General features: G+C 46.3%; 5 protein-coding genes across 13 annotated transcripts; 3 read left to right on the top strand and 2 right to left on the bottom strand.

Annotated features, from left to right (window-relative positions):
* The first annotated feature begins 263 nt into the window (after nucleotides 1-263).
* SACK1C (scaffolding CK1 anchoring protein C) lies at nucleotides 264-7,245 on the top strand. Of its 2 annotated transcripts, XM_086332189.1 has the most exons (4): nucleotides 264-892; nucleotides 3,261-3,428; nucleotides 3,611-3,735; nucleotides 4,534-7,245. In XM_086332189.1, exons 1-4 carry the CDS (start codon nucleotides 422-424, stop codon nucleotides 5,969-5,971), a joined length of 2,202 nt encoding a protein of 733 aa, XP_086188315.1. In that variant the 5' UTR covers nucleotides 264-421; the 3' UTR covers nucleotides 5,972-7,245. The 2 variants fall into 2 exon arrangements, with proteins under 2 accessions (XP_086188315.1, XP_086188316.1); XM_086332190.1 differs by lacking the exons at nucleotides 264-892; nucleotides 3,611-3,735 and having other exon boundaries at nucleotides 3,289-3,428.
* A 953-nt stretch (nucleotides 7,246-8,198) lies between these two features.
* EIF6 (eukaryotic translation initiation factor 6) lies at nucleotides 8,199-14,612 on the top strand. Its single transcript, XM_086332199.1, has 7 exons — nucleotides 8,199-8,273; nucleotides 8,537-8,648; nucleotides 8,783-8,868; nucleotides 10,870-11,045; nucleotides 11,581-11,757; nucleotides 11,945-12,126; nucleotides 14,342-14,612. Exons 2-7 carry the CDS (start codon nucleotides 8,542-8,544, stop codon nucleotides 14,349-14,351), a joined length of 738 nt encoding a protein of 245 aa, XP_086188325.1. The 5' UTR covers nucleotides 8,199-8,273; nucleotides 8,537-8,541; the 3' UTR covers nucleotides 14,352-14,612.
* Nucleotides 14,613-15,206: 594 nt separating this feature from the next.
* On the top strand, nucleotides 15,207-16,943 carry MMP24OS (MMP24 opposite strand). Its single transcript, XM_086332200.1, has 2 exons — nucleotides 15,207-15,292; nucleotides 15,377-16,943. Exon 2 carries the CDS (start codon nucleotides 15,380-15,382, stop codon nucleotides 15,575-15,577), a length of 198 nt encoding a protein of 65 aa, XP_086188326.1. The 5' UTR covers nucleotides 15,207-15,292; nucleotides 15,377-15,379; the 3' UTR covers nucleotides 15,578-16,943.
* MMP24 (matrix metallopeptidase 24) lies at nucleotides 16,295-71,618 on the bottom strand. 3 transcript variants are annotated; one of them, XM_086332191.1, is made up of 9 exons: nucleotides 71,085-71,618; nucleotides 45,540-45,688; nucleotides 40,564-40,680; nucleotides 38,092-38,396; nucleotides 27,742-27,903; nucleotides 25,483-25,697; nucleotides 22,657-22,795; nucleotides 20,998-21,264; nucleotides 16,295-18,953 (listed from the first exon to the last, which is right to left on the bottom strand). In XM_086332191.1, the coding sequence occupies exons 1-9, from the start codon at nucleotides 71,301-71,303 to the stop codon at nucleotides 18,616-18,618; spliced, it is 1,911 nt and encodes a 636-aa protein (XP_086188317.1). In that variant the 5' UTR covers nucleotides 71,304-71,618; the 3' UTR covers nucleotides 16,295-18,615. The 3 variants fall into 3 exon arrangements, with proteins under 3 accessions (XP_086188317.1, XP_086188318.1, XP_086188319.1); XM_086332192.1 differs by lacking the exon at nucleotides 71,085-71,618 and adding an exon at nucleotides 46,764-46,894; XM_086332193.1 differs by lacking the exons at nucleotides 45,540-45,688; nucleotides 71,085-71,618 and adding an exon at nucleotides 41,152-41,282.
* Nucleotides 71,619-112,570: 40,952 nt separating this feature from the next.
* Nucleotides 112,571-120,627, bottom strand: PROCR (protein C receptor). Of its 6 annotated transcripts, none has more exons than XM_086332206.1 (6): nucleotides 119,595-120,627; nucleotides 118,410-118,494; nucleotides 117,011-117,157; nucleotides 114,099-114,350; nucleotides 113,487-113,765; nucleotides 112,571-113,228 (listed from the first exon to the last, which is right to left on the bottom strand). In XM_086332206.1, exons 3-6 carry the CDS (start codon nucleotides 117,084-117,086, stop codon nucleotides 113,110-113,112), a joined length of 726 nt encoding a protein of 241 aa, XP_086188332.1. In that variant the 5' UTR covers nucleotides 117,087-117,157; nucleotides 118,410-118,494; nucleotides 119,595-120,627; the 3' UTR covers nucleotides 112,571-113,109. The 6 variants fall into 6 exon arrangements, with proteins under 6 accessions (XP_086188332.1, XP_086188328.1, XP_086188329.1 ...); XM_086332202.1 differs by having other exon boundaries at nucleotides 112,571-113,231; XM_086332203.1 differs by lacking the exons at nucleotides 118,410-118,494; nucleotides 119,595-120,627 and adding an exon at nucleotides 117,359-117,423 and having other exon boundaries at nucleotides 112,571-113,231; nucleotides 117,011-117,153.
* Between the last annotated feature and the right edge of the window lie 19,212 nt (nucleotides 120,628-139,839).

Consider the following 139,839-nt stretch of genomic DNA (forward strand, 5'->3'; position numbering starts at 1 on the left):
AGTGGGACAGCATTTTTCACCGGGACTCTGGAAGGTCAGGGTTTGGAGGAAACTGCTAGGAGCCTGGCGGGGAAGGAGCAGGTGATGCTGGGGTGGGGCTGAGGTGGGTGGGGAAGGAGAGTGTGCTGAGGGCCTGCCTTTCTCTGGGCAGGCGAGTCCCAACAGCAGGCAGACAGGTGAGGCTGACCTGACAGGTTCCTGAGGCCGGGGGCAAAGGGGTGGAGCATGGCTCTGACATAGGGTGACAACAGGCCCGGGGCCCTGCCACACAGGGCAGGCGGGGCAGCAGGCAGGCCTGCTGGGATCTTCTTCCTGCCGTGGCCAGCCCAGGGTGCAGACCATGGAGCCCGCTGGAGGGTGAGAGGAGCCGGTGGGCAGGCGTGTTCGGAGGCCTGGGGCCTGGGGGCCTGGTGCCCAAAGCATGGCGGGGCCCCTGAGGAGCCGGGTGGACGAGCTGAAGCGACCCTGGTGGCGGGAGAGCTCCCCACTGGTGCTGCAGCACAGCGAGGCAGCCCGGCTGGCAGCCGACGCCCTCCTGGAGCGGGGCGAGGATGCCTACTTGAGGGTCATCTCCGAGGAGCGGGAGCTGCCCTTTCTGAGTGCCCTGGATATGGAATACATGACCAGCCATGCACGTGGGGGCCCGGAGCTCGGCGAGGCCCAGGGACCTGAGGCCTTGGGGCCTGACCGCCTCAGCCTGCACTCCGAAGTCACCTCGGGCACATACTTCCCCCTGGCCTCCGACATAGACCCTCCGGACCTGGACTTGGGTTGGCCCGAGGTGCCACATGCCACGGGCTTCAGCCCTACGCAGGCTGTGGTCCACTTCCAGCGGGACAAAGCCAAGAGCATCAAGGACCTTCTGCGTTTCCTCTTCAGCCAGGCCCGCACGGTAAGGGCCCCATCTCTTCAGACACCCATTTCACAGATATGGAAACTGAGGCCCAGGGAGAGAAAGGGACCAGCACGCAAGGCCACCCAGCAGCTTGGGGCAGCACTGGGACAAGAACCTCTGTGCCCTATCAGATCACAAGCTCCTAGAGGTTTTATTTACCTTGGTAATCCCTTGGTGGGCTTCCCTGGTGGCTCAGATGGTAAAGAATCTGCCTGCAATGTGGGAGACCTGGGTTCAATCCCTGATTTGGGAGGATCCCCTGGAGGAGGGAAAGGCAACCCACTCCAATATTCTTGCCTGGGAAATCCCATGGGCAGAGGGGCCTGATGGGGTACAGTCCATGGGGTCGCAAAAGAGTCAGACATGACTGAGCAACGAAGCACAGCACAGCACAATCCCTTGGCACTCGGGGACATTATGGATAAGCTTAGAACAGGGGATGGGCCTCAGAGATACCACAAACACCCAGAAAACAGGTACAAAGGGGTGCTCATTGCAGAGAGGAATCCTCTCTCTTCTGGGGGAGAGGGTCCATGGCTCCCATCAGATTTTCAGAAAGATCTATGATCCTAAGACAAAGAGCCCCAACCTCGGTGAGCATCTGAGCCACCCCCTTGACTTACAGAGGAGCAAACTGAGGCCAGGGAGGGGATGGTACTCACTCAGGGAGGTCCAGTCCATTGGTGAAATGGAGCCAGGGCTCAGGTAGAGGAAAGAGTTCTAGACTCAGGCCCCAAGACTGAGGCACAGCCCTGACGTATGGCCCCAACCACGCCTTGCCCTTTGTGTACCGTGTCTCCCCTGGCCTGAATCAGGGGAAGGGGCACTGGAGCCTGGGCCTCCACTTGGCCTTGAAGGCTGGGCTTTTAGCTCTGCACCCAAAGGAAGGAGGAGAGGAGGCTGCTGGGCTCAGGGATGGGGAGCAGGGGCTCAGGAGAAAGGGAAACGGGGGAGGGCAGGTAGGGGTGCTAGTGCGGGAGGGCTGTAGCCACAGACTAGCACAGCCTCACTCCTGGAGCCCAGAATCAGATGACCCCAGGCAGGGTTTGAGGCAGGTTAGCCCCAGTGCCCTGGCCAGGGGAGCAGCCTGCAGGGAGCCCACTGCAGATGTTAGGAGCCAGGATGCTGAGACCTACCGGGACCTCCAGAGCCTCCCTGACAAGTCTCCCTACGCCCCAGGCAGGGGAGGGCAGGGCCTGATTGGCAGCGGGAATGGGGTTATTAGTGAGTGGCTGCTGTCATCACTTCTGCCCCTTTGATCTTTCTTGCTTGTCCTCCCCCCTGACCCCCATCACTATTCCTGGCCAGACCTGTGCCATGGACCAGGGCATCCCTCAATGCTTTGGTTCCTCGCATTTAGACCCTCTGCCTCTGGGCCAGTGGAAGCCAGGCTTCCACTCTGGGCTGTCACTGACTCTCGGTGACCTTAGGAAGTGCTTCCTCTCCCTGTGGCCCAAGGTCCTTGTTTATTAAGGAAGCAGCAGGAAAGGATCGTTTATTGAGCTTCAGTTGCGTGTTGAGGCTTTTCACATTTGATTCTCCATAACTCAGAGAGGTAGCTATCTTTATCTCCATTTAACAGATGAGGAAGTCAAGGCACTCAGAGGTGAAGGAACTCACCCAAGGCTGTGTCACTAGGAAGTGGCAGAGTGCAGGTTTGAACCCAGTTCTGTCTGGCTCCAGAACTGGAGTGCTTAGCTCTGCACCTGCTGCCTCTCAACCTGGAGAACTGGGAGGGGAGGTTCTCACAGCGGACAGTGAGCAGAAAACTTGGTCCCAGTTGGTATGGGTAGAAAAAGTCACAGCAACCTCTGCAGTTTCACAGAGGAACAGATGGGTCTGGCAAAGGGGACCAAAGACCCTGGTCACTGCCTGTAGCTCTGATCCATGACAAGGGAGCCTCACAGTCACAGAGTGACAGCTGGAGCTAGGGGGCAGGTAGTGTGAGGTGCTGGCCTGGGAACTGGGGGCTGGTTTCTGCTTCTGACTCTTTCCCTCTCTGGGCATCATTCCTCACTTATGTAGAGGAGACCTTCAGACTAGTGCAGCTGATCCACGGACCTCTGAGAATCTGACAACAGATAAAGAAATTGTGCTTAGATAAATGCAAACAAAAACTTTCAAACATCCAATAAAAATCATTAAAAAAAAACCCCCCACAAACCTTTCAAACAGCCTTCTGGGCTTCAAGACAGTGAAACCTCCCTCTTTCTAAGTCAAAACCCCCCAGGCTGGGTCACCACTAAGAGCCCTCCCAGTTCAGATGGTCTCACAGGCTCTGGTCTCCTGCTTTTCAGTCCAGTGCCTGTTTCCTGGGATCTAGCCCCTGCCCCCGGGCAGGGCTGAGTTCCCCCTCCCTCCCCAGGTGGTGGCTGTCGTGATGGACATATTCACTGACATGGAGCTTCTGTGTGACCTCATGGAGGCCTCGGGCCGGCGCGGCATCCCCGTCTACCTGCTCCTGGCCCAGCAGCACCTGAGGCACTTCCTGGAGATGTGCTACAAGATGGACCTCAACGGAGGGCACCTGCCGGTCAGCGAGGGATGGAGCAGGAGCCGGGGCATGGGGTGGGCTGGTCCATGAGCACTGGGAGTCAATGGGAGGGGGGCCGGCTTCTCTTAGCTCTTTCCGGTCAGAGACTCCATGGGAGTTAGACATGGCTTGAGCCCCGATCTCTCAAGGTCACCCCCAACCCCCTTCCCTCCTTGGCTCAGAACATGCGTGTACGGAGCACATGTGGGGACACATATTGCAGCAAGGCAGGCCGCCGCTTCACGGGGCAGGCCCTAGAGAAGTTTGTCATCATCGACTGTGAGCAGGTGGTGGCGGGCAGCTACAGGTGAGTGAGTGGGATGGGGGGTGCACCGGGGGCTGGGCCATGGGCTGCTGAGGCTGCCTGGGAGCTGGCAGCTTTGACTTGCCCGTCTTTCATCATGGACTGAGCAGCCGCCTAATGTCAGGCATGGTGCAGGCCCAGCGGCCAGTGTGGGGAGCAAGAGAGCCCAGGGCTGGGCCCTGGAGAAACTCACTCTGTGGAAGGATCACTGTAATGCTCCAGCACAGAAAATGTTGTTGTTGTTTAGTTGCTAAGTTGTGTCCGACTCTTTGCGACCCCGTGGACTATAGCACACCAGGCTGCTCTGTCCACAGGCTTCTCCAGGCAAGAATACTGGAGTGGGTTGCCATTTCCTTTTCCGGGGGAATCTTCCTGACCCAGGGATTGAACCTGTGTCTCCTGTCTTGGCAGGCGGATTCTTTACTGCTGAGCCACCAGGGAAGCCTAGAAAATATTGGTGTTGGCCAAAAAGTTTCATTCAGGCTTTCCTGTACCATCCTATGGAAAAAGCTGAATGAACTTTCTGGCCAACCAATAACTCTTGCACCTTGGAACTGGAGGGACTTCAGGGAACCTAGCCCTCGGTCCATTTTACAGATGGGGAAGTTGAGGCTGTGACGGGAAACCGTGTGTCCAAGTCCACTAAGCCGAGCAGCAGAGATTCTGGAGTCAGAGCTCTGCTCTTCACTTGGGCCCTCGCGGTGGTGGCGGTGGCGGTTTTGTCTTCCTCCCCTGGTTGTGACTCTTGCCTGGTCCCAAGGGCCTGCACTTTGCCTCCTGACCCTGACTCTCTGCCCCCAGCTTCACCTGGCTTTGCAGCCAGGCCCACACGAGCATGGTGCTGCAGCTGAGGGGCCGCATTGTGGAAGACTTTGACCGGGAGTTTCGCTGTCTTTATGCCGAGTCCCGGCCGGTGGAGGGATTCTGCGGAGGTGAAGATCCCCCGTCCCCCAGGGCACCGTGCCCTCCCCCAGTGGCCTTGGCTTTTGGGCCAGGAGTTCCCAGCACCACATCCTCATCACCCTCCAGCACCAGCCTCAGCAGCATCAAACGCTCACCTCGCATGGGCCACTCGTACCTCGCTCTGCCAGGAGGTGGTGACCGCACTGACACGGGTGTGGGGTCCTCATCCCCCGGCCCTACCCGCTGTGAGGCCGATGGCCAGCCCTCCCTGCAACGCCAGCTGTCAGACCCTAACCACGGCCCACTGCTAGGGCCCTACAGGGCCAACCTGAGCAAGCTGGGGGCGTCCCCCTGGTGCCAGTCTTCCCCTGCCCTCAACCACAATAGCACCAGCCCCGTGACCCTGGGAGGGGGGTCACCCCTGCTTGCTTGCTCTCGCCCTCTCCTCCCCTTTCCCTGGAGTGTCTCAGCTCTGCCCCGATTACCAGAGAATGGGGTCCCAGGAAGCCAGGAGCCTAGGCGCTCACGGGGCCGCTGGGTACCCAGCACAGCCCTGGAGACATTGGAGGAGAACAAGGCATCTCTGAGTCAGAGCCATGGCCAGCTGGATCTCCTTGTTCCCTTCTCCAGAGCACGAGAAGCAGGAGGCCCTGATTTGGGGGTGGCCCGCAACTCAGGCTCTCTTTGGCCTGGTGAGCAGGCCTCAGAGGACAGGAGGTTGGCTCCAAATCAGAGATACAACCAACTGGATTTCCTGCCCCAGGCCCAGGGTGCCAGGGGAACCCCTGAGTCAGGCTCACCCAAGGTTGGCAGTTGGACCCCAGAGGATAAGAGGCTGTCCGCAAACCACAGCCATGGCCAATTGGACCTCCTGGTGCAGTTCCCCCAGCCTGGGGGCTCCAGAGTGCCCCTTGAAGCCAACTCTCCGGCCAGGGCTGGCAAGCAGCGTCCAGATGAACGACGGCAGACCCTGGGCCACAGCCAGCTGGATCTCATCACAAAGTTTGGTCCACTCCGGGGTGAGGGGCCTGAGCCCAGTGAACTCCCTAGGCCGAGCCCTGCTCAAAAAGCTGGAGTGGACTTGGGGGAGGAGAAGCGGCGGACGCTGGGCCACAGCCAGCTGGACCTCATCACCAAGTATCATCAGTTGCAGGGCGCCAGGCAGGGACCTGAGCCCAGCCTCTCCGGGGGCCCTGCGGGTGGCCAGCGCAACGGCAACAGCAATGGCCTGTCTGAGGATGAGAAACGGCGGACCCTGGGCCATAGCAAACTGGACCTCATCACTAAGTACAACAAGTCCAAGTTCAAGTTGCTCCGAAGCCGCTTTGAGACCTAGCTGTGCTCCCAGAAAGGGACATGTCTGTCTTCCACCTACTGTGACCAGATTTGTTCAGGTCCCAGACTCTGGGGAGGAAGCTCGGGTAGGAACTGTATGGGGAGAGGGATCTAGAAGCCCAGGTTAGACATTCCCGGGGCTCGGGATTCTTGTTCATATACGCACATGCGCACACATGGGAAAATGGAATTTACAGTTACCGGCACTTGCCACTTGCCACTGTGCTGGGCCCTCCATACCGGTTACTTCTCATCATTCATCCTCACTCACAATACCCTACAAGATAGATTCTGGTAGGTATACAATTCTAGGACCATAGGTATCATCTTTCCTATAATATAAATATGGAAGCTGAGACCTAGCGAGTTTGATGACTTGCTTGGAATCAGGTTCAAGTAACTAATGGGGCTCAAATCTTTATTTCTTAAGATTGTGTTTTTGCACAGACGGGATACACAATATCAATAGTTCCCATGTTCTCATACACACAAAATCCATATATCATAGAGGTGCCCCAAATACCTGCAGAATGTACACTGCACACTGACAAGGTTCACACCCACAGACACGGTCCATGTGATAAACCAGAACACTCAGGATTCTAGTTACAGTTACTCAATAAATGTCACTTGGCTAAATGAATCCAGGACACATTCAGTGCACACTGTAGACCCCTCAGGATCCACAGACTATAAATATGCACTTAAGCACACACACACACACACACATACACACTCATGGGCAGGCATGTACCATCCAACAACTTTTTCTACCTAAAGCTGTGTATCCAGTCCTGTGCTGGACATCCAACAGGGCTCCCAGTCCCTGGAAAACAAGGATTCAGTGCATAAATCATTGGTGTTTCTAATGAAAGGCTAACCAGTGACAGAAGGTGGTAGAGAATGAAGGCCAGAGAGCGGCGGTGATGATGGAGTGGTGAGAAAAGTTTCTTAGAGGAGGCAGTCTTTGAGCCAAAACTTGAAGGGTGGGAAGGACTTGGATAGATGGAAGTGAGATTTAGAGGAATTCCTGGGAGAGGGAACCAGGTGAAGAGAGACCAGGGAGAGGGCTGAGGGAGTGGGTCTGAGATGAACTGCAGAGGATGGACAGGACACGGATACTCAGACTCTAACACACACACACATATACACAATCATCTTGCTTAGTGTCACCAGAAGTATAGGCTGTCAGATGTGGGTCCCTCTCCTGAGTTGCGGCCTGCCTGGGAGTGTATTTCTGATACAAATCAATAAACGCAGACAAGCTCCGACCCAGAGGCTGCCTGGTGTATTCTGAGAAGGCCGAGTTACGACTATGCAGGTGAGGGGCAGGGGAAATGCACCCTTCGGGCCTTTCCCTGGAGGAAAGTGGATTATGGCTGTAGGAGGGTGGGGGTGGCAGGGCCAGGGTAAGAAAGGGGTTCCAAGCTTCTCTCTGCTCTCACTGAGAGTGACATCCTGAGAGACCCTGGGGCTTTTGTTCAAAGTGTGGGCCAAGTTCATCCGTCCACCAGAGCGTGTATCTTGACTGCCACCATCTGTGGGTGGGGTGGGATGGTGGCAGAAATTGGCCTGCTGAGTGTGATCAAGCCTGTGCAAAGGGCACAAGTGGAAGCCATCAGCCCCCAGACCCTTGCCCACTCTGGACGGCCCCCCCGTCCCCGCCCCCCGACACTCTGCTTCATCCACCGTCCTCTCTCCAATACCTTCTTCAGTATGATGATTTCCTTTACTTCTCTGGCTGTGCCTCCTCCTCCAGCCTCTGGCACGTCTCACTTCTCCCTAATGGACACTTTCTCCATGAATGACCTCATCCACCCCAGGCTTCGGCCCCACATCTCAGCCCTTCCGTCTCCCCTGGGCTCCAGATTCAGCCTGGAAATCTGTCCCGTACCTTACTCTGTCCCTCACCTCCCCCACACCTTCTCTTCCTCCCTAGGCTTAACTTCAATACATATATCTCCAGCATCAACCCATCTTTTGCGAGACATCCTGGCTCCTCCATTCTGATACCTCACATCCAACCAGCACAAGTCTCTGTCAGTTGTTCCTCCTACAAAGCTCCCGATTGAATGAATGAATAAAAGAGTGAATGAAAAGCTTTCTGGAGGCGGGGCCAGGAGCGGGTCTGGACCGGATCGCTTACAACCATAGAGTAGGCGCAGGGGTTGGGAGCTAGAGTAGCCGCATGCGTGGAGGCGTGCGCCTCGCTCTGTCGGAAATCCCCTAGGGTGGAGGCGGAAACGGAAACCTACAGAGGGGAGAGGAGGGTTGTTGCCTCGTGTGGAGGTTGCGTTTACCTGGTGAGCGGTTGTGGCTGGACACCGGAAGGGTCATCTCGGGGCGCCCTGAGTCCTGAGGGATGGGGGCCGGAGGATTCGGGACCAGAGCGTCTGGATGGGCGCGGTGGGCGGGACCTGAGGGCTGAGGGCCGAGTGGGGCGGGGTTGCAGTGGGGCTGACGCGCAGAGGCTGGGGGACGGTGACTCGGGACCGGCGTCGAGGCCGAGGCACCCGGTTCCGGGAGAGCATCCACAGGCCCTGAACTCCAGTCCCACAACCCCTAGGCCTCATGGCGGTCCGTGCGTCGTTCGAGAACAACTGCGAGATCGGCTGCTTTGCCAAACTTACCAACTCCTACTGCCTGGTGGCCATCGGAGGGTCGGAGAACTTCTACAGGTGCCATGGGAGCCCCAGGCCCGCGGGCAGTGTGTGGGTGGGTGGCGGGTAGAGGTCCTTGGAGTCGGGCTCTGGCAGAATGAGGAGGGTTCGGGCCCCTTAGCCCCGTGTTCATTGAGTCCGTGTCCCCACAGTGTGTTCGAGGGCGAGCTTGCTGGTACCATCCCCGTAGTGCACGCGTCCATCGCCGGCTGCCGCATCATCGGGCGCATGTGTGTGGGTAAGCCGGCTGAAAGTCGCCGAGGGAGGGAGTGGAGCCTCCCAGCGCCTTTAATCTTCCCACTAGAAGGGACCCGGAGGACCCAGGGATTTCTAGGCTTTCATCCATCATCTCCAGCGACTACAGAATCTCTCAATTCTGTGCCGGACCCGGTCTAAGTGTCAACAGATCAGGGACAACCTCTGGCAAAGGTTTCTGGATCATTGTAATCAAAACGTTAAGGGCTTTCACTTTTACAGTTGTTTCAGTCCATCTTCACTGAAGACCCTGGGAGGTAGGAATTACTGGCCTAATTTGGCTGATGAGGAAGCTGAAAATCAAAGAACCCAGGTGACTCACCCGGTTCCACACCTAGTGTGAGGCAAGACTGGATTGTCATCTCTCCCTTGCTGGCCACTCACTCTGGTAGATTGCTTCCTCCTTCTGAGGGTCCATTTCTACCTCTAAAAAATGACAAGCTAAGATTCTGGGGCATCCTGTGCAGTTACCTATTTAAAGCTTAAGTTCTATTTACCAGGTACCCCTATATCCATCAGCACTGTTGTCTCTGGCATTTGGTCCATCCTTTGAACTGGCTCAGTTTTCCTTTACTGCCACCCCTTGTTTGTAGTTCTGCTCAAATAGGAGTTTTTCCTTTATTTTTTATTGTAAGCCTGATGATCTTGGACTCTGTTTCTTATTCAGGCAGAACACTCTTATCTCTGGACTTGGTGATCTTTGGACTTGAAGCTAGTTCTTATGTAATAAGAGAGAACTTAGCCTGATCATTGGTGTTTTTGTTTTTTTTTTTAAAGGATGGGAGAAACTCATAGTTCAGAAGTTCATAGTTGTGTCCTTGCAGAGTTAGGCAGAGGTTTAGTCATTGTTGTCACAATATAATTATCGTTCATTCATGTTGCTGTGTACTCAGTTTTGTGTAAATGTACCACCGTGTATTCATTCATTCTTTTGACAGTGGGTATTTGGGGTAGTTTTCAGTTTGATCTATTATGAGTAGTGCTGTTATGTTTCTTAGTGAACAAATGTATGTATTTCTGTTGAATATATAATATCTGGGAGAGCAATGGCTGGGTATCCAGTGTAATAGATGATGTCACATAAGTATCTGAAGTTGCTGCCCAATTTACACTCCTATTGGTTGCTCCATGTATCTTTGCCAACCCTTGGTGTTGATGTTCTTTTTAAGAATTTAGCCATCTGGTACGTATGAAGTGTTACCTCAGTTTTTAAGTAGCGAAATATACAACTGATGTCCAAGGAGAAGGAAATGGCAACCCACTCCGGTGTTCTTGCCTGGAGAATCCCAGGGACGGGGGAGCCTGGTGGGCTGCCGTCTATGGGGTCGCAGAGTCGGACACGACTGAAGCACCTTAGCAGCAGCAGCAGCAGTGAAAATAATGAAAAATGCCTGTGTGCTCAACAGTGTGTATGCCTGTAAATTTGTGACACCTGATTCATTGTGAAATATGTTTATGTAAAAATCCTATTGAAGGGATCAACCAATTGATAAGAATAGATGAGAAAAAGATATTTAGAAAATTATAAGTGCATAGTTTTAAGACAAAAACTTCCCATTTAATAAATGAAAAACCAAGCCCTTTATAGAAAAAATATATACTTTATTTTCAACTAGAAAGGTGCAAACATGTAACTTTTGGTCACACTCTCAACAAATAAACTGTCCAAAAAACAAAAAAAAAAAAAAAAAAAACAACTGATGTCCAAGAGCCCTTCCTTTTGGTCCTGGTCATCCCTGGTGGATGATGGTGAATTGGGCAGGATGTTTGGGACAGACTCCTAGGCCATCTCTGGCCTGCCCAGTGGGACTCCTGGTTGCCTGGGTGCTGTGTGGTCAGTGGTTTGGAGGACTGGGGTCTGGATCTAAAGCTTTCCTGGGGAAGCTACCCGGACTGGGTTGTATCTTTAGGCCCCAGCGCTCAGCAGGTCTTGTGAATTTACAGTTCATCCTTACACAACCTGCCCTAATTTGGGTCTCTCCAGGGAACAGGCATGGTCTCCTGGTGCCCAACAACACCACTGACCAGGAGCTACAGCACATTCGCAACTGCCTCCCAGACAGCGTGCAGATCCGGCGGGTGGAGGAACGGCTCTCAGCCCTGGGCAATGTCACCACCTGCAACGACTACGTGGCCTTAGTCCACCCAGACCTGGACAGGGTGAGGCAGCCCAGTTTAGCCCAAGAGTCACAGGATATTAGCCTAGTCAGTGGTTAGCCACTGTTCTTGCCTATCAGGCAGGAGTTTGGGGTATCTCTTGTGGTTTCTCTTTACACCTGGGCTCCTGCAGTTCAGGCACTGGTTGGAAGAGTGAACAGAGGCCTTTTGTGATGTGACCAGCTAGGGAAAAGAAGCTAGGGAGTGTATTAATCCTCCCTGTATTAATCAGGGAGATTGACTCATTCAGACTTGCTGGAGAGAAGATTGACAGTTGAACGCTTGTTTGTGGGTTAGAGGGAAAGAAGGTGATGTGGAGACCAGCCTCTGGCTCTTCAGGGCATGCATGGCTTTGTAGCTGGCCTTGACTCTGCTCCAAGCTGTATTCCCTCCTTTTTCTGGGTGAAGCTTCCATATGCAGCTGCATAGCAGAGGAATAAGCTTAGCGAGTCACACCCTGGGTGGGTCTGGGTGTGGAGGCCCTGGGTACTTTGATCTGTTTGTTCTGGGTGCTGAGCACAGTACCTTTGGCTAACAGGAAACAGAAGAGATCCTGGCTGATGTGCTAAAGGTGGAAGTCTTCAGACAGACAGTGGCTGACCAGGTGCTGGTAGGAAGCTACTGTGTCTTCAGCAACCAGGGAGGGCTGGTACATCCCAAGACTTCAATTGAAGACCAGGATGAGCTGTCTTCTCTCCTTCAGGTCCCCCTTGTGGTAAGCAGTCATGTTCTCTGACCTCTGTTTTCTGCTGCAGCAGATCCCTTTGCCCAGTATTTGGGAATCTGGGTTATTACCTGTCGCAGTTTGGGGTTGTGGCTGCGGGTCAGAGACCAGGGACTGGGGAGAGTCCTCATGACTTGGCTGTTGGTGCCATGATCCACACTGAGCCATCCTTTGGCAGGCGGGCACTGTGAACCGAGGCAGCGAGGTGATTGCTGCTGGGATGGTGGTGAACGACTGGTGTGCCTTCTGTGGCCTGGACACCACCAGCACGGAGCTGTCAGTGGTGGAGAGTGTCTTCAAGCTGAACGAAGCCCAGCCTAGCACCATTGCTACCAGCATGCGGGATTCCCTCATTGACAGGTATCTGGGCCTTTCTTCTGTTGAGGGGAGGGGAGGGAGGTGCCAGCTATAATGGGAGCCACACTGTTCATACCGGTAGTTTCTCCTCTGTGAGGCTACATCCACATAGTGCTGAGTAGGCACAGGTTCAGTCCACAAGCATTGCCTGAGTATCTGCCCATCCCCAGCTTTGAGGACGTTGACTCAGTGTATCCCTTCTCTAGGCTGTCTTGCTTTATCACTGACCACCTTCTTTTATAGTTTTTAATCTGCCTGTGTGTTGGTGTACCCAGCCAGTAGCCTGAGACAGGAAAGATCTTTTTATTGAGGGAAGAAGGGAAGGCTGCTTTGTGGCGAGTGCATCAGAATCACCGTCATCTGTACTTTGGTGGGTTTAAATCAAAAGTGGGTTCTTGAGCCCTAACTCTGGAGATTTTGGAGTGTTAGGCTCTAGAATCTCCTCCTTTGGAAGAGCATCAGGTGCTGGATGTTTAGTACCCCTTCCCCCGTCTTTTGTGGCTCTGGAGGCTCCCATGAGACACTTAACTGGAGTCCAGGAAGGTTTTGGGGAAGACAAATCCATCAGCCTGGGCTTCAGGGAATGAGTAGATAATTGAATATACAGAGATAGGGTGGGAAAGTGTGGAGGGTGTGAAGGGAAAAGGTTTTATCCCCAGGGTTGAGGACTCTGAATGCCTATGTCAAGAAGTTTTGACTATAGTAGGTGTTTTGACCTCTGTTCTGTGTTGGGATGCTTATTAATGTAGATTCTTGACATCATCCTTCAAATCCTGATTCCCTCAGTTTGGAGGACCCAGCCACGTGTAGTTATTTCAGTAATTTTTCCTGAGTGATTCTGAGAAGGGCAGTTTGGAGACCACACTGACAAACTGCTCTCAGCACCGGAGAGCAGTTGAAAAGGTCTGAACAGGAAAACGGTACCAGTGGTTTTGTCATTTGTTTAACAACTTTTATTTTTTAATACCTACTATGTATCAGACAATAATGATGTGGTGATGAATAAAATATACCCTCCCTCCCCTTTTGGAACATTGACCCTCATAAAACAATACTTCCACAATTAACCATTTAATTAAAGAACAAAACAGAGAAACTTCTTAGCAACTGAGAACAGAAAGAAATTTCTGTAACCTGATAATTCAAGTCAGCTCAGTTCAGTTGCTTAGTTGCGTCTGACTCTTCGAGACCCCATGGACTGCGGCATGCCAGGCTTCCCTGTCCATCACCAACTCCTGGAGCCTGGTCAAACTCATGTCCATCGAGTCGGTGATGCCATCCAACCATCTCATCCTCTGTTGCCCCTTCTCCTCCTCTTCAATCTTTCCCAGCATCAGGGTCTTTTCCAATGAGTCAGTTCTTCGCATCAGGTGGCCAAAGTTTTGGATTTTCAGCTTCAACCTGATAATTGTTACCTACTAAAAAAAAACTACAGCAATGTTGTATTTAATGGAAAAACTTCAGAAACTGCCAGGCAGAACTGCTTACAGGCAGCAGCACTGGTCAGCATTGTAGTTACTATTTTTAAAAAATGGGTATTGATAAAGAAGAGACAAAACTCATTAGCCTCCTTTGGCTTTGAACCTGTTGAGTTTGAGGTGCCCATGAGACCTCACAAGGACGGTGTCAGATAAGGGATTAGAAATGTGTACTTCAGGCAATTCCCTGGAAGCCCAGTGGTTAGGACTCACTACTTTTACTGCTGAAGGCCTGGGTTCAGTCCCTGGTCAGGGAACCAGGATCCTATAAGCTGTGAGGGGCAGCCCACCGCCCCCCCCCCCCAAAAAAAAAAAAAGATGTACTTCACTTTTACAATCATGCAAATGATTATCACCTCCAGGAAGAATGTTCCGGCCCCAGTCCTGCCACTAGAGGATTTGTGACCTAGTCGTGTCTCTTTTCCCTCTCTGAGCACCCCCCTTCCCTTGTCTAATTTTGTCTTTTTGGACTTGACCTGTGAGGCTCTGATTATGATCAGCAATTTGAATAAGTTATTTTGAGTTCACCCGCTTGAATGGAGAAGGAGTTACTTTTCCTTTTTAAGCATTGAGAGTTCTAGACTGGATTGTTACTTGTGGGAGTGGTGGAATCTGGAAGGGGCTCTTCAGGGCAGAGCTGGAACAGAGGTCCTGGGGTGAGGGTGGAGGCAAGCACCTTGAGCATGGAGGGTGAGCTGTGCTCTGACACCTACTGACAACACTCCTTTCTCTCTCTCCAGCCTCACCTGAGTCAGCTTCCATACTGGTCCTGGCTCGACTTTGGCTCCCTCTCAGTGTTCCACCCAGTCTGTCCTGAATGCTGGCAGGCCGGTGGCAGAGAACTCACCTGGACTCGTGGCTGTATGCCCAGCCTTTCTTCATCTGTGCCCATCTCCTGAATCTATAGTTACTGCAAAAATGTGCCACATCATGCTGGCTGGCAGGTCCTATGGCTTCTGGCTGAGAGCTCTGTTGTCTGTGCTACCCCATTAAAGGGCAGCTTCCTCTGGCCATTCTGAATGTGTTATTTGGGTATTTCAACCTGTACTCAGCCCCTCATCATTGTTCCAGGGGGAAGGTGGAGTAGGATGCACACACCCCTTAGTTTTACATGCCGCCCATCATTAGCTTCATCCCAGGGCAAGAGAAAGAAACACTCCATTATACTACCGTTTTCCACACGACTTCAGCCTTATCGTTTTGGCTTCAAAGAATGAGTCTGTTTCAGCTCTCCCCTACGCCAGTGTGAGAATCCTGAAGGGCTCTGGGGCACCTGGCCACAGGGCAGCCTTGTCCTCCTTGACCCGCAGTGGTGGATAGAGGTTGTTGGCCTGGCTGCTAGGTGCCCTGGACAGTCTCAGACTCATCTCCCGCCCTTTACCTTAGGGCCTTAGGTGCGTGAGGAGCCAGGCTTGGAGAGGTGAGGGTAGTTGGGGCGGATCCCATCGTCTCCGAGTTGCTCGCGGGGCGGGGCCCCGGGACTTGGGGGCAGGTTTGGCTGGTTGCTTGTGGGTGGGGTCGGGTATGTTGGGCCCCGCCCCTGCGTCCTGAAACCTTCCCAGGCGCCTAGGGGGCGTGGTTCGTGCGCCGTGACGTCAGGACGCCAGTGCCTCCAGACGCATCTGCGCTGGCGAGCGGGGAGCGGAGACCCGCGCTGGGACTGTTCCGACCCGGGACTCCGGCGTTGCGAGGTGAGGGGCGGGCCCCATCGGGGCGGGGCGGGGCAGGGGTGGTGTGCAGCCGGCCCCGCACCTGACAGGCCTGTCCTCCTGCAGAACATGGGCGCGCAGCTGAGCGGTGGCCAGGGCTCCACGGAGCCGCCGCAGCCCCAGCCGCAGCCCCAACCCCAGCCGCAGCCGCAGCCCCAACCCCAGCCTGAGGCGCCGGAGGGCCCTGATCGGCCCCGGCCAGAGCCCAGCCCCTGGGGGCCGCTGGACGACGTGCGCTTCCTCATCGCCTGCACCTCCTGGTACTGACTCTCCGCCCTGCGCAGTTAGCGCCCGCCGCCTCCTGTCGTCCGGTCCGCTTCTCCTGGTCGGGCCCTTGTCTCTCCCCACCTTCGCCCACCCTGGAGGCGCACGGAGAGTCGGGGAGCTCGAGGGGGACTGGAAGGAAGCCTCCTCTGCAGCCTCTCAGGGCGCCGTCTTTCCTCCGGCCCCTCCCGCTACCCTGGATTTGTTCGCTTCTTAGCCTGCACCCAGACTAGCTCAGACTTTAGTATTTTACCCACCCCACAGTTTCTCCGGCCGTCTGGGTCCTGGGGCAGCCTTCTCGTCACAGGCTTCCAGAACCAGGTCAGGACTCTTGGTAAGAAGACCCCAAGGTTACTGATCTCACCTCACCTCATTTTTCCCTATCACCAAGAACTGGGCTCTTGCTTTTGTCCTGGTCATAACACCTTGTGTCTTGACTTCAGAAAAGACCTTGCCACAGTGAACCTGCCCATCTGTACCTCTCCTGGGAGAGGCGCCATCCTGGGTGGCCACCCTGGCATTATCCGGTTCTATCGCTGGGACCCCAGTCACAGAGGGCCTCCAGGGCCAGCCTTTCGAGAGAGAGGGCATCTGATTTTGGGGGCTGGCAGGTGAGATGCATTGGGTAGCTCCCAGACACCCCAAAGCATCTTGTCTCCCAGAAGCTTCTTTAGGCCACTCAGAACCTGATCCCTGTTCTGACAGTCCAGGGAAATGACACACTCTGTATTTTTGTTTTATTTAGAAATGATTTAAAAAACATTATACAAAGGCTGATCAGTTTAAAATGTGACTGACACTGAAATGCTGTGATGTTCCCCAGACTGAGGGGAAGCTGGGCTCTGGGGTCCCCAGTGCTTTGCCCCTCTGTCTGTCTGCCCTGTCCTGGGATGATGGACAAACAGATGACCCCAAAGCAGGAGAATCCATGACTGGAAGCCTCCAGGCTGAGCCCTCTCTGGGCCTGGCCCTGCGTCCCTCACATCTGCAGCCTGGGCTGCCTGCCTCCATCTCCTGCTCTTTCTCAGCTGACCTCAGTAGTACCAGGAGCCAGTGGGGAGCCTGGGGGGCCTAGAGCTTTCGCGAAGTGAGAGCACCAACCTGAGGAGTGGAGGGGGACCAGGGAAGGGGGAAGGGAGGCCGAGAAAAGATGGATAAAAGAGACACTTCTGATCTCATCTTGGACCCTGGAGGGGTCCACAGGTGGGGACCCAATGCCCAGCAAGCCCACTAAATGGCCTGGGCAAGTAACAGCCTCTCTGTGCTTTGTTTGAGGGCACAGTGAGAGTTGTCCTTGGCCTCCCAAGGACTACATGAGTTACATGTGAGTGGACGGGTGAGCTAATAAAGTGCTTTGCAAAGTATAAAACACTGTACAAACCTATGAATCACTAATATCTCCGCAGTTGTTCCCCACCCGCCCCAGGGAGCCCGCCCTTGACCAAAATGAGGAAAAGAAAAACAAGGATGATGGCAGAACACAGTGGACCCATGTAGGTGTCTCTGGGACAAAAGAGATTTTGCTCAAGATGGCTCCCAGAGGCCCTGTCTGCTACGGTTAAGCAGACCCAAAGCTCAGAGGCCACAGGGTAGGGCAAGGCCCGTGCAGGCTCAGAGGCCCTGCCAGCACCCCCAAAGACTGACATCTCCTCTTGGATTTGGCAGAGAGCCCATGGACATCATTGAGCCCATTGGTACTGCCTCTGGCTCCTTAGCAACAAGCAGGTCTGCCTCTTCCTGGGTTGATGTGAGGCAAACCGAGCCCTAAGAATTCCTGCCAGAGACAGTGAAGGGCGGGCCCCTAGGCTTGGGCCTGTTACCAGTTATGGGTGCCCTTTTCCAAAGAGCAGTGCAGGGTGGTGGGCCCAGAGAGCTGGGTTAGCAGGGGCCAAGCTCATGGTATAAACACTGCTTCTGGGCTGAGAAATTGAGTTGGTCTCAGGGCACCTAGGGGTGCGGGCTCTGAGCATTTCAGAAGACTGCCCTGGGCCCCTTCCCCCAGGGTCATGAGAGTGTTGGCCTGGAGTCATTTCTGTCTCACTGAATCAGGCTGAGCTCTCAGGCCACAGGCGACAGGGTGGAGCAGGGCAGGGACTTGGGGGATGGTGAGAGAAACAGAAGAGTAGAGGACAGCTACAAACTTAAATCAGCCTCCAGAGAGGGTCAGCTCCTGCTCCCACCCTGTAGCCTCATTATCAGGGCCCGGCTCCTGGGGTGTTGGGGCACTGGAGTGGCCTTAACAGCACCTTGGTCCTTATCGCTGGGGGGAGGGCTGGCCTTGCCAAGACAGTCACCGCTAATTCACCTAAAGCCTCAAGCAGCCTTTGCAAAATGGGACTTTAAACAATAGTGACAGGACACTGAAATATTCACGACGTGACAGCTGGGTCCTTGTCAGACCCAGCTGGGCCACAGCCCTGCCTGCAGCATGTGACCCTAAATTCCGGGTCTCAGAGGAGACCCTGACGTGTGGAGCAGGTTTCCTGAGGGGTCTGCTATGGCAGCAGGGGAAACCCAGGCTTGCTGCCCACCGTGTCGGCAGCAGGGGTCCTGTAGCCGTGGAGGACAGTGGGAGTGGGGTGGGGGGACATCTGACCAGCAGGTGTTGGCAAAGGGGGCCAGGACTGGTGGCATCTCCCAGATGGGGCCAAGAGCTGTGCTGGCTTCCCACAGAAGGTGCTGGGTCCAGCCAGGTTCAGCACCGTGGTGCCTCATGGACACCACGGGGCGCAGTGACCACAGGGCCGCCTCCTGGCATGGGCCCTGCCTCCTGACAGGGCCTGGCCTGTTCCCTGGAGTAGGGAGCAGTTACCCAGGACAGAAGGCTGGCAGCTGGGCACCAGGCACCCACCCTGGGGCACAGCCACCATCACTCCCTGCCCCATGCTCAGCCCAGGCCAATGCACCACCACTTCAGCTACATGACCCCTGGCCTAGGGCCCTGCTGGCCCCGGTGGGCAGTGGCCAGAGCTGCCCCTCAGACCCTGGTGAGGAAGGGCCTGGCCGGCCAGACTGAGTGGACAAAGAGGGCTCTGGGCTGCTCACACCCACTCCTGGACCGGCCGCTTATAGTAGGTGACAGGCTGAGGGCCCGCCTTGTTCTTGAACTGGAAGATGGTGTAGACCAGCACCAGGATGCAGAGGGACAGGATGCAGGGTATAACCACGGCCACCGCGTTGACAGAGCCTGGCACGTCGTTGATGGTCACCATGATGTCCACGTCGTCCTGGGGTAGCCTCCGCTCCTTGCGCCGCTCCGCCTCCTTCTGGTTGCAGCCCATCCAGTCCCGCAGGATGTTGCGCGGGTAGCCTGGCTCCACGCTCAGCTTCTGGTTGTCAAACTTCCAGTAGTCCCGGCCCTTATAGAAGTACGTGTAATCTGCAGAAACACGGCCCAGCATCACCATCCCAGACACTCCCTGCACCTGCTCTGGGCCAGCAGGAAGAGGCAAGAGGCTGTGGCAGTGTGGAGGAGGGGGCGCCTCCCACTCAAGAGGAGCCCACGAGCAGCTCTGAAGGTGGGGGTGGGCGCATGCGGCGGTGGGGACAGCGTGCTGGAATACCTGGAGTGCCCGGCACACCCCGCAGAGGGTGTGGCTGGTCAGGGAGTATGACCTGCCCAGCTGCAGAGGCACCCAGACCCAGACCAGCCCACCCTGTCATCTCAGAGGTGCTGGGAAGCCACTGAGGGGCTTTAGGTAGAACTGGTGAGTTCATTTAGTGTTTCCTAGACAAGGACCCTTCTCAGCCCTGTTGTACTATGCCAATACCCCCTCTTGCCCCCCACCCCAACATGGGTCAGATGCAACCCCCTACTCAGAGCTTGTACAGCGCTGCCTCCACAGCTAGCTCCAGGGCTGCACCCACTCCTGCCTGAGCCAAGGGAGACAAGGAGCCAGAATTCTCTTGTCGACAGTGGACACCACCTCTTGGTAATTACCATGCCTTTTTGGGGGCTTGGCACACATGACTTCACAACACAGATTGCAGGGTCGCTGGGACCCTGCTGGGGGACGGGATGGAAGGCAAAGAGGCAGCAGGGCTTGGCAGCCACCACAAGGCTCCCTGCAGCAGCCGTATTGCCCAAGCCAGTCCTGATGGAGAGCAACTCACGTTCTCCCATTGGCCGGCTCCTCACCCTGGCTGGGACTTTCATTGGCTAAGGTTCCTGATGTCACCTGTCTCTGAGGCTCCCCCAAAGAGTAAGGCCACGTGTGTAAAGCATCAGTGACACAGGAGAGCCACCAAATAGCAGCTCCCCTGTTAGCCCCTGGCTTTCTTACCAGAGACGTCTCCTTGGAGAGCCCTTCCTGACAACCCCCTCTCACAGGGCCCTCTGCTCAGATGCTCTCTCCCAAGTGCCTTCCCTTACTGCCTTTGTTGCCACCGTACTTGTCTATTTGCCTCTAGGCTGGGAGCCAGAGATGCGATGCACATCTCATTCCAAGCTCCATCTCCAGCCCTCCCACACAACCTGGCTCTCAGTAGTTACTGTGGAGTGAATGAATGCCTGTCATTCCATAAAAACTAAAACATCCTAAATAGGATGACGATAATGATAACAGCTGAAACTTACGTGGCACAGGCCAACTGCTCTACGTAATTTATGTTCATCCTCACAAAGCTCTGTGAAGTAGGGACCATTATTATCCCCATTTTATAGATGAAGAGACTTAAGTGCTATGCCCAAACTCATATTGAGTAGTGGGGGTGGGATATGAAACCAGCCAGGTTGGCTCCAGAGTCTGCTTTTGACCAGATCGATGGAGATGAATTCAACAAACATTCATGGATACGTGCTCGGCACCTAGCAAGTCCCAGCCCCTCTTCTTTTTGGTTGTGCTGTACAGCTTGTGGGGGTCTGAGTACCCCAACCAGGGATTGAACCCAGGCCCTCAGCATTGAAGTACAGAGCCCTAGCCACTGGACTACCATGGCATTCCCTCAGTCCTTCTTCTTGATAAGCTTCTAGTCTAGTGGGGAGAGAGGCTCTGAGTCAGCCTGCCACCCAGGAGAAGCTTAGAAAATATCTCATACGTTAAAAAAAAAAAAAGCTTCTCTCTGTTATCTTCAAGCCCTGTGAAAAAGCCCTTTGGATCACCACATCCATCATTTCAGATCTGATAACTCAAAGCACTCCTAGAGTACTCCTGAGGACCTCTGCTTGAGAAATGCTGCCTGAGGGAATGAAGTCAGTCTATGAAAGCCTCTCAGTTGTTGAATGATGCCCACAGATGAGAAACTGACTTGGCAGCTGTTAAGATTAAGTGACTGTGACTGTGGGTCGATATGAGGCAGTTGTCTTTGTCACCAGGTGGTATTTCTCAAACCTGGATACCATGAGAGTACGCCTCCCATGGGCGGGCCCCGACGAGACCTACACTAAACCAGATCCCCCCAAACCGGGCCGGGCTCTTACGTACATCCTTCCTTGCTGATGAATGCCCCTTGGGGAGCCTGGGGGATGCCCTTCCACACGGTGATGGGCTTGGGGTAGCCAGGGTCCGTGGCCCGCCGCTCCTCGCTGTAGCGCCAGTACCGCTCGCCTTTGAAAAAGTAGGTCTTGCCCACAGGTTCCCAGCGCAGAGCTGTGTCAATGCCTTCTCGGGGCAGACAGCTGCCCAGCTCTCCCAGGCTGTGGGGGTACCCAGGCTCCACCGTCACCTCCTTAAACACCCAGTACTTGTCACCTGTGGCCAAGAGGAGCCCAGGATTAGCTTTCCTCAGTCATTCAATGCCGGAGATTGTGGTTAGATCCACTTGCCCATCATCTATTGGGACCAAAGTCATTCATGAAGCCAGTGTCAAGGGGAAACAGCCCTAGGCCAGCTTGATCCCTGTGGCGGGGGAGGCTGGGGCCCCTCGGCCCAGGCAGAGCTTAGAGGGCAAGAAGCCGGAATCTAGTGTCAGGTCCTGGGCAGCTTGCCTCACGCTGCCCCGCCTCTGTGCCCCACCCTCTTTTCGTTTCATGTGACTCGCTCCTTGCTCCTTTCTGGGTGACCTCAGTCTCTCCTGGCTTTACACACACACAAGTAATTCCACCAGTGACACCCAGCTCTGAGGCTGTGGCCCATGGCCGCTCTCCCAGTGGACCTGGCCCCAGGCCCGAGACCCTGATTGCCCACCGACCTCTGGGAATTTCCAGGTCTGCTTCCAGAGTTCCTCATCTCCACTGTGAGGGCTCCCTCACCACCTCTCTGCCCTGCAGCGTCCCCAAGAAGGTGGCATCCTTGGTCCTCTTTCCTCCTCCTCTCAGCACTCAGCCTTTTGCAAGGACTTTTCCATCTCCTGACCTCACTGCTCCTCCCGGCACAAGCCTTAGAGACATCGCCCTCCTCAACTCCAGCAACATCCTCAACTCCAGAAATGGCCTCTCACCTCTGCCCTGACTGCCACCTGCCCTCTGGCTCTCTGCTGCTCACAGACGAAGAGTGAATGCCAGCACTGACCTAATGGATCGAGACCACAGTCTGGGTGGGCAACCAGGGCTCTCAGGACTCTCCCCTAAACTACCTTTCCAGGCATGGCTCTCACGTGGCACTCCATGGCCATCCTGTGGGTTTTCTAAAGGACTTGAACTACTCCCTTGGCCCTGCTCTTCCTTTCCCTTGGAATGCTTCCCTCGCTTCTCACTATCTGTATCTTATCCTTCTGAGGCCTGGCCAAGTCAAGATAACCGAAGTGAAACAACCCAGCACAAGCTGGGTGAGCCGGACAACTAGCTCCCCTCCCGCATTCCCTTACCTCTCCAGCCTGTGCGCCCCCCTCCCTCCAGGCTGTTATAGAGCTCATGCGGTGGTCTTCTGTGGAGCATGGATGCCCTTCAGTTGTCCACCATCCTCTACCCTGTGTGGGTGAGGCTTGTCACCCCACCAACTCTGGCACATAGAAACCCTCAACGGTCACTCCCTGACAGGGGTCCGTCCTGTCCGATGTCAGTGTTAGGGCTAGAAAGGCTCTTGCAGGAGATCCACCCTCACCCCCCGCACCCCCTCAGACCTGTCTTGCCTCTTCAAAGGTAGAGAAAGGGCGTCCCGAAAAGGGAAGGGAACTGTCCCACCCCTCTGCACAGACCATGTTACCTTTGAAGAAGACAAATCTTCCATCCGCCCTTTCATAGGCTGCGTCTATGCGGGAAGGCAGGCCCTTCCAGAACTGCTCTATCTGCATGGGGTAGCCCTCCTGCACCCGGTTATTGCGCAGGCGCCAGAACCAGCGATCCTGGGGGTTACGATGAGGAAAGAAAGAGGCATAGCCTTTGAATCCAGTGATCTCAGCCCTGGGACTCGGGCCCCAACAACCCAACAACTTCCCCTGGTCGCCCCCCTTGCAAGCCTCCATGAAGTCTGTCCATTTACTGCATCTAAATTTCGGAGCCCAATGCTGAAGCCAGGATGCTCATCACCTCTCTTCAATAAGGCATCCAATGGCTCTTGTTGCCCAGGGGGTCGCAAGACAGACCTGACGGACAGGCCTAGGGGGAAAAAGGAGGCAGCGTGGAGGAGCTGGAAAGGATGGTGCAGTGCCTGGGTTGACCACAGGAGGGCAGAGGAGAGTTACTGACACCAGAGGGGCCCTTCCCGAGGCTGGGCAGCAGGGGGCGCTCATTGATGCCGGGCAGAGTGCCCGCCTCATGGCTGGCTCCAGCTGGCAAGCAGGGCAAGGACCATGGGAAGCAAGCTGTGGAAATTCCCCCAAGCCCTGGCTGTGAATTCATCCTCTTACAGGTGCATGACCTGGGGCTCAGTACTTGAAGAGCCTCACCTGCACTGTGCTGGGCTTAGTCCATCAGTTGTGTCCGACTCTTTGCGACCCCGTGGACTGTAGCCCACCAGGCTCCTCTGTCCATGGGATTCTCTAGGCAAAAATACTGGAGTGGGTTGCCATGCCCTCCTCCAGGGGATCTTCCCAACCCAGGGGTCAAACTCAGGTCTCCCGTGTTGCAGGCAGATTCTTTGCCATTCATGAGCCAGGTAATAATGAAGGGAAAATGAGAGATTATAGGTGAAGCGCTTAGAACAGTACAGGGCACATAGCTGGTGTTGATTACATGGTAGCTCAACAGGCCAAGTGTGGAAAAAAGCCCTCCTCCGCACACTGGTGCCTTGTCCCACTGCAGTCCTGGTTGGTAGGCACTCTGGGCGAGGCCTGTGACTTCCCAGGGCCTCAGTTTTCTTATGTGTCAATGGGAATGATAAAACCCAGACTTGCTTAGGACTCATTCAGCTCGAGGATCCAAGGGTACAGAAAAACGAACATGATACATAAAAGATGGTTCAAAAGCTAGAGAAGATTTGCTTTTTTTAGGTGTTTTACAAAGCACTTTCACACCCAGCTTTTTAAACCTTATTTTGACTTTCACAACTCCTGTTAAGTAGATCTGAGATAGAGTCTTAAGGAAGGCCTAGTAACTTCCTTTGAGCCTCACAGTCAGAGCAGGACTGGGGTGGACCTCTGTTGCCTGATTCTTGGTCAGAGCTCAAAGCTTGCTGGGGAGAATCCACAAGGGGCGTGGGGTGGGGCAGCCCTCCACAATCCCCCAGTATGCTGGAGACACGCTGCCCAGACCCCCGTCAGTGGAGGGGTTCTCGTCCTGGGGGCTGGGAGTGTGGTCAGCAGGCAGTTTTCACCTGTTAGCCTCCCTGGGGATGGCCTCAGCTCCAGACAACTCCCCCAAGGTCATGGCCTCCTTTGTCCAGGGACTGAATAAAGTTCCAGCCATTTGGGGCCCAAGTGGGACGACTCTGATGGGCCGTTCTAGTCCCAGAGCTCTCTGCGGGGGTGGCCAGGTCTGCGGTGGGCCTATTAGTATTGTTTGTTTCTCAATAGTCTCTGCGATCCCATGGACTAAAGCCCACCAGGCTCCTCTGTCCATGGGATTCTCCAGGCAAGAATACTGAAGTGGGTTGCCATTTCCTTCTCCAGGGGGATTGTCCCGACCCAGGGATCAAACTCGAGTGTACTGCATTGCAGGCAGATTCTTTACCATCTGAGCCACCAGGGAAGTCCCTTTAGTGGGCCTAGTTGCTACTTATTAATGTCTTCTCCTCTTGCCCTGCCAGGCGTCCCTCTCCTCCTTCCCACAGATGTGGGTCCCAAAGGTGCATCTTAGTCAAAATCCTGCATCACAGGACTACCCTAGCAGAAGTGGTTAAGACTTTGCCTTGCAATGTAGAGGGCACAGGTTCGATCCCTGGCTGGGGAAATAGGAGCCCATGTGCCTTGGGGCCAAAAGGCCAAAACATAACAGAAGCAATATTGTAACAAATCCAACAAAGACTTTTAAATGGTCCACATCAAAATAATCTTTAAAAAAAAAATCCTGCATCCCAAACACTGTCCCAGAGTTGGCTTCCCTGACAACCCAACTGCAACACAGGAGCAGGCCACCACCCTGTCAGCCCATGGCTAGAGAGACCCGAGCAGGACAAGGGACGTGACCTGGCCAGCTTTCTGTCAGGGGCACCTCAGAACCATCCTCTCGGCCCTGCCAGGACCAGAGACAGACTCAGCCATGGTTGCACCAGCCCCTTCTCCAAGCTGCTGTCGTCACAGGCATGACTCGTGGGATCTGCACACACTGTTCGTTAGAGCAAGTGACTCCCCCAGCTCTCAGGGGGAGAAACCAAGATCCAGACAATGGACGTGACTTGCTCAGTCACAGAACAGAGGCCAGACTCCAACACTTTTTCCCCAGCGTTGACCCCTGGGAAGGGGCAGACTCACCCATCTTCCCCCTTCCCTCTTGAAAACAGTCCACTGACCCAGCAGCGCCAGCAAGAGACTCAGTGTCCTGGCTGCGGGACTTGCTCCCATCCATCTGGGCCCCCCCAGAAGGCCTAATCCCAGAGCAGCCGCTCTCTCCCACCCATGGGGGAAGGGGTGGGAGGGGAGCACTGAGGTCCTACCTTAAACACAAACATCTCGCCCCGGAAGAGGGCCACCGTGTTGAAGTTGCCGTCACAGATGTTGGGTTTGGCGCCCGGTGTGGCTGGCCGGTCCCCGAGGGGTGGCCGCGGGGGCCTGGGCTGGCGCTCGTGCTTCCTCTCTGACGGTGAGTGGATCCTGCGCACCGGCAGCGTGGGGAGGGGCCTGGTGGGCTCCAGGGGCTCGGCCGGGGGTCCTGGAGAGAGGGGCTGCGCCTTAGGGTGGGGGCAGCCGTTCCCTGTGCCCCACTGCTGTTGCCTCCGTGTCGCCAGGCAGTGTGAGACAAGCCTGTCACACTTCCGCCTCCTATCCTGTCCCCCCTCCCCTCTGTTTACTGCCCCAATCTTTCAGAAAATAGATGAAAACGGCCATTAAATGGGAACGCTCATCTTCCCACCCCCAAAGCTGAGATCTTCTCTTTCTTCTCTGCTCTTACGAGAGAGCAGGTGTCCCTCAGTGTCCCCTTCCCTCCCCACCTGCTCTCCTCTTTCTTCCCCCTGCTCCAGTACGGCCTCTGCTCCATGACCCATGGAAACTCCTGTCAAGATCACCCATGACCTCCATGTTGCCAAATCCGACAGTTACTTGACTCAAACTTTGATATCCATATGAATCATCCAGGAGTCTTGATAAAAATGCAGGTTGGGATTCAAGAGTATCTGGGTGGGGGGGCCTGCCATTCTGCATTTCTTCAAGCTCTCAGGTGAGGCCAAAGTTGCTGGTCTGAGGCCAGACCAGCAAGATCACAGAAACGCTTTCCTTAAAACACTCTTCTCTTCCAGAACCCTGCACTCTCTTGGTTTTCCTTCTGCCTCCGTGGACTGTCCCGGCTTTGCCTCCTTTGCTGGCAGCCTTTCCTCGTCCACTCTGCTCTAGGGGTCAGCACAGCCGTGGGCCCTCTTCTCATCTCTCTGTTTTGGTCCCTAGGTGCTTCTCAACTTGGGCTGCAAGGATTAGGATTACCTGGAAAACTTTGAAAACCCTGATGTTCAGAAGGCACCCCAGACCAGTTAATATCCAATCTCTGGGGGCGAAGCCTGAGTAACAGTATTTTTTAAAATTCAAGTCCCAAGATGATTCCAATGGGAGGCCAAGTTGAGAATCACTGCCCTCTGTGATCTCTTCTAGGTTCACGGCTGTAAAGACCCTTGATGTTAGAGCCGTCCCATGGGACGTTCTGTGATGACATAAATGTTCTGTATCTGCACTGTCTTGTATAGCAGCCTCTAGCCACGTGAGGCTGTTGAGCACTTGAAATGACTGACTATTAGCGTGGCAGAGGAACTGAAATTTTAATTTTATTTAATTCTAATTAATACGAATTTAAATAGCCACATGTGGCTAGTGGCTACCATATTGAACACCAAGAATCCCAAATCAATATCCCAGCCCAGATCTCTGAGTGATAGGAGTCAGTCCCATTGCTCTGTGATTATAAAACCCAGAAACCTTGGCATAATCCATCCCCTTACCCCCATGTCTACTCTCAGCAAATACAGTCCATTTTATTTTCAAAACACCTTGCAGTCCCCACCACCTGTCCAGTCCTCCACGGCTTCACCTATGGAGATCCTACCCATCCTCCAGGCTTTGGGTGAGGCCACCTCCTCTGTGAGGTCCTCAGGGCCCCAGACGGAGCCCTCCTTCCACACCTCACATCCTGGGATCTGTGGGGGTCGTACTATACGGACATGCATCTGCTCTCATAAACGGGTCTTTCTGTCTCAACCGCCTGGACAAGAACAAGAACTTCCTGCACCAGTGTGAACAGAGCATGGAGGGGGGCATGGTAGCAGGCCCCTCAAATCTCATCCAGGTATCAGCCTAGTTTCTTTTTTTCTTGTTTAAGCAAAAAGCTCTGGTGATAATACTCATCCTGTTGCACCACCATTTCTTGAGTGTACGTGTGAATCTCTTGGCTTGAGGTGGGACCCCTTGAAAGGGAACTGCAGAAGGTAAGGGGAGGTGCGTGGAGGGAAGGTAAGTGGAGGAGGGGGAATGGGTGGCCCGCTCGTCACTTTTGTCCCTCCCAGTGGCAGCTTGGACCCTCCCCTAGGTGTCCCAAGTGTTCAGGGAGGGAGGTGGGGAGCCTTGCCCTCTCTGGTTAAGCAAAGACACCACAGGTCTCTAACGGTCAGACAGTGGTCAGAGACCGCAGTGCTCCCCAGCCTCCCCCTCCGCCCAGGCAGTGACAGCCCAGCCTCGAGGGGAGAAGGGTGGCCCCTCTCCCCTCCACACACCGTAGATCTTCTGGATGCCCTGGAGATCGTCCTGAGGCAGCTTGAAGTTGTGCGTCTCCATGTACTGGTAGAAGGGCGCCATGATGGCACTGGGGTCGTTGGAGTGCTCGAGGCCCAGCGCGTGGCCCAGCTCATGCACAGCCACCAGGAAGAGGTCATTCCCTGCAGAGGGCGAGATGGGGAGGTGCCCAGGGTGCCCACTTAGGTGTCAGAGGCAGTCAACCCATTACTTCAGCAACACCCAGCATAAACTTTGTCTCAGGCCCTGTGCCAGACACTGGGCCATACAGAGAAATCAAGACATGTCCCCGCCTTCCAGAACTTTCCATACAGTGGCAGGGGTAGGGGCAGAGAAAAGAAAATAAGTGAAATTAGTGTTCCAGGTGCTTCAATAGCTGTCTCCAGGGGTCAGGTGAGGATTCTGGGGAGGAGGGAGAAGTTACTGACACTTGGAAGGAAGATGTTCAAGGGAGAGCTTCACAGAGGTGAAGCTTCAGGTAAGCCTGTAAAGATAAGAAGTTAGTCAGGAGAATGGATTCAGTGGGAAGGAGAGGAAGAGGGGTGGGGGCGGCCTTCCTGGCAGAGGGAACGCCTGTAAACAAGGTCCAGGGACAAGCAGTTTCATTCTACTTGGCCCTGGAACAAAGCAGGAGGGGAGGGCCAGAGGGAGATGAGGTCAGCCGGCTGGCGGGCAGGGCTTGTGATGCCCGCGCAGGAATTCGGATTGGCTTCTTGGTCCGCGGGGGGTTTGAGCAGGAGTGGGGGTGGCGGCATGATGTAATCACGCCTGATTAGACCAGAGGCGGGGAGATCAGAGGGGTCTGTCTGGAAGTAAGAAAGGGCCTGTGCCAGGAGGAGGGAGCGGACGGGCAGAGGGGAGTCCTTGGGACGGCAGGCTGGCCGTCATCTTCAGAGACCCGGGGGTAGGCGGGGCTTGGGTCACACAGCCGCTCTCAGTCCTGAGGTCAAGATCAACGCAGGGACTCAGATGCCTGTGCAAACAACAAGGTCCATGTGCTGAAAGTGGGATGTGGGATCCCCAGTGTGAAGCTGAGGCAGCAACACAGCAGAGTGGTCATGAGCTGGGCCCCAGAACAGGACAGGACTTGTTCATTTCCAGCTCTACCTGCCGCCCCACCCCCAGCTTTGTGAACTTGCCCAGAAGGTCTACCTCCTGAATCTCAGTGTCCTCATCTGTACAATGGGGAGATCATATCTACCCGGAAGGGCTGTGAGAGGATTGGATAGGAAAAGACACGTGACAACAGTTGTTACCATTCAAAAGGCAGAAGCTTGGTCCCCGGAACAAGCCCATTGACCAGAAATGAAGCATGAAGCCATTGGGGTTCCAGAAACCAGATCCTCTTAAAGTCAACTCCCCTGAGTGTCTTGATCAAGCCTGGGACTGGGCAGGGCCTGATTTTTCGAGGATGAAGTTGCCCTGGCTTTGGGAAAGAAATCCAAGGGGCAGGAAGTTGAGCAGGCTGGCATATCAACAGTTCTGACTCACATATGTCCAGTTACAGACTCCTGCTGGCCTCGACCTCTGGCAGTTGAATGTCCCTTGAGCCCTGCCTCTATTGCCCAGCCCTAACAGATGGTAAAGAATCTGCCTGCAATGTGGGAGACGTGGGTTCGATCCCTGGCTTTGGAAGATTCCCCTGGAGGAGGGAATGGCAACCCACTCCAGTATTCTTGCCTGGGAGATCCCATGGACAGAGGAGCCTGGTGGGCTACAGTGCCTGGGGTCGCAAAGGGGTGGACACTGCTGAGCGACTAACCCTTTCACTTTCAAGGCATGTCACAGCCCGTTCCTGCCACCTTGAAGTGCAGGGGAGGCTGCTAGGAGCCCAGGAGGTGCTCAGGACTCCTTGCACCCACTCCAGCCCCAGTGTCAGTGGTCAACTTGCCCTACACCCACTGGCTGAGGGCCCCCCGAGGGCCAGAGGAGGCCAGGGATTGCGACTGGCCTTCCTGGGTAAGGTCTTGGGGAGAAAGAAGAGCCCTCTGGGGCACACGTGCCTGCCTGCCGTGCTGCTGATGCCACCGGTGCCTTCAGCGAAGGGGGATGGGTGAGATCAGGGCAAGATTGGCCAAGAGCCTGGGGCTGGCCTTCTGCTGGGGCAGGGCAAGCTGGCATGAGGAGGCCAGGCCGCCCCCAGTTGCTTCCTCAGGTCCTGGCCCCTCTGGCAGCAGGGAAGGGTGAGCTCATCTCTGAGCTCCATCCCAAACAAAGGCGGCTGCTAGCGCCAGCGGGAGGCAGCTCTGCTTCCTGGGGTCCAGTCCTGGCTCTGCTCCTGGCCTGCTCCACGACCTGGGACAAGCTGTTCGGGCCTCGGTCTCTTGACTGGGCTCTTCCTCGGTGGGTGGGGGTGGGAGGGTGTCCTCAGCTAGCAACCAGGGAGCAGAGCCTGAGCACCTGGCCAGCCTCTAACCCTTGGTCCTGTGTCTATTACCTTATGAGCCTCTGTGCCGGGTCTCGGCAGAGAAAAGGAGGAAGTCTTGAAGGAAAGGGGCCTGTGGATTTGCTCCAGGGACCAAAATGGCAGGGTAGAGCTGGGGAGCGGGCATACTACTCCACAGAAACCCGAGAGACCTGTTCAGTGTCGGGGGACACTTGGGGAGATGGAAGGAGAGAGAAGAGGGGCAGGAGAACTCCTGGAGCTTGTGAGGGGAAAAGCAGAGGGATGGAGAAGACCCCCGTGCTTAATGAGCAGGAGGCGGCTAGGGCCTTCACCATCCAAGAGGGCAAGGGGCAGAGAAGTGGCGTGGTCAGAAGTGGCGTCCCTGGGGGGCAGACTGCCAGGAATCCTGGCTCTGCCCTGTCCTAGCAGTGTGACATTTTAAATCTCTTCATCTGTAGAACAAGGGGACTAATGGTACTTCATCATAAAAATGGGGTGAAGATTAAAGTGGCAAGGTATACACAAATGCTCACACCACCTCCAGGCACGGAACTATCGCGGTTAATTATCAGGGTCACGTTGAGCTGCGATGTCTCTTCAACAGGGAGAGTTCCCTTGAGCTGGGCGCTCAGGTCCTTTGGGCCTCCTAGCAAGCACCCAGCAGTCTACTCGGCCATTCCAGTATACCTGATCTCAGCTTCCTTCCCTTTTCTTAGCACCTCCATCTTTGGTCAGTCCCATCTCACTGACTCCTGCACCCCCCAAAATGGTATGTGCTAAGTTGCTTCAGTCGTGTCCTACTCTTTGGGACCCTATGGACCATAGCCTGCCAGGCTCCTCTGTCCGTGGGATTTTCCAGGCAAGAATACTGGAGTGGGTTGCCTGCCATGCCCTCCTCCAGGGGATCTTCCCGACCCATAGATGGAACCCTGCATCTCTTACGTCTCTTGTATTGGCAGATGGGTTCTTTACCACCATCGCCACATGGCAAGAACTCCAGAATGGGACAGCATTTCCTTTCGCCTCTATTCTTCTGCCAGTGCTGTCCCCTCCACCTGGAACAACCATACTCCTTCAGTGTTCAGCCACATCCTCCAGGAAACCTTCCTTGATTTCCCCAACTGGCAGCAAGTGCTTCCTTCTCTACACTCTCCCAGCAGTTTACCTGTACCATCTTGATGGCCCTGACCTCTTTCCACCCTCCATCACAGCCAGGAGTGCATTCTCTTCTGCCCCAGGACTGTGAGCTCCTTGAGGGAAAGCTCTGTTCTTGGCAAGGTAAGGTGACAGCGGCTAGGACAGACGCATGCTAAATGATCGGTATTTTTCCAGATGCAGTCTTTGGATGACCTGCAGCAGAACCAACTGGGGCGACTGTTACAAATTCAGAGTCCTGGTTGTGAGACAGCTCATGTTTTCTTTGGACAAGAGTCAGAACTTTGCTCTGGAAAACCAAGCATAAACTTTCCAGATGCAGCTCATAACCCCAGCAATAGACTGCTAGAAACAGGAATGCAGCCACTGCACGAGGACAACCTTTGGAAGGAGACAAAAGGGACCAAGATTGATTGAGCACCTGTGTGTTATCTCATTTAATTTCCACAGAAACTCAGTGAGGGCGTAAGTTCAGCCTCCTGGGAATTTTTTAAAAAATATGCTTATTTTGTTTGGCTATGCCAGATCTTAGTTGCTTAGTTGTGGCACGTGGGATCTAGTTCCCCAGCCAGGGATTGAACCTGCATTGGGAGCGTGGACTCTTAGCCACTTGACCACCAGGGAAGTTCCCCTCCTGGGAATTTTTGGTTTGTTGGCTTTCTGCTCTAGTCTTCTGCCACTGCCTGTGTGAACTTAACCACTCAGAACGATCCCTTCCTTACCGCCCTGCCAGTCTAGTTCCCGGGGTGAGGAGCGGTCTCTACAGTAACTGTGAAGGGCTGGCCCTGTGACTCTTCCGGTCTTGTCACCTTCCCCAGGGCTGGGCTCCCTCCCAGTCTCCTCTGCTGACTTCACTGCTTGATCCATTGGAAAGAGATGAAGACATGGGGTGCCTGGGAGACTCCCCGAACTTAGCTTAAAGGTGTGGTGGGCCAGATTGCCTTTCACACAGACTCTGAAGAGGTGGGGAATTAGAATCATCTACACATTTCAGGTGGAGAAGGCAATGGCACCCCAATCCAGTACTCTTGCCTGGAAAATCCCACGGACAGAGGAGCCTGGTAGGCTGCAGTCCATGGGGTCTCGGACACAACTGAGCGACTTCACTTTCACTTTTCACTTTCATGCATTGGAGAAGGAAATGGCAACCCACTCCAGTGTTCTTGCCTGGAGAATCCCAGGGACGGGGAAGCCTGGTGGGCTGCAGTCTATGGGGTCGCACAGAGTCGGACACGACTGAAGCGACTTAGCAGCAGCAGCACACATTTCAGGAGTGGTTCTCCAGGAGCACCTTCTAAATGCACATGTGAAGGAGATTCGGATTAAGAAGTTTGTGGTTAGGGCTTCAGTTCAGCTCAGTTCAGTCTCTCAGTTGTGTCCGACTCTTTGCGACCCCATGGACTGCAGCACGCCAGGCTTCCCTGTCCATCACCAACTCCTGGAGCTTATTCAAGCTCATGTCCATTGAGTCCATGATGCCATCCAACCGTCTCATCCTCTGTTGTCCCCTTCTCCTCCCTCCTTCAATCATTCCCAGCATAAGGGTCTTTTCCAATGAGTTAGTTCTTTGCATCAGGTGGCCAAAGTATCGGAGTTTCAGGTTCAGCATCAGTCCTTCCAATGAATATTCAGGACTGATTTCCTTTAGGATGGACTGGTTGGATTTGCTTGCTGTTCAAGGGACTCTCAAGAGTCTTTTCTAACACCACAGTTCAAAAGCATCAATTCTTCAACGCTGAGCTTTCTTTATAGTCCAACTCTCACATCCATCCATGACTACTGGAAAAACCATAGCTTTGACTAGACCGACCTTTGTTGGCAAAGTAATGTCTCTGCTTTTAAATATGCTGTCTAGGTTGGTCATAATTTTTCTTCCAAGGAGCAAGCTCAGCTGGTAAAGAATCCGCCTGCAACGCGGGAGACCCTGGTTCAATCCCTGGGTTGGGAAGATCCCCTGGAGAAGGGAAAGGCTACCCACTCCAGTATTCTGGCCTGGAGAATTCCATGGGATGGCAAAGAGTCAGACACAACTGAGCAGTTAGGGCTTAGGCAACCTTTTAAAAATAAAGTCCCCTGGGTGAATTTTATAATGGTTGGGTCAGGCTGACACACCTGTACCAACCATTCAGCCTTCATGTCACTCGGAGTGGGACAGCCTGCATCACACGTGCTTCCCAAATGTGATGCAACAGGGAGGACCAGTGCCACGTGGGGAGCATTCTCTCCGGAAGAGTCAATCCAGCCAGGCCTGTTGATCTGATTATTGTGTGTACCTGCTAAGACACTTCGTGTCTGAATCTGCATGACCCCATGGACTATAGCCCGCCAGGCTCCTCTGTCCATGGGATTCTCCAGGCAAGAATACTGGAGTGGCTTGCCCTGCCCTCCTTCAGGGGATCTTCCCAACTCAGGAATCGAAACCACCTCTGTTGTATTGGCAGGCAGGGTTTTTGTTTTGTTTTGTTTTTTTGAACATCTAATTATTGATATTCAGGATAGACAGGGAAGAGAGATATGGTAAGAGTGCACCTAAGTCAGAGAAAGACAAGTATCATGATATTGCTTATATGTAGAATCTTCAAAATATAGGTACAGGGTACTCTTTCTACCCCCTTCTGATGCCTATATCAGAAGCTTTCTCTATCTCCTTTATACTTTAATAAAACTTTATTAAATTATGGGAGTAGGTCTGATGAGGTCTTTACAACCTCCAGACATTCTTTGGATTCACTGGAGAGTATATAACCTCATTATTAACACTAGCAAGCGGGTACTCTTTCTACCCCCTTCTGATGCCTATGTCAGAAGCTTTCTCTATCTCCTTTATACTTTAATAAAACTTTATTACACACACACACAAAAAAATATATAGGTACAAATGAATTTATCTGCAAAACAGAAATAGAGATACAGATGTAGAAAATAAACTTACAGTTACCAAGGGGTAAGAGTGGGGAGATTGGGATTGACATGTACACACTACTATATATAAAATAGATAACTAATGAGGACCATATAGCACAGGGAACTCTACTCAATTCTCTGTAATGGCCTATATGGGACAAGAATCTAAAACAGAGTGAATATACGTATAACTGGTTCACATTGCTGAAAACTTGAAACTAACACAACAGTGTAAATCAACTATACTCCAATAAAAAAGAAACAATTATATATAAAAAAAAGTGAACCTGAATCTAGTTGAGTCTAACACCTATACTCAGGACAAATGACCCAGTTTCTTCAACAGGTACAGGGACGAGAAAATCGAGGTGACTGGTAATAGAAAGTGTCTTAAGAGACATGTCAACCATGAATGATGTGTGGATGCTGTTTGGATCCTGATGCAAGTAAACAACTGTAAAAGCCATTTTTAGGTAATTCGAGAAAATGAACAGATTGGGTATTGGATTTTTTTAAATTTTATTTTTGGGTATTGGATTTTTTTAAATTTTATTTTTGGTATTGGATTTTAAGAAATTATTATTAATGTTGTTGGGCTTGATCATAATTTTGTGGTCGTGTTAAAAATAGTCTCTTAGAACTCAGGGGGTTCCCTGGTGGCTCAGATGGTAAAGAATCCACTTGCAATGCAGGAGACCCAGGTTCTATCCCTGGGTGGGGAAGATCCCCTGGAGAAGCGAATGGCAACCCACTCCAGTATTGTTGCCTGGGAAATGCCATGGACGGAGGAGCCTGGCGGGCTACGGTCCATGGGGTCACAGAGTTGGACACGATGGAGTGATTAACACTTTCACTTTTTTTTTTTTTACTTTTAGAACTTAGAGAATGAACTTATGGTTGCCAGTGGGGTAGAGTGGGAAGAGGGATAGACCGGAAGTTTGGGATTGACATGTACATGGTGTTATATTTAAAACAGGTAATCAACGAGGACCTACTGTAGAAAGAAATGTCTTTTAGCAAGAAGGAAAAAAAATCTGTTAGGGGTATGTATTGGGTTGACTAAAAAGTTCAAATGGGTTTTTCCATAACATCTTACAGAAAAATCCAAGTGAAATTTTTGGCCAGTCCAGTACTAGAGTATTTACAGATACAATGACACTGTATTTAAAATTTTCTTTAAAATATATATTAAAAAAAAATCAAGGTAGGGGGAAGGTAGATGAATCAGTACTGATGTAATGTTGATAACTGCCGGATTAGGCTGATTGGTGCCTGGGGGCTCCTGTTATCATTCTTCCTACTTTGTGAGCGTGAAATTTTTCCTAACAGAAATTTAGAATAGAGAAGAAAGCCACCAAACAAAAAATTCCCAGGAAGCTGCCCTCAGTGCCCTCATTGAGTTTATGCAGAAATTAAACGAGATAACACGCAGGTGCTCAATCAATCCTGGTTCCTTTCGTCTCCTTCCAAAGGCTGTCCTTAGGCAATGGCTGCATTCTGGTTTCTAGCAGTCTATTACCGGGGTTATGAACTGCCTCTGTATAATTCATGCCTGGTTTTCCAGAGCAAAGTCTTGACTCCCATCCAAAGAAGACATGAGCTGTCTTGGAATTTCTGTCCGAATTGTTGGCTGTGGGTGCCAGTGGGGTGGGACCGACAAGAGGGTGTCAGGATGGTGCCCATCCACTCCTCCCACACGCACCCCCGGAAGTTCTCTGGATTTGGGGACTGGCCCAAGGTCTCCACCAGCAAGGAGCATTGTAGAAGTGTCCACCCAGAGCTGGGAAGGGCAGGGCCGAGGAAGAGTGTCTTTAATCATTCATTTATCTCTCTCAGGGCTCTGACCGTTATCAGCTAGCAGTGCCTGGCACACAATGGGCAGGCAAAACTGTTAGTTCTCCTCTCTTCACACTTTATCAGCGAGCGCAGACCGCTGACTGGTTGACACTGATCCAAGAATAAGAAGGAGATAAAGAATAGGTGTTTGGAAAGCCGGGAAACACATTGAGGACACAAGGGAAGGAATGCCTGGACAGAGGGGATGGAGCTGGATGGGAAGAGGACTGAACAAGAGGGGAGGGGCCAGGGAAGAACGAGCGGCTTCATAGCGCTGGCCAGGCCACCCTGTGGATCACCCTCTGACACGCAGGCCAAGTCCGGGTCCCTGATCTATGCAACGATATGAAAAGCTTTCAAGGAGGTGGTCTGCAGCAGACACAGCCTCTGAGGAAATAGGCATTTAAAGGCTGCTCTCAGCCTGAAGCATCACCAAGGACAAAGAAATCACTAAGGATTCCCAAATTTAAGAATCGGAATCTCCAGGGAAAGGGCCTGGGAATCCACATTTATAATAAGAACCCCCAGTTGATTCTTATGATCAGGCAAGTTAGGGAGACTGCAGATTAAGATGGTGCTCCTTGAATGCCTACCTCAGAAGCCCTTGGGGAATTTATGAGACCATATGCAAATTCTCACGTGCAAATTCCTGACCCCAGAACCAGAGAATCAGAATGGCAAGAGGTCAGGGGCCTGCAGCCTGGAATCAGAATTCATAAAAAAAAGTTTCTAGGTGATTCTGGTGTGCCCTACAGTGGGAGAGCCATGGAAACAGCATGGTGGCTAAGCTGGAGTCGACACACCCGGTTTGAAGCCTTATTTCCCCATTCAGCAACTGTGGGCCCTTAGTAGCTTACTTACTGTTTCTCTACACCTCAGTTTATCTATCTGTAAAATGGGGATAATAATAATAACATATACATATTATATAGTATGTGGAAAATATTTGACATAGACCTTAGAATAGTAACATCCTGATTCTAACCTATTATAATCTAAAATAGAATCAAATCAAATCCTCTGTCCCTCTTCCCTCTAGATTCCTCCTGATTTTCTTGGTACTTCTGCTACGTCCTTCAGTATAGTCCGCCTTGTGACAGGGTGACTTCTGTACACATCTGTCTTTCCCACTCCACTCTGGACTTCCAGAGGGCAGAGACTGTGTCTTTTTTATATTTTTATTATTTACATTTAAAAAATTTGTATTTATTTATTTAATTGGCCACGCCGTGTGGCATGTGGGATCCTGGTTCCCCGACCAGAGATCGAACCTGTGCCCCTGTTAACCACTAGACTGCCAGGGAAGTCTCCTTGGCAGTGTCTTTTTTAAATGTTCAAACACATGCGTCACGTTCTATTAGAGTCAGAAGAGGTCACCTAATCCAGACTCTCATTTGATAAATGAGGAGACTGAGGGTGAACGACTCACCCAGGTCACGTGGCCAGGTGGTTGAGCTTTAGTTGAGTCCCTGCAATGCCGCCTACTAGCTATGCCATATGAGCCTCAAACTCATCTTTAAAATGGGCATAATGATGTACACTTGCCTACTTACTAAGCAAGAGACTGACAAGTGAATACTGACGAGGAACTCTTGCAACCTGAGGAGTCTTGTTATTGCTCCTACACAGAAGATGCTAGAGTAATTACAGGGCCTGTTATTCACCTGTGAGGTCGACGTAAGGGTGACTCGGTCCTGTCTTCCCACAGCGTGGCCTTTGAAGTCTTCATCAGTCAGGCCGCAGCCTACCACGTTCAGCTTTAATCCCCATTTAACCTTTTCCTCCAGTCTCTGATCCATTCCTTTATCTTCTTAGTCATGGCCTACACTTCCTCCCGACTCCATTCAGTTAGACCATGAACCAAGTGATCTGACTCATCTCCCTGCTCCAGTGGATCGAGTGTTGACCGCAGTTCCCACCCTCTTAGGTTCTCAGCTGTTTGACAAGAATCTCTGGAAACCAGGTAACTCAACTATGGAATCCTCCAAGCTCCTCCTTAGGGTTTCTTTTCCTGACAGCCAAGCAATCCCCGGTCCCCTCATGACCTTACCATCATGGTTGGCATTTCCTAACGTCCACGGCTCGTCTGAGTCAAAGTGAGTGTCTCCACCAATCCCTGGACCAGGGAAATAGGCGTGAGCCAGGAATCCCCCTTCTCCATCAAATGGGGAGCTGTCGCCATGGAAACCAGAGGCAAAGAAGATCATGATGTCCGCCTCCTTCCGGTCACTTTTGATCTCGTGGTATGGCACCTCTTCAAAGGTCAGCGGGGTCACCTTCTGCCACACATCGAAAGCCTGGCGAATAGCTTTCCGAGTGTCTAGCTCACCCACCTTTGGGGTGTAGTTGTGAATGCTGGTGAGAGAGGGGAGAAACCACAGGGAGGAACAGACAGGAAATTAGAGACTAGCAGAGCTAAAAGGAACATGAGAAGCTGTGTGGGCCTAGAATTCTGCTGAGGTAGCCCAGGGATTGAGGAAGAGGCTGGGTAGACAAGGCTCTGGGTCCTCGCCCTGCCTTTTACTCGGTGTTTTTGTATTTGATCTCTGAAAAAGATTATGTTGAATTTGTAGGAAAAAATCAAGTTGGTGCATGGCATTTCCTAATTTTTAAGTTTTTCTCCCAATACATAAAATATGTACATTTATAAATGTTATAAAAACTCTTACACTGTAGAGAGTTTAGTGGAACATCCCTTTCTTTGAAAGGGGGTGGGGGAAGGAGAGGGTGGGATAAACTGAGAGAATAGCACTGATGTACATACACTACCATAGCTAGTGGGAACCTGCTATATAGCACAGGCAGCTCAGTTCGGAGCTCTGTGTTGACCTAGAGGGGTGTGATGAGGGAGGCTGAAGAGGGAGGGGATATATGTGTGTGTGCTCAAGTTGTTTCAGCTGTATCCAACTCTTTGTGACCCTATGGTCTGTAGCCTGCCAGGCTCCTCTGTCCATGGGATTCTCCAAGCAAGAATACTGGAGTGGGTTGCCATGCCTTCTTCCAGGGGGTCTTCCCGACCCGGGGATTGAAACTGTTTCTGTTTATGTCTCCTGCATTGCAGGCGATTCTTTACCCAATGAGCCACCTGGGAAGCCCAGATATGTATACCTATAGCTGATTCACGTTGCTGTACAGCAGAAACTAACACAACATTGTAAAGCAATTATACTGCAATTGAAAACGTTTTTTAAGTCTTTGGCCCCAACTACTACTATTTGTCTACCCAGAAGCTAGTATAGGGTGGTATCTGATTGAATCAGTTATGTGGGGTTACTGTATCCATATTGCATGGTTCTCCCTGATGGAGCATCACCACTTCTGGTTGCTCTGTCCCATGAACACCTGGGGCAAGGACTATTCACTCATTCTACAGATAAGGAAACTGAAGCCCAGAGAGGTTGCAGGATATAAGGTAAGGTCAGAGCTCAGTTAGGAGCCAGTTCTTTCTCTTCATCTACTCTGCCTCTTCTGGAGGACTCTAAGAGTCCATCCGGTTTCTAACCCAGATTCTTCTTAAGTTTCCTTCTCTTGTCAGATTTCTGAAAAATTCTGTTCTGGCCTCTACAGCTTGTGAACAGGAGAGCCCTTGTAAGTTAGTAAGTGTTAGTCACTCAGTCCTGTCTGACTCTTTGTGATGCTATGGACTGTAGCCCACCAGGCTCCTCTGTCCATGGAATTCTCCAGGAAAGGGTACTGGAGTGGTAGCCATTCCCTTCTTCAGGGGATCCTCCTGACCCAGGGATCAAACCTGGGTCTCCTGAAGTGCCGGCAGATTCTTTACTGTTTGACCCACTAGAGAAGCCCCAGGAGAACCCTTAGCTCAACTCTGAAGATCTCTGTCTTAGATCCTACTCCTGAACCCAGGGGATCCACCTGAGATGGAATCAGAGACTTGAGAGGTGGCAACCAGGGCGCAGCCAAGCCTGTACTATGCCTGGCCCTGGATCCACCCCATCTGAATCCAGATGTCTGCATCGCCTGTGATGGGCTCCAGCATCCCTGCCTGTGGTCACTGGTCTGACCTGGAGCCTGCTCCTGCTTTGCCCGTGGTTTCCCCAAAAGGGATAACGCTGTTGCAGTTCAGCCCCCAGCTCTTTACAGTCCTTAAGAAACAACTGGAACTCTATGCTGGGAATCTCAGCTGAAGTCCATCAATCAGGCCAAGTGGGGAAGGGATCCAGATGAGAGGGAGTGGGGTTTGGCAAGCGGTGGTAGGGAGGATGAGTTCAGCCACGGTTCTTTAGCCCAGGTGAAAGTTATCAGATAAGTCATATCCCACTTTCCGTAACTGAAAATGCTAGGAATCTAAACAGAACATAATTCATCAGCCCCTAAAGGACCAAACAAACCTGAAGTTGGAGACCCTGCAATCACTGGATGCTACAAGAAAGACAAAGTCATAGGCTCTTAGAGCCAGGCCCTGATCACAGACCCTCCGAGAGTGTGAACTTCAGAAACTCAGGCCAGGAAATGACTGAGAGAGGGTGGAGCCGATGCCAGGGAGGAGGGGGCGGCGAGGCACCTGTAGGTGATGTGTTTCTGCCTCCATTTCTGTCCCGTCAGGGCGTAGCGCTTGTGTCTCCGCCTTCGGCTCAAGTGTGGGTGATCTGGGACACCACACCGGGGTTTCTTCATCCACCTGGGCAGAGAGAGGACACACATCCACATAGACGCTGTGGCCACTGGACACTCTAGGAGGGCACTGCAGCATCCCTGGTCCCAAGCTGAATGGCAACGTGCACACAACCTAAACTCTGGGCCCCTGGCTCTGATGGGGTCCCCAACAGGAACACCATCGATTGTTCGTCTGTTCATTCATTCCTAACTGAATACGAAGAAGCACTGCTGCGTGACAGACTCGGAGTCAGAAGACACGGGCTTGCTAGTTCCAAATCTGCCACTAATCGCACGAGTCCAGGCCAGTGACTGAATCAATGTGAGCCTCAGCCTCCTCATTGGCAATGCGAGAATTACAGTTCTCCCTGGTCTTAGCTTGTGCGGAGCCTTCAAGGAGGGAGTGCCTGTGGACGTGCTCTGTATGTGAAATCAGATCACATCACTCTCTGCTTTAAAACTACCAATCACCTGGAATAAAATCAAAATTCCTCACCTTGGGACTTCCCAGGGGGTCCAGTGGTTAAGACTCCACGCTCCCAGGTTTGGTCCCTGGTCTGGGAACTAGATCGCACATACTACAAAGTTCACACGTAGCAAGTAAAGGTCCTGCATGCCGCAATGGAGATTAAAGATCCCGAGTGCCGCAGCTAAGACTCAGAGCAGTCAAGTAATTACATATTTAAAAGCAATCAAAACAAACTCCTCGCCTTGGCCCACAGCCCCCACATGATCTGCGATCACCCCTCTACCAGGCACCTTATCCCCTTCCTCACGTCCACTCTGCTCCAGCTCCAGGGGCCTCCCTGCTGTGCCTTGAGCATCCTAAGGTCGTTCCAATTCAGGGTGTTTGCATGTGCTGTGTCCTCTGCTTGCCATGCTCTTCTTCACACGGTTTGTTCCCTTACTTTATGAAGGTCTCCACTCAAATGTCACCCCTTCCAAGAGGGCTTCCCTGCCACCTTATCTAAAATAATAGCCTCCCCCCACTATCCCACCTCTAACTGTTTACCCAGCTTGATTTTGCTTCATGGCCTTTATCACTGCCTGAAATGACATCTTATATTAGCTTGTTGTTTATCCTCTGTCTCTCTTACCTGATTCTAAGGTCCATGAGGGCGGGAACCTTGCCTGTATTCCCAGTGCCATCACAGTGCCTGACTTAGGAGGTGTTCAAGGGTGATGGTTGAATGAATGAATGAGAACTAGCCCATGGCAAAAAGGCACAGCTTGGAAAACAGTAAATTTTATATGACTCCAGATGTTCAAAAAGTGGCTGAACAACTGTAGAACTTAGAGTGTAGTTATCCACAGCACTTAACTACATTGTACTGTGATTTGAAATCTATTAGTTTATTGCCTCGAATAAATAGTAAATTTTCTGAGGACAGGAATGAGTCATATTCATCATCCTGTCCTTAGAAGCTAGCCTTGTGCTAGGAGCTAAGTAAATCCTGATGACTGTTATCAGTTAAGTTGCCTTAGGGAACAGTGAGCCTGGGACCTCTTTGGAGATGTGAACTAGGGGCCCGGGTAGGAGATTTAAAAGATCATGGCTGATTGGGAGGGTCACCCTGCATCTCATGTCCCTTTGTCGCCCTAATGACCAGCTCCCTGAACTAGAGATTGAGATCGCTGCGGGGAAACTGTCTGACCTCATTTCCTCATTTCCTCATTTCCAGCGGTTGAAAGCAGTTGCCTTTGGCAATAGAGAGGAAAGGAGACAGAATATTTTAACCAAATATTAAAAGCCCCTTGAGGGACTTAACCAGGTCCCACTCATTTTGTATCTACCTCACCTAGAATGTCCACACTCAGAAATTAATAATAAAAGACTAAATAGTGACGATAACAGGCATTGATATAAATGTGTATAATTTTCAGTGTTCATTCTCCTTTTTAAAAAAATTAATTTGAGGGACTCCCTGGTGGTCCAGTGGCTAAGTCTCTGGGCTCCCAATGCAGGTGGCCTGGTTTTGTTCCCTGGTTAGGGAACTAGATCCCACATGGTGCAACTAAGAATTTCCCCATACCCCAACTAAAGATCCTTCGTGTTGCAACCAAGACCCTCACAACCAAATAAATAAATATTAAAATAAAAAAACAAATTTGGTTCTCAAAGCAACTCTGTGAAGTAATCAGAAATGACTGACCCCAATTTTACAGACAAGGGAAAAGATACACAGAGAACACCAGTAACTTGCAAAATTCAAGTTACTGGGTTAGGGTTAGGGTGAGGCAGGACTGGGACTCTGTTGAATGAATAAATGAACTTTCAACTAATGTACCTGAACAAACAAAAGTTGGGGTTTTTCTTTTCTTTTTCCCTCTGCTTAGCACTAGGTTGGGTTAGAGGAGCTATGTTTGTTGAACGAATGAAGGAGTGAATAATGTGTGACACTTCCCAAGGCAGACACTCACAAATAATCCTCTGAGGGGCTGATCTAGCTTCCTTTCACTGAGAGTCCCTGGGAAGAGACCCAGGAGGCACCTTTGCTACAGCAAGGTGGAGCTAGACGTGGAAGACCTCTCTCAGCTCAGAGAGAGGCAACGACACCCGAGCTCACAAAGCTGGAGCTGAAACGAAGGTCTCCAAGTTCTCCCCACAAACACGCTCCCTACTCAGGTCTGGGATTAATTACCTTCTCCCTTCCTGTGCCTCCAAAACAGAGCCCCCCAACCCCACCCTCCTTCCTACAAAGAGCGGTGCAGAGCAGAGCGGCAAGTGGGAAACGCCAGCCCCCTCCCTCCGCCTCCTCCTCTTGCTGCCACCTGCCACTCCCTGAATCCGGTCCAGCGGGCCTGGGGCTTCTGGAACAGAGCGAAACCCAGGGCCAGGTGGTGCCTCAGCAGAGCCACCAGTGCTGCAGCCACAGGAGGCGCTGCCATGAGGCCTGAGCAAAGCCCTCAAAATAACCTCGGCTTGGAAAGGGCTGGGCTCCCCAGGCCGCAGGCCCACGGCGTCCACTCACTCACAGCATCACAGGAGCTGTCAAGTGTATTGTCTCAGGGGTTTACAACCTCACAATCAGAGGATCTGAGGCACAGGAAATGTTCTTACGGGACTATGGGATCATAAAACCCCAGACTCACCAAATTTTATTTGAAAGCTTGAGGCTTAGAATAATGGAATCTAGAATCGGAGAGTCAAAATCCAACATTTCCCCTCCATCCCCCGCCTCCCTCCCCCAACCCCTTCAGTAAATGAGCAAGCTGAGACCTAGAGAGATGATTACCTCAAGGAGTGACTCACCCAAGGGGTGGATTGATCCTGGATCCACCACTGGCTGCATTTCCTGTTCTCTGCCAGCCGCCTACTTGCCTGCATCCTCCCTAAGCCCTGCTCTCTCCTTCCACCTGAGTTCGGGTACCCCCCACCGCCCTCCCCCAACCCCCCACCCCCACCCCCACCCCCGCGAGGAAACTCTTTCCAAGCTCTTGGCCGTGCCTTCCTGGCAGTATGGCTTTTCCTTTTTATGTCTTTTTTTAAAAAATCTTTTTATTTTGTATTGGGGTACAGCCGATTAGCAATGTTGTGACAGTTTCAGACGAACAGCGAAGGGACTCAGCCATACATATACACGTATCCATTCTCCCCCTCAAACTCCCCTCCCGTCCAGGCTGCCACACTTACACTGAGCAGATTTCCCTCTGCTATATAGTAGGTCCTCGTTAGTTATCCATTTTAAACACAGCAATGTAAACATGTCAGTAACGGCTTTTCTTAAATAGCTTTAATAACTTTCATGGCTATTCCTTGGAGACAAAAAAAACTCAACTCTCTCCCATCTTAAATAAAAATTCATCCCTCTCTAGCCACATCTATTCCTCCTTTCCTTCACTGTCAGCATTTTTTTTTGAGGGGGCGGGCAGGCTTATGGGATCTCAGTTTCCCAACCAGGGATTGAACCCAGGCCACGGCAGTGAAAGCCTGGAGTCCTAACCACTGGATCAACAGGAAACTCCCACTGCTCAGCTTCTTGACAGTTGCCCCTATGTTTGCCATCGCCACTCCTCACCTCTCCTCCGTATCGCAATCTGACTTTGCTGCCATCATTCCACGGAGGTTTCAACGCCCTCTTTGTTACTAAACTCAGCAGACACCTTTCAGCCGCCTGTTTGACCACCTCGACAGCTGACCCTGCTGACCATCCCCCCCTGCCCCCCACAATGGCCATGGTATCCCTGCCGGGCTTCCTCCACTTCTCAGGTGGCTCCTTCCCCTGGGGGTTCCACCCTCGTCACTCTTCTCTCCCTCCTCTTTATCTTCTCCTTGAGTATAAAACCATCTGTGTGGTTTGGCCTACTTGTCATTATCTCTTAAGTATCTCCCTGAGATTCAGTGTTTCCTTCTGAGTTCTAGACTAGCAGAGCTAGCTGATGGTGTTTTTCACTAAATGGGGAGCCTCTGGAGCACAGGGATCAAAGGACCAAGCCCACTGCCCAGCACATGCAGACATTCAGCAAATGTTTAATAAATGGGAAAAGTGGAACAAGACTTGCCATCATTATTCTAGAATTTCCTGTATCTAGTGAGATGTGTACATCTCAGGGATGCCAGAAGGGTGACTCACAGACCCACAAGTTATTAGAATCAGAGGAGATTTAAGGCCACCTATAACCAAACCCTTTACTGTGCTGATAGGGAAACTGAGGCCCAGAAGGGTCAAGAGTCTTGTCCAAGGTCACACAGCAAGTTTACGGCAGAACACATCCCCAGCTCACGTAAGAGAGGGCACCTTGGGGTATGCCCTTCCAGCTGACACTCAGGAGTGGGAGATAGGAAGGTAGAATGGGTAGGGTATACAGATGAGGCCATGACAAATGTGAACCCAAACGTAACTCTGAGAAGTTCAAAGGCACAATGTCCTGTGCAAATCTTACTCAATTGTTGTCTGATCCAACACGCCGGTGACGGGGATCCCGTAAAACTGCTGCATCGTGGCGACTGCTGACTGTAAGGCCTTCCCTGAGTGCAACGCAGATGACCGTGAGTCATAGGGCAGCAGATAGCCATAGGACTTTAACCAGTTCTGAAAGACACGCCAAAAGAAAAGAACGCATCATTCGGGGAAGGCTCATCTGCCCTTGAAACTAGGGACCATTTTACCCAAGGGACTAAAGGACTCATGTTCTGATTTCTGTCTCCTTCACTCCCTCCTGCAGACGCTGTCAAATGAAGCTCCAAAAAACACAGCTCTTGTTGGCTTACTCTTCTGCTATCAAGCTTCCGTTGAATTTCTATTGGCTATGGAATAAAGATTAAAATGCCTTCTAGCCTTTCCAGCACCCTGTCTCTTTACCATGTACTCAGTGGTTTCCACTGACTAGACATGCAAGAGGACCAGAGCAGTCCATTCTCTGAAGCAGAGTGACTTGATGAACACTGAGCTCCCCAGACACCCGCTGTATCTAGAGACAGAGTCTGCCTTAGGAACCTTTTATAGAATTATCTGTAGATAATAGATTATCTGTAGATAATGAGATTATCTACAGTCTTCATTGCTAATCCCTCCAAAGAAGTAAGCTATTATTAATAAATAGAAACAAAATAAACCAGGGTATTAATTTATATATAACTACATAAATATGAGCATAGAAAAAAGTCTAGAAGGGCACACATAAAAAATAATATAGCTACGTAAGAGAATTCTTTGCTTTTAGGAAATATACACTGAAGTGTTTCAGCTTACATAAGGATGCAATGCATGAAGTCTGCAACATTTTCTTTAACAGATTCAGGGAAAAAATTAGAGAAAGACAGAGGAGAGAGAGGGGAAAAAAAAATGTGGTAGGATGTTAAGAGATGGGGAATCTGGGTGAAAGGTGTTTAGGAATTCTTTGTCCCATTCTTGAAAACTTTTTTGAAAGCCTGAAATAATGTAAAAAAAAATTTTAATAAAAAAGGAATGAATGTGATTAGCCTTTGTTATAATATCATGGGGGACTTCTTTTTTCTGTGCTTATCTAAGGGTTATGCATGGAGTCATTAAAAAAAAAAAGGAGATAAACTTTAAAAGGGCAAGAGAATCTGAAAGTAGCTTGGATGAAGAAGTTCAGACAATGAATCTGAAGGTTGGAAAAGTAAAGATGAGTATTTTCACTGACCAGCTAGAAATTAGAGGACCGGGAAATATCTGTGGCATTAATTGGAAAATGAAGAAAACATCCGTGCATCTGTGGAGCCCACAAGCATGTCCTGTAGAGAGTGCACGTACACGCTCGTCTCTAAGTCGCATGGAAACTGCCGCCCATCCTCAGAAGATTATCTTGAACACCAAGTGAGCAAATGAAGAAAAAAGACCTTAAGAAGCTGTATTAATGCTCTTCCCATCTACAGTTTTGTTTCTTTTTAAAAAATATTATTTATTTATTTGGCTGCACCAGTTCTTAGTTGTGGCACGTGGGATCTTCCATCTTCATTGTGGCATATGGAATCTTTTTTTTTTTTTTTAGTTGCAGCATGTGAACTCTAAGTTGCAACATGTGGGTCTGTTCTTCCATCAGGAATTGAACCTGGGCCCCCTGCATTCCCCACTGCACTGGGAGCGCTGAGTCTTAGCCACTGGACCACCAGGGAAGTCCTCATAATTTTGTTTCTTTGTTTCTATATGAACATCTTATTGTGGCTGTGTCTGTTATGACAAGTCAAATCAAACCATTTTGGGAAGGAGGCAGACCAGAAACTATAAATAAGTTATTATTTATTTCACCAAGGAGGCTGTCACATCTTTACTGCCTTGTGATGAAATCCATCTGACTGATTAAGAACAAAATAGTCAGAATAATAAAGTCTTAAAACATCCCCAAGAGAGCAACAGCTTTACTCTTTCATCAGAGATCTACAACCTGTTTTTCATTCTAAATTTTGGCACAGGGTTTCAATACTTCTTGTGCTTCCCCCAGTGCTGAATCTCTGTCCTGCCTTTGTATGTTTTCCCCCTGTATGCCTGGCATACTTCTTAGTTTGGCAAAAATCTTTCATTATTTTAAGGTTAAGCCTATAAATTAGGCTTAGTCTTCCCTTAGGAAGTCTCCCTAAGGAAGACCTTAGTCTTCCCTCTGGAAGACTTACCTCACTCCCTAGCCCGGTACTTTCCCCCTCTTCTGTATTCCCTAAATCCCCTGTTATAGACAGTGTAGTTCTTGGAATATTGCTGCTGCTAAGTCACTTCAGTTGTGTCTGACTCTGTGCGACCCCATGGACTGTCCATGGAATTCTCCAGGCCAGAATACTGGAGTGGGTAGCCATTCCCTTCTCCAGGGGATCTTCCCAACCTAGGGATCAAACCCAGGTCTCCTACATTGCAGGCAGATTCTTTACCAGCTGAAGCCCAAGAATACTGGAGTGGGTAGCCTATCCCTTCTCCAGGGGATCTTTCCAACCCAGGAATCGAACCGGGATCTCCTGCATTGCAGGCGGATTCTTTATCAACTGAGCCAGCAGGGAAGCCCTCTTGTAATATTGGGCTCCAATCATTACTGTATTTATGAGACTCTGAACTCCTCCAGGGAAGGGTCCATGTTTTACTCATCTCTATATCTGGTGCCCAGGGATCCCCTGACACAGTAGTTGATCATTGTGTCCATTTAATGAACATTACCGGGCATGGACTACCTAGTAGGTACTGTGCATGGCTCCTGGAATGCAAAGACGAATAAGGAGCTCACCGACCAACAAATAAACCCATCATGAAAATACAGCACTAAAAATCAGATGTGTAGAGTTCCATAGAAGAACAAAGTAGGGGGCATGTTATCCACATGGAAGGGTGGGGATGGGGAGCAAGGGGAACTCGGGGGAGGCTTCCAGGTGGTGGTGGTATCTCAATCTTTTTAAAATTAATCACTTTTTGGCTGTGCTGGGACTTTGTTGCTGCACATGGGCTTTCTCTGGCTACAGCAAGTGGGAGCCACTCTCTAGTTGCGGTGTGAGGGCTTATTGCGGTTGCTTCTCTTGTTGCAGAGCATGGGCTCTAGAGCATGTGGGCTTCAGGAGTTGTGACACATGAACTTAGTCACTCCAAGGCATGTGGAATCTTCCCGGACCAGGGATTGAACCTATGTCCCCTACATTGACAGGTGAATTCTTAACCACTGGACAACCAGGGAAGTCCTGAGCTAGGGCTTGAAGGATATGTGCAATTACCTGGAGGTGCTGGAGAGCATGGCACATTCTGAGCAGTATTTAAAATGGTAGGAACTTGGGGAAGAGGAGTATGGTGATGAGTGGAGAGGATTGGAAAGGAGGGAAGTGGAGAGAGATGATACACTATTAATTATCTTTTTACAAAGTGGACAAATCACAGAGAATCACTTGTGACTTGACCATGGTCTCGGATTAGCCAAAAAAAAACCATCTGGAAATGGACACGACAGGGCAACTGACAAGTTACCTGTTCATTCATCAAGCTCCAACTTCTATTCCCAGGTCAGTTATGTCATCAAAGTATTAAATCCCTGTACCGTGTTACTCAGCCCTTTCCAGCCAGAAGGCCGCATTATGTTCTTTACAGAAACTTCATTGAAGAATTGTTGGATTGGATAAACAGGGCGCTATCATGGGAAAGAGGCACAAAGTTCTGAGGTTGAATCCCAGTTCATCACTTGCCAGCTGTGTGCCTTTGGGCAAATTGAGCATCAGTTTCCTTATTTGTGGGCTTCCCTGATGACTCAGATGGTAAAGAATCTGCCTGCAATGCAGGAGACCTGGGTTTGATCCCTGAGTCAGAAAGATCCCCTGGAGAAGGGCATGGCTACCCAATCCAGTCTTTTTTCCTGGAAAATTCCTGGAGGAGCCTGGCGGGCTACAGTCCATGGGGTCACAAAGAGTTGGACACGACTGAGCAACGAACACTTTCCTTATCTGTAAAATGTAAACAGTGACCCTCCTCTACAAGATTGCTGTTAAGCCGAAGTGATCGAACGTACCTGACATAATCACTCAAAAGTGACTCGTTTATTATCCCCTTGGATGGTGTCTCTGTTACCTTTCGTAAAATCAAGGTGGAAAACACGGTCTTTGACTCCTTCTCTGCCTTTTGAAATTTGGTTATCCTGCCCTCCCCCTGGACCAAGAGCCACCGTGAGGGTGCTATGGGGGGCAGCGTGTCCACCTGCTCTCGGTGAGCTGTGGGGCTGACCACCTCTCACACAGCACCGGGAGCACTGCATGCAGAGAACTGACAGCTGACTGGAGTCGTTCTCTTCGCCCTGTCACTCGGCTTTACTGAGACCAAACACAATCCCTCTCCATCAAGCTTTACCTTGAGGAAAACGGCGTCTCTACAGGAGATTCTGTGTGCTTTCTGGTTTCAGGAAATGCGTATTGGGTAACCCAGTGGTTCTCCTCTTTGGCCTTTCTGCTGGGAATCTTTTGGTCAGATTTATCACGTAAGTGTGGAACACGGTGATGCTTGCAAATTGCTGTTATTTTTTCATTTTTCTGACCACTAAGTTGTGTTTCATCCTTAAAAATCTTACTTAAAAAGATTGTTTCACTCTGTAAACTGCCTCAAACCCTTCCCAAAAGAGGTGTGGTACCAGTCTAAAATCCAATTCCTCCTTATTTGTGGACTCCATTAGTTAATTCTCTTAAAATCCAATTAGGATGAATTACAGTGTCTGGGAAATAGCTAGAGAACTATTAAAAAAAAAACACTAAGGGGAAGGTTTTTTTAAAAAAAATTATTTTTTTTTGGCTGTGTTGGGTCTTAGTTGCGACACTCAAGATCCTCCTTGGAGAATGTGGGCTCTGTGGTTTGCCACACGCAGACTTAGTTGCCTTGAAACATGTGGGATCTTAGTTCTCTGATCGGGATTGAACCCGTGTCCCATGCATTGGAGGGACGATTCTTAATCACTCTGGATCACCGGGGAAGTCCCGGCTGGGGAACTTTGGACAGAAGCTTCCAACAAACTGGTCAACAGAGTATTTTTCTGAGCACCTGCCTTCAAGCTAGTATGGAATTTGACAATTTTCTCCCCTCCTGTCCTCATTACTATGATATTGTAGGAGACAGGGAACAGAGAATTTTTGGCATAAACTCTCTTCTAAAATTTGGGGGGATTGAAAGGAGCTCCTAGTTGGTAAAGGGCAACCAGGTTTACCGAGCTCCTTTTTTGGATATTCAAGCAAAGTGTTAGTCTCTCAGCAGTATCTGACTCTTTGCGACGCTATGGACTATAGCCCTCCAGGCTCCTCTATCCAAGGGATTCTCCAGGCAAGAATACTGGAATGGGTAGCCATTCCCTTCTCCAGGGGATCTTCCAGACTCAGGGATTGAACCTGGGTCTCCCGCATTGCAGGCAGATTCTTTACCATCTGAACCACCAGGGAATTCAAGCAAGGAGCATCTTGAAGCCAAGCAGGAGCTATTATGAAGGTCACAGAGTCTAGCTCGGCAGTGTCGGGAGTTAGGATCTAAGTACTCAGACGTTGGCCAATGTCTAGGTTATGGACAAACACTGGAATGGATCTGCCTTCTCTGGGTTCTGCTTCCTTCCCAGGTTCACTGGGGACAATCTTCAGGCTCAGGGGCAGACCCCTAAGAGCAGACATGGGAGCAGAAAGGTCTGGCCAAATGACAGCTCTAAGTCAGGGTCATTGAGATTGGACCTGGTGTGTGTGTGTGTGAGTGGGTGGGAGTGTGTGTATTACAAGGTGGGAGGCTAAAGACTACGCATTAGGGACCAGACAACTTCTGCTGTTTAACCCTGTCTCTACTATTTACCTGCTCTGTGACCCAGACAATCCTCTGACTTCTCTGAGCAGAAGTTCCTGACGTTGAAGCAAGTCTTCTACACTGCAGTCATCCCTGATCCAGAACACTCTCTGCCCATTCACACTTCCAGGCTATTCCTGCTGCCAACAGAGCCCATTCTCTTTAGGCATGCTAGCAAACTCATCCTTCAAAGTCCAGCTGAAATGTCACCTTCTTTGGAAAACCTTCCTAGGCTCTCCCTGGCAGAGCTAGTGGGCAACCCCCTTCCCTCCTGCAGTGCTTAATTCTCTGCTGCTCTAAACACAACTTCCACAGTGTATCACACCGTTGGTTGATGTTTTCCTCACTAGATTGGTTCCCAAGGAGCAGAGACTGTCATATTTATTTTTATATCTGCTACAGTACTTAGCACTGTGCCTGACATAATAAATAATCAGAGTGAATGAATTAAGGAATGAATTAACAGTTGGTCTAGGAGGTACTGTCTGTCTACCCACGAAGGGATTTCATCTAGGGAGGTTTAATGAGTAATACACACGAAAGCACTAAGCACAATCCATGGCATCGATTCGTTGCTGAAAAAACTATTTGCTGAAATTCCATCTTTTGTGGTTTGACTTTGCTTGATGAGGCAACAGGCTCCATGGTCCCAATCAAAACAAGATAAAATTCGCTAAAGGAAAGAAGCCCCATTCAATGCTAAACAGAATGACCTAACTTTCATCTTTTTACACCTGGACCCATTAATCCACCACCAGCCACGTCAGAATTCTAAACTTTACAGCTCAGTTAACTAACTCTAAGACGACGTCTGTCACCCTTTAAGTGCTGAAAGAGGTGTCAACCCACAGGAAAGTGAGAAAGATCTCAGAGTGCGAGCGGAGACCAAAATAGCTGGGCTGAGCCGGAGAGAGATGCAGTGATCACAGGCAACACCGCGTGATTGGTCCGCAGGCCAGAAGGCGGGATTTTGGTTCGGGCGAAGCCTAAGCTGAGAAGCGGAAGCTGAGACGTCGAGCGGTAGTGGCAGGCAAAGGAGAGAGTGGAGAATAACAAGGAGAAAAAAAAGTGGCCTGGAGTGGGAAGGGAGCGGCAGACAGCAGAGGCGGTGGTGAGATTAGAAGTGTCAAAGGAGGCGGCCAGAAGCAGATCAACTGGCGTGCTGCCGTTTGCTCTTGGCAAACAGAGATGGCCATGGGGGAGGAGAGAGATGGATGGGCCAAGACAGGGTGTCTCCTGGGGGTGTTCAGGAGCCTCACACCTGGTTGGGCAAACCAGACTGTACAGGCACGGAGCAGGGGGATGATTAAGATCCGGTGTTTGGTCAGGAACACAGAGGGTGAGAAGGTAATATCAAAAAGGTCAGAGGCAAAGTCTACAAAGAAGGGACAGGCAGGAAGGTATCAAAATTGGAAGCATGGACTGGAATGAGAAACAATCAAAGCTCCTGATCAAAGAGATGGGGCAGCTGAGGTCATAATCTAGGGTGACAATGTAGGTCCAAGTCCAGTTCTAGAAGTTGCAGATGCAGTGAGCGCATGCTAAGTTGCTTTTGTGTCCGACTCTTTTCAACCCGATGGACTGTAGCCCGCCAGGCTCCTCTGTCCATGGGATTCTCCAGGCAAGAATACTGGAGTGGGTTGCCATGCCCTCCTCTAGGGGATCTTCCCGACCCAGGGATCAAACCAGGGTCTCCTGTGTCTTCTGCATTGGCAGGTGGATTCTTTACTGTTGAGCCATGGGGAAGCCCTGTAGATGCAGATAGACAGGGACAAGCTAGAGCATGACTGAGGAAGAGTGGTCAGGAAAGTGAGGCAGACATTCATAGGAACTGTAGCCCAGGAGGAAAGATGAGGGATGTTTAGGCTAGAGAAGGGAGGGCTGCAGGGGATAGGACTGTCTTTAAAAAGCCAAATGGCTGTGGATGAAGGAGATTTATTCTCATTGGCACAGAGGGCCAAGCTAAGATCAGCACAGATCACAGGACATAGATCCAGACTCACAAAAATAAACTACTTTTTAATAGAGATGTTCTATTGCGTTGGCCAAAAAGTTCATTTGGGTTTTTCTATAACATCTTATGGAATTATAAATCGTACTATAATTATAGTAACCACAATAACGTTGTTTTAGTCGCTAAGTTGTGTCTGACTCTTTTGTGACCCCACCCCCACCCCCGCCATGGACTGTAGCCCACCAGGCTCCTTTGTCCATGAGATTTCCCAGGCAAGAATACTGGAGTGGGTTGCCATTTCCTTCTCCAGGGGATCTTCCAGAGTCAGGGATCGAACCTGAGTCTCCTACATGGCAGGCAGATTCTTTACCACTGAGCCACCAGGGAAGCCCCAAAATGACAACAGTTACTATTATTAGAACATTTATTATATACCTGGCACTGTACCAGGCACTCCAGACTGCAACAACCCCACAAGGTAGGAATTATGATCCCCAATCTGCAGATGAAGAAACTGAGGTTCAGAGAGGTTAAATAACTATCCAGAGCCACAAAGCTAATAAGTGGCAGGATTCAAACTCAAGTTTTACCTGAAACCAGGCATTTCATGCTATCAGGTCACTAGTCAAGTGTCCCGTTCCCCTTTCAGGACTTTCTGGACCTCACACTCCTACAGAGCAATGCCTGATCTCAGATCACAGTATGCTCAATACCCTTTGGCTAGATTCCTATGCCAGGCTATGGCATCAAACCAGAAGCTTCTTATGACCCAGGTTTCCTCCCTCTCCTTGGCCCACATTGTCTTTTACCAAAGAACTATTGGCTCTGCCTCCTAAACATCAACTTTGTTTCCATCTATCTGTTCATTCAGTAAGTCTTTACTGAGGACCTACTTACTGAGGACCTCCATGTCCCAGGCATGTGGTCTGGGCTCTGGGATAGAACATCAGACAAAAACACCACTCTCTTTACTTTCTAGCTACAGTCTCACGGACGAGCCACGTCACAGTCAGTGCTATGAAAAATAAAGCAGGGTGAGGATATGGCGAGTATGGGACAGCTAGTTTATAGAGACTAGTCAGGGAACGTCTCTGTGGAAGTCACGTGAGAGCAAGGGACCTGCAGGAGGCGAAGGAATTCCAGGAAGAGGGATCAGAAAGTGCAAATATCCTGAGGCAGCTTCAAAGTCTTCCCATCAAGAGCTTTCACGGGAGGGGGAGACGGGAGGTTTAAGTCAAACGGGGCAAAGTGTCAGTTACACAAGATGACTAGATCCTGGAGACATACTGTTCAGCATAGTGCCTATAGTTAACAATACAGTATTATACACTTAGAACATTTGCTAAAAGGGCAGCTCCTTAAGTTCTTAGCAGAAGACGACGATGATGCTAATGCTGATGATAGAAATAAAGAGGGCAGGAAGAACCTTCCGGAAGTCATGGATTTGTTGATGGCATAGATTGTAGTGATGGTGTCACAGGTGTATACTTATCTCTAAACTCATTTAGTTGTATGCATTAAATATGTGCCACTTTTTGTATGTCAATTTTACCTCAATAAAGTGTTTTTTTTTAATCGAGGCATCATGATATGGCTCCTGACTACCTCTGCAGCCTCTTTACCACTCCCCACCTAGCACTCCGTGTTCTAACACTTCCAGATTCTGACATACATAGTTCCTTCTATCTAGATCACACTCTTCCTTCTCTGGGGAAGCCTTCCTTGAACTCTCAACTCAGGAGTTCCACCTACATCCCTGGTCAGCGTTCATCCTTCTTATCACAATTCTTTTTTTTTCTTTAATTTTTTCAGTTATTTATGTATTGGCTGCGCTGGGTCTTTGTTGCTGTGCACGGGCTTTCTCTAGCTGCAGCCAGCAGGGGCTACTCTCTCGCGGTGGCGTGCAGGCTTCTCACTGATGTGGCTTCCCCTGTAGTTGAGCACGGGCTCTAGGGTGCGGGCTCAGTAGATATGGCGCATGGGCTTAGCTCCCCAAGGCATGGGATCTTCCTGGACTGGGGATCAAACTCATGTCTCCTGCATTGGCAGGCAGATTCTTAACCACTGGGCCACTAGAAGTCCACTTGTCGTCGTCGTCGTTGTTCAGTCACTCAGCTGTTTCTGATTCTTTGCAACCCCATGGACTGCAGCACGCCAGGCTTCCCTGTCCTTTACCATCTCCCAGACCTTGCTCAAACTCATGTCCATTGAGACAGTGATGCCATCCAACCATCTCATCCTCTGTCAACCCTTCTCCTCTTGCCTTCACTCTTTCCCAGCATCAGGGTCTTTTCCAATAAGTCAGCTCTTCGCATCAGGTAGCCAAAGTATTGAAGCTTCAGCTTCACCATCCATCCTTCCAATGAATATTCAGGATTGATTTCCTTTCAGATTGACTGGTTGGATCTCCTTGCAGTCCAAGGGACTCTCAAGAGTCTTCTCAAGCACCACAGTTCAAAAGCATCAGTTCTTTGGTGCTCAGCCTTCTTTAAGGTCCAACTCTCATATCCATACATGACTACTGGAAAAACCATACCTTTGACTATATGGACCTTTGTCAGCAAAGTAATGTCTCTGCTTTTTAATATGCTGTCTAGGTTTGTCATAGCTTTTCTTCCAAGGAACAAGTGTCTTCCTCATCACAATTCTTATCACGTGGTATTGCAGTGCAATTGCTTGTCTCCTCTCCCAGACTACACAGTGCCTGAGGGCAGGGGCCATAATCTGTCTTCTTCACTGTGGTATCCCCACAGCTAGCACAGGGCCAGCAGAGACACCTATGTATTTGATGAAAACAACTTGAAGCACTCAGGGTGAGGATGAACGATCGCTGGTCAGAATTTGCTATAGAAGATTTTCTCCACTCCAGAAGTATTGATATTTGGGGCCAGATAATTCTGTTGTTGGGGTCTGTCCTGTACATTGTAGGACACTGAGCAGCAGCCCTAGTTTTTAAAACAAGATGCCAGCAGCAGCCCCCTCCCCCAAGCTGTGACAACCAGAAATGTCCCCATTGGCCTAAGAGTTCCCTCAATGGTGGGCAAAACTGTCCATGTTAAGAACTATTATAAAGGGATTCTTATATAGAATATTCTGGAATATTCTGTACTGCTTCTCTCAACCCTAAATTCTTCATTTTAAGGAAAGCAGTAGGCATTTGGTCAATAGCCTCCTAGAATGGGGCTCAGAAGGAGAGCTGCTTTCCTTGTGTGAGGAGGTGGACATGAACAGGCTCCTGGTGGGGTGTGGTGAGCGGTGAGGAGCGAGGCAGGTGGAGAGGACGTTTAGGGTTATGGTTAAGGGCGTACGTTCTGAAGATACAAGACACTGGGGTCAAATCCTAATTCTCTGATTTACTTGTTACATGACCTTTGGCAAATTATTCAGCCTCTTTACTGCTCACATCAAGCTCCATGTTCTTAGCATGTGTCCCATGGGGTGGTTGTGAAGATTAAATAACTAATAGGTGGTATGAAGTGCTCAGTAAAAGATAGCAGTAATAATGGCTGTTATTTTCCTGATAGGTGACAATTCCAAACCCCTCACTCCGCCGCTGCAGCCCCAAACACTGAGGCTGTGTTCCCTCACTGGACAGTCCTTGCACATCATGGTCTGTCAGCATCGCATCATCCAAGGAGCTTGTTAAAAATACATGTTACCAAGTGCAAACTTAGGCTTACAAAATCAGACCCTCTGAAGCTGGGAACTGGGAACCTGCATTTTTAAAATATGAGCACTGGGACTTCGCTTGCAAAGAAATAGAGGAAAACAACAGAATGGGAAAGACTAGAGATCTCTTCAAGAACATTAGAGATACCAAGGGGACATTTCATGCAAAGATGGGCTCGATAAAGGACAGAAATGGTATGGACCTAACAGAAGCAGAAGATATTAAGAAGAGGTGGCAAGAATACACAGAAGAACTGTACAAAAAAGATCTTCACGACCCAGATAATCACGATGGTGTGATCACTCATCTAGAGCCAGACATCCTGGAATGTGAAGTCAAGTGGGCCTTAGAAAGCATCACTATGAACAAAGCTAGTGGAGGTGATGGAATTCCAGTTGAGCTATTTCAAATCCTGAAAGATGATGCTGTGAAAGTGCTGCACTCGATATGCCAGCAAATTTGGAAAACTCAGCGGTGGCCACAGGACTGGAAAAGGTCAGTTTTCATTCCAATCCCAAAGAAAGGCAATGCCAAAGAATGCTCAAACTACCGCACAATTGCACTCATCTCACACACTAGTAAAGTAATGCTCAAAATTCTCCAAGCCAGGCTTCAGCAATACGTGAACCGTGAACTTCCAGATGTTCAAGCTGGTTTTAGAAAAGGCAGAGGAACTAGAGATCAAATTGCCAACATCCGCTGGATCATGGAAAAAGCAAGAGAGTTCCAGAAAAACATCTATTTCTACTTTATTGACTATGCCAAAGCCTTTGACTGTGTGGATCACAATCAACTGTGGAAAATTCTGAAAGAGATGGGAATACCAGACCACCTGACCTGCCTCTTGAGAAATCTGTACGCAGGTCAGGAAGCAACAGTTAGAACTGGACATGGAACAACAGACTGGTTCCAATAGGAAAAGGAGTACGTCAAGGCTGTATATTGTCACTCTGCTTATTTAACTTATATGCAGAGTACATCAGGAGAAACGCTGGACTGGAAGAAACACAAGCTGGAATCAAGATTGCCGGGAGAAATATCAATAACCTCAGATATGCAGATGACACCACCCTTATGGCAGAAAGTGAAGAGGAACTAAAAAGCCTCTTGATGAAGGTGAAAGAGGAGAGTGAAAAAGTTGGCTTAAAAAAAAAAAGAAAAGAAAAAGTTGGCTTAAAGCTCAACATTCAGAAAATGAAGATCATGGCATCACTTCATGGGAAATAGATGGGGAAACAGTGGAAACAGTGTCAGACTTTATTTTTTTGGGCTCCAAAATCACTGCAGATGGAGACTGCAGCCATGAAATTAAAAGATGCTTACTCCTTGGAAGGAAAGTTATGACCAACCTAGATAGCATATTCAAAAGCAGAGACATTACTTTGTCAACAAAGGTCTGTCTAGTCAAGGCTATGATTTTTCCTGTGGTCATGTATGGATGTGAGAGTTGGACTGTGAAGAAGGCTGAGTGCCGAAGAATTGATGCTTTTGAAGTGTGATGTTGGAGAAGACTCTTGAGAGTCCCTTGGACTGCAAGGAGATCCAACCAGTCCATTGTGAAGGAGATCAGCCCTGGGATTTCTTTGGAGGGAATGATGCTGAAGCTGAAACTCCAGTACTTTGGTTACCTCATGCGAAGAGTTGACTCATTGGAAAAGGCTCTGATGCTGGGAGGGATTGGGGGCAGGAGGAGAAGGGGACGACAGAGGATGAGATGGCTGGATGGCATCACTGACTCGATGGATATGAGTCTGAGTGAACTCCGGGAGTTGGTGCTGGACAGGGAGGCCTGGCGTGCTGCGATTCATGGGGTTGCAAAGAGTCGGACACGACTGAGCGGCTGAACTGAAGTGAACTGGGACTTCGATGGTAGTCCAATGGTTAAAATCCGCCTGCCAACGCAGGGGACACGGGTTCGATCCCTGGTCTGGGAAGATCCCACGTGCCATAGAGAGACTAAGCCTGTGCGCTACCACTACTGAGCCCGCACCCTAGAGCTTGTGCTCCACAAGAGAAGCTACTGCAATAAGCAGCCTGCTCACGGCAACTAGAGAAAGGCTATACACAGCAGACTCAGCGCAACCAAAAATAATTTTTTTTTTTAAAAAAGGGAGTACCTAAGGTGACTCTGTTGCCTACTAAAGTTTGAGAACCACTGCAGTAAGGACGGCTGGGAGTGATGACTTTGTGCCGTGAAGAATGAGCATGTTATGTTCAGTATCGCCTCTGATCTACTAAGACAGGAAGCATGTTGCCATTTCGGAAAGTCTTCTACTAAAGTTGGCTCAAGAGCCAGCCCTTGCCTTCTGTGCCTCAACTCTGCTCACATCCCTGGGTCCTTTACCTGCCTATCTCCCCAACCAGCCCTGACATCTGCAAACAGTCCATCAGCAGCTACAACCCCAACACTGAGACTGTACTGTGTCGCTGTAGACTGGCATCAAGCGTGCCCTAAGATCTTCCTTTCCTTTTCATTGCTGTGTTAGCTCAGTCCTTACCAGTGGCTTTTGGTCTCAGTTTCCCTGCCTGGCACTCGGGTCCTAAACTGAGATTGCCAGGACCTGAATCTTTTTCTCAAGATCTTAGCTTTCTTGAAGGACAGGGAAGCCTGTCGTGGTGCAATGAGTTGGACATGACTTAGTGACTGAACAACAAAAAAGCATTTGGAAGGTCCCAGCACACAGGAGGCGGTCTCTCAATGTTACTCTCTGTATTTTTGCTCCCACCCTCTCCAGTAATACATGGACCATCACCTGTGGTCTTTGCTGCTGGACCGAATCACTGTGTCTCTTTGGTGACTCCTCAGAGGTTAGCCTCATCACTGCAGCAATTCTCTGCAATTCCTGTCCCACCAAAATCCTGCTTCTTTCTCTGTCCACACTACTGAGGTCCCAGCCTTGCCGCTGAACCCATCTGTTCAGTTCAGTTCAGTTGCTCAGTTGTGTCTGACTCTTTGTGACCTGCATGGCACTGCAGCATGCCAGGCTTCCCTGTCCATTACCAACTCCCAAAGCCTGTTCAAACTCATGTCCATCGAGTTGGTGATGCCATCTAACCATTTCATCCTCTGTCGTCCCCTTCTCCTCCTGCCCTCAATCTTTCCCAGCATCAGGGTCTTTTCAAATGAGCCAGTTCTTCGCATCAGGTGGCCAAAGTATTGGAGTTTCAGCTTCAGCATCAGTCCTTCCAATGAATATTCAGGACTGATTTCCTTTAGGATGGACTGGTTGGATCTCCTTCCTGTCCAAGGGGACTTTCAAGAGTCTTCTCCAGCACCACAGTTCAAAAGCATCAATACTTCAGTGCTCAGCCTTCTTTACGGTTCAACTCTCACATCCATCCACGATTACTGGAAAAACCATAGCTTTGATTAGACCAACCTTTGTTGGCAAAGTAATGTCTCTGCTTTTTAGTATGCTGTCTAGGTTGGACATAGCTTTTCTTCCAAGGAGCAAGCATCTTTTAATTTCATGGCTGCAGTCACCATCCGCAGTGATTTTGGAGTCCCCCAAAATAAAGTCTCTCACTGTTGAAAAGAACCCATCTGAGTTATAACTGATTTTTTAAAACTTCAGACTTGAGGGCTTAACCATGCAGTTTATCTAGAAAATGCAGTCGTTGATAAATAATTTAAAGATTATCTAATTTAACAAGCTTATTTTGCCAGACAGAAAAATTCAGCTGAGGGAGAAACGACTTATCCAAAATCACAGAGCAAGTTGGTGGAGGAGCTGCAAACAGCCTAATGGCCCTGCCTCCCAGGAGCATTCCTGCTGCCGTGCTACACCCTCCACACTAGCTCTGGTTTGCCTCCAAACGCTGTGTTGTTTTTTTTCCCCACTTACAGCCAGTCTAAAAAGGGCTCTCAGGATCGCCCACAACACCCAACTTAGCTTCTTGACAAACACCTTAATGGCGCAGCATTGCCTCTTGGCTGCCACCATCTCTTGAGTGGGTGGTAAGTGCACTAGCGGGAATTCCCTGGCGCTCTGTAGTGTCCTTGGCCCACTCCCAGGAGGCCACCACAAGCCAGAGAGTTGCCCTGCCCAGGGAGGTGGCACACTTGGGGTTTTGGGTCAGCCCTGGGATGTCTGAGTTTCCCGGTTCTGGGCAGGCCTCCTTCCAAGGCCAGGCGTATAGCCACGCACTCATTCACTCTCTGAGAAGCGAGGGCCCTTGTCTTCCTTGTCCTTTCCAGTGCCTTCCTGTAAATCCGCCGTGTTTTCTGTCCTCGGGCTTGACTTATTGATGAGTTTAGACAAGGGAAGAGGGTAGACAAAGACCGTGGTCAGGCCTAAGTTTCTCAACTGAAACGCAGACGGCTGAAGTAGACAACCTCTAAGTAATTATATAAGGTTCTATTACTTTAGGTTAATTAGATTGAGCGTGGAGCAGATCCTCTGGTTCCTCACCGCCAGTCTTAAAGTCCGAGCTCCTCAGCCCAGCACTCACAAGCCTCACAGTCTGATGCCAGTGCACCCTAGCCTCTGACTTGTACGCCCCACCCTTCTACTGCCCACCCCACGGGCCCCTCCTCAAGCTATTGACCTACTTGTGTTGCCTGAACACAGCCTGTAAGTTCCTTTCTCTGTCTTTTTTCACTCCCTCTCCCTAGAAGGCCTTTCCTACATGGATACTGGTCACTCTCTGATGATCTATTAGGTATCCTTAGAAAGGCAACCTGAATGCCACTTCACCTGGGAGGACTATCCAGGGTTAAATGGATTTCCTCTGAGCTCCAGAGCTTCCTTGGTAGCTCAGTTGATAAAGAATCTGCCTGCAATGCAGGAGACCTGGGTTCGATCCCTGCTTGGGGAAGATCCCCTGGAGAAGGAAATGGTAACCTACTCCAGTATTCTTGCCTGGGAAATCCACTGGTCAGAGGAGCCTGGCAGGCTACAGTCCTTGGGGTCCCAAGAGTCAGTCATGACTTAGTGACTAAACCACCACCACCACCTCTGTGTTCCCATGTATACCTGTTGCTTACAGTGTCTTTCATAAATGGTGGTCTCCATGCCTGTCAGTGCCACTGAACTCTTATTCATGGAGCTTACTGGAGGGGGAGGTAGACATGCAGAGACGAAATGCTTTATTCCAACGGTGATAAGTAGAATGAGGGAAAAGGAGAAGGTGTTGGGAAAGAAAGCCAGTGACACGGGACTTCCCTGGTGGTCCAATGGCTAAGACTCTGTGCTCCCAGTGCAGGGGGCCCAGATTCAATCCCTGGTCAGGGAACTAGATCCCACATGCCACAACTAAAGATCCCACATACAGCAGCAAAGATCAAAGATCCTTCATTGCCACAATTAAGACCCGGTGTGGTTAAATAAATAAAATTATATATAAAAAAAGTAAGTATGTGACAGGAGATCTTGACCTCCTGGAGGATGTATCATCTCAGCTGAGACCTGTATACGAGCGAAAGAGGTCAAGGTGAAGGTCAAAGAATGAGCACTCCTGGAAAAGAATATCTTATTGAATTCCTGAATGGGAAGAAGCCTGCATATTAGGAAAAGAGAAAGAAGGCCAGGATAGCTGGAGATTACTGAAAACTGAAACTGTTAGTCACTCAGGCGTGTCCGACTCTTTGTGACCCCATGAGCTGTAGCCCACTAGGCTCCTCTGTCCATGGGATTTCCCACGCAAGAATACTGGAGTGGGTTGCCCTTTCCTTCTCCAGGGGATCTTCTGGACCCAGGGATTGAACCCAGGTCTCCTGCACTGCAGGCAGATTCTTTACTGTCTGAGCCACCACAGAAACCTAACCTCTCAGGGAGGTTACTGAGAAGCTGGTATAAAAGGGAGCAGAGAGCTAGGGAGGATTTGGTGATGCAGGGCCTCAGAGGCCTGGTGTTGGGTACAAGGGCTTCATGATACTGTTTGTTATACTTTCAACATGTGTTTGAAATTTTTCCATAATAAGAATGACGAGAACTGGCTGTTGTATAGCAATATTAGTTTAGCCTTTACCTTAAAAATCGTTTTTAGCAAAGTGAAAGTGGAAGTCACATATCAGATGTTTTTGTTTAAAATTTTTTTAAATTAAATATTGCAAGCATTCAGAAAGGCATAAAAATAGCTTTTCTTTTTTTAAAGCCTTGGATAATCACCTATTGGCTTTGTTAAATCTTGGCTTTGCCATATTTGCTTCAGATATAACTGGCCCCTGTGTAGATTTATTTTTAAAAGGTCACTCTGGCTGCCACGGGAAGAAGGATAAGAAGTGGGCAAGAGAGGCTGATCAGGTAGGAAGTTTCTGGAAGCCAGACGAGACAGGATGGAAGTTTAAAGTGGAGACAGTGGTGGTGGAGAGAAGCAGTTACAGGGACAATTGGTCCAGGAGGTGGACGTGCTAGGCTCGCTGCTGGTTCTCCTGAGGCAGGTGAGGGGAAGATGAAGGGAAGGATACCTCTTTCTGGTCCACTGCTTTTGGAGCACAGAGAATGGTGTGCGTGTGAGTGTTTGTGGTACAGAAGTGTTTTAAAATTATTGCTAACAAAGTTGTTAATAACCATGCTTTGTTTTCTCTACCTTGTTTCTTATAACAATGTGTCTGATCTTTGAGAAAATATTATCTTTTATAAACATGACTTTGCTGTTATCCCATAGGTCATCAAAGCCTAGTTCCAAATTGTCCTTTAAAACGAATGCATGAGACTTCCCTGGTGGTCCAGTGGTTAAGACTCCTCACTCCAAATGCAGGGTTTGATCCCTGGTCAGGGAACTAGATCCTACCATGTTGCAACTAAAGATTCTGCATGCCCCAAATGAAGATTGAAGATCCCATGTGCTGCAACTAAGACCCAGTACAGTCAGATAAATAAATAAACACATTTTTTAAAAAAAATGAATGTATGAAGTAATGTGGAGAAGGCAATGGCACCCCACTCCAGTACTCTTGCCTGGAAAATTCCATGGACGGAGGAGCCTGGTAGGCTGCAGTCCATGGGGTCGCAAAGAGTCGGACACGACTGAGCGACTTCACTTTCACTTTTCACTTTGATGCACTGGAGAAGGAGATGGAAACCCACTCCAGTGTTCTTGCCTAGAGAATCCCAGGGACAGGGGAGCCTGGTGGGCTGCCATCTATGGGGTCGCACAGAGTCGGACATGACTGAAGTGACTTAGCTGCAGCATGAAGTAATGATGAAGAAACACCAGGGAAAAACTTGAACAAAATCAATCCTGAGGTCCAGTGAAACCAAAAGATTTGTTCCAGAATCACTCCACTGGGGAAGGCCAGAACTGGGGTGCACAGCTTTTATCCACACACCAGAACAGGAACACAGACCTGGGTTGTGCTAAGGAAGCTGAAAGAGCCCAGCAGGGGCCAGCACCCAGCCCCACTTGGCCTTGGTGCCTCCACCCACTCAGCACGGCTCTGAGGCGCTGAGCAGGTCACTTCTCTGCTCAGAAACCTTTTATGACTCCCCTCAGCCTTTGGACAAAAGCCAATTTCACAATCTGCTCTTAGCCTCCCTTTCCAGACTTTTCTCAAACATTCTTACTGGAAACAGCAGTAAGTCAAGGCCTCAAGCACATCCAATTCTCCACCATGTCCTAAATATGCCCCACACTTCTGTGGAGCCTTGGCCATGTTTTCTCTCTCTGTGAACTCCCCCACTCACCATTCTTTGTCCTTGTCCTTCCTCAAAGTTTCATCTTTGATACAACCTTCTTTCTAGAACATTCCCTGACCTCCCCAACCACATCTCCTCCTGTTTTGGTGCTTGCCCAGACCTTGTTTAAACTTCTAGCACACATTCATCCTTCTTCAAAAAAGGTACTGACTTTTGCATGCCAACCACAATTTTTGTTTTCTACTTTTTAAAAAATTCATTTTTTAACTGGAGTATAATTGCTTTACAATGCTGTGTTAGTTTTTATGGTACAACAAAGTGAATCAGCTATATGTATATACATATTCCCTCCCTCTTGAGCCTCCCACCCTCCCAGGTCATCACAGAGACCCAGCTGAGGCCCCTGTGCTGAACAGCTGCTTCCCAGCGGCTACTTATTCTGCACGTGGTGTGTATGCGTCACTGCTACTTTTCCACTTGTCCCACCGTCTCCTTCCCCTGCCATGGACACAAGTCCGTTCTCTATGTTTGCGCTTTTATTCTTACCCTGCAAATAGGTTCATCTGTACCATTCCAACCACTCTGAAAAGAAGTTGGTCCAGGGGACTCCAGCAGTTAAGAATTCACCTTCCAATGCAGGGAACTCAGATTTGATCCCTGGTGAGGGAACTAGGATCTCACGTGCTAAAGCACAACTAGGTCTGCATGCAGCAAATACTGAGCCTACCTGCCTCAATTACGACCTGATGCAGCCATACATATACAAATATTAAAAAAAAAAAGTAGGTGGGGGACACAGATAATATAATCAATTAAAAAATATTTATCAAGTATCTAGAATGTGCCAGGCAGACACTGTGCTAGGTGTCATCGGCTGCAGTCTTCTTAAGAATTGGTTCCTCTGGTTTTGAGTCTAAACTCTACCATATCATAAAGCTAGATGTTTCCTAAGATTAACCTCTATGGTACTATTATAATTTACTTTTATTTGCTCTAAAACTATCTCCTTCAATGAGTGGAGTGGCTAAAGGCTACTCCAGAATATTGCAGAACAGGACAGTTTAGTATAGAGGGGAAAACACTCAGATCTGGGACAGAAAACCCTGTTTCTGGTCCTTGCTTTATTGTTTATTAGCTCCACGTAGGTCCCTGGACAACGTGTGGATAAGTCACATCTCTCTCTGAGTCTCCATTTGCTCCTCTATAAAATGAGGATGATATCTTCCCTGTCTACCTCATGGTGCTGTTGCCAGGATCAAATGGGGCCACATGCATGAAAGCATCTGGAAAGTGCAAAGCACTGTAAGATATGAGGCTGTTAAAGTGACAGGAAAAAACACAGTCATAATAAGAGAAAATGAATGAAAGATACAGCAGATTAGACTCAAGTTAGGCAAAAGAAAGAACTTCCTCGTGGTGAAAAATTTTTCTGAATAGCTGCTTTTAGGGAAAGCATTACACTTTTTATTTATTTGTTTAATTTTTGGCTGCAATGAGTGGCATGCAGGATCTTAATTCCCCAAGCAGGGATCGAACCCGTGGCCTATGCAGTGGGAGAACGGAGTCCTAGCCACTGGACCACCAGGGAAATCCCTGAGAAGTTATTTTTTTCAGACAAGAATGAAGATATATTGGAAGCTATTGATCACATTGAAATAAATTTTTGGCTTGGGAATTTGTTAGCGCTTCCCATCCCTAGACTTAGGTGGCTAGGTGGTATTCTGAGAATACAGAAGATGCAGGAGACATGAGTTCAATCCCTGGGTCAGGGAGATCCCCTGGAGGAGAAAATGGCAACCCACTGCTGTATTCTTGCCTGGAAAATTCCATGGACATAGGAGCCTGGTGGACTACACCCCAGGGGGTCGGTCACAAAGAACTGGACATGACTGAGCATGCACACGTACATATGCACCCCTAGACTCACTCAGGGCTCTAACTTTTCTTGACTACAGGTGCAAATTGAGAACTTTCTCCATCTGCCCAGAGCAGACTCTCAAAACCAGTTGAGAGAGCAGGACTCCATTAATCCCTGGGACCTGGAGTCACCTTCTGTGCTCATGTGGCCAGTGGTGATGGGTTTACCCCTTTCTGCCTATAGCGACCTTCCTCAGAATTAAATTGGAAATTAGGAGGGCCAAAAATCTATTTGTGGGGCACTCAGCTAATAATAAGAGAAAGAGATGTTTTAAATAAACCAAATGCAGGAAGCCAGTTAGAGAATCAGTGGGACCACCCAAAGTGCAAAATATAAGAAAAAGACTCAAGAAAGCAAAGGAGAAAACAGATTGAATGAAACTGGGGGGGGGGGGGCCTTTGTCTTTTGGTGATAAAAGATTGGAAATATGAAATCAAAGCCGAGGATAGTGAAAATGCTTTCAACTAAGAAGTCAGGAGACCAAGGAAAAGTTCTTCTTCAGGCTTAGTGACCTTGGGCAACTTACAGCAATTCAAGAAATACCTGTTAAGCACTGCTGTGTGCTTTCTTGGTGATCTCTAAGGTCATGGCCACCTCTTAATTCCTCTCTATTGTATGCCACTTCCACTAGATGACAGCCTACCTGAAGAGTTGTGAAAGAAGGGTATCATCCTAGAACCATTGTCAAGAGGAATAACACCAATTTCATTGAAGGAAGGATAGGGAGGCAATGAATCTTATCCCTAAGAAGATTTTAGAAGGCATCCTGAGACCACAGGCCCGTGAGTGCCCATTTCAGATGCATGTAAGTCTTTGGCATACAGGATAAAGAGCAGAATTATGGGTTGCTTACTGAGTAATTAACCATGAGCACCGAGGGACTTCCCTGGTGGTCCAGTGGCTAAGACTTCACTTTCCAGTGCAGGGGGTGCAGGTTCCATCCCTGACTGGAGAACTAAGATCCCACATGCCTTGCTGTCAAAAAACCAAAACATAAGACAGAAGCAACATTGTAACAAATTCAATACAGACTTTTAAAATGGTCCAGGCTAAAACACAAACACACAAAACACCAACAATGAGCATCTAGAGTTGGGGACTGTGCTGAATCTAAAAACATAAAGTGGGGTGGTGGTGGTGAGGGGGTAAAATAAGTAAATAAAAACATAAAATGCTTTGGTTGGGGAAGGTCCTGCCTAAGAACACAACTTTTTTCCCCCTAAATGATGTTTACATTTTTTTTTTTAAATAACAAACTGTCTGGAGCTGCCTCAAAGTGCTCCTCTGAGAAACGAGAAGAAAATGCCTACAGAAGTCAGGGAAAGTTTCCTAGAGAGCAGGGCTTAAGCTGGAACTTTAAGAAAGGAGGCAGACAGATGCGGGGAGGTACAGACGTAAACAGCATGCGTAAATGTCCAGGGAAACACGGGTAGCTTGTCTTAGGATAAAGAAGAGATGAGCTTGTCTGGAGTAAAGATGTGTATGGATGAACAGGGGGAAAGGCAGCTTCTAGTGAGGAGGTAGGGAGAAGTCAGACAACAGAAACTTTAAAAGATAGAGCGAGGACTAAGCAATGTTATGTGTTGGCTGAAAAGCAACAATATTTCTATAAGGTTTCAATCACGTGATCCATTCGGATTCAGTGAGAGGATAATAGCGTGCAAATCATTCAGAGAAGCAGTGGATATAATTATCTTACAGGAAGTTTTGGATGATATATTAGAAATGGAATAGAATCTAAAAAATGGATTCATAGAATCCAAAAAATAGAATCTAAAAAAATTTCACAATGGAGTCATTGTGAAATTGAGGGTGATTTTTTTTTTTAAACCAAGGCCTGAGAACTCAGAGAGAGACAGAAAACAGTAGAAGAAAAGAAACAACAGGAAAATAGAAGGCAAGAAATAAACAGATGGATATAAATAAATAGATGGAGCTGGTCACGTCTCTAAATGAAGGGAGATTAAAAATGCAGGGGGCCCCAAGAGACCATGCCAGGACTTGTCTGATTTAAATTTTTTATAAGTGATCCAGAAGAAGTAGAGCAAAGTGAAAATTTCAGGACTGCAGATCGTATTAAGCCCTTTCAGGTAGGGGCATGCTCTGCCAAAGGACAGAGAGAGAGAGAGCATGCACTGAAGGAATATACTGAGTGGGATGCAAAATGGCAGATAAACGTCACCCTGGGGAAATGTAAGGTAACAATGTGCTCTGGTAAGAATAATCCACAGATAGGGTGTTGTGTTCCAGGCTATCAGTTTTGGCCCAGGAAAGGGATCAGGGAGCTGCTGAGGATTGTTTCCTAAAGGCAGTGTCCTAATATGTTGCGGTCAGGAAGGCTGACAAAATTATGCACACAAGTGGGAAGGGACCTAAAAACCAAAGAGGAAATCATTCTCTATTGTATAAGACGGGAAGGTCGCATATCTGGGGACAATGGTCAGGTTGACATCTATTGAAAGTTAAGGCCCAAGGATAGCTAGAAAAGGGCAACTAAAATGACTCAGAGAATGAATGTGGCTATTCTAGAGGTGGTCTATTGTAAGGGGGAAACTTAAGCATGAAAAAACAAAGGCTAAGAGAGGTGGAATAATCAAAGCCTCTATAAAACTGATAAAAATAAGGAGTAAGTAGCACTACTCTCTCTTCAGATCCTAACATATTCAAACAAAGAGCTTGTTCTTAATGCTTGAAATATCACAGGAATAAACGGGTTTCAAAGTTGCAATCATTTAGCCCCATCTCTTTGTTGTTGTTGAGTTGCTAAGTCGTGTCTGACTCTTTATAGCCCCGTGGACTGTAGCCTGCCAGGCTCCTCTGTCCTTGGGATTTTCCAGGCAAGAATATTGGAGTGGGTTGCCATTTCCTTCTTCAAGGGATCTTCCCGACCCAGGGATCAAACCCTTGGCTCCTGCCATGTCTCCTACATTGCAGGCAGATTCTTTACCACTGAGCCACCGGGGAAGCCCCTCTCTTTTTGTATTAGAGATGGTAAAGTTCAGGAAGGAAATGGCCCAAGGTCACAGAAACCATGGTAGGATTAGAAGCCCAGGCCTCTTAAATCCCAGACTGGGGTCTTTCCATCTTACCCTGTGCAACCGGGAAGACTAAAGGAATTCTACTTTTTATAGGGTATAAACTCATGAAATGCATCACTTTGAGATCAAATAAAGCTGAAAACACAAACAGGCTAAGGAAAGTTTTCACTCAAAGTCAACAACAATTATAAGGCCTTTGGAAGAAAACTACCAGCAAGACTAAAGACTTTCTACACACTTTGATTTGGGGGAATCATATACCTCTTGACAATCTGAAGAAATCTAAGGATTCTCTCCAAGAAAAACACATTTGCACATGCAAACATAATTTTATACAAGATTTCAGACTCCGGTCCCCAGTTAAGAATCCTTGTTCTGGCAGATTCTTCTGAATAGACTGCTTCAACAAACACACTCCATCTCTTATGATAAGTGAGGCAATTACTCTGATATTCTTCATCAAAAAACAAACAGCCCACCCCACCCCACTCCCAAACCTACTGTCTCAATCTCACTTATCAGAATTGCTATAGGTTGGGAGAGACCAAAGAAATTACCTAGTCCAATGCCCCTGCCCCGACTTGTGTGACACAGGATAATGTCATAGTTAAATATGTGGGGGAAAAAAATTGTGGAGACTAGAATCAGCCTGCCTAGGTTAGAATTCCAACTCCATCACTCACTAGCTGTGTGACCTTGGGCAAGTTACTTAGTTCTTGGAGTCTATATCCTCATCTGTAAAATGAAAATAATTACAATTATCTCGTAGTTAGGAGGCTTAAACGAGATAATTCTTATAAAACTTAGCACCAGGCCTGGCACATAGTGAGCGCTCAGTAAACGCTAGCTGGCATGATTGTTATTATTATGCTTGTATCCATGCAGGTATTATGCATGCATCCATCCAATCCCCTCCCGGAGCTTTTGCTTGCACATGTCTGTGATGAGCAGCTCATCGCCTCCCAAGCTGGTTGAGCAGCTCCGATTGTTACAAACTTGTTCCGGTATAGAGCGAAATCTGCCTTCTTGCAACCCTTACCCCCGCTCCTGTGGGCCCTAGTTCTGTCCTGTGGGGCCACGCAGAGCAAGTCTATCCTTCCTCCACGTGACAGCCCTTCAGATAGGAAGACAGTGATCGAGTCCTTCCCCGGTCCCCCGCCAACCCACCCCCCCTAATCTTCCCGTCTCCAGCTCGAACATCCTCGGCTTCTCCCAACCCACAACAGACTGGCTGCGCTTACTATTTACTCCCAGGCGTTGTACGGTTTCCCTCACACATAGTCATGCAGGCCACACACCCCACCGCCGCCACAACAATCCCGACCCTCCCGCTCCGCCCCCGCCCGCTGCCCCTGTCCGCGGTGCTGAAGCGGCTCCGGGCCCCGCGGGCCTGCGCGGCCCTCACCGGCCCCCGCCCTGGGTCTCTAGCCCGGACCCCAGGCGTCGACCCCCGGCGCGCCACCTCCGCGCCCCCGGCCCCGGTGCTGCCCCCCGCCCTGCCCGGAAGCCCCGAGCCCGCAGCCCGGCCCGGCGCGGCAGCCCCACCTGCCCGGCGAAGGGCGCCTCCGCCTCGGCCGCCCGCGCCGCCCGGTCCCCGGGCCCCGCCGCCGCCGCCGCCGCCGCCCGCGCGGCGCCCGGGAGGCAGCAGAGCGCGGGCAGCAGCAGCAGCAGCCGCCCCGGGGCCCGCCAGCGGCTGCAGCGCGGGGCCAGGCCCAGCGGCGGCGGCGGCCCCGGCGCGGCGCGGCCGCCCCGGCTCTTCGGCATCCCGGCGGCGGGGCCCGGCCGCCCGGCTGCGATGGCGGCGGCGGCGGCGGCTCCGGCCGGGTCCTCCCGCTGCAGCCGCTGCGGAGCCGCCGAGTCACCGCGCCGCGGACACGCGCCCGGCCCGCCTGTCTCCGCCGCCGCCGCCTCGGCCGCCAGCGCGCCCCCGCCTCCGCGCGCCCCGCCCCGGCGGGGGGCGGCCAGGGGCGCGGGGGCAGCACCCAGGCGGGACCCGCGCGGCCGGCGGCACCGGACCAGCCTCGGGACGCGAGCCGAGGAGTGGCTCTCGGTGCGGGTCGCAGAGGCCAAAAGAACAGCTCCGGAGGCAGGGTCCAAAGAGATGGAACTGGAGGAGGGGGCCCGAGGGGCAGCCCTGTGGGAGGGGGAAGAAGCTAAATAAATAATCCTGGAAACAGAACCGCGCCATGGCTCTGGGGGAGGATATCTGGGATTGGGGGTCCGAAGCCAAAGGCTTAGTCTTGGGAGAGAGGGTCTGAGGTGAGGCGAGGGGTGACACGGCAGGCGGGGGTCTGGGCCTGGCAGAGAGGAGTGAGGCGCTGCCCTGGGGTAACGGTGAGGTTGGAGGGAATGAGCTGAAGAAATAGCCCTGGAGAAGAGGGTCTGAGAAGGTGGCAGTGGAGAAGGGAGGGCAGGGAGGGTGAGAGACTAAAGAATAAACCTGAGGAGCGTTTCAGGGGGTAGACCTGGAGACATTAGGTGACAATAAGGTGAAGCTCATTCTCTCACTCCCAGAGGGAGAGACATCAACCAGACATCTTTCGTCCAAAACCACCCGTATTTATCGAACACTTTCTATATATACATGTAGGGCTCTGGGCTACTTGGGATTAGAAGAGAAAAAAAAGAGGCCGGTTCCCTGAAGTGTAGAGGTTTATAGTTTGGTGAGAAAACTTAACTGGGCGGCAAAAAAAGTGTCAAAAAACATACATGCAGCTGCTCCAGGGATCAAAAGGGACTTGATGGGGTGGTGAAGTCAGGACAGCCATTACTGGGGTCAGGTGGGGCGACTCTGGGTAAGCCTTGAAGGAAAAGTCAAATTTACACGAGGGAAGGGGAATGGAGAAGGCGGGATATTGGGCAGGAAGGTAAGGGTATATAAGATATGGTTGGGCCAGTAGATCTGTTTCTCTGAAGCACAGGGTTTTCCCATAGGAAAGTGCTGGGAAGTAGGGAAATAGTCCAAGACTGTAAATCCTAGGGGAATGGATTATGTTCTGAAGGGCAATGGGAGTGGTGGTGATTGAAGGCTTTTTTGAGCAGGATGGTGTGTGGAAAATGGTGTTTTATGGTTACCTGTAATTTGGAGGTGTCAGGCTTTGGAGTCAGATCCATGTTCAGATCTTGACTCTGTTCCATTTTTATAGAATGATGCTGATATTACTGCATAAGGTTGCTGTAAGGATGAAGTGCTTGGCACCTAGTAGGTGTTGCATATTAGTTCCCCTCCCAGTGTACAAAATAATGACCAGAAGAGGCAGAGAGATTAGTTGGGAGATTACTGGAACTGTCTAGATACAAGGAAATGATGGTAACAGACAGAATTAGCACTTATTGAATGCCTACCATGTATCAAGTACTGGTTTAAACCCTTTAATGTTTTGTATCTCTAACCACGTTTCATAAGTGGCAGAGCCAAAGCAATCTGATTGCATAACTGTTTTTTTTTTTTCCCTTTTAGAATGGGGCCATAAAAAAAGAAATTTAAGAGATATTGAACAAAGGAGAGAAGGAAAGGAGTTTGGAGTAATGGCAAACCCAGAAAGATGGGTGATGATATCTTTGCAGACTTGTCCTAAGGAGGAACAGGCTTGAGGGAATCAACAAGGAGTTTGGTTTTAGGCTTGCTGCGGTTGAGGTGACCCCTGAGATGGGTACAGCAATGAGTTCAGAGGAGGGTGGAGAATAGATATTTTGGAAACATCCAGGTTAGTATGATAGCTGAATCTGAAGGATAGGAGTAGAAAAGAGAAAAGACTGAGGAATCAGGATTGTGAAATACATATGTGTTAGTTGCTCAGTCATGTCCAACTCTTTGCAACCCCGTGGACTGTAGCCTGCCAGCCTCCTCTGTCCATGGAATTCTCCAGGCAAGAATGCTGGAGTGGGTTGCCATTCCCTTCTCCAGGGGATCTTCCCGATCCAGCGATCAAACCCGGGTCTCCTGGATTGCAGATGAGTTCTTTACCATCTGAGCCACCAAGGAAGGGAGAGAAGGATTTCAAAGCAAGAGAGAGGTGTTGGCAGTGTCAGGGAGATCACAGAGTTGGAAGACTGCATCCACAGCATTTGCTTGAACAGCTCATAGTCTAGGAGGGAGATAGACATAAGCAAGTCATTTTGGTTATGTGATAAATTACAACAGAAATGAGAACAAACTCTTATGGAAACACTGAGGAAAGAGCAACAGACTGCTCAAAGTTAGGAGATTTGGGAGAGGGTGCATTTCAGAAGGAGTAAATAGCACATTCAAGGAGTGAAAGGAAACAGACTGGACTGAGTCTAAGGACAAGATCTGTCTTATTCATTTCCTTATTCCTCAGGCCAAATGCTCATTGAAATGCAAATGAGAATGTAGGGCTCCAGTGGTCCATGCGCCAGCTACCAAGGGTGGTGGACATGAGTGGCAGTAGGTAATTGGTGATAAAGAAGGAAGAGGCTGGATGCTTATAAAATGTAACCCTAAGGTAGGTCCCTAGTAGGAAAGGTCTAAAGAGCTTTGTGAAGCCAGCCCACGAGGAGGTTTACCAGGCTTCAGAGTAACACTCTAAGATGCGGTCACTAGAGGGCTGACTTTTCTTTTCCCCTCTTCATGGAAAAAGCACTGGGCTTAGTCAGTCAGAAACCTGGATTCAGTATTGGCTGTCACTAATTTGTTGTGTATCTTTGGGCAAGTCATTTCATCTCTTTGAGCCTTGGTTTCCACATTTGTAAAGCAAAACTAATGATCCTGACCTCTCCACTTCATGCAGCTGCTGCTGCTTCTAAGTCGCTTCAGTCGTGTCTGACTCTGTGCAACCCCATAGACGGCAGCCCACCAGGCTCCCACGTCCCTGGGATTCTCCAGGCAAGAACACTGGAGTGGGTTGCCATTTCCTTCTCCAATGCATGAAAGTCAAAAGAGAAAGTGAAGTTGCTCAGTCGTGCCCGACTCTTAGCGACCCCATGGATTGCAGCCCACCAGGCTCCTCCGTCCAAGGGATTTTCCAGGCAAGAGTGCTGGAGTGGGGTGCCATTGCCTTCTTCGCCACTTCATGCAGAGGACCACATAAATGCTTGGGATTCACTTTGTAAACTAAACAGTTAATTGAGCAGATGTTAGGAAAAAGTTACGTATTGATAACCTTATCAAGAGGCATTATTTTCATCAGTGCTAGAGCTCCCTATAGGGAAACTGGAACCCTCTCTTTCCTTTACCTCCTCTCTTAATTTTTTGTTCAACAAATATTTCTGAGCTATCATTTGGGTGCTAGCTGGGGTGGGGGACATAAGGGAGATTAAGTGATAATTGCTTGCTCTAGAAACATAGTCAGTTTGGGAGATAGATACATAAATAGACACCAAGAAGATAAAATAGTATGTGCATCACCTGATGCAAGGAGCCAGCTCATTGGAAAAGACCCTTCAGTTTAGTTCAGTCGCTACCAGTTGCGTCCGACTCCTTGCAACCCCATTAACTGCAGCACGCTGGGCCTCCCTGTCCATTACCAACTCCCAGAGCCTACCCAAACTCATGTCCACTGAGTCAGTGATGCCATCCAACCATCTCATCTTCTGTCGTTCCCTTCTCCTGCTCTCAATCTTTCCCAGCATCAGGGTCTTTTCAAGTGAGTCAGCTCTTCGCATCAGGTGGCCAAAGTACTGGAGTTTCAGCCTCAACATCAGTCCTTCCTGATGTTGGGAAATATGAAAGCGAAAGGAGGAGGAGGTGGCAGAGGATGAGATGGTTAGATAGCATTACCAACTCAATGAACATGAATTTGAGCAAACTCCAGGAGATAATGAAGGACAGGGGAGCCTGGCGTGCTGCAGTCCATGGGGTTACAAAGAGCTGGACACGACTTAGCAACTGAACAATAGCAACATGAAGAGGAATCAACAAAAGACACTGAAAAGGAAGAAGAAAAAGAAGAAACCCAGGAGAGTGAGAAATTATGGAAGAAAAGATTGTAAGAAAGAGAGAATAAACGATGGTGTTACATGTTGTTTACAGACCTAATCATATGCAGATTAAGAAATAGTCATTGGACATGGAAGGAAACTAAATGTCCGTTAGTCAATGGATAAAGAAGATGTGGTACATACACAGAATGGAATGCTACTCAGCCATAAAAAGGATGAAATAATGGTTTTGGCCACAACATTGATGGACCTAGAGATTATTGTACTAAGTGAAGTTAAGTCTAAAAGAGAAAGACAAATACCATGTGAAGTCTAAATTAGGACACAAATGAACTTATTTACAAAGCAGAAACAGGCGCACAGACATAGAGAACAGATTTGTGATTATCAAGGGGGAGGGACGTAGGGGAGAGGTGGACTGGGAGTTGGGGATTAGCAGATGCAAACTCTTATATATAGAATGGATAAACAGCAACCTACTGTATAGCATGAGGAACTATGTCCAATAAGCCATAATGGAACAGAATATGAAAAACAACACGCATTTAAAAATGGTCATTGTATTAACTGATGTGGAGGAGTTAGTGATCTTGAGAAGAGCAATTTTGGGGCATGTAAGGGATGAAAATATGATTTGGAGTAAGTTCAAGAGAATAGAAGAGGAACTGAAAATGTTGAGTGTGTATATATACCTTTTTCAAGCTTTGCTACAAAGGGAAGGAGAACATGTGGCAGCTGGAGAAGGAAGTAAAGTCAAAAGAGGGTCAATTGTTTTTGCTTGTTATCAATATGGGAGAAATAATGTTTAGATGCTGACAAAGAATGCTCCAGTACAGAGAGAAAATTTGATGCTGCAGGAGAGGGGGAGCATTGCTGAAGCCATGTCCTTGAACACACAAGTATACAAGTGGAGAGCTGGCTATGAGCCAGGACGCTTCATCCACAATTAGAGGGGAGAAGAGGATTTGTAGAAGTGTAAGCTTGGTGCCAGAGTGGCAGAGAGTAGAGGGGAACTTGCACTTACTGGCTACTTGCTTCTGTCCAGCATTGTGCTAGATGCTCTCCTCATAATAGTCTTTGATGTAAGAGGGAGATGGATTATGAGGCTGTTGGAACAAAGGTACAAAAGTTGAGAACTGCACTAATGTTCCTAAAGTTTTAAGACACTCTGCTCTGTGTGTTCCCTCCCATAGAACTTTTCCTTTTTATTTTCTAGATCACCTTGGCTTCTCATTGCAGATATCAGAATGCCTTCCATTTGGTGATAAAATACTTTGCTTGGCCAAACTTGAGTCAGGCTCCTAAATCCTTTCCTGGGACCATCTGTGTACATGTCCTCGTAAACCTCTAATTTTGTTTTCAAAATAGTTCTTTTTTTAAAAAAAAAACCTTATTTTATTATTAATATTGTTATTTCATTTATTTTTATTTTTTGGCCGTGCCATGTGCCATGTGGGATCTTAGTTCCCCTACCAGGGATTGAACCCTTGTCCCCTGGTTTGGGAGCTTCAGAGTTTTAACCACTGGGCCCACCAGGGAAGTCCCATAAATGTCTAATTTTAGCAGGAACCCAGCTAAGTCAGTTTAACCAGAAGCCTCCTCTCCCCTCGATATCTGATCACCCTCAATATCGAATCAGGTCCCTCATCCTCCTCCATCTCTCAGGTGATGTCTGATCACCCTGCCTTATCTTCAGCAGGAATCCTGTTAGGTTGGTTTAACCAGAATCCCCTTACCCCTGCTGTTTCTTCTCAGCATCTTCTAGTAATTTTCCATTCCTTGCTCTTTGCCTACAAATTCCCACTTGCCCATTCTGCATTTGTAGTTGAGCCTAATATCCCTCCCCCAGGGCAAAATTCCATTGCAGTGGACCATATATCTATTGCGATAGTCCCCCTCAGAGAATAAAGTCTTCCCTACAGTGCTTTAACAAGTGTCACTGAATATTTTTCCCCTTTAACACTGAGTAGGAAGAAAGTAACTTGTTAGCTCAACTGCAGTATAGAGATGCCTGCTTCTTCTAAAGAAGAAAACCGTGGAGTGGTCCCCACAGTCTGCAGCACTGGGCTGCTCTTGGTACTGGAGGGCTCTGGGCCTGAAACTAGGCAAATTTACCCAAAAGATAAAGACAGAAAGAAAATACAGGGATAGAGGAGAATGATGTTCTGATTTTGAGTCTGAAAGGAAGTATAGCTGGGAGGTTGGAGGGCATGATCCATCTCAGGGAGTCCTAATTTTTCTCCTCCCTCTGAATTCCTAGTACAGCAGCTGACATTTAATGAGGGCTAATTATGTGCAAAGCAATTATCTTCATTACGTCACTTATTCTTTACAATTATCCTGTGAGGCAGATTCGAAGAAAGGATGAGAGGAGAATTGATCTACCTGATGATGCACCTGGAAAATGGCAAAAGCAAGACTAAAACCCAAGTGTCTGACACTAAAGCTTGTGTCTTTAACTCCTTGTTCCTTTGTACATTCATTAATCACCTCAAAAATTCTATAAACATTACTAAGCAACTATTCCGAAAGGTGCTATGGTAAATGAGACTACAGGTAAAAGAGCTAAGACTTGAGCATGCATGTGTGCGTGCAAAGTTGCTCAGTCCTGTCTGATTCTTTGCAGCCCCATGGGCTGTAGCCCATCAGCTTCCACTGTCCGTGGGATTCTCCAGGCAAGAATATTGGAGTGGGTTGCCATGCCTTCCTCCAGGAGATCTTCCTGACCCAGGGATGGAACACAGGTCTCTTACATCTCCTGCATTGGCAGGCGGGTTCTTTACCACCAGTGTCGCCTGGGAAGCCCTTGAGCACAAGCGGTGTCAAATGACCACAAAAAGTTACAACATCCTCTAAGATTTCAGAGGGGGTGAGGTCACTCTGACTAGGGAAAATCAGAGATCAAAAAGGCTTCCAAAAGAAACGGCATTTGAGATGAGCCTATCTAACCAAGTAATATGTTTAAAACTAATTGTTTCATGTGCAATATACACTGAACATTACCACACATGTGTTTAAAAGTTATAAGCAATGACAAGAGTATGTGAAGTGTTAATGGGCAGAAAGTGAGGATTAAGGCATGGAGGAAGGAAAGGATGTGATTGTTCAAGATATAGAGAGGTCCCGGGTCAATCTCCTACCTCTGTCTCAGAATGCAGCCTCAAATGACTCCGGGTCATTTTCTGCTTAGATTTTTTTCCCTTAGGAACATGCTCAAAGTGATGTCCATTCAATAAAATACACTCAGTCATTTAAAAAAACGAGGAAGTACTTTACAAACTGTTAGGAAATTATTTCCAAAATAAGATGTTAAACGAAGGAAAGTGCAGAATACTGGGTATAATGGGGAAGAAAGAGTGTGTGTGGATATATGTGCGTGTGTATGTGCAATCCCTTGTTTACAATAAAATATGGAAAGATACCCAGGGCACAGATAATAGTGATTGCCTTCCTAGAGAGGAACTATGTGGCTTGAGGATATGGTGAGAGAAGATTTTCAGTGTACACCTCTATGACTCTTTAACCATGTAGATATATTATCTATTAAAAATATATACATATAGTGACTTCCCTAGTGGTCCAGTGGTTAAGATTTCACCTTCCAATGCATAGGGTGTGGGTTCAATCCCTGGTTGGGGAGCTATGATCCCACATGCCTCAAGGCCAAAAACCAAAACATAAAACAGAATCAATATCATTACAAATTCAATAAAGACTTTAAAAATGGTCCACATCAAATATAAATAAGTAGATAAATAAATGGGCTTCCCTGGTGGCTCAGATGGTAAAGAATCTGCCTGCAATACAGGAGACCTGGGTTCGATCCCTGGGGCAGGAAGATTCCCTGGAGAAAGGCATGGCAAGCCACTCCAGTATTCTCACCTGGACAGAGGAGGCTGGCAGGCTACAGTCCATGGGTCCGCAGAGTCGGATATGACTGTGCAACTAACACTAGCACATTCTTTCAAAGGAAAATAGGTACGAAGTGTAGCTCCTGCAGAGGTAGGGGGCAGAAAGCAAACTTAGATACAGACAAGCAAAGTTAGGAGCACTTATATGCAGAGGACATCGCAAAACGCTGGGCTGGAAGAAACACAAGCTGGAATCAAGATTGCCGGGAGAAATATCAATAACCTCAGATATGCATATAACACCACCCTTATGGCAGAAAGTGAAGAGGAACTCAAAAGCCTCTTGATGAAAGTGAAAGAGGAGAGTGAAAAAGTTGGCTTAAAACTCAACATTCAGAAAACTAAGATCATGGCATCCAGTCCCATCAGTTCATGGGAAATAGATGGGGAAACAGTGGAAACAGTGTCAGACTTTTATTTTTGGGGGCTCCAAAATCACTGCAGATGGTGATTTCAGCCATGAAATTAAAAGACGCTTACTCCTTGGAAGGAAATTTATGACCAACCTAGATAGCATATTCAAAAGCAGAGACATTACTTTGCCAACAAAGGTCCATCTAGTCAAGGCTATGGTTTTTCCAGTGGTCATGTATGGATGTGAGAGTTGAACTATGAAGAAAGCTGAGCACCAAAGAACTGATGCTTTTGAACTGTGGTGTTGGAGAAGACTTGAGAGTCCCTTGGACTGCAAGGAGATCCAACCAGTCCATTGTGAAGGAGATCAGCCCAGGGATATCTTTGGAAGGAATGATGCTAAAGCTGAAACTCCAATACTTTGGCCACCTCATGCGAAGAGTTGACTCATTGGAAAAGACTCTGATGCTGGGAGGGCCTGGGGGCAGGAGGAGAAGGGGACTATGGAGGATGAGATGGCTGGATGGCATCACCGACTCGATGGACATGAGTTTGAGTGAACTCCGGGAGTTGATGATGGACAGGGAGGCCTGGCGTGCTGCAATTCATGGAGTCTCAAAGAGTCGGAAACGACTGAGCGACTGAACTGAACTGAAAGTAAAAAAAAAAAAGAAAAAAAAAAGCTAGGAATGTTCAGACCTGCTCACTGTTCTATCTAACTTCTATCCAGATAAATAAATAAATTTAAGTTGAACTTCTGAAAAACTAAGTGTATTAGTCTCTAAAGGACATTATCTGAAAGGAGGGCATTTATATTATGATATGGGGACTTCCCTGGAGATCCAGTGGTTAAGACTCCGCCCTTCCAAGGCAGAGGGCAAGGATTTGATCCCTGGGCAGGACCAAAAACTCACATGCCACCAGTGGTATAGCCAAAATAATAATAATAATAAATAAATATATTATGATATGGTAGAAGCAAAAGCAGTTCACTTAGGTGATCAGTTTCGAAATTTCAGTCCTTGATTTTCATGGCCCAAAGAAACATCAGAAATAAAGTAAAAAGAAAAAAACCAATAAATACAAGGTTAAATATTTATTATTAATATTCTTAACATAAGACAGCTCTTTAGAAACCAATAAAAAAGGGTCCATTACATAGTTCAGAAATGGCAAAGGATGAAATGGGCTTCATGTAAGCAGAAACATGGATGTATGCTCTTCTTTTTAAAGTCCAACTTCATTTGTAACTAGAGAAAGGCAATTGGAACAAGGAACTGTTGCTTTCTCACCTATGAGACTGCAAATACCAAAAAGCTGGATGTTACAGAGTGTTAAAGAGGGCATGGTGAAAGTACTTTGAGAAAGAATATAAATTGGTAGGTTCTCTTTGGAGCAGAAATTAGTGATGCTTTTCAACCTGGAAAATGAGAATATGTCTTTGACTCATCAATTCTCATTTGGAGAATTTATCCTAGATGGATAATCCTAGCATATGTTTTCAGACAAATGTATAAAATTATTCATTGCAGCATTCTTTGTTACCTGAAAGGAGGGCATTTATATTATGATATGGGGACTTCCCTGGAGATCCAGTGGTTAAGATTCCACCCTTCCAAGGCAGAGGGCGAGGATTTGATCCCTGGGCAGAAAAAAAAAAAAAAATGATCCCTGGGCAGGACCAAAAACTCACATGATCAAACTCAACCTAAATATTTTCCAATTGGGGAAACTGCTACATCTAAACAGAGGAGCACTAGGTAGGTGTTGAAAGGAACAGTGTGCTCCCATATGACTGTTACAACAAGATTAATTTATCCCCTCTCGTTATCTCCTGTTTGGACTACAGTGTGCCGCCAGGTTTCCCTGCCTTTATCTTGCAGGACCTGCTACATAATGTGCAGGCCCAGGGCAAGAGGAAATTTCAGGGCCCCTTATTTAAAAAACATTATGAATTCCAAGATGACGGCAGCAGAGCATTAAAACAAGTGTGAGGCCCTGTGTGACCACAGAGATTGCACATCCGGGAAGCTGGCTTTGCTTCCGCAGGGACAGCTTAGACACTGGCTGCCAAAATGGCATGCCGTTTCCTCTGCCCCTACCATCTTTCTGCCACCGTCTGATGCCTCTCACGTCTATCAAGAAGTAACTCAAATTACAGGGGAAATTTTCCCTTGAACTCTCTCACCCAAGACACTCTTTCTTCACTGCTCCTCCAAACCTTCCAGATTGTTTTATTAACTTTTTTTTTTTTTTTTTTCCTTTTTGGCCACAGGTGGGATCTTAGCTCCCAGGCCAGTGATTGAACCTGTGCCCCCTGAATTGGAAGCGCTGAGTCTTAACTACTGGATAGCCATGGAAGTCCCTGTTTTATTAACTTTTTAGCACAGTGTATTATGATTATTTGTTTAAAAATCTCCCCTCTAAGCTTCTCAAAGGTTTGGCTTATGCTTGTTTGCGTAACCCTAGAACTTCATACATTGCCTGGACATGGGAGGTGAGGAATAAATGAACAGGAGTGGGTAAAAAGTTGGGCGTGTGTGTTAAATGATCAGTCATATGGTTTCACAGTTATATTTTGCCTTTATGTTGCTAAATCAGATTAGATTCTAATTTCACTGAGGTCAGCAGGCCCTGATGACTGGCTTTTGATTCTAAGAGCCATGATAGTTTCAGATGGTCCCCTGAAGGGGAAGAAGGAGCTTGAAGCCTTTGGAGGAACTGAAAGCCTTTGGAGGACCCCCCAAGTCACCCACCCCTATCTCTGCATCTCCTTTTATACCCTTCAGGCATTTAAAAATAGGGGTTTGATTTCATCAGGTCCAACTGACCCCATCAGTCAGTTCCAGGAACCAGCAGTAGTTTCAGATTGCCTCTAATCCTTTGGAACACTGGCTTTCAAATGGGGGTATGCGGTACCCCTATGCTATAGGGGCTTAAGCCTCTTGATGAAAGTGAAAGTGGAGAGTGAAAAAGTTGGCTTAAAGCTCAACATTCAGAAAACGAAGATCATGGCATCCGGTCCCACCACTTCATGGGAAATAGATGGGAAAACAGTGGAAACAGTGTCAGACTTTATTTTTCTGGGCTCCAAAATCACTGCAGATGGTGACTGCAGCCATGAAATTAAAAGACACTTACTCCTTGGAAGGAAAGTTATGACCAACCTAGATAGCATATTCAAAAGCAGAGACATTACTTTGCCAACAAAGGTCTGTCTAGTCAAGGTTATGGTTTTTCCTGTGGTCATGTATGGATGTGAGAGTTGGACTGTGAAGAAGGCTGAGCACCAAAGAATTGATGCTTTTGAACTGTGGTGTTGGAGAAGACTCTTGAGAGTCCCTTGGACTGCAAGGAGATCCAACCAGTCCATTGTGAAGGAGATCAGCCCTGGGATTTCTTTGGAAGGAATGATTCTAGAGCTGAAACTCCAGTACTTTGGCTACCTCATGCGAAGAGTTGACTCATTGGAAAAGACTCTGATGCTGGGAGGGATTGGGGGCAGGAGAAGAAGGGGACTATGGAGGATGAGATGGCTGGATGGCATCACTGACTCAATGGACGTGAGTCTCAGTGAACTCCAGGAGTTGGTGATGGACAGGGAGGCCTGGCATGCTGCGATTCATGGGGTCGCAAAGAGTCGGATACGACTGAGCAACTGATCAGATCTGATGGGGTTCTCACAGAGAAGGCAATGGCACCCCACTCCAGTACTCTTGCCTGGAGAATCCCAGGGACAGGGGAGCCTGGTGGGCTTCCATCTATGGGGTTGCACAGAGTCAGACACGACTGAAGTGACTTAGCAGTAGCAGTATAGGGTTCTCAAGTACTCATCATTTTTAAGGGAATTTATTTCCAGATCCTCCACTTCTGTATATATTCTACCAGAGAAAGTTCTGGGCTAGAGGCTTCAAGCTGGCTTTTGCTTCATAATTGTAGTTCTGCTAGCCTTCATAAGAAAGGCGTATCCTGGGCCAATCTGAATCTTACTGTAGTACATCTATTGCCTGGGGCAATTAAAAATACATTTTTTGCCTGGGGCAACACAAAATCCTGGAAGTGACAAAGGGGCAGCATTTCCCTGAGTATCAGTTTCTGGGAAAGATCTTTTAAGTATTAATGTAATGACCTACAACACTCTGAGTTTCAGTACACAATGTAGTGATTTGATATTTCTATATATTACAAAGCAGTCACCACAATAAGTCTAGTACTATCTGTCACCATACAAAGTTATAACAGTGTTACTATGTTCCATATGCTGTGCATTTCATCCCTGTGACTCATTTATTTGGTAACTGGAAGTTTGTACTTAATCTTCCTCACCTATTTCACTCAGCTCCATATTCCCTCCCCTCTAGCAACCACCTGTTTGTATCTATGAGTCTGTTTGTTTTGTTATGTTTCTTCATTTGTTTTGTTTTTTAGATTCCATATATAAATAAACCATATGGTATTTGTCTTTCTCTGTCGGACATCTCACTTAGAATAATACCCTGCAGGTTTATCTATCCATGTTGTCACAAATGGCAAGATTTCATTCTTTTGATGGCTGAGTAATATTCCATTGTATATATACACCACATCTTCTTCAAACGTTCATTTGTCAATGGATATTTAGGTTGCTTCCATATCTTGGCTATCGTAAATAATGCTGCTATGAACATTGGGATGTATATCTTTTTTAATTTATGGGTTTTTCCCAGAAAAATACCTAGAAATGAAATTGCCAGGTCACATGGTAGTTCTAGCTTTAATTTTTTTAAGAACCTCCATCCTGTTTTCTGTAGTGGCTGGATCAATCTCATTCCCACCGATAGTTCATGAAGATTCCCTTTTCTCCACTTTCTCATCAACATTTATTTGTTGTCTCATTGATGATAGCCATTCTGATAGGTGGGAGGTAATATCTCGTTGTGGTTTTGATTCGTATTTCCCAATAATCAGTGATGTTGAGCATCTTTTCATGTGTCTGTTGGTCATCCATGTGTCTTCTTCAGAAAAACATCTGTTCAGGTCCTCTGTTCATTTTTCACTTGGGTTGTTTATTTTTTTGATGTTGAGTTGTATGAGTTCTTGGTACAATTTGGTTATTAACCCCTTATCAGATATATCATTTGCAACTATCTTCTACCACTCAGTAGGCTGCCTTTTCGTTTTGTTGACAGTTATCAGGGAAATATCTTTTCATTATGGGGGACATCATTTATCAAAATCATTTTGAGTGGTATGTGGAAAAGAAATTGTATGAAGACCACCGGTTCAAAACAACACATTATGGTAGCCTCTGGAGGGTTTCCTAGGAGGTCCTGGCCTGGTCTTCTCAATCTCTGGACCTCTGCAACTGGACCTCAATTTTACCAGAAGGGTCAGGTAAATAACTTTTACTTGATTTCTTTTAAAAATACTTAACTAATATATTTATTTTGGGCTGCACTGGGTCTTCGTTGCTGCATGCAGGCTTTTTCTAGTTGCAGCAAGTGAGGACTACTCTCTAGTTGCCTTGAGGTGCACAGGCTTCTCACTGCAGGGGCTTCTCTTGTTGCAGAGCATGAGCTCTATGGTGCTTGAGCTTCAGTAGTTGTGGTACACAGACTTAGCTGCCCCGTGGCATGTGAAATCTTCCTGGACCAGGGATTGAACCTGTGTCCCCTGCTTTGGAAGATGGATTCTTAACCACTAGACCACCAGGGAAGCCCTTACACGATTTCTTTTTTTAAAAGCTTATTTATTTAATCTTCACTTGATTTCCTCATAACTTCCAGTGCAGTTGGCAGTCTCCCTCTTCAAACGCATTCTTTCCGGGGCTTTTGCACTGCCATACTCTGATTTACCTTTCTACGTCTACCCTTCATCTTAAGTTTCCTTTTCTAGCACCATCTCTTCCACTACCTTTTCAATTCAGGAGTTCTGCACTTCAGTTATAATCCCTCTTCTCTTTCTGTTTTGTTTCTGTTTCTTGCTGCCTTTGCTTATTTGTATTCCTAGCAATTTATGCTGACAAGTCTTTCTCTGTTGCTTTTCCTTGAAAACAATACTTTAAGGGAATTCCAGTGGGCACTGAGTGATATTCTGCAGACCCATAATCCAGCCCCTAGACCCACTTCCCCTCCTCTTTCTGCTCTTTTCTAAGAGAGTTCCTCTATTAACCACAATTTTCAATACCATCTGCATCCCAACAAATCCAAGATTTCTTATTCTAGCCTAAGATCTTGTTCCCAAATTCCTAAATCCTGTTGCTTATTACACATCTATACCTGAAGGTCCCACAGAATTCATGCTAAAAAATCCCGAAAGCCAAACTCATGTTTGTCCCATTAAGAATATCATCTTCTGCTAAGCTTCCTCAACTGAGTCACAGTATTCCATCTGCTTAGTTCATGCCAGAGGCCTGGGAGGCATCCTTGATACCTCCTTAACCTCCTCCACCCCCACTCCAGTACTCTTGCCTGGAAAATCCCATGGACGGAGGAGCCTGGTAGGCTGCAGTCCATGGGGTCGCTAAGAGTCGGACACAACTAAGCGACTTTGCTTTCACTTTTCACTTTCATGCATTGGAGAAGGAAATGGCAACCCACTCCAGTGTTCTTGCCTGGAGAATCCCAGGGATGGGGAGCCTGGTGGGCTGCTGTCTATGGGGTCGCACAGAGTCGGACACGACTGAAGTGACTTAGCAGCAGCAGCAACCTCCTCCATAGCCAATAAACATCCTATTCCTATGGATTACACTTCATGCATGATTTCCCTAAGCCTCCAGACTAGGCTACATACCTCCATTCTATACCCTCACATAGCACCTTTTACTTTATAATACTTATTCAAATTGTAACTACATAATTATTTGTGGAAGTCTCTCCCCTCTTACGTCATAATCTCGGAAAGCACAAGGACCATGCCTGCCTTTTTTCTGACACATGGTAGGATCTCAATAAATACTTGTTGAAAGAAAGGCAGTGAAAGTGAAAGTCGCCCAGTAGTGTCCGACATTTTGCGACCCCATGGATTATACAGTCCGTGGAATTCTCTAGGCCAGAATACTGGAGTGGGTAGCCTTTCCCTTCTCCAGGGGGTCTTCCCAACCCAGGGATAGAACCCAGGTCTACTGCATTGCAGGTGGATTCTTTACCATCTGAGCCACAGGGAAAGCCCAAATTTAATATTGTTAATTTAACAAATATGAACACAGATTGTAGTAACTATGCCTGTCTTGGCAACTTAGTGCCTAATGCTATGTGCCCAGTAGGGGGAAGCAGAGTACAGCTAATGGAACGCATCTCATCCTCAGTTGTTGAAAAGGGTGACTGAGGAAATGATTTAAGTTTTCTGAGGCTCTATTTTCTTCCTTGGAAATTAGGGCTAATTCTTCTCCCCACAGGTCAAAAGAGATAAGTAGATATAAAAGGGCTTTAGTGCAAAAAAAAGAGAGTGTTATTGGAGTCAGTTAGGATAAATATTTGTTGAATAACCAGAGACAGAGGAAGAGGATCTGGTTACACTCTGGAACAGATGTGAGCGGAAACTGGACAGTCAGAAGAGATGGAATGAAAGTTCAGGGAAGAGGCTGGCCTGAGTCCAGAGCCAACCGGAGGCAAAGCTGTGAAGTTAACACAGTGTGCTCTTGGCAGGCTCCTATCTCTGCTCTCTGCTCACTGCCTGTGCCCCCTCCCACCTCTGCCCTCTAGCGCCCTATCACTCACTGTGATGTTGCAGCCCATTCTTTCCCTTTCCTCTCATCAAAGCACGTCTGGCCTGTGTCCCAGCCCTTCAGAGGCCTGCGCATTGCCATCCACAACGACAGCCAGTCAACCCGATAAGGGGCCCTGGCTAACACAGTATGGCAAGTAGTGCGTTATTTTATTGCCCCCAGTAATAGGATTTGGACTTTCTTGTTTTAAAAAAAGAAATTAATTAACTAATTTTTTTTAGGAATTTGACAAAGACACTTGCTTCTTGGAAGAAAAACTATGACAAACCTAGACAGTGTATCAAAAAGCAGAGACATCACTTTGCTGACAAAGGTCATATAGTCAAAGCTATGGTTTTTCCAGCAGTCATGTATGGATGTGAGAGTTGGGCCATAAAGAAGGCTAAGCACCGAAGAATTGATGCTTTCGAACTGTGGTGCTGGAGAAGACTCTTGAGAGTCTCTTGGACAGCAAGGAGATCAAACCAGTCAATCCTAAAAGAAATCAACGCTGAATACTCATTGGAGGGATGGATGGCCAATACTTTGGCCACCTGATGTGAAGATCCGAGTTATTGGAAAAGACCCCAATGCTGGGAAAGATTGAGGACAGGAGGAGAAGCGGGTGACAGAGGATGAGATGGTAGGATGTCATCATCGACTCAATGGACATGAATTTGCGCAAACTCCAGGAGATAGTAGACAGGGAAGCCTGGAGTGCTGCAGTCCATGGGGTTGCAAAGAGTTGAACACAACTGAGCGATTAAACAACAACTCAAAAAGAATACATTCTAGGGACTTCCCTGGCAGTCCAGTGGTTAAGATTTCATGCTTCCAATGCAGGGGGCATAGGTATGATCACTGGTCAAGGAGTTAAGATCCTACATGCTTCTCAGACAAAAATTAAAAAAAAAAAGAATAAATTCCAATGATGAAGCTTTAGGTTCTGTGGAATAAGAAAAAATGGAAAGTTAACAAGGATTAAGGCAGTCCTACAGAGTATGAGGTGGTTGGATAACATCATTGACTCAATGAACATGAGTGAGCAAGCTCTGGGAGGTGGTGAAGGACAAGGAAGCCTGGCGTTCTGCAGTGCATGGGGTTGCAAAGAGTCGGACACAACTGAGCGACTGAACAACAAATCTTGGTCTCAAGAGAAATAATTATACAAATACAGAATCTGCTAGATGTGCCTTGATAGCAACATGAAGAGAAAATCTCCTTTAAAAATTCATAAAGATATAATAAATGTATATGTATCCATATATACAACTTAATTGTAGTTATTATCAGTACAGTTGACTTTTGGTGTATAGTTATGTGAGTTTTGACAAATGCACCATCATGCAACCAACCACTACAGTAAAAATACAAAATGGTTCATCATTCCCTAAAAATGTCCATGTATTGCGACTACCCTGGTGGTCCAGTGGTTAAGACGCCAAGCTTCCACTGCAGCGGGGCCCGGGTTAGATCCCTGATTGGGGAACTAAGACCTGAATTCCACATTTGTTGTTCAGTCGCTCAGTCGTGTCCAACTCTTTATGATCCCATGGATGGCAGCACACCAGGCTTCCCTGTCCTTCACTGAAGATTGTTGAGATTTCTGAAATATCTGAGGTCGTTGAGATTTCTCCCAGCAATCCTGATTCCAGCTTGTGATGCATCCAATTAATAAATACATAAAATAAAAATATCTTTAAAAAAAAAAAGTCCATGTATTAACCCTTTGTAGTCCAAACTGTCTCCCACCCTTAAGCCCTGATCACACTGATGGTGTCTCTAGCCCTATAGTCCAATTTATCAAGTTTTCCTTTAATGCATTTTGTTTTAATTTTGCATTTAAGAATTCTGTCTAAGGTGACAAAGGTTTTTCTCCCTTGCTTTCTTCTAAAAGTCTCACAGGTTTTCATTTAGGTCCAAGATTCACTGCAACTAAATTTAAAAAATAGAAAGTGTAAAATACAGGTCAGGTTCACATGTTTACATAAGAATGTCCAGTTACTCTAGCATCACTTGCTGAAAAGGTAATCTTTCCCATCACACTTTTGTAAAAACATCAATTGACTGGATTTGTGTCAGTCTGTCTCTGGACTCCCTATTCTGTTCTATCGATCTATGCATCTATCCTTTTGCCAGACTATGCTACGTTTATCAACGTAGTGGTATTTCTCCACCACTGTTCTACTTTCCCAAAATTGTTTTAGCTTTCTAGTTTATTTGCTTTTCCGTATAAATTTTAAAATCAGCTTATTGATATTTACAAAAACTCCTGCTGGGATTTTGACTGGGATTGTGTTGAGTCTGTATGTCAATTGGGGAACTATTGACGCCTTAACAAAATTGAGGCTTCCGATCAATGAACGTGTTGTATTGCTTTGATTTCCTTCACTGATGTGTTTTCCAGCATAAAGAGCCACCATATATTTTGTTGTATTTATCCTTAAGACTTTCATTGTTTTGGTGCAACTGAAAATTATTATTTACTTAAACTTGTTGGGACTTTCCTGGTGGTCCAGTGGCTAAGACCCCACACTCCCAATGCAGGGGGACTGAGTTCAATCCCTGGTCAGGGAACTAGATCCCACACACCATAACTAAGAAGATCCTACATGCCCCAGCGAAGACTGAAGATCCGGAGTGCCGCAACTAAGACAAGGTGCAGCCAAATAAATATTTTTAAAAATAAAATAAATTAGTTTTCCAATTGCCAGTATATAGACATATAATTAATTTTTTAAAATTTTATTTATTTAGGCTGTGCCATGTCTTATTAATAGTTGTGGCATTCAGGATCTTCAGTTTTGGCATATACACTCTTAGTTGTAGCATGTGGGATCTAGTTCCCTGACCAGGGATCGAACCTAGGGCCCCTGCATCTGGAGCTCAGAGCATCAGCCACTGGACCACCAGGGAAGTCCAACATATAACTGATTTTTATACTATGACTTTGTATCCTGTGACTTTGCCAAATTCATTAATTAGTTTTAGGAACTTTTTTTTTTTGGTAGATTTAATAGAATTTTCCATATAGACAATTATGTTGGCTATTAATAGAGACAATTTCATTTCTTCCTTCCCAATCCATATGTCTTTTTTCCTCCTTGCCTTGTTGCATTAGAATTTCCTGGATAATATTGAATAGGCAAGAGTGAATATTGCGTTCTCAGTCTTAGGGAGAAGTCATTCAGTCTTTAAGGATGATGCACTTTTGCTGAATGTCCTTCTTTTAGGTTAGGGAAGTTTCCTTCTTTCCAGGGCCGGCTGATCCAGGGTATTCGAAGGGGAGACACCGTCGGCGACCTATTCAAATGGTAATTAGAGATATAAAGAGTAATAGAATGAGGATAGCTCAGTAGGAAAATTCAGTGGAGAAAAGAGGCTGAGAAGCTTGGTTTACGCAGAAAATCAATATATGCCCGTGACACCAGGTTAGCTCTGACCACGGAGGCCGCAGGCGCTCTCTCGAATAGCGGAAGGTGCCCCACCTTAGACACCTTCTCGAGTGGGTCTTAGAAGCCCAGGCAAATAAATGGTCGCAGAGGATATCCGCGCTCCAGATGGAGACTTCAGCCGGAAGTTAAAGGGAAGAATGACATGGGGAGACCAAGCGTTGGTGAGCAAGGCCCGTAGCTTTATTTTTAACAGGGGCTTATATACCCTAAGTTACACATAGAGGATAATAGGGGATGCAAAGTCAGCAGTTTTTGACCCTTATCAAAAACCAGGGTTTCTTTCCTGCAAATTTATCGTATACAAATGGTTTAGGTGATTTACATCATCTTCTGGCCAGAAGGCCTATTAACATTTTATGACTCTTGACAAGGACTTATCAACAAAGACTTATTTTCTCTAAGAGTAATTATTTTAAGATTTGGCGCCATCTTCCGAAGATAAAATTGCATTCCTATAGGGTGGATGTGTAATGGGTTTACAACAAAGAAAAGAATTTATTACCTTAAGGGTCTAAAGTTACTAACACCAAGGCCACTACTTATTTTTTCTACATACCAACTATTAATTAATACACATTCAAGGATACAATTCAGGGGATGTGAAAACTTGGCAACAAGCATTGGCTCATCAATGAAATCCTTTACTAGTTTATTCTGACAGTTTCTAACTCTCTGAGAGGCTCTAAGCTATTTGAATATCTTAAGCTTCCCGTGCCTCTCGAGGCTGGGAGACTGTAAACAATCGTATGCATAGCTGTAGGAGTCCGGGTAAACTTGTCAGGCGAGTTAGAGAGCCATCTGAGGGGTTTGGATTTAAACACTCCTAATTGCCCAGGAACTTTATTAATTGGAGCTGTAAGTTAAGTCTTTGACAGACAGAGCGAGATGGTGGTGGGGGACAGCCCCCAGTAAAGTCAGAGGTGAGAGCACAAAGCAATAAAGTAGGCAGACTCTGGTTTTTTGGGGGAAGATGCTCGAGAATATCCAGGGGGACTCCTGGGGCTCGATCCCGCCTTTGCGTATGCCGAGCCTCCTTCCTCGTGACCTTTGTCACGAGTGGAATGCCTCACCGGCTCCCGGCACCTTCTATTCCTAGTTTGTTGTGAGATTTTATGATAAATAGACGTTGAATTCTGTTACTGCTTCCCATCAGTTGAGATTAACATGTGTTTTTTTCTGTTTTAGTCCGTCACTATGGTAGTGGGTGGAGAAGGCAATGGCAACCCAATCCAGTACTCTTGCCTGGAAAATCCCATGGGTGGAGGAGCCTGGTAGGCTGCAGTCCATGGGGTCGCGAAGAGTTGGAGACGACTGAGCGACTTCACTTTCACTTTTCACTTTCATGCATTGGAGAAGGAAATGGCAACCCACTCCAGTATGTTGCCTGGAGAATCCCAGGGACAGGGGAGCCTGGTGGGCTGCCGTCTATGGGGTTGCACAGAGTCGGACACGACTGAAGCGACTTAACAGCATGATAGTGGGTAAAGAATCCGCCTGCAGTGCGGGAGACCTGAGTTCGATCCCTGGGTCAGGCAGATCCCCTGGAGAAGGAAATGACAAACCACTCCAGTATTCTTGCCTGGGGAATCCCATGGACAGAGGTGCCTGGTGGGCTACAGTCCATGGGGTCGCAAGAGTTGGACATGACTTAGCAACTAAGTCACCATGGTGAATTACATTAATTTATTTTTGGATGGTGTATCAGCATTGAATTACCTTGAGTAAACTCCGATTTTTAGTGAATTATTATCCTTTTTATATGTTTCTGGATATGATTTGCTAATAGTCTGTTGAGAGCTTTTGGTCTATGTTCTTGTGGAATGTTGGTCTGTAGTTTCCCTGTAATGTCTTTTTTTGTTTGTTTTTATCATTTTGGGGTCAGGATAATGCCGGCCTCATAAAATGAGTTGCACAGTGTCCCTTCTGTTCTATTTTCTGGGAGGGTATTTTGTGTAGAACTCTACCACTTTGTCTACTAAACACTTCCTCAAGTGTTTGGTAGAATTTGCCAGTGAAACCATCTGGATCTGGTATTTTCTTTGTCTGTGAATTCAATTTTCTTAAATATTGTCCCACAGTTCCCCAAACTGTTTTCTCCTCTGTGATGTTTTTTATAAAAAAATTAATTAATTAATTAATTTATTTTTGGCTGTGCTGGGTCTTCGTTGCTGCGCGTGGGTTTTCTCTAGTTGCGGCGCACAGGCTTCTCGTTGCAGTGGCCTTTCTTGCTGTGGAACACGGGCTCTAGGGCATGAGGGCTTCAGTAGTCATGGTGCCCGGGGTTAGTTTCCCCGCTGCCCGTGAGATCTTCCCGGACCAGGGACTGAACTGGTGTCCCCTGCATTGGCAGGTGGATTCTTAACCACTGGACCACCAGGGAAGCCCCATATTGTGCCTTTAACTTGCATTTCTTAGAGTCACTTTTTTATTCCTCTATTTCTCTCATGTCGCATCCAATCTGTCAGTAAGTTCTGCCACCTCTATCTTCATAGTATGTCCAACATCCAAGTACTTTCACCATCTCTCTTCACACCCTGGTCCACGGCACCATCGTTATTCACCCATATTATTAGCATAGCTTCGTAACAAAGAGTGTATGTGTCCGTGGGGCTCCCTGAGTGTGTCTCTGCTCCCTGAGCTCTATCTTCACCATGGTAGCCACAGTGACACTCTTCAAACAAAGTCAGATCACATTACTCCTCTTCTCAAAAGCCTCCAATGGCATCCCATCTCACTCAGAATTAAAAAAAAAAATCAAAGTAGTTATAATTGGCCTCCAAGGCTCTTCGTGATCCTGCTTCTTCTTTTCTCCTTGGCAATATCCCCCGCTCCCCAGATAAACACACTTCCTTATTGCTCAAATAAATGAAACTTAGCCCTCAGGACTTTGGCAGTTGCTCTGTCTACTCAGATTAGATTGTTGCTCCCACAGCCATGTGATGGTTCGTTCTCTTCCTTCAGATCTCAGCTCAACAGTCAGATTTTAGAGGTCTGTCCTGACTGTGCTATACGAAACAGCAGCTCGTCACTGCGGCACTCCTTATCCCTTTATTACTGCCCCTTACCTCCTCTACTGTTTCTTTTGTAAATTAATTTTTATTGGAGTATAGTTGCTTTACAATGGTGTGTTAGTTTCTGCTGCTGCTGCTAAGTCGCTTCAGTCATGTCCGACTCTGCGACCCCATAGACGGCAGCCCACCAGGCTCCCCCGTCCCTGGGATTCTCCAGGAAAGAACACTGGAGTGGGTTGCCATTTCCTTCACCAATGCAGGAAAGTGAAAAGTCAAAGTGAAGTCGCTTAGTCATGCCCGACTCTTCACGACCCCATGGACTGCAGCCCGCCAGGCTCCTCTGTCCATGGGATTTTCCAGGCAAAAATACTGGAGTGGGGTGCCATTGCCTTCTCTGGTATTAGTTTCTACTGTACAGCAAAGTGAATTAGCCATACGTGTATAAAAATCCCTTCCCTTTTGGACTTCCTTCTCATTTAGGTCACCACAGTGCATTAAGTAGAGTTCCCTGTGCTACACAATATGTTCTCATTAGTTATCTATTTTGTATACAATATCAGTAATGTATATATGTCAATCCCAATCTCCCAATTCCTCCTACCAGCCCCCCTTCCCCACTTAGTATCCATATATTTGTTCTCTACATCTATGTTCTTTTACTTTTCTACCTAGCAGTCGACAGTAAGTTCTACAGGACAGGGACTTGGTTTTGTTCTCTATTATAGTCCCAGCTCTTCAAATAGTGTCTAAAACATAGTAGGCATGCTATGTCTTTTTGGAATAAATTCACATAAATTGACAGGTTGTGGTAAATTCAGAAAAATAACACCAGTATACTAAAAAGCCACGTCATGTAAGAAACCCTTGAGGGAACCAGAGATGTTTAACTTAGAGAAGATTTGGGGGAATAGGATCACTATGCAGGGCTGCCACATGTGATTTTGGAGATCAGAATTTAGACCTGACCTGTTTGAATACTTTTAGTGACAGGGAGCTCCCTACTTTGTGAGGCTGCCAGTTCTGTCATTGGAGTGCTCTGCTAGAAAGTTATTCTGAAGTGACATTTATTCCTCTTATTCATTAATCTGTTCTCTGTGTTAGTTGCTCAGTCATGTTCAACTCTTGGCGACCCTATGGACTATAGCCTGCCAGGCTCCTCTGTTCATGGAATTCTCCAGGCAAGAATACTGGAGTGAATTGTTATTTCCTTTTCCATCCTTTTCCAGGGGATTGTCCCGACCCAGGGATTGAACCTCAGTCTCCTGCTTTGTAGGCAGATTCTTTACCTTCTGAGCTACCAGGGAAGTTCTAAAATCTGTTCTCTAGAGCTCCACAGATCAAATATCCTTCCCTCTTCACCTGTTACTGGATGGAATGAGATACCAAGGGAGGGAATTCCTGGAAGTCCAGTGGTTAGGACTCCAAGGTCTCACTGCCAAGAGCCCTGGTTCAATCCCTGATTGGGGAACTAAGAATCCACATGCTTCAAGGTTCAGCAAAACACACACACACACACACACACAAAGAATAAGAAAGAGAGAGAGACCAATGGATATGCCTGAGGAAATTAAAAAACAAAAGAAAAAAAGTGACAGGATTTCTGTTTCGTAGAAAGGAATCTATGCTAAGTCGTTTCAATTGTGCCTGACTCTTTGCAAACCCATGGACTGTAACCCACCAGGCTCCTCTGTCCATGGGGTTCTCCAGGCAAGAATAATCGAGTGAATTGCCATGCACTCCTCCAGGGGATCTTCCCAAACCCAGGGAGAGAACCCACATCTCTTATGTCTCTTGCACTGGCAGGCGGGTTCTTTACCACTAGCACTGCCTGGGAAGTACATACACACACAGAATTGTTGCTTGTTTATTTTGGTGGAAAGGGCTTCTGAGAGGAAAGAGAAGGAAGGGAGATGAGTTGATGGCTCGGGAGTGGAATCTAGGGGAAAAGGACAGAAATATCTGCAGGAGAATTTGATTGTCTGCTGATGGCATGATGATTGTTTTTACCAGGCTCTCCATTAAGTAATCAGTAAAATATCCCTGCACTGTAGAATTGAATCTATTTGAGGAGGGAATATACAGAAATCTTGAGTCTGGTGAGTGTGGAGCGAGGCTGAAGCTGCTCAGAAGAGGGCTATCACATGTAGGTTTACATACACCAGTCCTTCAGCTGTAGGAGGGGATATCAGAGGAAGTAGAGTTTTGGATTATGAACACTGCAAGTGAGAATAATAACATCTGCCAGGAAATGGGAATAGTAACATCCATCAGGAAATGAGAATAATAACATCTACCAGGAAATGAGGATAATACCTGCCCTTCTTTCCTAATAAACTTGTTTGGCAGATCAACAAAAATTTTAAAGAGATAACAGAATAAAAATGTTTCTGTAATGATAAAACTGTATACAAAAGGGATTAGTATTACTATTAACTAAGCAGAAGACTTGGAGAAGGAAATGGCAGCCCACTCCAGTATTCTTGCCTGGAGAATCCCAGGGATGGGGAAGCCTGGTAGGCTGCCATCTATGGGGTCGCACAGAGTCGGACATGACTGAAGTGTCTTAGCAGCAGCAGCAAGTAGAAGACTGGATGACATAACCTCATTTCTCAAAAAAATTCAATTTATTCATTCATCTAGCCATTTGTTGTCTTTCTTCTAAATTCCTGGCACTGTTACTAAGTTACTAAGACTACAAGGATGAACAACCCTGTTTGATTTCCCTAGAGGAGGAACTAATTAACTACTGCCTGTAGAATTAAGTATAACTTCTTAGCATGGCATTCTTTCCTTCTTTCTTTTTTAAATTGGCTTTGCTGCCCAGCATTCGACAAGGGATCGAACCTGAGTCCCCTGCAGTGGAAACACAGATTTTTAACCAATGGGCCACCATGGAATGTCCCCAGCATGGAGCTCTTAATCTGGTACTTAAATGACCCATTTTATGTCCCAAGACATTTATATAGACTATATTCAGAGCAGCCAGATCAGACCAGTTATTATTTCCCAAAGATATGGTGCTCCTTCACCCTGTTTGCCTTTATGCTATCATATCCATCCAAAATCCACTCATTATTCATTCATCAAACAATCATATATTGGATTCTGTTGTCTCAGAGGCCTCTTATGCTTTCTTCATTTTGTTTTTTCATTCTTTTTTCAATGTTTTGTTCTGTGGCACAGATTTCCACTATTCTATCTTCCGGGTTACTTATCTGTTCTTGGAAGTGAAAGTGAAAGTTTCTTAGTCATGTCCGACTCTTTGTGACCCCATGGACTGTCCAAGTCTACGGAATTCTCCAGGCCAGAGTATTGGAGTGGGTAGCTGTTCCCTTCTGCAGGGGATCTTCCCAACCCAGAGATCAAACCCAGGTCTCCCACATTGCAGGTGGATTCTTTACCAGCTGAGCCACAAGGGAAGCCCAAATCTGTTCTTACGCCTCAGTTATCCTGCCATTGATTCCTTCTAGTGTGTTGTTCATCTCTGTTTGTTTGTTCTTTAGTTCTTTTAGGTCTTTGGTAAATGTTTTTTGCATCTTCTCCGTTCTTTTCCCGAGATCCTGGATCACCTTTACTAACATTATTCTGAATTCTTTTTCTGGAAGGTTGCATATCTCCACTTGTTCAAGATGGTGCACTAGAAGGATGTGTGCTCATCTCCTCCTGGGAGAGCACCAAAATTGCAACTAGCTGCTGAACAACCATTGATAGGAGGACACTGGAACCCACCAAAAAAAGATACCGCATGTCCAAAGACAAAGAAGAAGCTGCAATGGGATGGTAGGAGGGGCACAATCATAATAAAATAAAATCCCATACCCTCCAGGAGAATAATAATATCAAAGACATTTTTCCACTGTTGAGAAGGTTCTGAGCCCCATGTCAGCCTTTCCATCCTGGGGATCCAGCAAAGAGACTGGGAATCCCCAGGGAATCTGACTTTGAAGGCCAGCAGGATTTGATTACAGGACTTCCACAGGACTGGGGGAAACAGAGACTCCAGTCTTGGAGGGCACAAATAAAATCTTGCGTGTACCAAGACTCAGGGGAAAGGAGCACTGATCCCACAGGAGACTGAACCAGACCTGCCTGCTAGCTTGATTAGCCCCCATTTGTTTATTTTTACTTTTATTTCTGTTGCCTTGGGAGACTGACCTAAGAAAACATTGCTACAATTTATGTCAGAGAATGTTTTGCCTATGTCTCCTTACAGAAGTTTTATGGTGTCTTTTCTTATATTTGAGTCTTCAAACCATTTAAGTTTATTTTTGTGTATGGCATGAGGAAATACTCTAATTTCATTTATTTACATGCAGCAGACCAGCTTTGCCAACACCACTTACTGAAGAAATTGCCTTTTCCCCATTGGATAGTCTTGCCTCCTTTGTCAAAGGTTATTGACCACAGGTGAGTGGCTTTATTTCTGGGTTCTCTATTCTGTTCGATTTATCCATAAAACCATACATATTGAATTAAATTAAAAGGAGGGAGAAGACTGTAAGCCAAACTACCCAGAAGGAGGCTTTGAGAATATATGAGGGCATTACTTGTTTAAATTTATTCCAGATTTGTTTACTTACTGTGTAAACTCAAATTGGGCCTTCAGTAGGCTGTCTACTGATGGGTAGGCCTAAGCCAAACATTCTGTGGTTGTTCCAGGAAGAAGAATGGGATTTCTAGAACTCTTACAGTTCCCAAATACCAGCTGTCTGGACTTAGGAACTTAAAATTCTAGTTATCAGACTTGGAAAGTAACTCAGAAGTTTAAGTTCCCTTTTGGCAGAGTATGACTTAGCTAAGGACACATAGCTATGAACAAATATTCACATGTATAAGCATAGGCCACAAAGTGAAGTGAAGTCACTCAGTCATGTCCGACTCTTTGCGACCCCATGGACACTAGGCTCCTCCATCCATGGGATTTTCTGGGCAAGAGTACTGGAGTGGGTTGCCATTTCCTTCTCCAGGGAACTTCCTGACCCAGGGATCGAACCCAGATCTTCCACATTATAGACAGATGCTTTACCATCTGAGCCACCAGGGAAGTCAAACCTTCTAGTAACTCTTTACTGTGTAGAACTTTCTAGAAATGAGAATCATATCATCTCCCTAGAAGGTCAGAGTTACTCATCCCACTGTTTTTCAGATGCTTTACCTCTCCTTCTTCAGGATGTGAACAAGAACTTTCAAAAAAACCTGCAAGTAATCCCATTACCTCTACAACTTATGACTCCTGTACCTCTCACAGCATGGTAAAGGAGCACTAACAAAGGATCAAAAGTCAGAAGTCCTAAGTTCTGGTGTCAGTGTTCATACCAGATAACTGTGGAACCTCGGACAAGCTGCTTAGTCTGTCCCAGCTTTAGTTTTTCCATCAGGTCAAGAGTATATGACCTGATGAGAGTATATGGTGTAGGAATGCAAGAGATTTCAGTGCATTAATTTTGTGTCTTGGAACCTTACCAAATTCACTGATTAGCACTGCCATTTCTGGTGGCATCTTTAGGATTTTCTACATATAGTATCATGTCACTTGCAAATAGTGATTGCTTTACTTCTTTTCCAGTTTGGATTTCTTTTATTTCTTTATCTTCTCTGATTTCTGTGCTAGGACTTCCAAAACTATGTTGAATAATTGTGGCAAGAGTGGACATTCTTGTCTTGCTCCTGATCTTAGAGGAAATACTTTCAGTTTTTCACCATTGAAAATTATATTTTCTGTGTATTTTCAATATATGGCCTTTATTATGTTGAGGTAGTTTCCCTCTATGTCCACTTTCTGGAGACCTTTTATCATAAATGGTGTTGAATTTTGTCAAAAGCTTTTTCTGCATCTATTGAGATGACTGTATGGTTTTTATTCTTCAATTTGTTAACATGGTGTATCATATTGATTGATTTGCGTATACTGAAGAATCCTTGCATCCTTGGGATAAATCCCACTTGATCATGGTGTATGATCTTTTTAATGTATTGTTAGATTCTGGTTGCTATTATTTTGTTGAGGATTTTTGCTTCTATGTTCATCAATGATACTGGTGTGTAATTTTCTCTTTTTGTGTGTGTGTGATATCATTGTCTGGTTTTGGTATCAGGGTGATAGTGACCTTGTAAAATGAGCTTGGGAGTTTTCTTCTGTAGTTTCTTGGAAGATTTTGAGAAGGATGGGTGTTAGTTCTTCTCTAAATGTTTGATAGAATTTGCCTGTGAAGCCATTTGGTCCTGGACTTTTATTTGTTGGAAGGTTTTTAATCACAGTCTCAATTTCATTATTTGTGATTGGTCTGTCCATATTTTCCATTTCTTTGTGGTTCAGTCCTAGAAGCTTATGCCTTTCTAAGAATTTGTCAATTTCTTCCAGGTGATCCATTCTATTGACATATAGTTGCTTGTAGTAGCCTCTTATGACCCTTTGTGTTTCTGTGGTGTCAGTTGTAATTTCTCCTTTTTCATTTCTAATTTTATTGATTTGGGTCCTCTCTCTCTTTTTTTTTTTTTTTCTTGATGAATCTGGCTAAAAGTTTATCTATTTTGTTTATCTTCTCATAGAACCAGTTTTGGTTTCACTGATCTTTGCTACTTTTCTTTGTTTCTATTTCATTTATTTCTGCTCTGATTTTTATGATTTATTTCCTTCTACTAATTTCATTTGGATACACTAGCAATAAAAGACCAGAAAAAGAAATTAAACTGTAAGATACTGATGAAAGAAATCAAAAATGACACAGATTAAGAGAAGTACTATGTTGGTGGATTGGAAGAATCAATATTGTGAAAATGGCTATACTACCCAAAACAACCTAGAGATTCAATGCCATCCCTATCAAATTGCCAATGACATTTTTCAGAAAATTAGAACAAAAAAAACTTATGATTTGTATGGAAACACAAAAGACCCTGAATAGCCAAAGCAATCTTGAGGAAGAAAAACAGAGCTGGAGGAATAAGGCTCCCTAATTTCAGACAATACTAAACAGCTACAGTACTGGCACAAAAACAAAAATATAGTTCAATGGAACAGGACAGAAAGCTCAGCGATAAACCCACACACCTATGATCACTTAATCTATGACAAAGCAGACAAGAATATATAATGGAGAAAAGACAGTCTCTTCAATAAGCACTTCTGGAAAACTGGACAACTATATGTAAAGAAAGAAATTAGAATACTTCCTAACATCATAACAAAAACTCAAAATGGGTTAAAGACTTAAATGTAAGGCTGGACACTACAAAAACTTCCAGAGGAAAACATAGGCAGAACACTCTGACATAAATTGCAGCAAGATCTTTTTTGACCCACCACCTAGAACAATGAAAATAAAAATAAATAAATGGGACGTAATTAAACTTAAAAGCTTTTGCATAGCAAAAGAAACCATAAACAAGATGAAAAGACAACCCTCAGAACAGGAGAACATATTTGCAAACAAAGCAACTGATAAGGGATTAATCTCCAAAATATACAAATTAGCTCATGCAGCTCAATGCCAAAAATAACAAGCAACTCAGTCAAAAAACAGGCTGAAGGGACTTCCTCGGTGGTCCAGTGGCTAAGACTTTGAGCTCCCAATGCAGGGGGCTCAGGTTCAATCCATGATCAGGAAACTACATCCCACATGCCACAACTAAAGATCTAACAACTAAGACCTGGAGCAGTCAAATAAATAAATAAAATTTTTTTTTTTTTAAAAATGGGCTGAAGACCTAAACAGACATTTCTCCAAAGAAGACTTACAGATAGAAAGAGGCCTATATTTCTGTTTTTGTGCCAGTACCATGCTATCTTGACTGCAGAAACTCAGTCCCATATTCAGGCTGCATTTCTACGTCTAGTTCTCTTGCTATTTCCACACCATCTGCAGTTGCTTTCTTTCCTGAAGTCTTGAACTTTTCAAAGTCACCTGTGAGGGTTGGAATCAACTTCTTCCAAATTTCTGTTAATGTTGCTATTTGACCCCTTAATATACATGTTTTTTTTTTTTTTGACTGTGCCAAATGGCATGTGGAATCTTAGTTTCCAGACCAGGGGTTGAACCCCACCCCCTGCACCGGAAGTGCAGATTCTTAACCACCGGACTGCCAGAAAAGTCTAGCGTTGTCTTAAATGTCTTTAATGGCATCTAGAATGGTGACTTTTTTCTAGAAGGTTATGAATTGACTTAGCCCAGATCCATCAGAGAAATCACCACTATGGCAACTATAGGCTTATGGAAAATATTTCTTAAATAAAGAAAGTTGAGGTTGAAATGACTCCTTGATCCATGGGCTACAGAATAGATGTTGTGTCAGCAGGTATGAAAATAACATTAACCTCATTGTCTATCTTCAGCTGAGCTCTTGGGTGACCAGTTGCATTATTGAGCAGTAATATTCTGAAAGGAATCTTTTTAAAATTTTTATTCCAAAGAAGTGGGTCTCAACAGTGGGCTTAAAATATTCATCAAGCTCTGTTGTAAACAGATGTGCTGTCATCCAAGCTTTGTTGTTCCATTTATAGAGCATAGGCAAAGTAGATTTAGCATAGTCTTAAGGGCCCTAAGATTTTCAGGATAGTAAATGACCATTGGCTTCAACTTAAAGTACCAGGTGCATTAACCCCTAACAAGAGAGTCAGCCTGCCTTCTGAATCTTTAAAGCCAGGTATTGACTTCTCTTCTCTAGCTATGAAAATCCTAGATGGCATCTTCCAATAAAAGGGTGTTTCTTTTACATGGAAAATCTGTTGTTCAGTGTGTACTGCTTTGTCTATGTCTATGGAATTCTCCAGGCAGGAATATTGGAGTGGGTTGCCATTTCCTACTCCAGGGGATCTTCCTGACCCAGGGATAGAACTAGTGTCTCTTGTGTCTTCTGCAGTGACAGGCAGATTCTTTACCACTAGTGCCACCGGGGAAGCCCACTTGTTTAGTGTGACCACCTTCATTACTTGGTAATTTGCTGCAACTTCTACATCAGCCCTGAATATTCACTGGAAGGACTGATGCTGAAGCTGAAGCTCCACTACTTTGGCCATCTGATGTGAAGAGCCAACTCGGAAAAGACCCTGATGCTGGGAAAGATTGAAGGCAGGAGGAGAAGGGGATGACAGAGCTCCGGGAGATGGTGAAGGACAGGGAAGCCTGGCATGCTGTGGTCCATGGAGTCACAAAGAGCTACTGAACAACAGCTACATCAGCGTTTTTGCTTTACCTTGCACTTTATGTTGCAGAGATGGCTTCTCTCCTCAACCTCAGGAACTACATTTGCTAGCTTCAAACTTTTCTTCTGTAGCTTCCTCACCTCTCTCAGGCGTCATAGAATTGAAGAGTCAAAGTGAAAATGAAATTTGCTCAGTGGTGTCCGACTCTTTGTGACCCCATTGACTATACAGTCCATGGAATTCTCCAGGCCAGAATACTGGAGTGGGTAGTCTTTCCCTTCTCCAGGGGATCTTTCCAACCCAGGGATTGAACCCAGGTCTTCCTATTGCAGGCAGATTCTTTACCAGCCGAGCCACCAGGGAAGCAAGTTAGGGCCTTATTCTGGATGAAACTTTGACATAGGGAATGTTGTGGCTTGTTTGATCCTCTCTCCAGACCAACCTTTCTCCATATCAGCAATAAGGCTGTTTCACTTCCTTATCATTCATGAGCTACTGAAGTAGAGTTTTTAATTTCCATTAAGAACTTTTCCTTTGTAATCACAACTTAGTTAACTTTTTGGTACAAGAGGTCTAGCTTTCAGCCTATTTTGGCTTTCAATATGCCTTTCTCACTAACCTTAATAATTTCTAACTTTTGATTTAATGTGAGAGATGTACAACTTTTCCTTTCATGTAACACTTAGAAGCCATTGTAGGATTATTATTGGCCTAATTTCAATACTGTTGTGTCTCAGGGAATAGAGAGGCCCAAGGAAAGGGAGTGAGACAGAGGAACGGTCAGTTGGTGGAGCATTCAGAACACACACACACATTTAATAAGTTTGCCATCCTACATAAGCAGAGTTCATGGAGCCCCCAAACAATTACAACAATAACATCAAAGATCAGTGATCACAGATCACCATAACAGATGTAATAATGATGAAAAAGTTGAATTGTGAGAATTAACAAAAATGTGACACAAAGACAGGAGGTAAGCAAATGCTGTTGGAAAAATGCCTCTGGTAGACTTAATCAATGCAGGGTTGCCACAAACCTTCAGTTTGTAAAAAACTGCAATATGTAAAAGAGATAGGTAGTGGGAAGTTGCTGTATAAAACAACTCCCAGTCTGGTGCTCTGTGAAGACCTAGAGGGGTGGGGTGGGGGATGGGAGAGATGCTCAAGAGGGAAGGGATATATGTATCCTTATGGCTGATACACGTTGTTGTACGGCAGAAACCAACACAATATTGTAAAGCAATTATACTCCCATTAAAAAAAAAAGAATACCAAAAAAAAATAAATAAACACAAACCCACAACTCTGCAACATCTGCGAGGTGTAATAAAGAAAACACAATAAAACAAGGTACACCTGCATTGAGATATAACTCACACACCATGAAATTCATCCATTTAAAGAATGCAATTCAGTGTTTTCTCTATCTTGGGCAACTATCATCACAGTCCAAGTTTAGAGTATTTTCATTACCCCAGAAAGTAACCCTGTATCCTTTAGCAGTCACTTTCTCTCAACACCTCCTCCTCCCAACACTAAGCACCACCAATGTATTTTCTCTATCTATGGATTTCCCATTCTGGACATTTCAGGTAAATGGAATCATGCAAGGTGTGTTTCTTTGTGACTGGCTGCTTCTTTCATTTATCATAATGTTTTCAAGGCTTATCCATGTTGCAGCACGTATCAGTACTTCATTCATGTTTATGGCGATGCAATATTCTGTTGTAGAAACACACCACAGTTTGTTTATCCATTCATCAACTGATAGATATTTGGATTGTTTCCACACCCTTTGACTGTTATGAACAATACTGCTATGAACATTTATGTAGAAGCATTTGTGTAGACATATTTTCAATTCTCTTGAGTACATTCCAGGAATGGAATTGCTGAGTCAACTGAAAAGTATGTTTAACTCTTTGGGAACTGCCAAATGTCTTCCAAAGTAGGTGTACCATTTTATATTCCCAACAGCAGTGTCTGAGGGTTCCACTTTCTCCACATTCTCACCAATACTGGTTTATTGTCTGTCATTAAATTTTAGCCATTCTTGATGGTGTGAAATGGTATCTCAGTATAGTCTCAATCTGCATTTCCAACATGGGTTTGGGTGAACTCCGGGAGTTGGTGATGGACAGGGAAGCCTGGTGTGCTGTGGTTCATGGGGTCACAAAGAGTCCGACACGACTGAGTGACTGAACTGAACTGAATGACTAATGATGTTGAACATCTTTTCATGTACTTTTGACCACTGGCATATATTCTTTAAGAAATGCCTATTCAAGTTTTTTGCCTGTTTTTATATTGGATTATCTTTTTATTTTTGTGTTGTAAGAGCTCTTTATATATTCTCAATATTAGATCCTTGTTAGATATACGATTTACAAATATGTTCCTCTATTCTGTGGGATACGTTTTCATTTTATTGATAGTGTGTTGTGAAGCACCAAAGTATTTTATTTTGATGAAGTGCAATTTATCTATTTTCTTCCTTTGTTGCTTGTACGTTTTGTATTATAGCTAAGAAATCAGCACCCAATCTTAGGCCGATATTTATACTTACATTTTCTTCTAAGGGTTTCATGGCTTATATTTAGTACTTTGATCCATTTTGAGTTAATTTGTGTTTTTAGCATAAGGTTGGAATCCTGACTTCATTCTTTTGCATGCTGATATCCAGCAGTCCCAGCACCATTTGTTGAAAAAATTATTCTTTCTCCATTGAATTACTTTGGCAAATTGTAGAAAATCAATTGACCATGATATAGGGTTTATTTCTGGAGTCTTAGTCCTTTTCCATTGATCTATATGTCTGTTGTTATGCCTGTAAAACACTGTGTTGATCATTGTAGCTTTGTAGTAAGTTTTTAAATCAAGAAGTGTGAGTCCTCAACTTTTTTTTCAATACATTTTTGTGAGCTATTTTTGGTCTCTTGCACTTCCATATGAATTTTACCAATTTCTACAAAAAAAAAAGGCAGCTGAGATTTTAGTAGAGACTGCATTGAATCTGTAGATTAGTTTGGAGACTATTGCTGTCTTAATATATTAAGTCTCTGATCAAGGAATACAGGCTGTTTTTCATTTATCTAGAACTTCTTTAATTTTTTTCGATAAAGATTTTTACTTTTTGTTGTAAAGATCTTATGTTCTTTTTGTTAAATTTATTTTTAAGTATTTTATTCTTTTTCATGCTATTATAAAGGGATTTTTCTTCTTAAATTAATTATTGGATGGTTTATTGCTAGTGCATAGAATTATAATTTGTTTTTATATATTGATCTTGTATTCTGAGATGTTGCCAAATTTGTTTATTAGCTCTAAATAGTTGTTTTTGGTAGATTCTTTAAGATTTTCCACATATAAAATCATGTCATTTCTGAATAGATATACTTTTATTTCTTCCCTTCCAATCTAAGTGCCTTTTATCTTGCCTGATTTTATTCTTACCTGTAGAAACTGAAGTATTGATACAGTATTTTTAAAAAGTAGGTAGAGCAGAAATTCTTGTTTCTGATTTTAGGGAAAAAGTTAAGTATGATGTTAGCTGTGGGCTTGTCTGTAGATAATGTTTATAAGGTTGAACAAGTTCCCTTCTGTTTCTAATTTGTTAAGTGTTTTTCATGCAAGGTATTGGATTTTATCAAATGCTCTTTCTTCATCTACTGACTGGGTTGATTTTGTCTTTTATTTTATTGATATGGTGTATTACACAGACTGATTTTCATAAATTGAGCCATATATTTATCCCTGGGATAAATCTTACTTGATCATAGTATGTCATCCTTTTTATATTTTGTTGGATTCAATTTGTTAGTACTTTGTTAAGAATTTTTGTGTCTATATTAATTAGATAGCTGTAGTTGTCTTATAATTCTGTATCTGGTTTTGGTCTCAAAGTAATACTGGCTTCATAGGATGACCTAGGAAGTGTTCCCTCTCCTATTTTTTGAAAGAGTTTATCAAGGATTAATGTTAGCTCTTCTTTAAATGTGGTAGAATTCACCAGTGAACTAATTTGGGCCTGGGCTGGCATTTTTTTGTGGGAAGTTTAAAAATTACTAATTCAACATCTTTGCTTGTTATAAGTCTATTTACATTTTCAATTTCTTCTTAGTCTGGGTCAGTTGTTCGTATTTTTTAGGAATTTGTCAGTTTCCTCAATGTTACCTAATTTGTTGACATACAGTTGTTTGTACTAATCATTTTCATTTCTGTGATAACATTTGTAATTTGATCTTCTCTTTTTTTCTTGATAAGTCTAGCTAAAAGTTTTGTCAAATTTGTTTATTTTTTCAAAGATCAACTTCTGTTTTACTTTTTATAGTCTCTATTTCACTTATCTACTCTAAAGCTTATTAATTCCATTCTTCTACTTGATTTAGGTTTAGGTTGCTCCTCTTTTTCTAGCGTCTTAGATGGAAGCTTAGGTTACTGATTTGAGCTATTCCTTCTTTTTTAATATAGGCACTTAAACCTATACATTTCCCCCATCTCTACCTAATCTAGCTACATCTCATAAGTTTTGAGATGTTTCACTCACCTCAAACTATTTTCTAGTTTACCTCACGAAATTTTTTTGACCCATTTTAAAATTTAGGAATGTGTTGTTTACATACAAATCTGTGAATTTTCCAAATTTTCTTTTTATTGATTTCTAATTTAATTCCACTTAATCCTAAAGAACATACTTTTAATGATTTTCTTTTTAAATTATTGAGACTTGTTTCATGGCCTAACACATGATCTGTCCTTGAAAATGGTCCATGTAAACTTGAGAAGAATATATATTCTGCTGTTGTAGGATGGAGAATCCTATAGATGTGTATTAGGTCTAGTTGCTTTATATTGCTGTCCAAGTCTTCTGTGTCATTATTGATTTTCTGTAATTATTAAAAATGGAGTACTGAAGCCTGCAACTACTATTGCTGGATAGGAGTTTGCCAGGGAGAGAAAAGAACACGGCATGGAATGGCATGACCAGAAAGGACAAGGTATGGTGGGAAAACAAGGGTGGCTTGAAGGGGATAGAAGGTAGGTTGAGAGAAGGGGAGGATACTGTAGACTAAATGTTTGTGTCTCCCCCTCCCAAATTCAGATGTTGAAACCTCATCCTCATTGTGGTGGTATGTGGAGGTGGGACATTTGGGAGGTGATTAGGTCATGAGGGTAGAACATTCATGAATGGGATAAGTACCCTTAGAAAAGAGACTCCAGAGAGCTCCCGCCCCAATTCTACCTTATGAGAACACTAAGAAGATGGGCACCTGTGGACCAAGAAGTAGGCCCTCATCAGACACTGAATATGCCAGCAGCTCAGTCTTGAACTTCCTAGCTTTGAGAACTGTGAGAAATAAATGTTTTTTGTTTAAGCCACCCAGTCTGAACAGACTGAGACATAGGGGCTGACGATGAAGCTAGAGAAAAGGTAGGTTGGTGCTGGTTCATGGAGAGTCCTGAACTCCAAACTAAGGAATTTAAATTTTATCCTATACACAAGGGAAGAACTAAAGAATTCTGAACTGAAGACTGGCATGTTATAGAAAGCATTCTGATGGCAACTTTTTGAGGGGACTAAAAGAGAGTCAGATCTAATTCTAACAACTCAAGTTAGAGGTGGTGAAAGCCTGAACTACTGCAGCTCCAGCATTGATGAAAGGGGTGATGTAACATCTCAGAGAATTAGTACATCTGACTCACACTCCAAGACTTCACTCTTCCAGCTGGTTTCTTCCCACCTTCTCCTTTCCCTTTTGCCTCCTAACTTGGGAGAAGAGTTGGCATAGTCTTGATCTGGACAGTGTCCGTGCCAGGTCCTTAAGCTTAGGGTCGATGGGCCTTAGTCTATCTGCAGCCGAGGACTTCCCTGGTGGTCCAGTGGTTAAGACTCCATGCTCCCACTGCAAGGGGACAGGGGTTCTGTCTCTGGTCAGGGAACTAAGATCCCACATGCTGCAGGGTGTGTCCAAAATAAATAAATAAATACAATGCAGCTGAAAGGGGAAAGAAAACTTCAGCAGTTTTCTAGCCAACAACATGTGATAATTTTCCAGGTTTTTTTTACCACCTAGAGAATACTCCTTCACCAGGTATTAGAGGTTCAGTACAACAAAACCCCAGCATACTCTCGAGTCTCATTTTCCACTCTTCTATTCTCTAGTCCCACTGGGCTGGTTATCCTTCCTAACATCTACTCTTTTTTTTTCTTTTTCTTCTAACTCTAAGCCATTATTTAAGCTGCTCTATGTTTTCTATCTGTGCACAGTCAGATCTTACCCTCCATAAAACCCATCCCTTCCCCCCACACATTCCTCTGATGCTCTATTTTGGATGAGTTGAAAAACCATAAATTCCAGAACATGAAGACATGGGTTTGAATTCTGACTCTGCCACTTACTTTGTTTACTTACTTTACTTTTTATACTCTTCTAACTAAGCCTGTTTCCTAATTTAAAATGAGGAGACTGCCTTTCTTAAGAGATCTTATGCAGTATTAAATGATAAATGAAAGTTAAAGAATTTAAAAACTATAAAGCACTATGTAAATCACACCATAGCATCTTTATATGTTTCTTCCAGATATTAGGATATCTCAACTTTTTTTTTTTTTTTTTTTTGGCCCTGGGTCTTTGCCGTGGTGCTTGGGCTTTCTCTAGTTGAGGCGCATGGGCTCCGGAGCATGTGGGCTCAGTAGCTGCAGTTTGTGGGCTTAGTTGCCCCATGGCATGTGGGATACTAGTTCCCCAACCAGGGATCGAACCCGAGTCCCCTGCATTGCAAGGCAGATTCTTAAGCACTGGACCACCATGGAAGTCCCTTGTGTTGTATTATTTTTATTTGTGTATGTTTTATCTTGCCAAGTAAACAATGAGCTTCTCAAGAAGGATCATGTCTTAATCATTTAGTATCATCTGAAGTACATAGCATAAACCCTTGTATGTGGAAGTTACTGACAAACATTTACTGGATGAGTAAATGCACTGATAAATAAATGAGTAAATACAATAAGAGATATAGGAACATTTAGGGCTTTGTTTTGGTTTTCCAACATCTAAAGCCTGTCCTCTGTGCAAATCTTAACGAGAGATAGGGTCCCATCTCCCACAAGAGAAACCAAAGATGCTTAAAGTTTCCCTCTCCATCACCCCCTTGTAACTATGGCAAAGGCAACACGATCCAGGCATGGCCATTTGAATGCTTCCACCAGGACTTTGAATCTTGAACAAATAGTGTAAGACACAGGGTAGAATTTCTTTAAGATGGCACCATGCAGTGGTGATGAAAGCAGTGACTCCAGCTGTGGTATCCTTAACTAGATCATTACAAAAATGAGTAAGAGTCTATCATCATGGTCTAGTCAAAAGACTGAGAAATTTTCTCAGTTTGGAAACAGACACAGAGAGAGTCAGTCATAGGTTGGAACTTTGGGAAGCAGATGCCAAGACAGGATTTGAGGTGCAAAACATTAACTCGGGTCAGGAAATAAGATTGAAAAGAGAAGAAATCAAACTATAATGTAGGTCTGACAAAGACCCAGCCAACCTGGTGGGGAGCTCAGGAGTGAATACAGCTCATCAGAAACACAGTGCTGTTTCGCTGTATTTCAGTGACTTCCCTGGTGTTCCACTGGTTAAGAATCTGCCTGCCAAGCAGGAAACAGGTTTGATCTCTGGTCTGATAAGATTCCGCATGCCCTGGAGCAAGTAAGCCCATGTGTCACAACCACTGAGCCAGCACTCTGGAGCCTGTGAATCGCAACTACTGAGCCCGAGTGCTGCAATTACTGAAGCCTGTGTGCCTAGAGCCTGTGCTTCACAACAAGAGAAGCCATCGCAATGAGAAGTCTATACACTGCAATGAAGGGTAGCCCCCACCTGCCACAATTAGAGAGAACCCAAGCACAGCAACAAAGACCCAGCACAGCCATAAACAAATAAATAAAACTTAAAAAGAAATACAGTGGGTCAGAATGGCTGAATCTTTATACTTTATACCCTGGTTTTGCTCAGTCACTGGGTGAGAACACTCCCAGGATGAGCATGACCTTGTGCAGGACTGTGCTCTGAAGTGAGACAGACACTAAGGGAACGGGAGTCTTTAGAGGTTATCTGCTGATTATCTTTCCTTGAAGGCAGAACTGGGTGGGATACCTGTTGTGCCTACCAGAGAAAGAGATGAATTATGACATTGTGAACAAAGCAATAGAGTGGAATGGAGGGAGAGGATTCTACAGATACTGTATTTTGTAGGTGGGGATGAAGGGGGAGTAAACGAAGGTTAACACTGAGGTCTCTACATTGATATGATTTGATGGTAATTCTGTTTAACCTGGAGTAAACAACAGATGAGAGAGAACAGGATTGAAGAGAAAGATAAGGAATATCATTTTGAACATGTTGACTCTGAAATGTCTGCAAATATTGAGGTAGAGATGATTTCAAAAATCAAGGCAAATGGGGGAGGATCAGGAGCTCAGCAGCAAGTGCCAAATTTATTAAGTATACATATATTGTCTTATATGGTGGTATGGTGGTGGTTTAGTCACTAAGTTGTGTCTGACTCTTGTGACCCCCATTGACTGTAACCTGCGAGGCTCCTTTGTCCATGGGATTTCCCAGGCAAGAAAACTGGAGTGGGTTGTCATTTCCTCCTCCAGGGGATCTTCCTGACCCAGGAATCGAACCCACTTCTGCACTGCAGGCAGTTTCTTTACTGCTGAGCCACCAGAAAGCCCATTTATCTTATATATATATATATATATATATATATATATATATATATATATAAATAATTTAATACTCATAATGCCTCTATTAGGTAGGTATTGTTATACCCTTAAGGGTTATTTATTATATCCTTTTTGTATATTTTATTATACCTTTTGTTTATGAAGTGAGGAAGTTAAGTGCCTGGCTCAAGGAGGTAAAACTTGAGTCTGTCTTATGACAAAGCACATGCTCTCAAAGACACCATGATGTTTCCCCACGGAAACCACCATATGTAGACAGTATTTGAAGTCATGGAAGTTAACAGGTCACCGGAAATGGTACAGTTTAAGGGGGCACAAAAGGAGCCAAAAAAGGAATTCTAAGGAAGTCACCATTTCAAAGGTGAATTGAGGAAGCTGACACATGCAAATGGACTGACTAAGAGGCCAGAACAGTTTTTAAAAGTGAGAAGTATGCTATCTCAGAAGTTAGGGTAAAAAGAAATTCCTAGTCCACAAAGTGAATTGCTGCAAATGTCATGGAAGATGAAGGTTTCACATGTAGAGGTCACTGATGATCTTAGAGCAGTTTATAGACAAGTCAGACTGCAGTGGGTTGGATAGTGAGTGGGAGATGAGGAAGCAGAAGCAAAGGGTACAGGTTAAGAAATTCCCTGGTTAGGGAACTAGACCCCACGTGCTGCAACTAAAGATCCCACATGTTGTAATTAAGACCTGGCACAGCCAAATAAGTATTTTTTTTAAAAAAGAAGTTTTCTCTTTCTTAAAAAAAGGTGGGGGGCGGGTGTATAAGTTACTTTCCCCAAAGTTTTGCAAAGTAGAGGAAATAATAATGCTGTATACATAAGTAAGGAATTTTATTAGTTATTATTATTGATTACTTAATAACTCCTTGCTCCCATATTACTTGAATTTCACACTTTCATCATTTCTCTGGTTACCACTACCTCTATTGCACCAGTGTCTCTTCCCAAATCTAACATCCCTGAAAGCACAGAATGTTGGTTATTTGGGTTGCGGATGACTTGTTTTACTTGGTTGTGTGTTTTGAATGCCTCAGATTCTGTCTTTGAAAGAAGGGCCATAGACCACCTCCGTTGCCCCAACTCCATCATCTGTTTTCCACAAATACAAATAAGCATTCACTTCCCAGACCAATTCAGCAAAATATAGGAGTTCTTTGGTTCTTAGCAAGCCGAGTACCATGTCTACCTAGGCTCCTCCCCTTCCTTCCCCCAAACTCTTGGTGGGCAGATCTCAGAGAAGAAATGAGCTGCCACTCTAAATCTTCTGGAATATAATGTCCCAGATGGAGAGTGTGCACAGTTCTGCAGTGAGCTGAATCAGTCTAGCCTTTTTCCAGCGAGGGCTGGAGAGAATCAACACCGCCGCCGTCCACCTGTGCACAGGAAGATGCCTACAGCCACTCCAGTGACGATGAAACAGCCCACCAGGACGCCCAGGACCAGTGAAGTGTAGGAACGGCCTGTTTGGCTTCCTGCTGAACGTGGGAAGAGTTAGCTTGAAGAACATACCCCCAAACAAGTGAGTCCATGGTTTGAGTCAAACCCCAAAGGATTTCTTCCCCAAAGGAAGTAGGGGAGGGGCTAGTTTACCAATTCACATAAGATGTGTGTACTCAGTCCCAAATCGCCAGCCCTGGGCCTCCTGTTGCTCAAGAGGTATCCATCTTTCAGTTCCACCCATTGGCCTGGAACCCACCCAACACATAGGTCCCTCCCTGAGCCCATCATACCTTTCAAGTTGTTCGTGGTGATGTGTTTCTGTATGTATTGCACACAGGTGTCCTGTAGAAATTCCCTCAGTTCGTACCGAGTTCGATTGTACTTGTTTAGCTGGTCAACCGTGTAGGTGACCACTCTGGATGGTGCATGAGGTTCCGCCACCCATGAGGCTGTTTTTGGCTGGAAATTTACAAAGGAGCTCCCATTCACAGCCACTTCGAAGAAGACACGGGCTTCCGAGCCCTCAGGAGGCAACTCGCAGCCCAGGAAGCAGCGAATGATCAGAGGAACTGTAGGTAGGGGATTCAGGATCAGGGGACAGTGTGGAAAAGGTGTCAGGTGTGAGGAGGAAACGGAGATCAGGGTGCAAGGTGGACCAGGGACAGGGACTCCCAACAGGGACTACCCCGAAGCCTTGCCAAGCAGGAAAAGGGCCTGAGGGACAGTACAGTACGTCAGCTAGGATACCGACTCTTCTCCAGCCTCAAGCACCCAGCCCAGTACTCGGCCCGACTCGTTCTTCCATAAGCCCGCCCCCTCGTTTATGGCCCGCCCACAGGCCACGCCTCCCATCTCAAGAGGGCCCGCCCTCGCCAGCCCCGCCCCCCGTGTGCTTCACTCACAGGTCACGCCCCGCTCCTGGTGCACCACCTGCACCAAGCCCACGAACTCCTCCAGGTAGCGATTCAGGTATCTCTTCGTGAGTGCCCAGCTGTCGGGCTCCTGCAAGGGCTGCAGCTGTTGGATCGAGACATTGTGGCCTGGGCCTTCCAGCACGTGCGTCAGGACCCCCCCCAGCGTCGCGTTGCCCCGGTGCCACACTTGAGAGGGGTTGCGGAAGTAGGAGACCTGGGTCATGTGGAGGTCCCACGGGCCTGGGGGCGGAAATCAGAGCGTCTGGTCCGGGCCGGCGTGGGAGGGGTCAGCGTGTAACTCGAGATAATAACCCCCTACCCAGAGGTCAGCCGCCCACCCTGGCCCTTTATAAACATAAATTGCCCTCCTACCCTTCCACCCATTTGACGCTGTCAAGTAACCCTGTCAGGAGGGCAGGACAGGGGTTATTATCTTTGTTTTACATTTGAGGAAACTGAGGCTAGACGTGCAGAAGCCACTTGCCCCAGGATAATCCAGACGAGTGGAAGAGCCACTCTGACATCCTTTCAAGCTCTCACCCCTTCCTCCCCCCACCCCCTCCCCATCCCCCCGCCATTTCCAGTTAGTTATTAAATCCTGGTGGCTCAGACACCTGCAATGAGGGAGACCTGGGTTCAATACCTGGGTCCAGAAGATCCCCTGGAGAAGGAAATGGCAACCCACTCCAGTTTTCTTGCCTGGGAATTCCCATGGACAGAGGAGCCTGGCGGGCTACAGTCCATGGGGTCGCAAAGAATCGGACATGACTGAGGGACTAACACATGTTCACATGAAGACCCAATTTCATCTCCTATTCTCTGCCTCTTCTGCCGCTGCCCTACTTCAGGCCTTAGTCGTTCTCATCTGGACTGGAGTAGTGATTTCCTTATCCCCTCCACTCATCCTTTAGTCTCTCCGCTTTTTATCTGACCTCCACCCGGCCCAGAAATAACACTACAGCCTTCTGCTTAAAATCTTCCAGGGACACACTCCTCTATCAACAGCAACAACAATAATAGCTGCTGCTGCTAAGTCGCTTCAGTCGTGTCCGACTCTGTGCGACCCCATAGACGGCAGCCCATCAGGCTCCACCGTCCCTGGGATTCTCCAGGCAAGAACACTGGAGTGGGTTGCCATTTCCTTCTCCAATGCATGAAAGTGAAAGTCACTCAGTCGTGTCTGACGCTTTGAGACCCCATGGACTGCAGCCTACCAGGCTCCTCTGCCATGGGATTTTCCAGGCAAGAGTACTGGAGTGGGTTGCCATTGCCTTCTCTGAATAATAGCTATTGAGTGCTTATTATGACCTGGGCACTATACTTTACATGCACTATTATCTTATTTGTGCCTTCCTCCCATTAAGTTGATGTAGTAGCTACTATTATTAACCCCATCCATATGGAAAACAGACAAGTGGCATAGGAGAGTTAAGATTAGCATGCAGGCCGTCTGAATCCACTCAACTACACTGTCTCCCTATAAGCTATCTGTCTATAGAATCAATCTAAAGTCTTTAGCCCGACATTCAAAGCTTCCCGAAGGCTGGTTCCCCCACCACCCCCTCGCCGTCTCCCCCTCCTCCCAGCTCTTTTGGTCTCTTCCCTATGCTTAGATAGTACATCAGTACTTGGAGTCTGTCATGCTGCCTTTCGGCTGACATGTGAATAGCATGGCAGGGTTGCTCTGCCTCTTGGCAAACTTCTATTCATGCTTTAAGGCCCAGCTCTATTGCCCTGTCCTTAGAGAAGTTTTCCTAATGCTTCTCCTCTTTGCCCTCCCATACACAGTGGGTCAATTTCAGTAATCCCAGATTCTGCATAACTATCTTCAAACACACAGACTTCCATCCCTCTTGGTGCTGGAATCATGTCTGGTTATCTCTGCCTCCTACACCTGCCAAGGGCCTGGCATGGAATTGGTGCCCAGAGAATGTCTGAGGAGGGAATGAGTCCCAGGTTGTAAATCTGTGTGGCGGGGGATGTCTCTGTCCATGTGTGCATCTGAGAAGTTGTGCTCTGTATCTGTAGATGTGAATAAGTATATCTGTGTGGGTCACCCCCAGACAAGGTTCTTACCTGCTAGGTGACCAGTCTCCTTTGTAAAATGGAGATAATAGTATTACCCACCTTGCAAAGATTTTGTGGAGGTTAGATGAGTCAATACACGTCTTAACTGTAGTGAGCACTCATTGAATACTGGTTATTTGCTGTCTCTCTGGGGCAGGGGGTAGGGGAGACTGAAGCTACAGGGACTGCAGGAGAGGAGAGAGGAGGCCCTTGTGCAATTATAATACAGGGTAGAAACTCCCCTTCTCTGCTTAAATGGAGCCACTGTGACAGCCTGATCCCCATTAAGTTTTCCTACTAACTACAGCTTGTCTTTCCCCTGAGTTTCCTCTCACCAGTCTTCCTCCACTGTCTCTAGTCTCCTCTTCTGCCTCACAGTTCTCAGTCCGAGTCTTTCCCAAAAACTCCCATCACTTCTCCCAGTGTCTCTCATTCCTTCCATCTCTCATCTCATCTCTTTTCCCATCTTCCCTAAACTCACCTCCATCCACCATCACCCTCAGACCTCTCCCTCTCCAGACTTTACCCACCCACCTCTCCCCTCTACCCATGGCTAATTCTCTCACCCTTTCTACCAGCCCCTTTCCCATTTGTCTAGTTTTGTTTCCCCCTAGCCTCCTCCATCTCCCCCTTCCCAGGAGCTGAACTGTAACTTCCTCAGCTTGGCTTGGGGACACAAACCAGTCCCTAGGATCGCCTGCCCACTGGAGAGATCCAGCTGGCTGCAGGCCCAGAACCTGGGGGATAAACTCTCCTCTGGTCTTGCCTGGGTACCCAGACAGGCTGAGAGTCCCTGGAACCATCCCAGGACAGGACATATGCCATCGACTCACCATCTGAGGCTTCCTGGCTGCAGAGGGCCCAGCCGGGCAGGAGCAGTGGCAGCAGGGGCAGCAGTGTTGTCAACATTCTTTGCTGAGGTTCTCAACCCCACCTGGGCTCTTGGCTCTGGCAGACTGAGGGCTCCGGCCGGCTGCTGCCTAGGGGAAGAAGAAATGAGGACTGTCTGGGAGGGGAGAAGGCTGGACGGAGGAGGCTGGAAGGTGGCCAGGGCTTGGGAGGAGAAAGAGGGCGGCAGGCTTATAAAGTGTTATTCTTACCCTGTCTCATTTCCTACTAGGGGGCTGGCCTCCCTCTTCCCCTCCCTCTGCCCCGCCCGCATCACACCCTCCTGCCCAGACCTGCCTTTTCCCTTTTCCCTGGGCCACTTCCGAGGAACAGTGAGCGGAAAAGGGGGAGAAGGGCCAGAGAGAAGTCCTGCCCTCGCTGAGTCAGGGGGTGGGGCATCCACTTAGAGCAGATTTTAGGATGTTGAGATCAGCATGCTTCTGATGAGGAAACTGAGGCCCAGAGAGTACCCAAAGTGTGTACATCATGGTGATGACAGATCCGGGGTTAGAATTCCGTTTTCCAATATGTTGACTACATTTTATCAGAATTTTTAGTAAATAGTAATTATACAGTCAGGGATCTTGTTCTCAGAAATAGTCACAAAATGAAGTAAAGCAGCTTCATGCAGCATTGTTTGAAACAGGAGAGAATTACAAACAATCTAATTCTCAGCAGAGAACTCGTTCCTTATAGTAATATTTTTCAAAATGAAGTCACAAACTATTAGTGGGCAATGAAGACAATTAGGCAGATTATGATTAGCAGGGTTTTTCCTTTGAATGAAATAGACTTGAATGAATAGACTTCTTTCCTTAGAATGAAATAGTATAAAAATTTTCAGTGCATCACCCTTAATCAGGGTAAATATTATTTCATGAAATATTTGTTCAACTGTATGTGTGTGTGTATTGGTTTTGTGCATGTAGGTTTCTATGATGGATATTAAATAGCAGTATAAAGTGTATTTCTTACTCGAGGAAGCAAATACAGTAAGTCCCCTATACACAAATGAGTTCTGTTTCGAGATTGCGTTTGTAAGTCCAATGAAGTTAGCCTGGGTACCCAACTAACACAATTGGCTATATAGTACTGTACTGTAATAGGTTTATAATGCTTTTCAGAGAAATAAAGCAAGCACAAAAAATAAAAAATTTTAATCTTCTGGTACAGTTCCTTGAAAAGTACAGTAGTATAATACAACAGTTGGCATACAGGGACTGGCATGCATGTTTGCATCTTTGAACATTTGCAACTTGAAAGTTCCTATGTAGGGAACTTACTACCAGTGCCCGCTCTATTTTCATCATATTACTTAGCACTACCTGAAATTATATTACTTACTCATTTACATGTTTATTGTCTGAATGTCCCATCAGAATGTAAGCTCCATGAAGATAGAGGCTGTCCATCTTATTTGCTTCTATACCTAGAACAGTGCAAATAATAGCATAATAAATAATAAATATCAGCTAGTGGATGACAGAATGAGATAGTTATAATATGTAGAAATCATCAGGAGTAAGTTATGGAACATTATGTACAGTTTAGAACCACTTACGTGTCAACCATATACACAGCAACTAAACAACCTATTTCTTTGTGGGAGTAAATGAATCTGGAAGGATATACATCAAATATAGCAATGGTTTATCTCCAGGGAGGGGCCTGAGATTAAGAGAATGTGTGTGTCTGTGGTGTGTGTGTTAGGGATGGCAATTTTGTGAAAGGTTTTCTCTATTTTGTGAAGGATTTTATCATTCTATCTGTACTGTTTGAAAATTTTGCATCTAGAATGTGATCATGTATCTCTTGTTGAATTAAAAATAGAAGTTTCAGTAACAAATTGTGGTAGAAGAAGGTGGCAAATCACTATGAGCTGATGTGTTGACTTGAGACACTGATAAATGAAAAAAGGAAGTGTGGAACAATACATATAGTATTGCTGTGCTGTATTTAGTCATTCAGTCGTGTCTGACTCTTTGCGATCCCATGGACTGTAGCCCACCAGGCTCCTCTGTCCATGGGGATTCTCCAGGCAAGAATACTGGAGTGGGTTGCCGTGCCCTCCTCCAGGGGATCCTACCAACCCAAAGATGGAACCCACGTCTCCTACATATAGTATTGGGCTGGCCAAAAAAGTTCATTCAAATTTTTCTGTAAGATACTACAGAAAAACCCAAACAAACTTTTTGGCCAACCCAATAAAATTCCGTTTATTTTTAGTTTAAAATTTTTACTTCTGTCCATGTAATCCATATATAATTTGATTATTATATTAAAAGAAACTTTATGTGTGTACCTATGTATTTGTATATGCATAGAAAAAAATGCCTGCAAGGGGACTATCAGTAGAGAGTACCTCTGGGAAATGGGATTAGGTAAAGGGCTGATGGGGGAATTTTAACTTTTTATTTTACATACTGTTTCTCAGAGGGAGAATTGATGTCATAGAATTGGGGCAAATCTTGGGTACATACCAGGCTCCCAATTTCTGAGCTGAAAATATACAGGAGTATCCATACTCACCTCTCAGTTGTTATAAAACAACATAGACAAAACAGTTTTTTCCAGCTCATCAAAACAATCTAGTCTGAAGGAGAAGATGGGCTTTGTTTTCCTGAACTAGGGCTCAGAAAAAGCAGAAGAATTTAAGTCACTGCCAATTATATTGTCTCATCTTTTATGCAAAATTCAGATCAGTTCAGTTCAGTTGCTCAGTCGTGTCCGACTCTTTGCAACCCCACGGACTGCAGCACGCCAGGCTTCCCTGTCCATCACCAACTCCCAGAGCTTACTCAAACTCATGTCCATCAAGTCAGTGATGCCATCCAACCATCTCATCCTCTGTTGTCCCCTTTTCCTCCCGCCTTCAATCCTTCCCAGCATCAGGGTCCTTTCTAGTAAGTCAGTTCTTCACATCAGGTGGCCAAAGTATTGGAGTTTCAGCATCAGTCCTTCCAATGAATATTCAGGACTGATTTCCTTTAGGATTGACTGGTTGGATCTCCTTGCAGTCCAAGGGACTCTCAAGAGTCTTCTCCAACACCACAGTTCAAAAGCATCAATTCTTCAGCACTCAGCTTTCTTCATAGTCCAACTCTCACATCCATACATGACTATTGGAAAAACCAAAGCTTTGACTAGATGGACCTTTGTTGACAAAGTAATGTCTCTGCTTTTTAATATGCTGTCTAGGTTGGTCATAACTTTTCTTCCAAGGAGCAAGCGTCTTTCAATTTCATGGCTGCAATCACCACTTGCAGTGATTTTGGCGCCCCAAAAATAAAGTCTGTCAGTTTCCACTGTTTCCCCTTCTACTTGCCGTGCAGTGATGGGACCAGATGCCATGATCTTAGTGTTCTGAATGTTGGGTTTTAAGCCAACTTTTTCACTCTCCTCTTTCACTTTCATCAAGAGGCTCTTTAATTCTTTGCTTTCTGCCATAAGGGTGGTATCATCTGCATATCTGAAGTTATGATATTTCTCCCGGCAATCTTGATTTCAGCTTGTGCTTCATCCATCCCAGCGTTTCTCATGTTGTACTCTGCCTATAAGTACTCTGCATATAAATTTATACAAAATTAGTATGAAATAATTCATACTTGAAGAAGTCATTCACGCTTGAAGAATTTTATCACATACACACACAAGCCCCCAGCACTCAGTGTAAGAAGTAAAATATTACCAATATAATTGAAGCCCCTTCTATACTCCTCCCTAATGCATCTCTCTCCCCCATGGCCCACCACCAAAGTAACCACTAATCAGATTTTGTTATTTTTTACAGCCTTACATTTCTATATTCCTATATGGCATATGCATTTACTCTTAAGTAATATATGGTGGTATTCTGCAAAAGTTGGGCTTTATGTAAATGGTATTGAAGTGCTTGTATTCCTCTGCAATTTGCTCTTTTTCACCTGACACATTAATAAGGTTCATTCATGCTGCCATGTGTTGGTCTATTCATTTCCACTGCTTTATGACATGTCATGATTATGAACATATCACAATTTATTTATCCATTTTCCTATTGTTAGACATTTCAGTCTTTTTTTTTTCCTAGCTCTTTGCTATTATAAACAACATGAATGTTCTTATAAACATTTTCTTGTGCATGTGTGGGAGAGCTTTTGTAGATACAAACCTGGGAGTGGAATTGCTGAGTCAAGGGTATATGCACATCTTCAGTTTGACTAGATATCGCCAAACTGCTTTACAAAAAGTTTGGGCCAGTTTATCCCCTCATAGTACATGAGAGTTCCCTCATCCGTCTCCCGGCAGGCTGTAGACATCGTCAGATGTTGGGTATCAAATGGCACTTGGTTTTGGTCTTCCTTTGCTTTATCTGGTTCCTAGTGAGTCTGTGCATTTTTGCTTTGCCTTTTGTCTCCCTTGGGGGCTTGAAGGGTACTTTGGGATAAAGTACATGATTGAACCAATTTGGAATTGAAGGCTGTGAGTCTTTGATCTAAGTAGATAGGGCCTGGGTTACTGGGATTATTAAAGTGGATCCATACCAGAACTTCCCTGGTGGTCCAGTGGTTAAGACTCCATGCTTACAATGCAGGGGATGAGGGTTTGATCCCTGGTCAGAGAGGGAACTAACATACACGTGCCAAATGGCCAAAAACATAAATTAAAAAATAAATAAAAATTTTAAAAACTGGATCCACTCCAATACACACAGAGCTAATTACAGAGAGGTCTTTCCCACCAAGCTAAGATCTGTCGTGGACACAGTGGCAACAGCCACAGCTGTTTCCCAAGCACCCTCTTCACACACCAGTGCCCTGAAAATTAAGCAGCAGAGATAGCAATTGTTATAGGTAACATTTATTGTGGCTAGGAACAGTTTTAAGATCTTTATACAAATAATCTCACATTATTCACATGCCAGCCCTACCAGGTAGGTTTTATTAACGTCATTTTATAAATAAAGAAACAGAGGCTTTGAGAGGGTAAATGACTTACCTAAGTTCAGTTCAGTTCAGTTGCTCAGTCGTGTCCGACTCTTTGTGACCCCGTGAACCACAGCACGCCAGGCCTCCCTGTCCATCACCAACTCCCGGAGTCCACCCAAACCCATGTCCATTGAGTCGGTGATGCCATCCTAAGATCATATAACAAAAGCTCTAATTTGAAACTACAACTCTCTGATTCTGAAGTTTGTGAATTTAAGCACCACATAGTATCTCAAAAACTCGGGGAGCTAACTCTCCATCAATATATTTTTGAACACATGCTTCCAACATGCTTGAATATTTATGTTATGTATATCATGCCAAAAGTTCATACCAAGTGTTAGACCCTTAAAGCTTCCTCTGGGGCAGGTAGCCCCAGGCTCATTGTCTCCATGTGATAAATTGGATAATTAAAACACAGAAAGGGTAAGGAACTTGCCCAAGGTCACAGAGCTGAGAAGTGCAGAGCAGGGACTAGAACTCGAAGAGGATGGGGTATGGGATTGGGCACAGGAAGAACAAAGAAAATATTGGGGGTGAGGAAGCTGGTAAGTGGGGGCAGCCCATTCCCTTTCTAAAGCCAGGGATGAGAGTGGTAAGAGAAGAGAAACACTGCGCTTGGAGCCAGAGCCTCTGCTGCACCTGGCCTGGGTGGCCGAGGGGGCAGAAAACCACCAAGCAGAGTGGGCATGGGGCCAGACGCTGGAATTTGACTGAGACCTAAAGAATGAGGGTCCTGTGAGCAAAGGGAAGTGAAGGAAACAAGTGGTAGGATTTCCCACTGCAGAGAGCACCTGCGGGGGAAAGATAAGGGAGACAGGAAGCTGAGTGGGGGCCAGAGCTGGTGCAAACCCAGTGGGCGAGGAGAGGCCCTGCCAGGGCCGCAGGAGCTGGGCTGAGCTGGGGACTGGCAGGGTGCCCCACTGGACTTCCGAGGACCAGCCCTCTGCCTCTGTGTGAGCTACTAAAGAGAGGCAGCTTAACCAACCAGGTCCAACTCAGATAACAACAAATAACAGGAGAGTGTGCTTCCTTCAGGGATCACCTCCCCCTGAGGATGTGAAAAAACAACAATAATATGTATTGAAGCTTATTATGTGCTAAGCATTAAGTCAATAGAGTACTTGTGTTTTATTTTCACTAGTGCCCTATGAAAGCTGTGAAGGCACAGTCATTACCCCCATTTCACAGATGAGGACACAGAGGCACAGAACAGTGAACTGACCTGCTGGAAGACACCCAACTGGCAAAGACAGATCTTAAATCCAGGTGAGCTGTATCCCAAATATGCTTTCTTAACTATGAAGCCATCCTAAAAGGGTAAATGAGATGACTCATACAAAGTACCAGAACACAGTACTTATTCAGTAGGTGGGAGAGATCAGAAAGGAACTTGGCTTCGGGGGCAGCAAACAGAACTGACTGTACAGCAGGAAGAACGGAGGATAGACATTAAGTAGGATGTCCTGAAAGAGAGGCAAAGGAATAGAGATGAATCTTGGTCAGGATTTCGCCTTGTACACACTCGCACAGCCCAACTTAGGAAACACGAAAAGATGCCCCTAAAGTAGGATGATTCCAGCTCCTGCCTTCCCAGCAAGTGGTGGGAGCCTAGCATTCCTGGCTTGGCACCTGCCCATCTTTCCAGCCTTATCTTTCCACGTATTCCAGTCTCAGCCAAATCTGCTCCTCTTGGTTTCCTGAGCAGAGAACACACAAATGTTATCCTTTCACTTTATCTTGTCTTTAGATAAACAGAAGTTTCTAACATTAGCCTAATCAACTTTATCATCTTTTCTGTTAGTCTGGGAAATCCTTCCCTACCCTGGGATCATGAAGATATTCTCCTATCTATTTTTAAAAGCTTTATAGTTTTGTCTTTTGTCTTTAGGTGTATGGTGTGAAATAGAGATCAAGATTTGTTTCCTGTATGTGGAAAGCCAATTGTCCCAACACCACTTCTTGAAAGTCTGCCCTTCCTTACTAATTTGCAGTGACATCTGTGATTTATAGTTAGTTTCTTTTGTTTCGATGGCCTATTCTTCTCTCCCTGCCCCAATGCCACATTCTCTCAATTAGTATAAACATAATACATCTTCATATCTTGCAAATCAAGTCTTCCCACCTTGTCCTTCGAGAGTGTCTGTTGAACTTCTGTACATAAATTTTGGAATCATTTTAACAAGTCACTGGGATTTTAGTTGCTTTTATTAATTCATATAACATGTTAATGGCTTTGGGGAAAATTGACATCTTCACAATATTGAATCATCCAACACCTGATAGAGTATATTTCATCATTTATTTATATCTCTGCTAGTGTCCCAGTGATAAAGGATCCCTAGTGATAAAGAATCCACCTGCCAATGCAGGAGATGCAGGAGACCTGAGTTCAATCCCCAGGTGGGGAAGATCCCCTGGAGTAGGAAATGGCAGCCCACTCCAGTATTCTCGCATGGAAAATTCCATGGAGAGAGGAGACTGGCAGGCTACAGTCCATGGGGTCAGAAAGAGTTGGACATAATTGAGTAACTGAACAAGCACGCTGCTAGGGTCTCCCAGTGTTATATGAGTTTCTCTCTAGACATCTTGCCCATATTTTGTTACATTTCCCCCCTATGTCCTTCATATTTTAAAATGTTATTGACAATGGTGGCTGTGAAAGTCATTCAGTCGTGCCCAACCCTTTGTGACTCCATGAACTATACAGTCCATGGAATTCTCCAGGCCAGAATACTGGAGTGGGTAGCCTTTCCCTTCTCCAGGGGATCTTCCCAACCCAGGAATCGAACACAGGTCTCCCACATTACAGGGGGATTCTTTACCAGCTGAGCCACAATGGTATTTATAAGAAATTTCATGTTCTTACTGTTTATTGCTATATATAGAAATACTGGGACTTCTCTTATGGTCCAGTGGTTAACCCTGGTCCAGAAAGATTCCATGCTGTGGGGCAACTAAGCCCGTGAACCACAACTACTGAGCCCATGCTCTAGAGACTTAAAGCCTGTGCTCTGAGCCACATGCCGCAACTGAGCCTGAGCACCCTAAACCCTATGCTCTGCAGCGAGGGAAGCCACCACAGTGAGAATCCTGCACGCTACAACTAAAGAGTGGCCCCCACTCGCTGCAACTAGAGAAAGCCTGCCTGCAGCAATAGAGACCCAGTGCAGCCAAAAATAAATAAATAATTAAGATACTGATATTTTTGGTTGCATTGATTTTGTATATAGAAACTTTAACTGTTTTATTTATTCCAATAATTTTGGGGGATTCTTTTAGATTTTCTACATGCATAGTCACATCACTAGTAGAAAGTGACAGTTTTATTCCTTCCTTTCTAATTTTTATATAGTTTCTTTTTCTTAACTTATTGTTTTGGCTCTGATCTCTAGTACAATGTTAAATAGAAATGATAGAAAATATAGATGAGTATTCTTGTCATTTTCCTGCCTTTAAAAAGGAAAGTTTTTTGTGATGTTTGTTGTATAAAAAAAAATAGATACCCTTTATTGGCATAAAGAAGGTTCTTTTTATTTCATTTGCTGAATTTTTATCATAAATCTTTTGAGTTTTTCAAATCCTTTATCATCTAATGAAATGATCATATGATTTTCCATCTTTAATTTGTTAATGGGGCAAATGGATTAAATTTCTAGTGTTAAACAAACCTTGTAATGTTGAACAGTTCTTCATGAGGTATTATCAATATAACATATATTTTACTATTCTGATGTTTTTCTCAACTTTCCCAAATGGAGAGTGAGTCCTTCAAAGCTCTCCTTGGAGATCACCTCCTTCTGAAAGCCTTCCAGCATGCCCCCAGCTATGGAACCAATGGAACATTGCCTCCCTATGTAGCTTCATCGTTGCCATATTGTCACTTTTTATCCCCTTGTCTTCTCTCATGGACTGTAAACTTCTTGAGCGATCTTTGTGCACTCTTCTCAGCCTTCTTCCTCCTCCCAGGACCCAGAGCAGAGGTGGTATCAAGTGTAACACCAAGGATGAGGCCATAGGTTCTGGGGTAGAGCTGCCTGGGCTCACATCTCAGCTTGGCCACTTGTTAGCTGTGGGATTTAGGGCATGCCACTTGGTCTCCCTGAGCCCATCCGTTAAATAGGGAGAATAATAGTACCTAACTCATAAAGTGGTTTTGAGAATATTTTTCTTGTTATCTTAGTCCATAGCAATTGCCACTACAGTCTATGCTGCTCTCCCCCTCTTTTTTCTGTGCTTCACTTGCTCTGAACTACTCACAATTTATTTCCAAGAGTCTCCTTTTCCTTTTTTTTTCACCACACCACTGCTTGTGGGATCAGCTTGTAGGATCTTAGCTCCTCAACCAGGGATCCAGGGATTTAAATTGGGCCACAGCAGTGAAAGCACTGAGTCCTAACCACTGGACCACCAGGGAACTTCTTATTTCCAAAGGCTTCTGAGAGCCATCTCATCTTCCTTTGTTTCCTCTAAAAACTGTTCTTATGCTGCTTTGTTCTTTCATTCAGTGGGCATTTATTGAGCAATTACTTTGTGCTAGGACCTGAAGCAGACAACCAAGCAGAGGAGAGAGACATAGAGGCGATCCCTGATAACACAATGTGACAGATGTTAAGAGAGAGGGCCAGGGAGATGGAGGACTGGAGCTGGGAAGCATGGATGGGGATTGAGTTTATGTGAGTAGAGTCCTCTAATTTAGCCTGGGGATTAGAGAAGACTTCTCTGAGGGCTTGATGCCTAAGCTGGTCCTGGAGGGTGAGTGAAGGATGGGAGGTGGGGGGAAGGCAGAAGGTGTGGGAAAAGTGATCTCAAATAGAAGGATAAAGTGCAAAAGAAAATAATGCAAAAAGAGAAAGAATATAACATGCTTGAGAAATTGGTAGTACCTAATTGTTGACTCATTGGAAAAGACCCTGATGCTGGGAGGGATTGGGGGCAGGAGGAGAAGGGGACGACAGAGGATGAGATGGCTGGATGGCATCACTGACTCGATGGACGGGAGTCTGAGTGAACTCTGGGAGTTGGTGATGGACAGGGAGGCCTGGTGTGCTGCGATTCATGGGGTTGCAAAGAGTCGGACGTGACTGAGCGACTGAACTGAACTGAAGCATGACCAACTTGCCTTGATTCATGGATCTAACATTCCAGGTTCCTATGCAATATCACTCTTTACAGCTTCGGACTTTGCTTCTATCACCAGTCACATCCACAACGGGGTGTTGTTTTTGCTTTGGTTCCATCTCTTTATTCTTTCTGGAGTTATATCCCCACTGATCTCCAGTAGTATATTGGGCACCTACCGACATGGGGAGTTCATCTTTCAGTGTCCTATCTTTTTGCCTTTTTATACTGTTCATGGGGTTCTCAAGGCAAGAATAATACTAAAGTGGTTTGCCATTCACTTCTCTAGTAGACCACATTTTGTCAGAACTCTCCACCATGACCCATCCGTCTTGGGTGGCCCTACATGGCATGGCTCATAGTTTCATTGAGTTAGACAAGGCTGTGGTTCATGTGATCAGATTGGTTAGTTTTCTGTGATTGTGGTTTTCAGTCTATCTGCCCTCTGATGGAGAAGGATAAGAGGCTTATGGAAGCTTCCTGATGGGAGAGACTGACAGAGTCTTGTTCTGATGGGCAGGGCCATGCTCAGTTCAGTTCAATTCAGTTGCTCAGTAAATCTTTAATCCAGTTTTCTGTTGATGGGCGGGGCTGTGTTCCCTCACTGTTATTTACCTGGGGCCAAACTATGGTGGAGGTGATGAAGATAATGGTGACCTCCTTCAAAAAGTCCCATGCACGCACCACTGCACTCAGTGCCCCTAACCCTGCAGCAGGCCACCACTGGCCACTGCCAACCCATGCCTCCGCTGGAGACTTCTGGACACTCCCAGGCAAGTCTGGGTCAGTCTCCTTGGAAAGAAAGTTATGACCAACCTAGACAGCATGTTAGAAAGCAGAGACATTACTTTGCCAACAAAGATTGGTCCAGTCAAAGCCATGGTTTTTCCAGTAGTCATGTATGGATGTGAGAGCTGAACTATAAAAAAGCTGAGTGCCGAAGAATTGATGCTTTTGAACTGTGGTGTTGGAGAAGACTCTTGAGAGTCCCTTGGACTGCAAGAAGATCCAACCAGTCCATCCTAAAGGAAATCAGTCCTGAATGTTCATTGGAAGGACTGATGCTGAAGCTGAAACTCCAATACTTTGGCCACCCGATGCAAAGAACTGACTCATTTGAAAAGACCCTGATGCTGGGAAAGATTGAAGGCAGGAGAAGGGGACGATAGAAGATAAGATGGTTGGATGGCATCACCGACTCAATGGATATGAGTTTGAGTAAACTCCAGGAGTTGGTGATGGACAGGGAGGCCTGGCGTGCTGCAGTCCATGGGGTCGAAAAGAGTCGGACACGGCTGAGCGACTGAACTGATTGAAGCGTGACCAAAACAGACCAGGTGGTGGGGAGAGAGAAGAGGGGGAGTGGTGTGAAAGAGGTAAGCGGGAGTCAGATGAAGAGTCTGTCATGCTACACTAAGGAATTGAGACTTTATCTCCTTTTTTATTTTTAAAGATTATTTATTTATTTGGCTGTGCCAGGTCTTAGTTGTGGCACCAGGGACTGAAGCCTGGGCCCTCTGCATTGGGAGCTTGGAGTTTTAGCCACTGGACTACCAGATTTTATCTTGAACTAATTCTCACCCCTTTCTTTGGCCCACCTAACACCTGAGTGCGTGTCACCTACTCCAGAAAGCCTTCCCTGACATGCATGCAAGTCTGTCTTGCATATTTCCTCTGTTTTACCATAGGCCTTTCTTTTTCCTCATCACAGCCCTAACTTCTTTCCATGATAATTGTCTAAGCATCTTTCCTCCACATCAAAAGCTGTAAGAGAGCAGGGAATACTTTAACATTTCTGTAACACAAGACTAGTAGAGTACCTGGAACATAGTAAGTGCTCAATAGATATTTATTGGATGAATGAACAAATGAACAGAACAACTAGGGAAGGAGAGAAAATTATGAGCCGCAAAATGCCTGGCACAAAACTGGCCCTTAGAAAATGATTTAATCTTTTAGCATGTATCAGTTTTTTATCTGGAAAATGGGGATAAAAAAGAAATTACCTCAACAGGATATCATGGGTCTGTGAATTGCTTAACCCAGGATGTGACGCTTAGTGTAAAGGATAATTCTCTGCGTGTTAAAAACGTAATTCTCATACAAATAGACAGTGAGCTTGGGTCAAAATTTCATTTAACTCATTAGTAAGGGGGCTAGCAGGATGACAAAGCCAGTTCAAAACAGGTTTTTTATAGTCAATGAAAAATAAAAAATTTGCAATGAGATTGCTAATTTATATACAAAAGGATTAATGTCCTCCAGGGTTAAAAAAAAAATAACCTTTAGGATCATCTTCTCTACCAGACAGAAAAGGAAATCATCTCATCTTATTACTTCACAGAATTGTGAAATGTCTGGCCCCAATCATTTGTGTAAATAGTGTTAAATTTCTCTTCGGAGGCAAATGACTTCTTTTTAATTGGTAAGTTTGTTTGTTTGTATTTATTTTTTAACTGTACTGTATGCTCTGTGGGATCTTAGTTCCCCTACCAGGGAGAGAACCCTCACCTCCCGCATTGGGAGCAGGGTCTTAACACATGGACTGCCAGGAAAGTCCCTGAGGCAGATGACTCCTAAGTAGATTTGCTAATCAACGTTTTATTATGACATCAAAAGGTCACATAATCATCTTTTTAGTTTAGTAACATGTTTTAGATAGTTTTTCTTAACTGGTAAGTTAAGTTTAAACTGGTAAGTTTAGTTTAATAGATACCATTATTATAATAAAAAGTGAAAGTGAAGTCTCTCAGTCGTGTCTGACTCTTTGCGACCCCATGAACTGCAGCCCATCAGACTCTTCTATCCATGGGATTCTCCAGGTAAGAATACTGGAGTGGGTTGCCATTTCCTTCTCCAGGGGATCTTCCCGATCCAGGGATCGAACCCGGGTCTCCCGCAATGTAGGCAGACACTTTACCATGTGAGCCACCAGGGAAGTCTGTTTACTCCCAGTAAATATTAGTGGAAAGAATTTTTTTTGTTCCATTAGGCTTTTTTCCTTCTCTTCAGCATCAGAGTTTGGGATCTACATTACTGGTAGACTGAGGGGGGAACCCTGCAGGGCCCTTGTGCTCTTTCTTCCCTCAGCCTGGGGCGGTGTCAGGCTAATTATGTGTCATTTAACAGGCAGAGGAAGTATCTGCTTTGGGCATCAGTAAAGCAGGCACTTACCCCTCTCTTCTCCCAGGATAATTTTTTTTTTTTTGGTAAGAACTGGATATTTCCAAAAAGGTAGTGAAGTAGACACCATGGGAAAAAATCAGAAAATTTGAGTACCACTATACTATCCATTTTTAGGGGTCTATTTTTCAATTTAGAAAATTGTGGTAAATGGGAGGGATTGGGGGCAAGAGGAGAAGGGGACGACAGAGGATGAGATGGCTGGATGGCATCACTGACTCGATGGACATGAGTCTCAGTGAACTCCGGGAGTTGGTGATGGACAGGGAGGCCTGGCGTGCTGCGATTCATGGGGTCACAAAGAGTCGGACACGACTGAGCGACTGATCTGATCTGATCTGATCTGATATATAACATAAAACTTACCATCCTAACCATCTTAGATGTATAGTTCAGTGGCATTAAGTATAGTCACATTTTTGTGCAGCCATCCATCTCCAGAACTCTTTTCATATTGCAAAACTGAAACTTGGTACCTATTAAACAACAACACATTGCCCTGACCCCAACCCCTGGCAACCATATTTCCGCCTTCTGTCTGTGAATTTGACTACTCTAGGTACCTCATATAGATAATGGCACACGATATTTGTTCTCAGGGACTTCCCTGGTAGTCCAGTGGTTAAGACTCCTTGCTTTTGAGGGACATGGGTTCGATCTTTAGTTGGGGAACTGAGATCCCAAGTGCTGTGTGGTGCAGCCAGATTTTAATACATAATGTAGCATCAAAATATTTTTTAAAAATTTGTTCTCTTGTGACTGACTCATTTAACTTAGCATCATGTCTTCAAGGTTCATCCAAGGTAGCACGTGTCAGAAGTTCCTTCCTTTTTAACACTAAATAATATTCCATTGTATTTATATCACATTTTGTTTATCCAGTCATCCATTGATGGTTACTTGCATTGCTTCCATCTTTTGGCTATTGCCTTCTTTTATTTTATAGTATAAGATTGGTTTTGTTTTGAATTGCATTTGAGGGATGGATACCATTTTCAGGGCTTGAGATCTCAAATATTGTAATCTGGCTCAGAGCCTGGGACTGACTAGACTGTGAGACCATCTGTAGTCACTTCTTAATTCTGTACTTTTGCCTTAATACAACCAGGATGACTAGGTTTCTCTAGGCAGATTTAGCCACATGTCCCTATTTACATGGAATACATTAAAAACGTGTTCTTGGGCTCTGATGTGCTCTAAATTGTGTATACACTGGGGACAAGGGGAATTCAAGCATTTCGACAAAGGAACAGATGGAAAATTTCCCAGGGATAAACTAGTTATTTCTTGGCAGTCCAAAAGTATGTCATTTGCAAGCTCTGCTCTGGGAGTTGGGAGAATACACTTGAAACACATGACCTCTTGATGCTAGAAAAGGAATTCCCAGATACTTCCCTGATAAAAGTAGTGAAGAGTATGGGGTCAAATGAGGACTAAAATGCTTTGGCTTCCAGCTTCAGTGAATTGAACCTTTTTTTTCCCTTATATTCCAGCACAAAGAAAGGGAATAGTGATTGTATCCCCACTTTTTAATTCTGTTTTGGACTTCTATTTATACAATGGTCATCAGTTTCATCAATGTAGTAGAATATAGACTAGCTCTGAATCTTGGCTCTATTACTTGTTCAGTGTGAGATACTGAACTAAACTCTCTAAACCTCTAAACCTCTCTTCAGTTTTTAAAATCTATGTCTCGATTTTTAAAATCTTTAAAATGGTTCTAATAATAGTATTGTCTCAGAGTATTGTGGTGGGGACTAATACCCCAGGAACAGTGCCTGGGACATAGTAAATGCTATATAAATTCTTACTCTTATCAATATATTTTTGCCTCCTCCTCCTCCTTTCCTCTTTGTTATTATTACCATTATTATTTAGTTGGTAAATAACAAAATTTTATTTTATTTGGAGTGTCTTCCTATAGTTTCTGGGGGGAAATTTATGTAGTTAATGTGTATTGAATTCTGCTTTCTGAGTTTTTGCAATAACTCTATGAATCTGTTAATATTAATATTTTCCTTGTACTGAAAGGTAGTCTTATTCTTTCATTTTCCAGATTTGGAAACTGAATCCCCAGAAGGGAAAGCGACTTGCCCAAGAGCACACAGAGACAGTGACTAAAGGACTTCTGACCATCAGTCCACAGCTTGTTCCACTTGACACAGAGTCCAAGAATACTGACCTTGTATTAATAAAAACACTCTGCCCATCCTCCAAACACCCACAGGAAGACTTAAACGCTCTATGATTCCAAGTAGTCTCCAAAAGATGTCTTTCCTTTCTATCAAAATTGCGAGCATTTCAAAGGAAAGGTCTGTGCTTGACTACCTTATCATCGTCATTGTATGCCCAGCACTATGCTTCAGGCTCTTGAGGGCAGAAATTATTGCCTAACACCTAGGATTGTTAGGGGCAAATGCTCAATAAATAGGACTAATTAATACACCCCCACTTTTAAAAAAGAGGAATAAGGTAGTGGAGAAAAGAGAATATATATTAAGAAATCAATATGTTCTGGTCACTGCATTAGAATTTTCACCACTCTTCCATTTCCTCCCCAGATATTCTTTACAGCATTATCAATTTCCAGATTTTGAATCAAGAAATTAAGGTTACTCTGAGTTTTCATGACTAAGTATTCAAGACTGACATTCCTCTGGTGGACTACAACCTTTTAGAATCTCATATGATAACCATGGAGTGAGAGGTAAAGCCAGGAATGAAGAGACCTAATACTTTCCAGAAGGTTAAAAAAAAAAGTTTTTGTCATGAACAACCATGAAATCCACCATATAAATTGTGAAAATAAAAGTCATGATCGTATTTGCTCTGACAATGTGGAAACATACATTTTCATCAAGCTAAGAAAAAGAAAACAGGGACTTCCCTGGTGATCTAGTGGTTAAGAATCTGCCTTCAATGCAGGGAATGCAGCTTCCATCCCTGCTGGGAAGCTAAGATCCTACATGCAGTGAGGCAACTAAGCCATGGGCCACAATGTAAGATCCTGCATGCCACAGTGAAGATCCCATGTGCTGCAACTAAGGCCAAATACATTTTTTTTTAAAGATCTATATTATAAAAAAGGAAAAAACAAAGAAAAATTATGAATATTTCAATCATGCTAATAAAGAGAGACCCATCATTACCAAATCCAGTTAACCTGATTCCACTCTCCCTGCGAACATCATGCTTGAAGTGGAGAAGTTTGTGTTTTGGACATCTGAGAAAGGCTAAATCCCCAACCTGCCACAAGGCTCCTTTTGCAGGTCTTGTTGATGTGATAGAATCAAAGCTTTGTGATGTCTCTCCTTCCAGGAAGGACTGAAGTAGAACTCCTGTAGGTCCAGGTAGCTCCACGGCCTTTGCAGTCATGCTTGTGTTAAGACTCCGGGTCTATCACTCACCATCTGTTTCTTCTGAACCCCTTTCTACATCTGTGAAAAGGGAATGATGTCTAGTTTGGAGAGTTGCTAGAATTCCACGAGAAGGCGCACAAGTATACCCATGACAGGAGGTTCGCGGCGCCAACCTGGCCCGCCTGCTCTGCGGTTCACGCTCTGCGGTTCACGCTCTGCGGTTCACGCTCTGCGGTTCACGCTCTGCGGTTCACGCTCTGCGGTTCACGCTCTGCGGTTCACGCTCTGCGGTTCACGCTCTGCGGCAGCTGTGCTGGCACTGCAGGCTCTTTGGCTGTCACGCTGCCCCTTCCGACAACACAGCACCATGAACTCGTGAGCCTGGTGCTGTCCGGACTTGGCAGCATTGACAGCAATGGTGTGTGATTCCACTTGCTAACTGTGACGCTGTTTCCTTGAGGCCACGACCTGTCTTCTTTGCTGATAAGGCCACGACTAGTCAGATATTGGCTTTTCAGTGTTCTTTTTCTCATCACCAGCTTGCTGGCGGCTTTAGTGATTCTGTTCTGTAGTTGTTAAGGTGAACCTTTTACTTTCTTTTCTTTTCTTGGTTTGGCCCAAATTTGCAGGATTTTAGTTCCCCAACCAGGATGGAGCCTATACACTCAGCAGTGGAAGTGAGGAGTCTTAACCACTGGACTGCCAGGGAATTCCTGTGGTGGTCCTTTTCTTTGAAGAAGTGGACTTGTTTTATAAAGGGTAGTTAGGGGTGGGAGCCAGAGAAGGCAATGGCACCCCACTCCAGTACTCTTGCCTGGAAAATCCCATGGATGGAGGAGCCTGGTAGGCTGCAGTCCATGGGGTCGTGAAGAGTCGGACACAACTGAGCGACTTCACTTTCACTTTTCACTTTCATGCATTGGAGAAGGAAATGGCAACCCACTCCAGTGTTCTTGCCTGGAGAATCCCAGGGACAGGGGAGCCTGGTGGGCTGCTGTCTATGGGGTTGCACAGAGTCGGACACGACTGAAGTGACTTAGCAGCAGAGTTTTTAATGGAGACAAGATAAACTACAGGACTTGTATGGAGAAGAACAATTAGGCCTGGGCAAGTTTCATAGCGTGAAAGGGCTCAGACCTGAAAAATGCTTAATACCTGTGCTAGGCTAAAAATAAAAGTGGTCCCCTAAAGGTAATTAGGTCCTGTGTGTGTGTTAGACGCTCAGTTGTGTCTGACTCTGCAACCACATGGATCGTAGCCCACCAGGCTCCTCCGTCCACGGAATTCTCCAGACAAGAATATTGGAGTAGGTAGCCATTCCCTTCTCCAGTGGATCTTCCCAAACCATGGATCAAACCCAGGTCTCCAACATTATAGGTGGTTTCCTTACCATTTGAACCACCAGTGAGGCCCAGTTAGGTCCTAGTCCCTGGAATCTACAAGTATGCCCTATTTGGATTTGGAAAAAGGGTCTTGGCAAATGTGATCAAGTAAAGGATCTTGAGATGAGAGATTACACTGTATCATCTAGGTCAGCCCCAAATGCAGTCACAAGTGTCCTTAGAAAAGCAGAGAGAGGCAGAGGGAGGTATGATACAGATCCACAGAGGAGGAGTTGGTGTGAATGTAGAGGCAGAGATTAGAGTGATACAGGCCAGGAATGCCAGCAACATTCTCTTCTCCCGGAGAAGCTGGAGAGGCAAGCAGCAGATTCTTCTCTAGAGGCTCCAGGGGGAGTGTGCCGGTGCTAATATCTTGATTTTGGCCCACTGGAACTAATTTCAGACTTCTGGCCTCCAGAACTGTGGGAGAGTACATTTCTGTTGCTTTAAACCAACAAGTTTATGGTAATTATAATTTACTAATACCGTGCCCCTGTGTTGTTATCCAAGTCTCAGTTTACTGTCATCTCCTTCCCCTTCCATCTGGTACTTCCAAGAAGAGTTTCCAAAAGCATCCTAGAGTTTCCAAAGCATCCTAGCATCCTTTTGTTTATCTCTTCTGCCAGGCACTGTGACAAGTACTTTACAAGTTCACTGAATCCTCATAAATCCTATTAGGTAGATCCTAAAGTTATTCCTGTTCTACAGATGAGTAAGATGAAGTTCAGAAGAGAAGCTGGTGAAGCCATACTCATAATAGATGATGGAGCTAGTATTCCAACTCAGGTCTGCTTAGATTTAAAGCTCACACTTTTAACTTCTATATTGTACTACCTCCAGCTCTCTGGATTAAATCAGGGTTTTAATTCTCATATCTACTGCTGATGTTTTGGCAAGTTCATCTGAGGGATATTTTCAAGGAGTCTGTACCAATGGAGACCAAACATGTCTTTGTTCTAGCTCAAGGAACCGAAGTGCCATTTTTTAGAAAAGAGAAGAAAATGGCCAATTCTAGCATCACAGAAAGCTCAGTTTAAAAAGACATCAGAGATCCATTTATTCAAATTCCTCATTTTATATATGATGAAGCTGGGTTTACAGAAGGAGAGGGGCTTGCTTACGGTCACCTATAGAGGCTTTAACTGGTAAAGTTGGAATTGAAGTCCCAGTTGCACTTCAAACCTGGGGTTGATTATTCTGCACTGTTCAAAGTCAAGTGTGTTGCTATGGTCTAAAAAGCTGATGAAATTCTGGGAACTTGCAAGCAGGAAAATGGAAAAATGGGTCCCATCTTTCTTAAAGCTATGGTGCCCAATTTTCACCTAGGATAACCCACAGGGCTGCAGCCACTGAGCTGGTCCAGAGGATTAGGAGGAGAAGCTTCTGCACTGGGATAGAGATTGAAGAGACCATGATAATGTGACCATGTCCCAAATGGGAAAAAAGATATGACAAGAATTCATGAATTCCTAGAACTGAAGAGATTTCTGAAAATCTTGACAGTAGCAGCTTTGAACAAATAAATGGAAGTAAGTTGTATCTTACACTTAGCAAGGTACTTGTTTGGGAAACTCAACATGTCTAATTATAGTAAAGGGTGAACATTCTTTATTCATCTTTAAATGCATCCACTAATAAATATTAAATCCCTGCAGATCTCTGCTTTCATGCATAATAAGGTGGTTTTTTAAAAACATAATATATTTAAAGTACTGCATACAGTCTTGGTAACAAGTCCTTTAAAATGCTGTTACTAAGAAAGAACTTGAAGATGTCACAAACAGATGGAAAGATACAGTGTGTTCTTGAATTGGAAGAAATAATATTTTTAAATGGCTATACTAACCCAGGCAATCTATAATTTGATACAGTCCCTACCAATCTACCAGGGCATTTTTCACAGAACAAGAACAAATAATTTCAAAAACTATATGGTAATACAAAAGACCCTAGATAACCAAAACAATCTTGAGAAAGATCAACAAAGCAGGAAGAATCATGCTCTCTGACTTCAGATCACACTATAAAGCTACAGTAATCAAGACATTATGGTATTGGCACAAAAACAGAGACATTATGGTCAATTAAACTATGACTAAGAGTCGGACACGACTGAGCAACTTCACTTTCACTTTTCACTTTCATGCATTGGAGAAGGAAATGGCAACCCACTCCAGTGTTCTTGCCTGGAGAATCCCAGGGATGGGGGAGCCTTGTGGGCTGCCGTCTATGGGGTCGCACAGAGTCGGACACAACTGAAGTGACTTAGCAGTAAGGAAGCAAAAATATGCAAAGAGCAAAGACAGTCTCTTCAATAAGTGGTGCTGGGAATACTGGGCACCTAGATATAGAAGAATGAAATTAGAACATTCTCTAACACCACATACAAAAATAAACTCTAAATGGACTAAAGAGCTAAATGTAAGACCTGAAAACATTAAACTCCTAGAATAAAACATAGGCAGAACATTCTTTGACACAAATCATAGCATTGTTTTTTGGATCAGTCTCCTACAGCTAAGGAAATAAAAGCAAAAATAATCAAATAGGACCTAACCAAACTTACAAGCTTTCGCATTGCAAAGGAAACCATTGATAAAACAAAGTGACAACCTACTGAATGGAGTCACTTCCCTGGTGGCTCAGTTGGTAAAAGCATCCACTTGCAATGCAGGAAACCCAGGTTCAATCCCTGGGTCAGAAAGATCCCCTGGGGAAGGAAATGGCAACCCACTCCAGTATTCTTGCCTGGAAAATTCCATGGATGGAGGAACCTGATAGGCTACAGTCCATGCAGTCCCATAGACTCGGACACGACTGAGTGACTTTACTTTCACTGCATGGAATAAAATGTTTGCAAATAATATGACCAATAATAGGTTAATTGAAAATATATAAACAGCTCATACAACTCAATATCAAAAAAACAAACAACCCAGTTAAAAAATGGGCAGAAGATCTGAACAGACATTTCTCCAAAGAGGTAATGCAGATTACCAATAGGCACATGCAAAGATGCTCAAAACTGCTAATCATCAGGGAAATGCAAGTCAGAATCACAGAGAGCTATCACCTCCCATCCGAAGGAATGGCTGTCATCGATAGGACCACAAACAGAACTACCATATGACCTGGCAATTTCACTTCTGGATATACATTTGAAAAAAATGAAAACACTAATTGAAAAAGATACATGCACCCTAATGTTCATACCAGAATTATTTACAATTACCAAGATATGGAAGCAACCTAAGTGTCAATCAACAGATGATTGAATGAAGAAGATGTGGTATTGATATATTTATTTAATGGAATACTACTCAGTCATAAAAAAGAATGAACATTTTGCCATTTGCAACATCGATGGATTTGTGAGGGCATTCAGTTCAGTTCAGTTCAGTCGCTCAGTCGTGTCCGACTCTTTGCAACCCCGTGAATCGCAGCACGCCAGGCCTCCCTGTCCATCACCAACTTCCAGAGTTCACTCAAACTCGTGTCCATCGAGTTGGTGATGCCATCCAACCATCTCATCCTCTGTCGTCCCCTTCTCCTCCTGCCCCCAATCCCTCCCAGCATCAGTCTTTTCCAATGAGTCAACTCTTCACATGAGGTGGCCAAAGTATTGGAGTTTCAGCTTTAGCATCAGTCCTTCCAAAGAACACCCAGGACTGATCTCCTTTAGGATGGACTGGTTGGATCTCCCTGGAGTCCAGGGGACTCTCAAGAGTCTTCTCCAACACCACAGTTCAAAAGCATCAATTCTTCGGCACTCAGCTTTCTTCACAGTCCAACTCTCACATCCATACATGACCACTGGAAAAACCATAGCCTTGACTAGATGGACCTTTGTTGGCAAAGTAATGTCTCTGCTTTTGAATATGCTATCTAGGTTGGTCATAACTTTCCTTCCAAGCAGTAAGTGTCTTTTAATTTCATGGCTGCAGTCACCATCTGCAGTGATTTTGGAGCCCCAAAAAATAAAGTCTGACACTGTTCCTACTGTTTCCCCATCTGTTTGCCATGAAGTGATGGGATCAGATGCCATGATCTTCGTTATCTGAATGTTGAGCTTTAAGCCAACTTTTTCACTCTCCTCTTTCACTTTCATCAAGAGGCGTTTTAGTTCCTCTTCACTTTCTTCCATAAGGGTGGTGTCATCTGCATATCTGAAGTTATTGATATTTCTCCCAGCAATCTTGATTCCAACTTGTGCTTCTTCCAGCCCAGCATTTCTCATGATGTACTCTGCATATAAATTAAATAAGCAGGGTGACAATACACAGTCTTGACGTACTCCTTTTCATATTTGGAACAAGTCTGTTGTTTCATGTCTGGTTCTAACTGTTGCTTCCTGACTTGCATGTAGGTTTCTCAAGAGGCAGGTCAGGTGGTCTCGTATTCCCATCTCTTTCAGAATTTTCCACAGTTGATTGTGATCCACACAGTCAAAGGCTTTGGCATAGTCAATAAAGCAGAAATAGATATTTTTCTGGAACTCACTTACTTTTTCCATGATCCAGCAGATGTTGGCAATTTGATCTCTGGTTCCTCTGCCTTTTCTAAAACCAGCTTGAGCATCTGGAAGTTCACAGTTCACGTATTGCTGAAGCCTGGCTTGGAGAATTTTGAGCATTACTTTACTAGCGTGTGAGATGAGTGCAATTGTGTAGTAGTTTGAGCATTCTTTGGCATTGCCTTTCTTTGGGATTGGAATGAAAACTGACGTTTTCCAGTCCTGTGGCCACTGCTGAGTTTTCCAAAT

Source organism: Bos grunniens, chromosome 13 (assembly GCF_055505025.1).
Source record: "Bos grunniens cultivar Pamir isolate PY7600 chromosome 13, Bosgru_T2T1.0, whole genome shotgun sequence".
Classification (NCBI taxonomy): Eukaryota; Metazoa; Chordata; class Mammalia; order Artiodactyla; family Bovidae; genus Bos; species Bos grunniens.

Excerpts from the sequence above, each read along its gene's own strand:
- SACK1C (XM_086332189.1), top strand. The coding sequence starts at position 422 with ATGGCGGGGCCCCTGAGGAGCCGGGTGGACGAGCTGAAGCGACCCTGG. Across the intron at positions 893-3,260 it reads TCTTCAGCCAGGCCCGCACG|GTGGTGGCTGTCGTGATGGA; the intron begins GTAAGGGCCCCA and ends CTCCCTCCCCAG. Across the intron at positions 3,429-3,610 it reads TCAACGGAGGGCACCTGCCG|AACATGCGTGTACGGAGCAC; the intron begins GTCAGCGAGGGA and ends TCCTTGGCTCAG.
- EIF6 (XM_086332199.1), top strand. The coding sequence starts at position 8,542 with ATGGCGGTCCGTGCGTCGTTCGAGAACAACTGCGAGATCGGCTGCTTT. Across the intron at positions 8,649-8,782 it reads GGGTCGGAGAACTTCTACAG|TGTGTTCGAGGGCGAGCTTG; the intron begins GTGCCATGGGAG and ends GTGTCCCCACAG. Across the intron at positions 11,046-11,580 it reads TCCACCCAGACCTGGACAGG|GAAACAGAAGAGATCCTGGC; the intron begins GTGAGGCAGCCC and ends TTTGGCTAACAG.
- MMP24OS (XM_086332200.1), top strand. The coding sequence starts at position 15,380 with ATGGGCGCGCAGCTGAGCGGTGGCCAGGGCTCCACGGAGCCGCCGCAG.
- MMP24 (XM_086332191.1), bottom strand. The coding sequence starts at position 71,303 with ATGCCGAAGAGCCGGGGCGGCCGCGCCGCGCCGGGGCCGCCGCCGCCG. Across the intron at positions 27,904-38,091 it reads AGGAAATGCCAACCATGATG|GGAATGACCTCTTCCTGGTG; the intron begins GTAAGGTCATGA and ends CGCCCTCTGCAG. Across the intron at positions 18,954-20,997 it reads ATTCATCAGCAAGGAAGGAT|ATTACACGTACTTCTATAAG; the intron begins GTACGTAAGAGC and ends GTGTTTCTGCAG.
- PROCR (XM_086332202.1), bottom strand. The coding sequence starts at position 117,086 with ATGTTGACAACACTGCTGCCCCTGCTGCCACTGCTCCTGCCCGGCTGG. Across the intron at positions 113,766-114,098 it reads CCAGGAGCGGGGCGTGACCT|TTCCTCTGATCATTCGCTGC; the intron begins GTGAGTGAAGCA and ends CCCTACCTACAG. Across the intron at positions 113,232-113,486 it reads CACCACGAACAACTTGAAAG|CAGGAAGCCAAACAGGCCGT; the intron begins GTATGATGGGCT and ends TCCCACGTTCAG.